The sequence below is a fragment of the Heteronotia binoei genome, chromosome 1, assembly GCF_032191835.1.
Source record: "Heteronotia binoei isolate CCM8104 ecotype False Entrance Well chromosome 1, APGP_CSIRO_Hbin_v1, whole genome shotgun sequence".
NCBI classification, from domain to species: Eukaryota; Metazoa; Chordata; class Lepidosauria; order Squamata; family Gekkonidae; genus Heteronotia; species Heteronotia binoei.
Genome location: NC_083223.1, coordinates 120,226,228 through 120,370,406, shown reverse-complemented (window position 1 = coordinate 120,370,406; position 144,179 = coordinate 120,226,228). Strand labels below are relative to the sequence as shown.

At 41.8% G+C, this 144,179-nt stretch overlaps 2 protein-coding genes across 4 annotated transcripts; both read left to right on the top strand.

Annotated features, from left to right (window-relative positions):
• Positions 1-25,458: 25,458 nt before the first annotated feature.
• HBS1L (HBS1 like translational GTPase) lies at positions 25,459-117,543 on the top strand. 2 transcript variants are annotated; one of them, XM_060239808.1, is made up of 19 exons: positions 25,459-25,794; positions 28,824-28,889; positions 29,698-29,826; positions 34,631-34,825; positions 35,478-35,985; positions 73,384-73,497; positions 85,995-86,254; positions 86,364-86,529; positions 91,027-91,144; positions 97,461-97,607; positions 100,093-100,167; positions 101,093-101,210; positions 101,349-101,417; positions 102,818-102,922; positions 106,006-106,096; positions 111,969-112,077; positions 112,518-112,618; positions 114,214-114,358; positions 116,921-117,543. In XM_060239808.1, exons 1-19 carry the CDS (start codon positions 25,752-25,754, stop codon positions 116,930-116,932), a joined length of 2,571 nt encoding a protein of 856 aa, XP_060095791.1. In that variant the 5' UTR covers positions 25,459-25,751; the 3' UTR covers positions 116,933-117,543. The 2 variants fall into 2 exon arrangements, with proteins under 2 accessions (XP_060095791.1, XP_060095781.1); XM_060239798.1 differs by lacking the exon at positions 35,478-35,985 and having other exon boundaries at positions 73,389-73,497.
• Positions 117,544-120,049: 2,506 nt separating this feature from the next.
• ALDH8A1 (aldehyde dehydrogenase 8 family member A1) lies at positions 120,050-142,003 on the top strand. Of its 2 annotated transcripts, none has more exons than XM_060239775.1 (7): positions 120,050-120,300; positions 125,861-126,008; positions 126,717-126,872; positions 135,647-135,796; positions 137,412-137,668; positions 140,276-140,437; positions 141,449-142,003. In XM_060239775.1, exons 1-7 carry the CDS (start codon positions 120,163-120,165, stop codon positions 141,899-141,901), a joined length of 1,464 nt encoding a protein of 487 aa, XP_060095758.1. In that variant the 5' UTR covers positions 120,050-120,162; the 3' UTR covers positions 141,902-142,003. The 2 variants fall into 2 exon arrangements, with proteins under 2 accessions (XP_060095758.1, XP_060095766.1); XM_060239783.1 differs by having other exon boundaries at positions 120,093-120,300; positions 137,424-137,668.
• The last annotated feature ends 2,176 nt before the right edge of the window (positions 142,004-144,179 follow it).

Here is a 144,179-nt window from a genome sequence, read left to right as displayed (position 1 = left end):
CCCCCCCAGAGCCCCCAATACCCACGGATCAATTCCCTATTATTCCCTATGGGAATCGTTCTCCATAGGGAATAACAGAGTGCCCAGTAGACATTTCCCTCCTCCCCCATGCTTTCTAAAGGGGGGGAGGGCCTCCAAACTAGGGAATCCCCTGCCCCCTCCCTCTCTCTCACACACAAATACTCACTATATCTTCTTCCGGAGAACTCTACTTGCTCTGAAAACGAAAGGGAAAAAAAGGGAGGGGCTGTTCTCCGAAGCCCTTCCTGCTTCCTGCCCAGTTTTAAAGGGGCCACACATTTTACAAACGGCTCAGGATCTCAACAATATGAAGCCTACAGGTATGTTCTTCCCCCCCTCCACCCCCCCACCCCCGCTTCCCGATTTCTGGGGAGCGGGAGATGAGGCTGCGAACCCAGAAGTCCCCCACCAGGGCGGGAGGGTTGGGAAGCCTAGGAAGAGGACATCATAGGCCAATTTGAATGTAGACTCTTCAACATTTCTTTATAAGTTCATGGGCAAGTGCAAGGTCTCTATTTCAGTTTTATTATGTATTTTAAGTTTTAAAGCTATGTTGTGTATGTTGTGAAGCACCCTCAGCATGGGTAAAAAATCAAATAAGTAATTTAATATTTAGCTGAAATGACAAGGAAATGTGGGACCTTCCGGTAGCAACCGGATTATTATCCTGGACTCAGGGGACAGGGGTATGTGCAAAACTTAATGAACAACACCCACCTTGAAAATAAAACAATATATGAAATGTTGGCTCAGCAGCTTTGTCAACCATGCCGGAGAAGTGAAAGGCCTCCTTTAAAAAAGGCTGGTGGCAGGAAGCAGAAATTTCCACGAGACCGACTCCCATGACGGGTGCAGCTGCCTGATGATCTGCTGAGGTGCTGGCAAAAGTATGGTAGGCCCATTAAATCAAAGTTTAAGACAAATTTTAAAAGGCAGAAACTGCAGCAGAGGCAGCTCCAAACAAATATTGAGGCTTCCCAACATTCAATCGATGCAGCTGAAAAGCAGAAGTTCTCCTTAAAATTCGAGCTGAGAGCCCATGGCTTAAAAGCCATGTGGTCAGAGACAACAGGTGGGTTGAGGAAGCAAAGGTCATGTGCTCTCCACCACAGCCTTAATGTAGACAGGCAGAGCCCATGTGTGTAAATGAGTGAATATGCCCCTATGTCGCCTAGGTTTCCCATCTTCAAGTGGGCCTGGAGATCTTCTGGAATTACAACTGATCTCCAAGTGATAGAGATAATTTCACCTGGAGAAAATAACTGTTTGGAGGGTGGGCTCTATGGCATAATACCCAGCTGAGGTCCTTCCCTTCTCCCCACCTAATCTTTCCCAGGCTTCACACCCCCCCCCCCCCCAAATCCCTAGGAATTTCTCAATTCCAGCATGCCTACAGGACCTCCTCTCCCTGTATGAGCCCTGTAGGTCTTTACAATAAGCAACCCAACAATTTATGGCGATATCTGGCCTCAGAGACGTCCATCTGGCCTCAACGAGGGCCAGGGCCTTTTCAACCCTGGTCCCTGCCTGGTGGAATGAGCTTCCCCTGAAGATCTGGGTCCTGCGGGATCTGCTCCAGTTCTTCAGGTCCTGTAAAACAGAGCTCTTTCGCCAGGCTTTCAGCTGAGGCAGTGGACGTCCTTGTTACTGTCTTCCCCCTCTCATTCCATCCCAGTGCTATAATACCTGGACCTGGACAATAGGCCATGTCTGTGAGCAGAATTTGCCATTTTAGTACCCATTGCTACTCTGTAATTTTAGACTTAATATATTTTAAAATTGTTTTTAAAGTTGATTGTTTTTATGAAGTAAACTGCCCTGAGCCTCTTCTACGAGAAGGGCTGGCTAAAAATAGAATAAAATAAATAAATAAAATTAAATAAACCCAGAGCTCGTGTTGCACTCCTAACGTGGCCCCATTCATTGGGCCTAATCATTCATTGCTTGTGACACATGTATCGTAAAAGCTGCATCTACTTTCTATACATGCTTGTAGGCCTTGATTAAGTATTAAAGGTTCCATAAACAATGGAGAATCATGTGCAAGCCTGAGATTTGCTTATGAAACACGCCCGTAGCTATGGGGGGCCTGGCTGCTCCACCCAACCCCACTTCTGCTTGTATGGCCACTACTTTCCCTGTTGCTCTGGCGACCCCTGCTCTCCCCACCGCTGCTCTGGCGGCCCTGGATCTCCCCACCTTTGCTCTGGTGGCCCTGGATCCTCCCGCTCCTACTCTGGCGGCCCTGGATTTCACCGCTGCTGCTCTGGCGGCCTCTGCTCTCCCTGCTGCTGCTCTGGTGGCACCGGATCTCCCCGCTGCTGCTCTGGCAGCCCTCACTCTCCCACCGCTGCTCTGGCGGCCTCTGCTCTCCCCACTGCTGCTCTGGCAACCCCGGATCTCCCCACTGCTGCTCTAATGGCCCTGGATCTCTCCACCGCTGTTCTGGCAGCCCCCACTCTTCCTGTTGCTGCTCTGGCATACCCTGCTCTTTCTGCCACTGCTCTGGTGGCCCCAGATCCCCCTACCATTGCTCTGGCAGCCCCCGCTCTCCCCTCCTTTGCTCTGGCGGCCCCCACTCTCCCTGCTGCTGCTCTGGTGGCCCTCGCTCTCTCTGCCGCTGCTCTGGCAGCCCCGGATTTCCTTGCCACTGCTCTGGCAGCCCCTTGCATCATTTTTAGGTGTGGGACTCATTTTGGACCCCCGGGCCCCTCCACCTGAAATTCTATTCCCTGGGCCCCCTCACCTAATATTTTCTGGCTACGGGCCTGTTATGAAACCTCTTATGAGTATAACCCACATCAGCATTCTTGGGTAGGGCTGCCAAACTCCTGCCAGGGGCGGGGGATCCCCCAGTTTAGGGCCACCATTTGCCTCCCTGCCATCTGGATGGGGAAGGGTGCAAGCAAGGCGACTTGGCAGTGTGAAACTGCCAAGCTGCCCCAAGCCATTTCCAGACTTTTAAAATGACAAAATCATTCAGAGCACTTGAGCACTTGTGCGCATGAGTGCTTGACCTGCAGAGAAGAAAAAAAAAGAGAAATCTGACTTCTGAGGCGCCTTCCCGTGTGGAGAAGCCCAGCCGCCTCACAGATGAGATGGGACGGCTTGTGGAGGACTGTCTGGAGGCTTCGGGATGCCTCCCAACCACCCCAAATTGCCCGTCTGTTATCAGCCAGAGGCCCCCCCCCCCAATCTCTTAAACTGAAGTCCTACCAACACTTTTTGGGGGGGAGCCCCACTGAATAACATGAGACTGACTTCTACATAAATCTGCTTATGAATGTTCCCCTAACATTATTCAGTCAAATTATTTGTAAAATGAGTCTGAAGTAACAAAAACAAACTATAGCTACAACATTGCACTTGGAAATTGTATATACTTCAGACACTTTTGACTTAGAAAGAAGCAACCTGGTTCTGAATAATTTGTCAGCTGGAGACTGATCACAGTGGAAACTGGCCAGAATGACGCAATGGGCTAATTGAACCAGAAACTGAAGAATACAAAAAAAAATCTCAAAAGGTTTAATAAATCTTTATTAATTGCTTGGGTTATTTGAGAACTTTCATTTTACTATATGGGAACTTAATTTGCTCTTGGCAAATAGGGTGAAATGTTTAAACTGAACAAAATATTTTGAGACGGAGTGAGTGCAAGATAGTGAGGAACAAGAGTGACAGAATCTTGGCATATCAACAAAAGGAAAGGACACAAAAAGAAAAGGATTAGTGAAAATAAAGATCAAGAGAGGATCAAAAACGTACCTTGGCTAAATTCCAGGAAGCATTTCCTACATTTCATAAGCAACTCTATTCTTCTAAACTGTTTGGAACAGGGGAACTAGCTGATCTTCACCTAAAGGAATATTGACCACCATCTGTGCTGGTGAACAGAGAGGTCTTATAGAGATTATAGGAATACAGAGGATGATACGGTTTTGAACTGACTGAATGTCCTAGAATAAAAGTCCCAGACTAGGCTTGCCAGCTCTGGTTTGGGGAATTCCTGGAGATTTGAGGTTGGTACAGTGAAGATGAAATTTTGGGGAGGGGGCTCAGCAGGGACGTAATACCATTGACCCCACCCTCTAAATCTGCCATTTTTCCCAAGTGAACTGATTTATGTTGTAATTTCAGAAGAACTCCAGGCTTCATCTGGAGGTTGGCAACCATATAATATGCTGATATTTGGGGGGGAAACAATGGACATTTGTTTAAAATATTTCGTTTATTATATCTATGGCTTTTGAGATTTTAGCTGATTATTTGATTATATCAATGGCTTTTAAAGTTTTTGGGACCCAGTGTGGTATTGTAGTTAAGAGCAGTGGACTCTGATCTGGAGAACTGTGTTTGATTCCCCAGCCCTCCGCATGAATCCTGCTGAGTGACCTTGAGCCAGTCAAAGTTCTCTGAGAAATCTCTCAGTCCCACCTACCTCACCAGTTGCAGGGAGAGGAAAGGAAGGCAATTGTAAGCTGCTTTGAGACTCCTCTGGGTAATGAAAGGCAGGGTATAAAAACATCACCTCTTCTTCTTCTCTTTTGCATGAGCGTCTGCTGAGGAACTCCTATCTGCTGCAATTCTGCAGAGAATTTCAAGCTTTAGCTTGTTTGGCAATGCCTCTAAGGTTGTTTATCTGCTAGGTGTTTTCAATTGCCAGAATGTTTTCCTAAGCCCATTGTTCCTGCTCCTCCAAATAGCAGATGTTACCTTCAGAGGTTATGCTCATCTCTAATCAGAGCTTTTTTTTGAGCAGGAACGCACAGGAACACAGTTTCGTCTGGCCTGGCATCAGCTTGGTGCCTAATGTGCAAATGAGTTCCTGTTGGGCTTTTTCTACAAATAAGCCCTGTTCTAATGCTGAGTCAGCTGTTTGAGCAATCTGCTGCATAGAAGTTTGAATCTCATTGAGTCTGTCCCCGTGGTTGTAATGATATTGAAAGTTTGTCCAGAATTTCTTCATAAAGGGCTGAAACAATTCAAATAAATCCTGTTTTGTTACCTCTGTGTAATCAGGAGTGGCATTATCTGGCCCAGTGGCCATTTTGTCTTTGAAGTCTTGGCTTGGTTGAGTAGCGCTATTTGAGTCCTTTTGCAATAACAATGACTGCAGTGTGCATGAGCCAGATTCGCTGTTGCTGTTCTTCACGCTTCCAGATTTCTGCATGATGTCAAGTTGCGTAGTGAGACTATATTATAAAGTCAAGTTAGTGGAGTAAAAGGGGAGAGGGAGACTGGAGCTCAAGCTTTAGGAATCCATCTTGTTTGTCATCGACATCATACACCCTGCCCCAACCCTTTTGAGCCTGCAGGCACACTTGGAATTCTAACATGGCATGGTGAGCACAGCAACAAAATGATTGCAACAGCTTAACTTTTGTAATACAGTATAGATCCTTGTGTTGTGGTGCGAGCTGCTGCCAAAGCAACATTTTTTAAAAAAAACCCTTTTCATAGTCAATCATATCTTTAGTAGTCATTCAGAAGTCTTGCTGGGCAAAAGCCCATCTGGCCCTACCCATTTCCTAAACACACTTCTTGGGTGCCAGAAAAGGTGTCAGCATAGGCTTCCCAACCCCCCCCCCGCCTCCTCCCCCGCTCTCCAAAAATCTGGAAGGGGGGGTGGGGAAACGGCTCCATGTCTCTTTCCCTGCCTGCCTCCCTCACAGGCTTCAGGCTTCTCCCTTCCTCTGGCTCACAAAGACCCGCCCACCGCCGGCCTGCTATTCGCTCCAGTCCGGCCTCCCTTCGCGAGGTGCATGCTGGGACTCGTAGTCCTTGCGTCCTCTCCGGCTGCCGGGTGGTGTCTACTTGGGGAGTCTGGCTGGCAGAGGGGGGGGGGAGCTCTGCCCCAGAGGACCATGTGCGTTTCTACCTCCGGAGGCTTCAGTCGCTGATTGAAAGGCTTTCTCTTGGGATGGGGTGTCTGTGTTACTTTGAAGAAGTTGGCAGCAACTCGTGAGTAGAGAGGCCAATCCCCCTTCAGAGTTGCCAGAAATGGGGGGGGGGAGTCTGCTGAGCACTTCATTATTCCCTATGTGGAGATTGATTCTCATAGGGTACAATGGGGAATTGATCTGCAGGTTTCAGGGGCTCTGGGGGCGCTGTTTTTTGAGATAGAGGCACCAAATTTTCAGTATAGTATCTAGTGACGCTCCCCAAATTATCCCCCAAGTTTCAAAACGATTGGACCAGGGGGTCCCATTCTATGAGCCCCAAAAGAAGGTGCCCCTATCCTTCATTATTTCCTATGGAAGGAAGACATTTAAAAAGGTGTGCGGTCCCTTTAAATGTGATGGCCAGAACTCCTTTGGTGTTCAATTATGCTTGTCACACCCTTGTTCCTGGCTCCGCCCCGATGTCTCCTAGCTCCACCCCCAAATTCTCCTGGCTCCGCCCCCAAAGTCCCCAGATATTTCTTGAATTGGACTTGGCAATCCTATGTCAGCAGGTGCTGTAGCACCCATGGGCACCATGTTTGGTGATCCCTGGCTTAGAATTTGTTCTCCCTGTCACTGTTTTATCTTCACATCAATAACAACCCTGTAAGGCAGGCTAGGCCAAGAGTGTGTAACTCTCAGTTTGCCTTGTTATTTCTCACTAATGCTGATTGGCTAGATCAGTGATTGGCTAGGTCAGGTAACTAAATTTAATAGAAATTCTTGAGCAAACTGCTCTTCCTTCAGCCTTAACCATTCTTCCTGCAGTATGCGGTTAATAACCAATGCCTTGTTTATACAGCTGTTTTATGGATTACTAAAACGATGCATAAGAAGTGCTTTGAAAATTTAACAGTTGCTATATGAACCACAATTGTGTTGTTACTATTATTGTTATTGTTTCAGTTTTTCTTTGTAAAGTTTTAATTTGATGTTAAATTCTATGTAAAAGTTAATACAAATTTTAAGTTCAAAAAAATGGGAAAAGATTTAACAGGAATATTATGGTGGAATGGAAGAGGACAGTGGTCTGATATCCAGTGAGTCTCCACTTTATTATTTTATCTCCTAAACTTTGTGAGGTTGTAAAATACCAGCTAATGCATTGGAGCTGGAGAGGAAATGAGTGACCAAACTGTTAGCTGAAGTGCTGAATAAAGGGTCAACTTTATTTCTACAGCTAAACAAGGATCTGACATGGACAACGACTACTGTTCCAACAAATCATTCCCAGTGTGGGTAACTGATTGGATGCAGAAAAAAATGGAGGCAATGTGTAATTGATGTAGTGGTTCCAAAATATTTCCCCAAGGCAAATGCACCAAACAGAACTTTGATTGCATTTATGACCTGGATTCAAAAGCCTCTAACCCAGGCGTGGCCAAACTGTGGCTTGGGAGTCACATGCAGCTGTTTTACACATATTGTGCAGCTCCCAGAGATTGAGGAGGAACTTAATGCCGGCTTACTCTCAAGTAAACATGCTTAGCATTGGAATCTCAGTCAGCCTCTGAGCGCTGTCCCATAGGTAGGTGACTAACAGTGCAATCCTATGGTGGGGGGAGGCAAAAGTGCTTTGGGAGCAAACTATGCACTACATTGGTGCAAGTTGCATTTGCGCCTGCATAAGTCCAGTTGTGCCGTGGTGGAGGCAGTTTATGCGGGCGCAGAGCGCCGCCTGCCTGAGAACAGTGGTGCCTGAGGGCTGCACACGAGTGGAGGTGGAAGTGTGGTGGAGGGAGCCGTGCAGGAGGGGGTGGAGTCAGGGGCGCAGCCAGGCTTATGGGGCACGGCCAGGCAATGAGTGCCTATGGACTTTGGCCGATGACACCCCCCCGCAAGAGGCGTAAAGTTACAACAACAAAAATGGTGGCATATCCCATAGGCACTCATTGAAACCGAAAACAAAGGTTGTCCTTGCCACCGCGGGAGCTTGCAGTCCCCTTAGGGAGCTGTGTAAGCACCTCATCAATCCCCTTGCACTCCGGGCTGGGTGAGCCCCCTCCCCAACACCCAACTGCCACTCTCCACCCCTTAGAAATACTTCCGGTCCACCCTCGCACCACTCATTAGGTAGGGAAAGGCATGAGGGGCTCTGCTGGGAAGCTCCCTGCCATGCAGACTTAGAGTGCACTTTGGAGACGGGCACTGCACAGCGAGGTTGCTTAGACAGTATCTTTGACTTGCGAGGGGGAGAGTGAGGTCTATCCCCTGGGGCTAACTGCTCTTGTTTCCAGGTTTCAACAGGTTCCCGGCCCCCAGAGGCTCAGCGTGTGAGGACGGTCACCCATGACTGGGTAAGTGCAACTGTACACTCCCACTGTCCTCCTCCTCCCCTCGCTCAAGGCCAGGTGGTGTGCAAGTATCTCTGGCACTTGAACTAGGCAGTGTGCTCAGGCAGGGAGCAGTTGCTGGCCCCCTTCCCCTGTGCTGCTGCTAGTCCTCTTCTCTTGGTCTGTCCTCTGCCACATTTCCACCTCTTGCAGGGCATGGGGGGGGGGGGTCTGGCAGCTGATCCAATGTGGGGAGGTGGGTCAGAGACTGTCCCTTTAAGAGAGCCCCCAGCTGAAATGCAGCCTGCTCCTCCAGCTGCCGCCCCTGCAGGTGCTCTTGATCTTTGTCTCTGTTTTGCAGGTGGGAATCCAACAAAGAGGCTTCTGTGTGTGGCACTCCAACACCCCCACTTCCTCAGCTGCTCCTGCCTGTCGCTCTGAATGTAGCCCTGCCCCCCGGTGAGACTGTCCAACTTGCACCTCAGATACAGTTGCACTCGGTTCCAGCAAAATAAAGTCTGTGTTGTGCCCTCCTTTGTCTCTCCTGCTTGGCATCTGCTGCACGTTCCCTGTGCCCCCTCCGCCATTCTGTCAGTAGGCTCCCTGAAGGAATGCCTTGGAGGGTGGGCACACTTGGTTCTTGAGGGTGGGTGGGGAGAGGGCTATGAGCCATCACACTGACCCTGCATGGCTGGATGGGAGGGGGGGTTGCCGCCCCTCATCCTGGCTGGCCTGACAGCCTGCCCGACCCCACAGGGCGGTTGTGCTCAGAACACAACCTGGGGGGGCATGATGGAGTGGCTGCATGCCCAGCACCTCGCACTCTGAGTTCTGTGCTCCCCCAGGCGGTGGAGTTCCATGCACACAGCAGGGGGCATCAGGGCGGTACAGGGGGTCTCTGAGTTCATGGGGGGGAGGGTATCTGTTGGACTTGGTGGTCTGTTCATTCCCATACACACATTCCAGCCGCTGTCTATGGCAGCAAACTCCTGCACTTTGTGCTTCCTGTTTGTCTGCACATGCCTCTGCCTGTCTGCCTGCCATTGACAGAGTCTCTGAAAGTGGGAGGGTGTGAGGGGATTGACAGCCTCTCAGGCGCAGGCTTTCCACCCCCTCTCCTGGTCACATGCAAAGGGCTGGCCAATGCTATGGTCATGTGTGACCCTGTCCCTCCCCCCAACCCTAGCTCGGCAGCGGGCCAATGGTGTACGCATGGGTGGCATCACCATGGCAACGGCTTCTCTCTCTCTTGCCCGTTCACGCTTCCCCTCCCTAAGAACATAAGAACATAAGAGAAGCCATGTTGGATCAGGCCAATGGCCCATCCAGTCCAACACTCTGTGTCACACAGTGGCAAAAAAATTTATATATACAAACACACTGTGGCTAATAGCCACTGATGGACCTCTGCTCCATATTTTTATCTAAACACTTCTTGAAGGTGGCTATGCTTGTGGCCGCCACCACCTCCTGTGGCAGTGAATTCCACATGTTAATCACCCTTTGGGTGAAGAAGTACTTCCTTTTATCCGTTTTAACCTGTCTGCTCAGCAATTTCATCAAGTGACCACGAGTTCTTGTATTGTGAGAAAGGGAGAAAAGTACTTCTTTCTCTACTTTCTCCATCCCATGCATTATCTTGTAAACCTCTATCATGTCACCCCGCAGTCGACGTTTCTCCAAGCTAAAGAGTCCCAAGCGTTTCAACCTTTCTTCATAGGGAAAGTGTTCCAGCCCTTTAATCATTCTAGTTGCCCTTTTCTGGACTTTCTCCAATGCTATAATATCCCTGCCTGGTGTAATGTCTTCCCTTTGGAAGCTGATTGTGGACACCTATGTTAGTTCTACACTCTGGTGCGCCTATGCGGCGGTTCTCAGGATTGGGCTGTTATTCTGCCATGTGTGAAGTGGGGAAGGAGGGCGAAATAGGCTTGCAAGTTCTCCTCCACCATAGAGGTCACCTAGAGTGGGGAAAGAGTGCAAGAGCCGAGGGAGCCACTGGAAGGAGGGATGGGATGGGATGGGATTAAAGAAGGCTGTGCAGGGTTCCCCCTTTGTATCATAGCTCTTGTAGGAGGTGTATTTACTAACCTTGGTGTCAATGCAAAGAGAGATGCATAATGATGCAAATGATGGTCAGTGATTTATATGGTACATGTTTGTTTCCTTCTCCCACTGGTGCAAAAAAAAGAATCCCCTAACCATTCCCTAATCTGGTTTTATGGGGACTGTTAATCCCAGCTTTTGTTTTTTAAAGTCTCCTTCTAGCATGGTCATGTTGTAAAGTGCACACATACGTATTAAGAGTTTTAATAACAACTTGTTGGTAATATTTGTTAGTATCTTGTGGCTCTCAAACATTTGATGTTTATTCTATGTGGCTCTTGCATTAAGCAAGTTTGGCCACCCCTCTAACCATACAATGCAACAGTATTTCATTGTTCCTGACAGATTTTGCCAGCTTGGAAACTCACATATAAACCTCCAGTTGGGAACGATATGAATATATTCAGCAGCAGTGTACCCATGCACACATTATCTACTCTTTTGCACACCAGGCTGAAAAATATGCAAATTTCCTGTCTTTAAAAAAAGGGTTTGCTGTGAAGAAAAAAAACACAACCACAACTATTGCTCCTGGAGCAGGGCACAAGCTTTTGCTCCTTAACCCTCTCAGCAGGAATGATTTGCCATGTGACAATGCTTACAAACACACACTTTTCTAACTCCAGCAAACTATTTGTTCACAGAAGAATTAAAAGTGAGAGAGGCGTATTCCGTGAGAGACTATAAATAATCACATATGCATATCCCTGGAACAGACTGTCAGGTTAAGCACTCTCATGTGTAGAAAACACTGAAGTAACACTTCCATCCATTCACTATCTCAAACAGTGTAGCTTTTCTCCCAATGTTGCTGATGTCAAGATATCATGTTTAAATAGCATTTACAAGTGCTTAATCCTGTCAGCCTGTATCATAGTGCTGAGATTTAATATTGCACAAAGAGAAAAATGTACAAATTGGAGGAGTACACCAAGGGGCCCACTTGGTTCAAAGCAACCTGCCACTGGTGGACACTGAGATCACATCCTCTCAGAGCTCTGTCTCCTCCCATAATGTCACACTTCACAGGCTCTATCTCCAAATCTCCAGATATCGCCAGATGTACCAATGGAACTCTATGTTACGCAACATAGGGTTTAGTTGCTACAAAAGTAGTTCACAGATTGGCCTTATCATTGTGCCCTCAGTCAGCCAACTGCTTAAAGGTTTCCCTTCCCCTTTTTGTTTACACTATTTCATATGTGGTCACTGTTTCTCATTATCACTTCAAAAACATGTACAGAAGAAAAAGCCTATGCAATTGCATGAACTGAGTGCAGACAACTCTGGCAAGAAAATAAAAGCCAGTGCTATTAACCATTGGGCCACAATTACATTATTATAACTAAATATCAGTTTAATAAAGAAGGACAGAGCCTAATCATGTATCAATGATCTTCTCTATATTAGATCTTAGTTTAGCAGCAATTGCTGAATTAAGCAATATTGTGTCCAATACATATATTCTTGGTGAAATACTGGCATTGCTCCTAATAATAATTGTTCTTTAATTACATTTTGTCTGTAATTGACAACTTAATGCTATATGTTTCCTTATTGAGGCTACTGTCAAGGTGTGTCAATTAAATTCTTAAACAAACACTGCTCTATTGTCTCATCAGTCTCCAGTTGCCAACGTAAGTCTGGTGGGTTATGTGTGACTGATCAGATATTATGCTTCAAACTTTGACTTTAGTGGAGACCAATAAGAATGAAAAGAGATTCAACTTGTCCAGACAATTATTTGGAAAAAGGTTAATTTAATCCTTGTAACGTCCTTGAACAGTCCTAAAGCATTAGAAACTTTTTCAAAAAGACATTCAGTGTTAAACAATGACTTTCAGGTTATTCTGTCAAACCATTTTATTGTGCAAACAAAGAAAGTGTAATTAAAATCTTTATGGCTTATTAGATAAAACATAGCTTTAAAAAAAATCACTTAGATTTTCAAGCAATGTGTTGTAATATGCAAAGGAATATCCGTTTTTTGAGCAGGAATGCACAGGGATGCAGTTCCGGCTGGCTTGGCATCAGGGCTTTGTGGCCTAATATGCAAATGAGTTCCTGCCAGGCTGCTTCTACAAAAAAGCCCTGTGCAAAGGGATTCCCAATTATTAACATATTTGCAGCTGTTGGGGAAATACCTGGAGCTTCTGGGGAGGGCAGGGTTTGGAGGAAGGGAGGACCTCAGCAGGGTACCATGCCATAGAATCCACCTTCCAAAGCCACCATTTTCTCCAGAGGAACTGATCTCTATCATCTGGAGATCAATTATATTAGGAGGAAATGTCTAGGCCCCACATGGAAGTTTGCGACTCTAGTTGCTGCTAAACTATACACAGACCACTGAAGGACAGAGAAGACATGTGGAAATATGAGAGCATATACTGGTTTATATCCAGCCACACAAGTTCCAAACCAAAGACTTAAGAGGCAGTGACTCCCTCCCGCCACACCCTGTGCTGTTCCTGAGGGTCTGCTGACTTATGGGACCAAAATTTCAGGGGGCTCAGTGGGGAATATAATAAAGGGAAAATCAGCAGACCTCCCCCCAACCCCCCCCCCCCCCCTTAAGCTCCCTTAAGACTTTAGATCATGGTTGGATACAAGCCACTAGTTGGCATTTTATTCTCTGCATCAGGATGTTTTCAACTTGTACATAAGATCTCCAAACAAAGTAATAGCAATGCCGTTTCCCTTACTACAAATAGCCCTTTCATGCACTGCCTCCACTTCCCACAAAGCCTTGTGATACAAACACCAAAAATAATGCAAAAAGCACAGAGCTCCTCACTCAGAAACAAGTTTTCACAGACCCTCCTAATATACAATACCCTCCCATGAGTTTTTACTTTGTATACTCTCTCATTGTCAAGTATTAAGAAAACTTGAGGCACAAAAATCAACAACTCTTACTGTAACTGCTTCAAAGGTAGGTAAACATGTAGAAAATGAACTTGTCACCAGGGCAAAGCATACAGGATGAAGTACAACTAGATAGGCTGGAGAACTGAATATAGCTCACTTTGCAGCAGCAGTCATTTACCTGCAGCATAGGTTTGGTTTACTGTCATCACAGCAATCACATGAGATAGTTATTTACTTCTATAGATGGGAAAATTGGAGAGAGAGGTAGCAACTTTTGCTAGGCTACTGAAAAAGGTCCGCTTTACACACAATCTTTTTTTCTGAATGGTAACAATCTATTTGTCAAGGAAAAACTGCATACATCATAATTTGTGATATAATTTGTAGCCATTACACTTATTGACATCTTTAGGGCCTAGACGCAGTGCATCTACAAATGTGTATATATTACACTAGAAGGCCATTGCCTGATTACTGCCGCATAATGTTTCTATTCAAATGTGTGGGTAATATGTCTCATTATCAAGACCTTGCATATTTTCAATATCCACCCAACTTTGTGGTATTACTATTATTTTTAAAAAGTGCTGAGTGACAAGCACAATGATATAAAAGAATCATCATACTGCAGGCATGAACTTTTATCAGATAGGTTTTCAAGTAGATTTATACACTGGAGAATGCATCTGTCATGGCAGATTAGTCCTTAAAAGATAACTTATTTGTTCTAGTAATGGGAAATTCAACTTTATAGTTTGGCCTTGTGAAAAAAGGTAAAGAATATGCTAACAGACGGATTATTTGCACTATTTTTTTTATCAGATCCACTGAGAGAAATGAAGTTAAATACTATGTAGAATTACTGAAGCACATTTCCAGAGTCTGTCCTTCCTCCCTCCCTCCTCCCTCTCCTCTCCTCTCTCCTCCCCTCCCCTCCCCTCTCTTTTCTTTTCCTTTCCTTTCCTTTCCTTTCCTTTCCTTTCCTTTCCTTTCCTTTCCTTTCCTTTCCTTTCCTTTCCTTTCCTTTCCTCATTATCAAACCTATTTTACAGACTGAAGGCTGAAAAAAGTGGCATACATAGTGCTGCAGAAAGAGGCACAAAACACAAACCTTAAAACAAGATTGTGCTTTTTTAGGACAGTTGCCCCAAGTAGGGTTGACAGGTCTGACTCAAGAAATATCTGGGGATCTGGTGGTGGAGGCAGGAGACTTTGGGGGGGGGGGAGCAAGGAGCCAGGGTGTGACAAACATGACTGAACTCCAAAGGGAGTTCTGGCCATCACATTTAAAGGGATGACACACTTTTTAAATGCCTTCCCTTCATTTGGAAATAATGAAGGATAGGGGCACCTTCTTTTGGTGCTCATAGAATTGGACACTCTGTTCCAATCTTTTTGAAACTTGGAGGTGTTTTGAGGAGAGGCACTGGATGCTATGCTGAAAATTTAGTGCCTCTACCTCAAAAAACAGCCCCCCTCTAGAGCCCCAGATAACCACAGATCGATTCTCCATTATACACTATGGAAATTGGTCTCAGACATTTCTGTCTCCCTGCTTTCTGATGACCCTGAAGCTGGGGGAGGGCCTCTGAACTGGGGATCCCCTGCCCCCAACTAGGGACTGGCAGCCCTAGTCCCAAAAGTCCATGGTTATAATTTTTTTTTTAATGGCATGTGTATGGAATTTTATATTTCAATACTTGTAGCAATGTAGCAATGAAGTATTCTTTTTTTGGAGTAGAAACATGGGGGTAGAACTATGTTTAAGATAGTCCTATTATTGTACTAATTAGTTGGTTTACTACCTGACTTTTTTCTAGCTTGCTGTTTGGCTACAAAATAAATATATATACCTGCTTGCTGATTCCTCTTGGCCCAAACAGAGCCCTTTGAATTTCTCTCATTTGGGGAAGTTTGTTTGGATTCAGTAAGTACAAGGGCAGGTTGGTAAATTAAGGGAATTGACTGGCAAGGACGGAGAGGATTGGGGAGTTAATTAATTGCAGGTGTGAGTTGTGCTTTCCGCATTGGTGCTGGCTGAAGTAGAAACCAGTGGGAGATGACAGGCCTGGGGATTCCAGTACTCCTGGGGAGGGGAAGATATGACGTTGGGAACAGACAACGATATAAGGGAAGGAGACCGAGACAAGGTAGTGCTTGACCACCTTCCGGTCTTTGTCCCATCCCGTTGGTGACAGGTAGTGAAGTCAGGTTGAATTACTCACCTCTGTCATTGGTGTTATGCAATGCCAGGTCCATAATAATAAGACCTCTGTCCTCCGAGAGTTTCTGCTCAAGCAAGACGTGGACCTGGCTTGCATGACTGAGACCTGGGTATGAGAGGGAGACATGGTGGACCTCTCCCAAACGGTTCCCCCGGGTTACTCAGCCTTTCACCAATCACGGGCTAGTGGGCGGGGGGGAGGGGTGGCTCTATTCATATGAGAGGCTTACTCCTTTTAGGGCTCTCCTGGCCCCGGAGATCAATGGTATTTAATGTGCTGGTCTGGCATGGGACGTTGGGGAGGGGTTGGTGATTTGGCTGGTGTACCATCCGCCTAACGCACCAGCCAGCACCTTACCATCCCTGATCGAGGCCGTAGCAGGCAGGGCATTGGAGTACCCAAGGCTTGTGATCCTGGGTGACTTCAATGTTCATGCTGACGACATGGCCTTCAGTCAGGCGATGGACCTAGTGTCATCCATGGTGACACTGGGACTCTCCCAATCTGTTACATCGCCCACTCACCAGGCAGGACACATGTTAGATTTGATCTTTGCAGCCGGGGTTATGGTGGACAATATAATTGCAGAGGCGGTGCCATGGTTGGACCACTTTGCCCTTAAGGCTCGTGTGAATGCTCCACTCCAAGCCTGTTTGGGTGGCGAGTTTATTCCAAATGGCTGTACGGAATCCCTGCCCCCTGGCGATTCCCTCGATGATCTGGTTGAGTCCTGGCATGGCCGGCTCTCCAGAGTCATTGAAGAGATTGCACCTCGACGCCCTCTGAGCCCTTGTGTTAAGCTGGCCCCATGGTATACCTTGGAGCTGCGACAGCTGAAACGAGAACTCAGATGGTTAGAGAGGCAATGGCGGCATACTCGAGATGAAGCGACTAGAATATCTTATAGAGAGTTTATGAGGTCCTATGAGATGGCAGTCAAAGCCACAAAGAAGACTTACTTTGCTGCCAAGATTGTGTCTGCAAATTCGCACCTGGCGCGATTGTTTAGGACGATTCAGAATCTCACAACACTGCGGCAAGGCAGGCTAAATGCTAAGGAATTAGAGATAGGCTGTGAGGATTTTGCGAATTTTTTTGCAAAGTCACGTTACTCTGCCACGACCTCTCCGCCACATTGGATACAGAACTCGAGGCCCCGTGCCTGCCTTCTGGTTCAGTCCTGGATCGCTTTGACACACTCAGCTTGGAGGAAGTTGACAGAATCTTCTCTACTGTACGCCCAACAACTTGTGATCTGGACCCGTGCCCCTCCTGGCTAATTAAAGCTTGTCAGAGGGAGCTTAGGTTCCTATATGGGACATCGTAAATAGATCCCTCTCGGAGGGACTTTTTCCAGCACCTCTTAAAGAGGCTGTGGTCTGCCCCTCCTGAAAAAGGTTACATCAGATCCGACTGAATTGGCACATTACTAGCCGGTCTCAGATTTGCCCTTTTTGGGCAAAATTGTTGAGAGGGCAGTGGCGTTACAATTGCAGAGTTTCCTGGATGACACTTTCATCCTAGATCCCCATCAGTCCGGCTTCTACCCGGGCCATGGGATGGAGACAGTGCTGGTCGCCCTGGTGGATGATCTCCAGTGGCATCTGGATCGAGGCGGTTCGGCAGTGCTGATGTTGTTAGACCTATCGGCTGCGTACGATACGGTCGACCATCAGTTACTGACCCGCCGCCTCACTGATGCAGGGATTCAGGGGCTGGCCTTACAATGGCTTTCCTCTTTCCTCGATGGTCGGGGACAAAGGGTGGCGATTGGGGGAGAACTGTTCCAGAGGTGTCCACTTAATTGTGGGGTGCCTCAGGGGGTAGTCCTCTCCCTGATGCTGTTCAACATCTACATGCGCCCCCTTGCCCAGATTGCCCGGAGGTATGGACTGGGTTGTCACCAGTATGCTGATGACACCCAGCTCTATCTACTGATGGATGGCCGGCCTGGTGGTGTCTCAGAAAATCTGGACCTAGCGCTGCAAACCATGGCAGGTTGGCTCAGGCTGAGTAGGTTGAAGTTGAATCCAGCAAAGACAGAGGTCCTTTGCCTGAATCGCGGTGGCCTGGGAAGGGAAATCCCCCTATCAGTTTTTGATGGTGTGCCATTGGAAATGGCGTGCAAGGTCAAGAGCTTGGGGGTGCTACTGGAGCCTTCCTTGTCAATGGAGGCCCAGATAGCAGCCACTGCTAAATCCGCCTTTTTTCATCTTAGGCGGGCGAGGCAGTTGGCTCCCTTCCTGGAGCGTGACGACCTGGCAACAGTGATCCATGCAATGGTCACCTCGAGGTTAGACTACTGTAATGCCTTCTACATGGGGCTGCCTCTGTGCCAAACCTGGAAACTGCAGCTAGTGCAGAACGTGACAGCCAGACTGTTATTGGGACTCCCTAAGTGGGAGCACATACAGCCGAGGCTACGGGAACTGCACTGGCTGCCAATTGTGTACCAGATTCATTACAAGGTGCTGGTTATTACCTTTAAAGCCCTCTATGGCCGAGGACCTGCCTACTTTAGGGACCGTCTCTCCCCATATGTTCCCCAGAGGTTACTGAGATCTGGCTCGCAAAACCTATTGACAATCCTTGAGATGAAGGAGGCCAAACTGAAAGTTATGAGAGAAAGGGCCTTTGTGTTTATCACAGCTCTCCACTGGTGGAACCAATTACCAGAAGAGGTGCGGCCTTGCGGAGCCTTAACCAGTTTCGCAGGGCCTGCAAGACTACCCTCTTTCAGCTGGCTTTTTCTTAATGTGGAATTTATTGTACCGTCGTCATGTAAAATTGTGTCAAGATGAGTAACATTGAGAATGTAGCACCGAATTAATTTGATGGTTTTAATTAGATGGTTTTAATGTAACAGTACATTTAATTGAGTAATATATAATTGCTATGTAATTAGTGTTTTTTTATTATTGTATTATTGTAATGTCTGCATTTTATGCCATGTAAGCCGCCCTGAGCCTGGTTTGGTGGGAAGGGTGGGATATAAATTAAAAATTATTATTATTATTAACACTGCTAAGCTCCAAGTTGGTATGTCCTCACTTTGTTCACCCACTGTCCCCCATAATAAGAAGGACAGAATGAAGGATGGGAGAACCACACATGCCACTTGAGTTCCTTGAAGGAAAAGCAGAGTGAAAACATTCTGGATGGGTAAGATTCAAAAAAGTTGGAGAAGTAATCAAAACAAAACCCAAATATATTGTGAATATGTATTGTGGACTAAAAGCAACTTATTTACTGGGGAACCCACAAAAGCCCCAATAAATATATTTAATCACATGCAAGACTAGATTCCCCATAAAAGGGATACCATAAAAGAGGGGGTGACACCCCTTTTCCACTCACACAGGGTGCCTACCATCCTCTACAAGCTCTTTTATTCAAGGTACAGGTTATACAAAGGTCATGATGTCACATTTGCCACTCTTCTTGACCGTTTTAGCACACAGCTCACCTCGCAGTCACAATCCTGTTCCCTCCACAGCGTCTGGTCGGATTTCCCACCATCTGCGCCGAAGTTAAAGGAAGTGCCGCAGCTTTTGTGTAGCAAACGTAAACCGCTAAAACCCAGTTTATGTTTGCTATGCAAAAGCCGTGGCACTTCCTGTAACTCTGGCGCAGATGGTGGGAAATCCGACAGTCGCTGCGGAGGGAACAGGATTGTGACTGCGAGGTAAGCTGTGTGTGAAAAAGGTTCTTGTCTCTTCAAATCTACAGAGAGTCATGCGCACTTTATGCCTCAGCTCCTCTCTTTCACTCCCAGTAACATCCACAGACAGGGTAGCACAACCCGTTTTAATAATCAGCCCTCACTCACACAGAACTATTGGGACTGGAGCTCACTGTTCCAATCACTTGCTGCCATCACTTGTTCACAGTCGATAATATATATGTATAGACTGAGATATTAAATTGTGTGTGTGTGTGTGCTTGTTTCCCTTAGACATGCAGTCCATAGGGTTAATAAAAAAAGAAACTTCTAGCAAAACAGAAGAAAGTATAGTTAAGAAACAACGTTTCACTTCCATTGAACTTTTGAACTGAGGTCCTATAACTACAACTGGGATACTTTAGTTACAAATTTACTGTTTTCAGCCTTTTACAAGCAGCTGTTCTATACAGTTTCCCTCAGTCAGAAAAACCCTTTTCAACTCATTTCTTAAGCTGTCAGCTTCTCTCTGCTGCTAACTCCTTAAATCATTTTTCAACTCCTGTTTTTCAAATCTTCTCTCAACATTCAGTCCACTCTCTTGGGTTGGTTTTGTAGAAAGACAGAACCTAGCCTGTCACAAGCAGGGTTCCCAGCCCCCTGCTGGGGGCAGAGGCTTCCCTCTGTAAAAGTGATTGCACCACTTGGGAGCAGTGACCATAATGTTATTGATTTCACCGTTTGTATAAATAGGGAGTTGCCCAAAAAGACTGCCACAACCACGTTTAACTTTAAAAGGGGTAAATACACTGAGATGAGGAGGCATGTGAGGAGGAAACTGAAAGGAAAGGTAAATACGGTCAAAACCCTTGGGGAAGCTTGGAGACTATTTAAAACTATAATCCTAGAAGCTCAGATAAAATACATACCACAAGTTAGGAAAGGCACAAACAGGCATAAGAAAAGGCCTGCATGGTTAACAAACAAAGTAATGAAGCTGTAAAAGGTAAGAAGGACTCTTTTAAGTGGTGGAAAACCAGTCCAAGGGAGATTAGTAAAAGGGAATACTGGCTGTGGCAAATCAAATGCAAGACTGTGATCAGGCAGGCAAAAAGGGGCTATGAGGAGCATATTGCAAAAAACATAGAGACCAACAATAAAAATTTCTTCAAATATATTAGAGGTAGGAAACTAGCCAGGGAGGCAGTGGGGCCCTTGGATGACAATGGGGTAAAAGGATTACTGAAGGAGGATAGGGAAATGGCTGAGAAGCTGAATGAACTTTTTGCCTCCGTCTTCACTGTGGAAGATGAGAACTTTTTGCCCGCCCCAGAACCACTAATTTTGGAAGGAGTGTTGAAAGACCTGAGTCAGATTGAGGTGACAAAAGAGGAGGTCCTACAACTGATAGACAAATTAAAAACTAATAACTCACCGGGTCTGGATGGCATACATCCAAGAATTCTGAAAGAACTCAAAGTTGAACTTGTGGTTCTTCTAACAAAAATCTGTAATCTTTCATGAAAATCTGCCTCCATTCCTGAGGACTGGAAGGTAACAAATGCCACCCCCATCTTTAAAAAGAGTTCCAGAGGAGATCTGGGAAATTACAGGCTAGTCAGTCTGATTTCAATACTGGGAAAGTTGGTAGAAAGCATTATCAGACAGAATGAGTAGGCACATTGATGAACACGGGTTATTGAGAAAGACTCAACATGGGTTCTGTAAGGGAAGATCTTGCCTCACTAACCTGTTACATTTCTTTGAGGGGGTGCACAAACATGTGGACAAAGGAGACCTGATAGATGTTGTTTACCTTGACTTCCAGAAAGCTTTTGATAAAGTTCCTCATCAAAGGCTCCTTAGAAAGCTTGAGAGTCATGGAGTAAAAGGACAGGTCCGCTTGTGGATCAAAAACTGGCTGAGTAATAGGAAGCAGAGAGTGAGTATAAATGGGCAGTCTTCTCAGTGGGGTGCCGCAGGGCTCGGTACTGGGTCCCATGCTCTTTAACTTGTTCATAAATGATTTAGAGTTGGGAGTGAGCAGTGAAGTGGCCAAGTTTGGGGATGACACTAAATTGTTCAGGGTGGTGGGAACCAGAGAGGATTGTGAGGAACTCCAAAGGGATCTGTTGAGGCTGGGTGAGTGGGCGTCAACGTGGCAGATGCGGTTCAATGTGGCCAAGTGCAAAGTAATGCACATTGGGCCCAAGAATCCCAGCTACAAATACAAGTTGATGGGGTGTGAACTGGCAGAGACTGACCAAGAGAGAGATCTTGGAGTCGTGGTAGATAACTCACTGAAAATGTCAAGACAGTGTGCGTTTGCAATAAAAAAGGCCAACGCCATGCTGGGAATTATTAGGAAGGGAATTGAAAACAAATCAGCCAGTATCATTATGCCCCTGTATAAATCGATGGTGCAGTCTCATTTGGAGTACTGTGTGCAGTTCTGGTCGCCGCACCTCAAAAAGGATATTATAGCATTGGAGAAAGTCCAGAAAAGGGCAACTAGAATGATTAAAGGGCTGGAACACTTTCCCTATGAAGAAAGGTTGAAACGCTTGGGACTCTTTAGCTTGGAGAAACGTCGACTGTGGGGTGACATGATAGAGGTTTACAAGATAATGCATGGGATGGAGAAAGTAGAGAAAGAAGTACTTTTCTCCCTTTCTCACAATACAAGAACTCGTGGTCACTCGATGAAATTGCTGAGCAGACAGATTAAAATGGATAAAAGGAAGTACTTCTTCACCCAAAGGGTGATTAACATGTGGAAATCACTGCCACAAGCATAGCCACCTTCAAGAGGGGTTTAGATAAAAATATGGAGCAGAGGTCCATCAGTGGCTATTAGCCACAGTGTGCGTGTGTGTGTGTATATAAATTTTTTTGCCACTGTGTGACACAGAGTGTTGGACTGGATGGGCCATTGGCCTGATCTAACATGGCTTCTCTTATGTTCTTATATTCCCTGGTTTTGAGGCCCCCAACCCACTGACTTGGAAGTGATATAAACACGCCAGGCACATCGCGTGGGGGATGCTCTAGCACAGGGGTGGCCAACAGTAGCTCACCAGATGTTTTTTGCCTACAACTTCCATCAGCCCCAGCCAGCATGGCCAATGGCCGGGGCTGATGGGAGTTGTAGGCAAAAAACAACTGGAGAGCTACTGTTAACCACCCCTGTGCTAGAGCATCCCCCACGCGATTTTTTTTTTTGGCCACTGTGTGACACAGAGTGTTGGACTGGATGGGCCATTGGCCTGATCCAACATGGCTTCTCTTATGTTCCTAACATCTGGAGAGCTATCGCTGGCCTAGCATTTCAGATAAAACTCTATGGCCCCATTTGTTTTTTACAGATAATATGAATGGTCAATTTGTGAATTTAAGTCTCCTGGCACTAGGGAACTGAATTGATGTGTCCAATATGTCTCTTCTTTCAGCAGTATTTTATGAACATCATTATAAAGACCTGAAGACCCTTGATATTTAAAGAGTACACAGAACTGCATGTCAACCTCTGTATGGTGGTGGGTAAGGAAATGTTCTGTCAGTAGTGCTTTCCAATTTTGCAGTCTTATCTTAGAGCAGTGACTCAATTCCCTAATGCTGGCAGGCTTAAATTCACAAATTGACTATTTTTGTTAAAAGAAAAACATAGCTGGTATGTAGGGTTGCCAATCCCCAGGTGGGAAGCAAGTAGAACAGTGACGGCACAGTAAAAAGCAGAATATAAAATAACTGTGCCTGAGACATATACTTAACACTTCTTTAAAGTAGAAACAATCACAACCTTTTAAAAAGCACACAAGCATCAGTATATCCGCAATACAGTTACAAAACTTTAAAAGCACAGAGTCCTGTAAAGAACAAGCCAATTTCACTGCGTGACTGTGGAAGAGTTCTCAGTCCTTGATAGGTTGTAGAAAATTCCAAATAAATTTCCAACATGTCTATCTGCAAAACTCGGCTCCAAAGGGAAGTTTGCCTTCACGTGATCGCCAGCTTGAAATGTCATGTTTTGCTGAATACAGCTTTTTCAAAAGCTGAATAAATATAACTTATAATACCATACAGACTATCTCTTGCACACACCCATCTATCACTGATGAATTCTGAAATGATGGATTAATTTGCAAGAGAGAGTAGGCATAGCATCTGGTGCCTTTCCCCAAAATATCCTCCAAGTTTCAAAAAGATTGCATCAGTTTGGAGAGCCAGTTTGGTGTAGTGGTTAAGTGTGCGGACTTTTATATGGAAGAACCGGGTTTGATTCCCCACTCCTCCACCTACACCTGCTGGAATGGCCTTGGGTTAGCCATAGCCTGTCACAGGAGCTGTCCTTGAAAGGGCAGCTGCTGTGAGAGCCCTCTCAGCCCCACCCATCTCACAGAGTGTCTGTTGTGGGGGGAGAAGATTAGGGTTGCCAAGTCCAATTCAAGAAATATCTGGGGACTTTGGGGGTGGAGCCAGTATACTTTGGGGGTGGAGCCAGGAGACATTGGGGGCGGAGCCAGGAGCAAGGGTGTGATAAGCAGAATTGAACTCCAAGGGAGTTCTGGCCATCACATTTAAAGGGACATTTGCCTTCCTTCCCTAGAAAATAATGAAAGATAGGGGCACCTTCTTTTGGGGCTCGTAGAATTGGACCCCCTGGTCCAATCCTTTTGAAACTTGGGGGGTATTTTGGGGAGAGGCACTAGATGCTATACTGAAAATTTGGCACCTCTACCTCAAAAAACAGCCCCCCCCCGAGCCCCGGATCTTCGCAGATCAATTCCCCATCATTCCCTATGGGAATTGTTCCTGGAGGTGCATAATAGCTGTGGGGGAGGGGCTTCCCCCGCTGGCCAGCTGGCTGGGGGAGGGGGGAAGCCTGTAAAACCGGGGGATCCCCTGCCGGGACCTGGGGATTGGGAAGCCTAGAGAAGATATAGAAGATTGTAAGCCACTTTGAGTCTCTCATTCAGAGAGAAGGATGGGGTATAAATCTGCAGTCTTCTTCTTCTATGAGCCCCCAAAGAAGGTGCCCCTATCTTTCATTATTTCCAATGGAGGGAAGGCATTTAAAAGGTGTGCGGTTTCTTTAAATGTGATGGCCAGAACTCCCTTTGGAGTTCAGTTATGCTGGTCACAACCCTGCTTCTGGATCCACCCCCGAAGTCTCCTGGCTCCAACCCCAAAGTCCCCATATATTTCTTGAATTGGACTTGGCAACCCTATATGGTATGTCTGATTTATACAAATACAATACATGCTTTTAATTTTGTACCTTTAAGAATTCATACAGCTGTTGCTGATTAAGTGTTTATAGGCATAATGCTGACTGGTATGGATGAGAAACTTTTCCAAAAATTCTGCTGGTAAACATCCATATGGTATGAAGGTGGTGCCTTTGTAAATGTTTAATGTGTTTGAATTGTGCTTTGTGTAATATTAAAGTTATGGTTTCTATATGTATTTATACGTGAATTTGTATTTGTAGAAATGGATTCTAGGCTGCCTCTTTGGGAAATAGCTTTATGTGTCAAAGTTATGTTAGAGGCTGTTCAGTACATCCATACCATATGCTAAGCCTGGAAATGAATAAGGAAATATGGAATCATACACAAGGTTTTTGAGAGCACTTTTATTGAATTTCATAGGACAGGCATGGCCACTTTAAAACGTCATTCAATTTATGAAGTATATGAGAAGGTATCAGCACCTTTTTGAAGATGTTGAAAATCATATAGATTGAACTGTGAATGAGAATGGGACCTGAGATCTCCTGGTATTACAGTTCATCTCCAGTCTCCAGTCCCCCTGGAAAAAACTGATGCTTTGGAAAATAGCAACTTTGTAAAAGGGATTCTGTTCATTATATTCCCCTTCCCAGGCTGTGCCTCCAGAATCTCCAGGAATTTCACAACACAGAGCTGCCAACCTTAACTCAGGGGAATGGTGTTATGCATCTTCTGATTAGATTTTACAGAGCGCACAAAACTGTTGTTTCCATGATCATTTGCCAGCTGATTTGGTCAGTGCTGGATTCTGGAGAGTATTCTGCTGACCCTGCTGCTATGTACAGTTTCTGACTGGGCTGGAATTTTGTAAATTCGTTTCAGAGCTGTTGGTTTACAATGAAAGCTGCTTCAAGTACAGTTATAACTTCTAACTCAGAAGCAGGGCTTTATTTTATTAGGTACTGAACATTCACTCATTCGAGCTATCACAGCATCCAAACGACAAACGGACTATTTTAAGCGCGGTGCGGGAGGCGGTCTTCGAGCAAGAATAGGAGCCTGATTGGTCGCTTGATGCCAGGCGAACGTTCACGGTCTGACGCAAGTCAGACAGGTTCCAACAAACAAGGACGCACCAGACCGAGCGAGGGCAGTGCACTTTTGTCTCTTCCTCCGCCTCCACGATCTGACGCGCGCGCCGTTTGCTGTTAGGACGTACTGTGGAAGAACGCATGCGTACTTCCGAAAAACGAGCCCATCGGGTGGACTGGCGCACGCGCAATACCGCCGTCTGAAAGGCGGGTGGAGTTTGGCCCTGATGAATAACATGGTGACTGGAAGACGCAATAGGTGCCCACTCCAAAGGGCGTAAGAGGCCCTCCCTCTCCCCGATACCGCCTGTCTACAGTGCTGCGTTCACCATGGCCCGGCATAGGAACGTGCGCGGCTATAACTACGATGAAGGTAGAGAGTTGCTGAGGCTTAAACTAGACGAACATCTGTCCCAAGAAGGCGCCTCGACAACCTGGGCCTGTGGGGGAGGGGAGCATAGTGTTAGTGACGTCATTACTCCTGGGCGCTCTAAGCCTGCAGGCGGCGCGGGAGGGGGCTGGGCTAGTGCGGGGTGGCTGTTAGGTGTGGAAGTTTCCGACCCCCTTCTCTTAATCCCCCGCTCCTATATATATCCGAGTGGTCCATTTCTTGCGTTCCGTCAAGCGGCTACCAAAGAAAGTCATTTTGAAGTCCAGCTGGGCTTGACAGGACTGTATTTATTTTGAACGTACGGTAGTAGATGGTGTCTTCGTTCAGATTAATGAAGTTCATTCCCGCAGTGTGTGTTTTTAAAATAATAGGGATTTGAAGAAGCAAACCCAAACTAGATAGGCCTGTCCAAGGATAATAACCACAATAAGTGTAACTCTAACCCTGGTTAGAGTGTGTTGAGAACAAATGGGGTGTGGCTATTCTTTCATGCCCTGTTGCTTGTAACCTTTCCAGTGGCCTCTGTTGAAAAGGGTTTCGCTCCGGTTTGTTTTGCACCAAAGCCTTCACTAGAGTGTAGAAAGTACATTGCACACTGCTTGTGTTAAATATTTCATATGATGAAGGAATTTAAAGATGGTGATTGAAGTTTAACTACTTAAAGCCTGACAAGTTTTAAGTTAGCTGTTGTGGTTGGATTATGTTCCTCCCAGTTTGTTTTTTTTAATAAAATAATGCCTTTTAATTATATATAATGTAGTGTGTATAATTCTCTGTTTAGCTTCTAAGTACAGTACTTAATGAGTAGAAGAATAAATGATTCTTTGTGTGACAATGCTCTCTAATAAGTACAAGTACTAAGCTTGGAAGAGGAACCTAAAATATAAATTTAGATCATTACATTGAATCTGAATTTGTTGTACAGTAGCTTTGGAAATGAGTGGCTTATTTGGATGGCATGGTTTATGTAGGCCTAGCAGCCAGTGAAGATAAATATGAAATTTTTAATTAGAATTTTAGCAGTATTGACATTGACCTTGCTAAACTATTTGATTGCTTCAGGTGCCAAAGATGGTCAATGATATATTTGTAAAAATAGACTTCTTCACTTTCAGTTAGTAATTGCAGTTTGGAATATGCTGTAGCTGATACCATTTTTATGGATTCAGAAAAAAATTATCCATTACTGATTATTGTGTGTATAATTGTATACATAAAAATCTAAGAAACAAGAGGTTTCTTAATTGTTTAATCCCCCCAGAAAAGCTCTTAAATGCATTTGTTTTTGCTAGTGGTGTGCATCTTATTTATGTTGCTATTGCCAGCATATTCAGGTATTTAATTTTTAATATACTAAATTTAAATTCCATTCTTCTAAATGCTGCTTCAGCCTTTAGTTCCCTACAGGCATCGTTTTACATTTTGCTTATTTTATTCTCAATCATGAGAAGGTAGAAAACTCTGGACATAACTGTAATAGATTAGTTATTGAATTAGCTACATATAATCATGTTAAAATATTACTGTTACGCAGGGCTTTTTTTGTAGCAGGAACTCCTTTCCATATTCGGCCACATACCCCTGCTGTAGCCAGTCCTCCAAGAGCTCACAGGGCCTACTGTAAGCTCCAGGAGGATTGGCTGCATCAGGAGTGTGTGGCCTAATATACAAAGGAGTTCCTCCTACAAAAAAAGCCTTGTGTACTCCACCTCTTCTTTAAAAGTTTTGGTAGAATCACTGTCCTTGTATCATCATTCCCTGCTAGTATTGTTCTTTTAGTGACTGATTCCCCACTAGCCTTGTCCCGGTCTCACACTCCTCTTCTCTATGAAGCTTCCATCTGATCCACAAGCTGCCCCAGGGCTGCAACTCACTCTGCCTCTTGCAAGCAGAAACCGGTTTTTAGAGGATCTTGCTCTGAAAGAGGTGGAGCTAGTTGCAGCCCGAGGGCAGCTTGTGCAAAATTGGAAGGAAGCCTCATGGAGAAGAGGAGCGTGAGACTGGGACAAGGCTAGTGGGGAATTGATTTAAGAGTTTTGCTTGATACTTCAGGGTGTTGTGTGAAACAAACTACAGCTACTTTAAAAAGACGCTATAAAGTTTCTATAGCCAGTGCCCATGCATTGAATTTTTATTTGTGTAGGCTTTTGAAGAAAATGGAAGGATTCATGAAAAATCCCAAATAGGCTAATTCTAGCAAATCTTTTCAAAATATGGTTCATGGTTTTGTTTCTTCTGAAGATATAGACCTTATAACGGCTGACTTAGAGCACCGAAAGCTTTTGATAGCCAGCTCTGGTGTTAAAGCTCACCTCCTTCCTCCCCCAAATTGAAATTCTGTAGTGCCAAGTTTTATACTAATAAATCAGGTTATGCAAGTATGTATCATTTTTAATGGTTGAGTGTTGGCTCAGATTTCTCCGTATAAAATTATATTCACTGAATTATGGAAACTTATTTATGTAACCAATTGTAATAAATTATTTAACCAATTGTGATGGAACCGGCCCGATTCTGCCTTCAGACCCTGTCCCATCAACTGCCTTTTGAATTGCCAGCTCCTGAAGGGAGCTTATCTTCTTCCCACCACTAGGGCACGCTGCCACCACGTGTTCAATTTAGGGGTTCCTGACCGAGAGGAACAGGACTCCCAATCCTCCTTCCTGCCAGTTCTGAGGCCCGGCCTCAAGGTCCTCTGCCTCCTGCAGCCTTCTGGGAGGCCAGCCTGAAAGACTTCTCGTCTCTCTAGGAGGCCTCCTCAGAAGTGCTGCTTCCAGACCGGAGGGGAGGGGGAAGGAGGAATAGACTAGGCCAAAGCCTTGCCTAGAGTTTATTTATATTTATTTATTTATTTATTTATATTAGGATTTATATCCCGCCCTTCTCACCTAAGTGTCTCACCTAAGTACAAAGTTTAAGACTCCTCCAGCCAACTCCCAGACAAGCACAGGCCTAAAATGGTGTTTCTCCACACCAATTATAAGAAAGTTAATTTTGTGTTTGTTCCTTAGACTTTGAAGAAGATGATCTCTATGGACAGTCTGTAGAGGATGATTATTGTATTTCACCTTCAACAGGTTAGTTTTAATTCTCCAACAGCATTTAGTTACTGCATTTTTATCTTGTCTTTTTGATGAGCTCAAGGCAACATACATGGCTCCCCTATCCTTCATTTTATCCTGACAACAAACTTGAAAGGTAAACTAGACTGTGAGTTTGATGGAATAGTGGGTATTTATATGCTGGTGTCCCCTCCCCATCACTAGTGCAGATGATACTCCCTGCATCATGTGAGATGGATGTTGTCCTCTTGGCAGTACTTTAAGAGCTCCAGCTGTGGAAAAGCACTTTACTTAGATTCTAATAATAAATGATAAATTCTGAGGTGTACAACCAGTGAGAAGGGAATATAGGCCCAAATAATTAAAATGTTACCCAAATTCATTTTCAAAGATGGAATCGTGAATAAATTCTATTTCAACAATGGTCTTTCTTTCTAAAGAAAAGTTCTGTGTAAATTCCTATTAGTATCAATCATCTAAACTCCTTTATAAAGTTATGGTGATATGGCTATATGAAAAACAAGTTGTCTTAATAATGATATTTAAGTAAAGTCCTTAAATCTACCTTTTGGGTGTTTATAACTGAAATTTTAATGTTCAACCATAAGATGCTATAAGAAGATGAACTGAATTTGCAGAAAAAAACTTTCAAGTTGTTGTGATGATAGTTTTCAGCAGCACAAGCATTTAACATTTTTATTTAGCACTCTTTTAAATGGTATAAGATCTGTGAATACAAAGTACACACGTGATCAAGTACACAAGCAGTCAATAGAACAACTACTGAACACGAATGAAACTATACTGTTGGTTTGTGTTACAGCTGCTCAGTTTATCTATTCAAGACGAGATAATCCTTCATCATTTGCTGAAACAGAAGAATATGGCTACAAAGATACCGAACATAGCAATTACAGTGTCTCTAGTCATCAGCTAACAGGGATTGAAAAAGGTACCTATAAACAAATAATTAATACTGAAGATCAATTCTTGAATTTTATTTTCATGTATCTTTTAAATGACTTGTCCAAAGAATGTAAATTTGATTAATGATTATTTACCGTGTGTGTATATGTATGTGTCTTAGTCTGTGATGAGTTCAAGGGGGTGACAATTCTCCTATTATTCCACAATAACAAGGAACTACTTTTTGTTTCAGAAGGTAACTTTCTTCTGACAAAGCCCTGGACTTTGGAAGCTTAATGCTGTTTTTCAGTTTCTCTGTATTGACTGTCAAGCAAGAAGCTGTTCATCTAGTCCTGAATCTGAATAGTGCAGTATGTAGTGGTGGTCATATTTGTTATTTCTCTTCCATGCTGTATGGTAGTTCGTGGGAGAGTGAATTGGGGTTGTGAATGCATTCTGCAACCCTGATTATTCTTCCTTGTTTGAGGATGGTATAAGCTTTTAGGTGTTCTGTGTAGTTTAACAAAGCCCTTGGAGAGTGTAGGAGAGTGCTTTTGTTCCTGATGAACATGGTCTCTCTCCAATTTGTCTTAGCTTAGAAGTGATCAGTGTTGTGATAGAAAAATGTAGGCTACCTTTCATTAACACTCAAAGATGCCCTTATCTCAGACAAAACATTATTTCCTGAGCAATAGACTCCTTATATTCCAAGTTGAGAGGAGAATGTTTTTTCTTTATGGAGACAAATAGGCAGGATGAAGATGACCCTTTGTTCAGCTGCCAGGAAGGAACAAGATAGATGGTTATTTGGTTATCCTGAGTTGGGCATAAAAGTCTGGGGAATGTGTGCCTGGATATGATTGGAGAAAAAATGTGAAGCATCACATATGGGAACTTAAACCCGGTTTCAGGATGGGACAAATTAAAGCCTTCCCAGCTTGATTATGAAAGGTTGGAGGGTCTGATACACTGAGAGAAAGTGGGGAAGAGTCTGGGAGGGAATGGAATGAGGTGCATCTTGGCAATCCTCTGTATTCAAAGTTGCAGTGGGCTTGTATCTCTTCTCTGGAAGAGAATGCCAAGGTAACACCAGTGACTTTGCAAATTAGTCCTATGCTTTTATTTTTTTCTTAGTTGTATAACCCCTTGTAGTAGGGTTGCCAGGTTCAATTTTGTCCCCAGTAGGGGGATTTGAGGGGGCATTCCAGGAGAGGCTCTCCTTGATGTGATGATGTCACTCAGAGTGATGTCAATGCATCCTGAGACGCAGCTCCCCTAACCCCCTGCTTTCCCCCAATCTTTTAAAGGGAAACAGGGTGGAAGTGGGCACTGCGTGCTTCAGCCCTGCGAGAGGCAAAATTGCCTCTTGCAAGGTGGGAGCCACCAGCATCCACTTGGAAAAAGTGGGTGCTGTGTGCTCCAGCCTTCAAGAAATTTTAGTGATAAATAATATTTTCCAGTGCTCTTGTGCTCTAGTGAATGGAGATTTTATTTCAGTAAAAGAGGATGGCTTGCAAAGCTGATCTATAGGTGCAACAGGGAGACCTGCAAGGACTTGGAGGGGGCATCTCATTCTCCCTCTTCTACAGTTTCCTCTTTCTCTTCCTTGGCAGACCTCATACCCTCTTCCTCTTTACTGCTTCCTTCCCACCAACCACCCATCCTACTGCATCAGTATTCTTCAGCTTTCTCCTTCCTTGGTAGCCTCTCTCCAGGGGAAAAATATGGTGTAGTTACTTGGTGCTGCCTGATCTGGGCTCTGTTCCACAGTGGGGAACTTGGAAGGATTTGCACAAGGTACCTCACTTTCTCTTGTATCTCATCTCCAGACTCTTTTCTCTTTTGCTCCTCCTGGCAGCCCTCACCTTCCCCTGCGTCCTTCTCTCCTTTGCACCCACCAACCAATGTACCTTTTATTTGTCTCCCATCTTCAAGTATATTTATTATTTATTTATTTCATTTATACCTTGTCTTTCTCCATGATGGGGACTTACGCAATTCTCCTTTCCTCCATTTTGTCCTTGCAACAACCTTGTGAAGTAGGCTAGGCTAAGAATGTGTGATTGGCCTAATGTCACTCAGTGAGATTCCAAAAAAAGAGTGGGAATTTGAATGTAACTCTTGTAGAACCTAGTCTGAAACCCTAGCCAGTATCCCACACTAACTTTTGTGGAGTGGCTGTTGTCCAACCATAGCAAGCAGGAAGTCCTGGGTGAGTCATACAAATTGGGTGGTAGCAAGTCACCTGGTGGTTGCTGCCAAGTGTGGCTGCAATGAGTCTTTCCTCAGAATCCAGAACAGTCCTGGAAAGGGCTGTCTCCGTTCCTCATTGCCTTTTACTGACAGGGAGTACTGCCAAGGCTGATAATACTGTTGTGGTTGCCCCTGCAAGCATCTGTCTCTTAAAGCTACAGATATCCCTCTTATCATCTCGATGGGGGGATTAACTCCCCCATTTTATTATTAGTATTCTTTTAAAATTTTAGGTTCTTCTGCAAACCTTGGATATTTTTTTAGCTATGTAGAATAGTCTGTCTTGTTTATCCATGGCCCTGGTCTCTGGATTTTATGTAGGTACAAGGCCACATTTATCAAGACTTTTTTCCTTTTAGAGATACCAGATGTGTGTTTTTTTTAAAAGTCTTCATGGTCAATGCATAGACCAGAACTCTTGACTTGGCTACAGATAGCTAGCTTGAACTGGCTCCTGCAGTGGGTGCTCTCTCCCCCACCCACCCGCTGCTTTTTGAATACTCTTTAATGAGGAGAGGAAGAAAGGTTCTGAAGGAGGATCAGGTTATTACAGGTTATTACCATCAGAACTCATAACCTCATAATATCTAGAACTTGGGGTGAGTTTAGGATTGAAGGATGCATACCTTGTAGTAGACTAACTATTTCTCCTTGAGTCTTTCTTTTGTTTGACTTCTAGCTGCCCTTGGCTGTTAGAATGTTTGGTCCTTGTCAGGCTGGTTAGTTTTTTTTTTCTTTAAAAATGTGTTTTTCTTAAAAGTTACCAGATTTCTTTATTGTCAGGTCAGCTTCACTCAGGCCTGGAACTCCACAGATTAAATAGGGTTAAATATGATAGCAGGTCTCTCTATCAGCTATCTCAGTGGGCTGCATGATTGCACTGTTGCTGCAATATCTATGTTCAAGCTGAAAAATTCTTGGCCTGAAAAGAATTTTTGTGGTAGCAGCTATAGCAGGAGTCCCCAGCCTTTTTTGAGTCTACAGGCACATTTGGAATTCTGACATGGCATGGTATGTGTGACAACAACAAAATGATTGCCACAGAATGGCTCCCACAGAAGGCTGAGGCAGCCACAAACTAATTGCCACAGCTTAACTTCATTGACATAGTGCAGATTCTTGTGCTGTGGAGGCAGCTGCTGCCAAAGCAACATTTTTTAAAAAATCTACACAGCCAATCAGAAACCTTGCTAGGCAAAAGCTTTACTTGGTTCCATCCACTTCCTAAAACAGTTGACAGGTTCCATGGCACCCACTGGGGAATTCCTGAACTACAGAGCCCCAAGCGGGAAAGAAAAGCTTCAGATCCTTTGCTCTCCCTGTTTGTTTCTGCAGGATCCATGTGCTATCTGCCTATGGAAGCTTGCACAAAAGCCTCCAGTTGATGCTAGTGTGTCTTTATCTCAGTCAGCATTTGTTTCTTATCCAAGGGTTTAAAATTTCATTATAACAAACAGCTTTAAAATATTTTTAAAGCATTTTTCTGTCCTGGTCTTTGAGCTGTAATCTAGTTAACACATCAGGGTTGGGAAAATTATGGATTGTTTGGAATTTGAGACTCGCTTTCTCAGGTCCTCTATATCTTGTAACCTTTAGATACTTATATTTGTTAAGAGTAACATAGTGTTGATGAATTATGTTTTTGGGTTTTTTAAAATTATATATGTAAGTACTTCCAAACAGCTTTGTTCTGTATCAGTAGTGGTACCATACAGAATTTGTGACTTGGGATGGCAACAGCACTTGCAAACATTGTGCCAACTAGTGTGTATTTATGATGCTGGCATCACTATCTTGGCACTCCTGTGCCAATCCTAATAATACATTTGGCTTATTAGAACACTTTGTGTTCTCTGTTTAGGTTATACTTCTAGGCATTCATTCCTATTTTGCCATGTCTATCAGTGACAAAGACATCAATCCCAACATGGCCTTCAGCATTTTTTAAAAAAATGAATCTACCTTATTTCTCTGTCTAAGGCTAATGTATAGTTAATCTTATTTTTTCCACTGGGTGGATTTGTAGAAGTTTCTGTATTTCTCTAATGTAGTTAATGGAATGCCTTCTAAAAGGATGTAGATTTAAGATTCAGTAAGCCATTCACGATGAAGAGAATATAAAGGCTTACTTAGCAGATTTTTATTAACACTTCAGTTTCAGTGCTTGCAGTTAGGGTATCCATCTGCTTAGTCCTGAAGCTTGAAAAGCTACTGTTTATCTTAAAAGTTAATTACAGTATCTGTAAATGCTTAAAATGGACTGTTAAATGATGGTACATTGACTTATCAATTACGTTGAATAATTTAGGCCTGAATATATCTGCATTATCTCTTTGAATTAAATGCCGTTCTTGTCACTAATATCTACATTGGTAAATATTCAGCCTTTTACAAACTCCAAAAAGGTGGTAAAATTATTATACTGTTTGGTGGAATAAAGAGAGAGAAGGGATAATAAGCCTTGTTCCTGAAAGAATATGGCAGTGGTTTGGCTAAGAGAAACTAGAGCTGGTATCTTCATTTGTAAGCTCTGAATATATTTCATGTCATTGCATGAAAGTCCTTGTCCTGCACAACTTAATATTATTTTGTTTTAGCTCAGCTTGATTCATGCCTCGACCACATGAGGGAAATACTTGGGGAGTCTGTGCCAGAGAAGGTGATGATGGAAGCAGTGCTGAATAGCAAATTTGATGTGCAGCAGGCTTTGGATTCTGTGCTTGCACAAGTTAACAAGCAAGATGTGAAGATCAAGAATGAAGATACTGTAGTTTCAGGAAAGGCAACAAAAGGTATGCTTGTGTTTAAATTGCATGGGAGCTAGTGTGTGGCTCTTCTCAGCAGGGGGCAGGCTGTGTATGAGTAATATATGAATAGTTGAAACAAAATGACTAAAGGCAGCTTAAACATTTTACTTTTCTCTGTATCTAAATTGAAAGGCTAAATGGCATATATAGAAAACACCTATAAAATGGATTAATATGCAGTTAAGCCTTCATCTTGGAGCACTTTAGGCAGGTACCAGGTAGATAAGCCTTCATTTTGAAAGGATATTTCTGTAAATATAATTACCAGTATTAAGTTGCCTGTAAGTAAAATGTTAGATAATGTGAAGTTTTAAATGAGTCACTTCTAATTCTGTTGTGGGGATAATAGCAATCATTCCTGTGGAATGTAATATTTCTCGCTTAGTATTTCTAAGCTTCTACTGCAGGAAAACTGTGATAAATTTAGTGTAATTAAATTGGATTTGTGAGCCTGTGACTTTAGGCATCCAGAGTATGTGTACAACAAAAAATATTGTAAATAATGTTTGTTAATTAAATGCCTTTTCATGTTTCTTTTTCTTGATTTTGCTGTTGTCCTTCCTGCCTTGTCACAAATTGAACTGTGTTTACTGTGACCCTGCACCTGTCTTGGAATTGTTGGCTCATGTAAGGTAAGGCTTATTCTGCTCAGAAATGTTCTCTGAAGTTAACTTGACTAATTTGCTGCAAGAAACTTCACACTTTGCTAGTTTTGGTCTTAGTGATCCCATAGTCAGATTGGAAAATCCTTCTAATTCTTCAAGTAACGAAACTTTCCTCAGACCTAAAAAAGTCAATATACCTTCAGTCAGAAAGAAAACCTTAACATGTTCTTGTAAGTCTTTGGGATCTCTTCCTGTCCCACTTAGTGACATTCTTAATGACAGATCACTTTATGAATCAGTTAACAAGCAGACCAGCCTCCCGCTGGTTGACAGTATAAATTCAAGCCAGAGATTTTGTAATAAATGTGATGCTTGCTTTAGTTCTGGAATTAAATTCCTGGAAAATAATTCATTGGGAAAGTCTGCTTGGGATCAGGCTGAATTGAAAGGTGTTAAGGATTTGAAAGCCTTGATGAGAAGTAAAGAAACAGGTGACTCATCAGATGTCCAAAATACTGGACTAGTTGTCCTCCAAAAAAAATCAGACCTTGATAGTGAAGATAGGTTTGGTAATCCTTCTGTCTTAATAAGTGATTTTGGGAATTTGATGCTAGACAATAAGATAAGTCATCAGCTCAGTAAAAAGACTGATAGTTTCAGAAGTAGTCCATCCTTTTTTGGGGAAAAGGGTAGTTCACAAGAGTGTGGTAGCTGTCCTTCGAGGGCTGGTGGCTCAACATTTTCAGTTTTTGAAAGTCCATCGCTGGCTGATCTCCTGCAGGAACACCAAGGGAATACCTCAGATAAAACTTACTCTTTATCTGATCTTTGTAATGAGTCATTACCTTGCTTCACTGATACAGATTTACAACCTTCACAACAACTAAGCAGCCAACCTCAGATTTCATCTGGGATGATCGAACTGTCAGGATCTTTATCTTCTCTGACTTTCTTGAGGGCTTCTCCAGTCAAAGAGCTTGAGAGCCTATCACTTTCAGATTTAATTGCAAAATCTGTTGAATTGGATAAGCATCATGCAGCAGCCAGCCCTTTTAAGTTGCATGTAGCTAGAACAATGCCACCTGCAGTTGTAAATTCAGATATTGATCTAAGTGTTCTTATTAGAAAATCATCATTATCTCCAGAACCCATAAAAGTACAATCGGATACCCCATTTCCCAAAACTGAAGTTTCATTTTCCAACAAAGGGCAGCAACTGATTGTACCTAAAGGAAACAAGAAAAGGAAAGCAAGGTTCAGATCATGCCTTTTAGGAGGTGCTGGTTCATGGACAAAGGTGCTCTCTGCAAGACCATCAGCCTTTGCATTAACTTTGTGTCTTCATTACCCTCCAAAGAAGAGATGCAAGCATCAAATTGTTAGTCTTCATAAAGCTTTCTTGTACAGCAGGCAGATCCAGGAAGTAAAAATTAATGAAATTGGTCCCTTATCAGAAATCACTCCATTTGACTTTAAATCACCATCTCATGATGACATTGTAAAAGCAGGTCAAAAGAGAGCCTTCACCAGATGATTCTATTAAGAACCTGTGCAAATCTTTATTTTTACATTTTTAAATATTTTATATGTTTATGTATTTGAAATTAGAATTGGTTTCTGAAATACAAGCACCAGTCTTTGTATTGGGTTAGAACTTTTATAGTAAAAAATTTAAACCAATACACTGGATTTCAGATTTTATTTTTTTACTCTTTGATTAGTTGAAGTAAATATTAATTTAATATCTTTGTTGGAATATCTTTGTTGGAATAAGATGTAAGGGTGTCAGATCTTTATCAAATAATTGAAATATATTTTCAAGAAGAAATGGATTAGCTGTAATTAAAAATTATGATTTAGGGCAGCTTTCAAACAGCTGTATTGGGGAACAAATCTTTACAATTGTATTGCTTTGCATTGATTTGCTATAGATAATGGTTCCATTGTGTTAGATATTGCTATGCTGTGGTATCATACAACTTTTTTTAAATTTATCCCATTCAAGGAACATTGATAGCTTGTAAATATATTTTTTTCTTCACAAATTAAAACTCCTGTGACACAAGCAAGTGAATGATGACTACACTGGCAAGCCATTTTTAAACTTAGGTGATCAGTATTTTACTTATCTGGAAACATAATATGAATAACTTGTTGCCATTATTTAGGATGACTTTTCATTCCTCTTATAGTCACAGGACATGTTAAGTAACAGGTTGTGTGTTTGCCTCATGCCAGTTTGACACACTGATAGATACATATAGTAGCCATATCAGAAACATGTTTGTTGAATGCACAGTTTGTTTTTATAGATGCATTAATTTTTACATGAACCTCAAAAATATAATGTGTGAATAAGTCACAAAGATGTTACGCCAATGAAACACCTTTTCTTTATTGGCTAAAGAGAATTTCTGTCCAAATGTTGAAACATTAAATCAGTAATGAAAGTACCTTTTTCTTTATCATTTGCTATATGCTGTGGAATATTCTTATCTTGAGCACATTCCTTAGGTAATGCATTTTCATATTTTTGTTATGTAACTTTCTGGTGTTGTCCATACTTCCGTTCTTATAAACAACTGTTTAGACTTTCATTGTCTATTATGGTATCAGTATTCTGAATGGATAACATGCATTGCAATATCTTCAGTAAAACCCTAACTTAACTTTATGTTAATTAATCCAAGCAGCTGCTATGCATCTGAGAATGAGTAGTCTTAATGCACTTTAATGCTATGTCAAAATGTAGTCATTTTGATATATAAATGAAAATAAGACATTTGAGAGTATGCTTTATTTTGTCATTTTTGGTAGTTTGACACTGTCAACATTCAGGGGATTTGTTCACTACTTCTATTTCTAAATGTTTGCTACATCTTTTTGTTGTAACTTCTGATACATTTTCTTACAGTCATCCTGTGTAGGATTCCAGTCCCCCACTTTTTTTTTCTGGCGTAGATCTCAGGTTGGCTGCAGCTCTATGGGTTATGAACACAATAAAGGGAAGATTCTGTTTTGATGTAAGTGGGAAAGAGACCATGGTGATCCATAATAGTGTGATTTAAGAAGATTTGAGGATATAGGGATTTCATTAATCACTTGTTTGACCATACCTTTAATATATGGTGTATTTAATGTGGCATGTCTGTTCAGATCCTGAAAAGGTTATTGAATACATGTAAATGCACTGTGCAGTTCAATACTGGTGTGATACTGTAATTCTTAATGCAGGTATACATATTGACCATAAGAATAATGTTTGACCAAAGATAAAACTTCATTTTCTTAAATTTGTTTTTGTATTTTTCATTTCTGGAATTGTTGTGAGCTGTTTGGGTTGCAAATTCACTGTTTGGTGATAAATATTCTTTAAATACTTGGAGCTTGATCCAGTTTTTCTGCAGGTGGTGCTGTGCTTCAAGGATCCAGCTTCTTTCTGGCCAGCCCTTGGCTTTGTGCAGTGCCAGATTGCAACATGCTGGCTGTTGGTTAGTGCTGGAGGCAGAGAAATGGTTTGCATATAGAGATTCACCTGTCCCTCTCTTGTACAGAAGATAAAAAATAAGGCCAAAGCTGATGGTTATCATTAAAATATATTTGATTACTCTGTTAAAATCCCCAGACTTCCTTATGTGTTTAGGGAATTTTAACTGAATAATAAACTATACCTTATTTTGCACCATTGGCCTTAGCTTTATTTTTTTTTATCTCCTAGTGACTGGTGTGGCCCTTTTATTTTCTCCTCTTTTCCTCAGAGCACCTGTCTGCAAAATAGATCCTGCTTAGAGCTGTAATAAGTTGCATGCCAAGATTCTGTGGAAGAGCAGGTCAGATGAATTGCATTATAGATAATGACCAGCAAACTGAACTGAGTGTGGACATCAAGGACTGCCCAGGAGGGGAGGAAATTTTCCCTTGCTGGGACCAGAAGTGGATTATATCTTTATAGTTACTGATACTTGTTTTATTACACTAAAGCCAGCCTGTATTTAACAAGTCAACCAAATGTGATTCAGAGTTTTTAAAAAGAACTCTGAATCACATTTGGTTGACTTGTTACATAAGTGGAAAAATAATCAAAATGCTGAGCATTCAGATTATTGTGTTGTCAACATGCTGAATTGATTTTGTTTGCAATTTAGAATTAAGCATTTTGACAATAAAACTCTTTTAATTTTTAAAAAACATATATTGTTAATAAAATTCCAAATTGATTAATTATAGCATATCATTGCATTAACTTCTTGCTTTGAGGCCTTGCTCTAATAGGCACTCCATCGACAACAAGAATTGTGATATAATAGACATTTGGGAAATAGAATTGTGTGCCTTCAGTGGTAAAAGTTCTAAAATAGTTCTAATTTCCTTTCACATTTGGTGTGACAGAACCTTTGGCCTTAGCCATGATTTATTGGCAGTTATATTTTTAAACATACGTTGAAGGCAGAATTATTTTTGATAGAGAACTGAATCTGTGCTCAGTTCTAGTAATGAGAAGTAATGTGAGAATAATGTCTCATTAAGTTGATTTTTATTGGAAATGCATTTAAACCATTATCAAATCATTATGCTTTTGTTACCATTTCTTGGGCCACAGAGAGGTTCAGTGGAATTCAATAAAAAGTTGAAAAACAAACAAACCACTCAGAACATTATTCTAAGACTTCAGAGGGCAATGTACATAAGTTCCATTCATCTGCTTATCTACTGTAGATGAACCTACAGATGTAAAATCATTTTTATTTGAAATATTCATAACATGGAACTTTCCCAACAAAATGGAACCAAGCACTATAACTAAATTTCTTTGGGCAGTAATAATGGAGAGTAGTATTTTGTATAAGACTCTCTCTTGAGAAACATTTGGCAAGATTCAAAGATTCTCTGTGATATAGCTATGTGTGGGCTTTAGAAAGGAAGTGGCTTATATGAAAAACAGTGAGAAACATTAGTTTTTGAGATTCTTTGTATACACCTACACTGGAAAAAATTACACTCCTGATACTATTTCCCTGTGATGTTCTGTTTTGAAGATAGCATAGGGTACTTTCAAACACTGTTTAGAAAAAAAAGGTAGGACTGACTTCCTGTATGTGCGTATAAACAAAAATGTGCTGCTGCATGTGGCTGAATAGGAGAAAGATGTTTCCTTAGGTAATAGTTCAATTCTTAAAATATTCTGCGCTGAGATATATAAAACAGGTCATGCGCTTGATTTTATGTCCTATGCTGGTCAGTGTTGATATGCTGGTGTGATAATGTGTCTATAATTCCTTTATCATGTCCACTTTACTACCTAGTGAATCTTAGTTCCGTGTGTGTATCCGATCTTTTGTAAACTATATTACACGATTGGTAGTTCAGTCAGTCCTATATGATCTCTGGAATAGGGAGACTTAAGCAGTAGATACAATTATTCATAGGTACTCTTATCACTGAATAGAGCTCATTTAGCTCCCCAATTATACAGAGAAGCTCGGGGTGATAAAGCAGCAAGGATGGCTATAGCATTGGAAGAAAGTAAACCAAATGTAACTAAAATGTATTCTTTATCTCAGATGGCAGCAGAGGAAAAATTACTTTTCTGATGTCATTGTATCTGCTTGTAGCCATCTGGTGGAACTCCTTCAAAGAAATGGCCTGCTGGATGCAGATTTGTTTTAACAGTTTTTGGAGCCCTGAACTGTTGTGACATGTTTACATAGCACTTTGCGTATTAAATTATTTTTATCTGCTCTAAACTTGACACCAATACTGAAAGTTAACAATTCATATGTTACCAGAGCTCTTAGCTGTCATGTTTGCTTGGATAAATCTCATTTATGAAACATGAGTGAAGAGAGATTGTTTGAAGAAGTCTGACCTACCACTCATCTGCTTTGTGCTTCCCTTTCTTGGCTGATTATTTCTGTCTGGAGAGGAGTGATGAGCTGGGTCCTGGTAGTTATGAATGCCTTCTTGAAAGACAGGTAGCTTTGACTATCTTGAAAGAAATGGGTCATTAGACGGCTTCTAAACAGAACAGGGTAAAGGGGAAATTTGAGCTATTAGCTATTCACAGCTCTCCCAGTTTGGCAGATTATAATGATGGCATGATTCTTAAGAACTTCTGGATGAGACTGGATCCATTTTTTTCTGGTTTCAGGCCTGGATTTGACATTAAAAAGGCTGTGGTGAACAGTTATATGAAGAAGGGATGGGTAGAATCTAGCATGTATCTCTTTGTGGCAGTGATGTCATTAAACATGGTATCCTTCTGGAACACATCTAGTCTGGCAACCATGATCTGGTTGTGCTTTTAGGCTGAATTTTTTTGGGGGGAAAAGGGGGACTTTCACTCATTATCAGAAGGCTGATTAGCCGATGAAAGAGTGAGAAAGATTTATCAGTCCTCCATGTTAAATGATGCCAGTGTTTGGCTTTGGAAGTCCAGTTTATGCCTAATGTACAGCAATGATTTTCTATTGGGAAAGTTTGACAATGAAACAAGAAACACTACTGAGATCTTGTTTGGAACTCAACAATCAACATTTTATTTATATCCCGCCTTCCCCGCCAAAGCAGGCTCAGGGCGGCTAACAACATCAAATACAATAGATTATGCAATAAGTATTTAAAAACAGTATCTAGTTTTAAAACAATCTAATTTAAAAATTTAAAATTAACATTCTGGTGCTATTTCCAATAAGCATGATGGCGAAAATCACTTAGGCGAGTCCCTCTGTCATTTAATCGGTAAAGGCCATCCCAAAAAGGATAGTCTTGCAGGCCCTGCGGAACTGTTCAAGGTTCTGCAGGGCCCGCACTTCTTCCGGGAGCTGGTTTCATAGGTGTGGAGCTACGATAGAGAAGGCCCGCATATGAATACTCTGCAGTTTTGCCTCCTTCGGCCCAGGGATGATCAGTTGGTTCTTCCCTGCTGACCTCAGTGCTCTTTGGGGTTCATATGGGGAAAGACGGTCCCTCAGGTAGGCAGGTCCTCGACCGTATAGGGCTTTAAAGGTAATAACCAGCACTTTGTAACGAATCCGGTATGTAACTGGCAACCAGTGCAGTCCGCGCAGCCCTGGCTGTATGTGCTCCCACTTTGGGAGCCCCAGTAGCAGCCTAGCCGCCGCGTTCTGCACCAACTGCAGCTTCCAGGTTCGGCACAGAGGCAGCCCCATGTAGAGGGCATTACAGTAATCCAATCTCGAGGTGACCATTGCATGAATCACTGTTGCTAGGTCCCGACGCTCTAGGAAGGGGGCCAACTGCCTTGCCCCCTTCTGTGGATTATCATCTTTGGAATTTGCAATATGGACTATTGCTAACTGGATGTTTGTGGAACTCTGTGATTCAGGACCTTTAGCTTTAAGGGAATACTTATGTATGAACATAGAATTCTGATATATAGCATATATCCTTTGGAGAATGTTAATATGCTATATATTTCGCATCTAGTGTTAGATGGTTTGACTGTACACAGAAGTTTGTTCTCAGTTGACTCTCTTTGGTACTGTGTGCCTTGGTTGTTTACTTGGTATAAATATTATCCCACACATTTAAGTCTTTCAAGGTAACTTCTGCTCAGTTTTCAAGACATTTGCAAGCAGAAGAGAAATAAGCTTCCATTTAGCTGTACATTAGTTCTAAACATGCCATTGATGTGGGTATGGAATGTCTTTTGGTAAGTTTACTTGAGAGCATTTGAAGGTTTCAACAGTAGTTAACACCTTGCAAGATCCAATTGAAACTTAATTCTTTGTGCATATCGTTTCACACATTCAATAGCTTAGCCATGTTAGTATCTAGCAGAATGGATTGAAATGACCCCTTCAGTTGAATGTGTTATCTTTTCCCCCAACATTGTCTTTCAAGCTAAAACTTCACATTATGCAGTGGTTAACTGCTGTGTAAAGGATATAGAGTAAATCACACTTTGATGTTTTAACCCCAGGAGCTTATGTATATAATACTTGCTTTTCCTATTCATTCCAATTAATCATCTCCTAGTAGTCACTTTGTTTTAAAAGTAAAAAGAGTGGGGACTAGTGAAGCACAGGTGATTGCATTATTCATGTGAAATAAATAAAATATAAAGTAGTACAAGTTGGTAAAATGTGGTTTTGTGAAGTGTCTGGTGGTAGCACAAAACTCTCCACTCGTGGTGCAGGTTAACATCTTCTTGCAGTCTGTATTTGGGTCAGAACTATAACTAGAAATTCTACCTTGAATGAGACTAAGACTATGCTCTGAGGGACGTTAAACCTAAATACATGTTTAAAGTATGAATTTAAAACAAACTGGATTTTCTGTGCAAGGTAATGGTATTCTATTCAGATTATTTCTGTCCAGTGTAGCATTATCTAACCATTTTCCTGCACTTACCAAACACAATGCTACATATTTATTAGTGTTATTAGTATTTCATACAGATAGATAGTAAAAAATAGGTAAACCTTTAAAGCAGTTCTGTTTCAGCAAACTTTTTCTGGCTGAATCCTGAATAAAGCTCTGCTGAGTTTGGCTGAAGGTGTTGGAGATGGTATTTTCTAATTATAGTAGTAGAGAAAATGGCAAAGTGCACTTCTGCCAACTGGGTCCTTTCTTCAAGCTAGCAAAAGTGACATGGTAGATGTGTCCATTCCTGCTTGACCTCCCAAGTTTCGGAGAGGAGGAGTTGGGCATGGCCTCTTAGGGGAGCAAAGTACATACAGCTGGTCATGCCAGGTATTGCTAGTGCAATTCATAGTGCTGTCTGGGGCCTGGGAATCTGAAGGAACACCTGCTTTCATGTAAGTCTGCCAGTTCATTAAAGTGCATTTCAGAAGCTACTCTTCATGTTCTCCTTCATTGGGGGAGCTCATCCAGACTGGTTAGAACACATCTCCTCTTGTTCTAGGCAGGGCTATACAGAGCTGTAAACTGTATTGGCTCAGAGTGAGGCTGATCCTCCAGTTTCAATAGTCCTGTCAGTCCAGCAGAACGCTGGAGCCTAGCTTTGCTTTTTTGGAAATTCTTGTCATTAGTATGGAAGATGGAAAAACCTTGAAGGAAGGCCCCATTGCTGATCTTTAACAGAAAAAGGCCGCTAAGACAAGGTGATGGTATTCAGTCTATTAGAATAAGACAAACTTCTCCCGCCTGAAGTTCCAGGTACTGGAGACTGGCCAACGGCAGATACCTCTATAACTGCACAAGCTGCCATCATTGTTGCAGACCCAAAGCTTCAGTTTGTTCCACAGCTGGCCTCCTGACTGCAAAGGAAAAGCCTAGCAGAGATCTACTGAGTCTGAGCCTAGACTCACTCTCTTGGAGTCTCTTACCTTGTTGGCATGGAAGATGGAAATGCTTTGAGGAGGGCCCCATTGCAGTCTTAGAAAGAAGGGGGAGACTGTTGTGACAGGCCTCTCCTGCACTGGAGACAGTCATGGGCCTCTGTTAGTTCTGGCAGACCCAAGGCTTTGAGTTGTTCTGCAGCCAGCCGCTGACTGCACTGGAAAAGCCCAGCAGAGCTCTGTTGGGTCCAAACAACCATGAGGAGATTGCAGTGGGTGACCTACCCCATACAGACTTGGAGGCTTCTGGGCCTACAGAAAGTGAGAGGATTGGAGCTGAAAGTGAGGGAACCCCCCCCCCCCCCACCTCCAAGCAAACAACACAAACAAAGGGCCAATCCAAGCAGGGGCAGCAGAGCAGTTCCCCCTCTCTGAAGTCTTTCCCAGTGGATTTGGCAGTTCAGGAAAATTCCAATATGGTGACTGCTCAGGTTTCCCTTGCATTTTTCCACACTCCCTCTGCAAATTGAAGGATGCAGGCCTTTAGTCTGACCTGGGCCTCCCCCAACTGCACACACGCAACTGGGAATCATGTTGGTCTTTCCGTGGCTAGGACACTAGCACTGGCAACATGAGCTTTTGATAGCTAGTCAAAAGCAGTGTTCCTTTTTTTGTCACCACTCGACTCAGGCTTGGTTTCGGGGGTGGAGGAGCTCCTTTCAGCTATAGAATGTATGACAACAAGCTCTGATAAAGAGGGGAAATTCTTCTAGGCCTTTCCAGCCAGAATGTTTCCAGATATTTTAAAAAGTGTTTTTCCTTCCCTTAACTATCAGTTGGATAAAACAGAAAACCCAGTTCATTGGTTTCAACTTATTTAGATACTAGAGGTTCAGTTCTCTGAATTCATTGTTTATGCGATAAAGGCAGAATGGGCAGTTCCAGGCAACAGCATATTCTTGCACGCATAGGAAAAAGGTCTTTGCCCTTCCAGCAGGCAAGAGGAACATAAGAACATAAGAGAAGTCATATTGGATCAGGTCAGTGGCCCATCCAGTCCAACACTTTGTGTCACGCAGTGGCCAAAAAACCCAGGTGCCATAAGGAGGCCCATCAATGGGGCCAGGACATTAGAAGTCCTCCCACTGTTGCTCCCCAAGCACCAAGAATATAGAGCATCACTGTCCCAGACAGAGAGTTCCAACGATATTATGTGGGTAATAGCTAGTGATGAACCTCTGCTCCATATGTTTATCCAATCCATTCTTGAAGCTTTCTATGTTTGTGGCCGCTGCCACCTCCTGTGACAGTGAATTTTGCCTAAGGATGTGACCAGCACACATAAGGATTCAGTGAATAATAACAACATGGCCCTAGGGCCCTGAAGCAGCCTGTCTTGACAATCTGGGCTCTTGCCATGTTCTCAGATTTCACCAGGGTCATCAGGTTTGGGCTGATAACCTTCACAAGCCAGACACTGACACCTTGACACTTAAAAGATTCATTCTTCTTTTTTTTTTTAATCAATTGTTTTTAAAAGATCCATTTTTTTTAAAGATCTATTTTTTATTTTCAAGGTCAGCATTTCCAATACATGGACTTACTGTTTGGACTGGCATAATCTGAGGGTGTTTACCAAGGTCCTAGTAGTTCTAATAGCCTACCTAAGCAAGGAATCCACCTTTATCCTTATCTTCTTGATGATATCCTGTGCAGAACCAAGGAGGTAGAGGAAGTAAGCTAGGACACCAAGTCCACTGTGCATTTCCTTCAGACACATGGGTGCCTGATCAGTGTGTGTGTGTTTTTAAAAGCCATCTCACACCCTCCAGAGATACAGTGCACTTAGGGGCTAGGATTCAGACAAGGGTGGCCAAAGTTTCTACCTGCAAAGCAGCAGGTAAAATTGTTGGATCAGTAGATGTCAGTGGCCCTCATGCATTGGTTGAGAGTACTGGGGCTCATCATGGTCCATAGATCTGATTCCATGGGCCCGCTTGCATGCCAAGCCTTTACAGTGGTCAGTGGACTTATCTTCCTTATCAGAAGAATACAACAAAATACACAAATAAGGAGCACAAATAATTCAAGATCCTGCCCTGCCACCAGAATAATTCAAGATCCTGCCCTGCCACAAGTAATTCAAGATCCTGCCCTGCCACCAGAAGTTACTATGCTAGTGGTCTTTATGACCAAGTCTGACAAGAGGAGCCAGTTCCTTTCAGTCTCCTTACCCGATGGTAATTACGAATGCCAGCTGGGAAACACATTGCAAGGGTCAGATTGTTTTTTACTGCTTTCCTATCAGCCTGTCGGTCATAGTCCTGCAAGGACTCCACTCCAAGAACTAATGCTGACCATTGCTAAGCAGCCGAGTGCTCCCATATTTCTCCTGAGTCACCAAGTGCTTTCCTCTTCAACAGTCTGCTGGCTCAGGAGAGGCTGCCAGGGGAGCTTGCCTCTGTGTCTTTCTTCTGGAAGACCAAGCAGCCCGGAAATGACAGGGAAGTATTCTTGCCTCCTGATGCTTCACCTATTGGGTCTGCTGTGGGATCCATCTCAGGTGGGGATTCCATCAGTATAGGGCCTGATTCTTCAGATTCCTCCTCTTCCAAGGAGGTAGTAGCTGGCCGGCCCATGACAGTGGGACAGGTGGGTGAGAGGGTTCCAGTGGTGTCTCGGTCCCTTCTCACTGCTCATCCATCCTCTCCCTGCCCTTCTTGGCTCTTTGATGTGTGGAGGGGAGACGTAGTAGTTCTTGGTGTCCTTCCCCCATGTGCCCACCTACCAACCTGACTGGCCGATGGAGGAAGCTGTTCTGGGCATGGTTGTGTAAGGCCTAACTGTGCTGTCTATGGGGAGGCCACACCAGCTATGGAGGAAGCCATGAACTGGCAATGGAAGGAGCCTCATGGTGGAGGAGCAGGGATGCTGGCATTGGAAGCACATTGTGTTTTGAGGTTTTCACCCCCCCCCCCTGTTTTTTTAAAAAGGTTTCAGATTTTTCTGCAAACTTGGGAGGAGGGTTCCCCAAGTTTGGAGGAAATCTTCATTCTTCCCACTGGGTCCTGATGAGTGGTTTAAGTGTCTGTAGATTGGGCCAAATTGATTATTAAAATATAAGATACACAGTACAGCATATTGTAGATTACAATCAAGCCATAAATATATGTTTGGAAGTAGGTTTGTATGTCTACAGACAGAATTGCCATTCTCTAATGTTACAGATTGTCTTTTATAAAAATCTCTTGAGTATCTTAGTAGCATCTCACTCTTTCCCAAAGAGAAAATATTTATGGATGCTTTTCTCAGTGTTCCACTTCCCCAATTTTACATTCAAAAATGAGAGGAAAAAAACCTCAAATTTTCTGTCCCCTCCCCCCCCCAGACTTATTGCCTCTGTTCCCTTTCATCATTAATTGTGAACAACAGCCGCATCTGTTCCAGTCCCTTTCTCAGAGGCTTCTTACCAGAATGGTTTATATGTCTCCCTCTGCTGTAACTCCACCTCTTCTCCACCCAACCCTCCAATAATTTGATTATGAAGGTGACTGTAAAATTTGCCCCCCATGTGCATCTATCTGCTTAAGTGAGGGCTGAGTCATGAAAGGTTATGCTGGAATAAGTTTGATTTGTTTGAGGTGTCACTAAACTTCAGGTTTATTTATCACATCTTGTAGTTTCCATGAGAATAGTTTATCCTCATAGTAGCTCAATATTTAGGTGAAAACAGAAGGTTGGTGACTTGCCTGAAGGCTTTACCAGTGAGATTCACAGTTTAAGAAGGATTTTAGCATATGCTTCCTACATGTTATATGTTATTATATAAGAAAGGTAGTCCCCTGTGCAAACACCAGTCATTTCCAACTCTGGGGAGATGTCACGTCATGACTTTTTCATGGCAGACTTTATGGGGTGGTTTGCCATTGCCTTCCCCAGTCATCTATCTACACTTCCCCACCAGCAAGCTAGGTACTCATTTTACCAACCTTGGAAGGATGGAAGGCTGAGTCAACCTTGAGTCGAACCCAGCTTCCGCCAGGATCGAATTCAGGCCGTGAACAGAGAGTTTGCACTGCAGTACTGCAGCTTTATCACTCTGCACCATGGGGCTCTTTGTTATTATAGTCCATCCTTAATTTGCATACTTTATTCAGGTGGTAGAATTTGAGTTATATTGGTATGCAATTTCATTCAGTAATCACAGGATTATGTTCTGCTTCTATGTGCAGTAGTCTTGATGTTTTGAAAATTCTTACTTTTACCTTACTGCTGTCATTTGATACAAATACTGGATTGGTGTAGGTTGTTACGTCATTAATTTTTCTGTTTTCTGAATGAAACAAACAAAATCATTTTTTAAACCAGGGTTGTCAAAAATGCAGCCTGGGGGCCGAATCAGGCCCTTGGAGGGCTCCTATCAGGGGCCTGAGTAATCAGCTGTCGTCTGCTTCCTTCTCCTTCTCTCTTGCTTCCTTCTGCATAACAGCTTGCTCAATCGCACAGCAGCTACAGAGCAAAGTTTGTTTTCTCCATTGGCTGAGACGCCTCCCTTGGGAAGGAAGGAGAGGGAGAGTTTGCTTTGTCAGGCTCTCTCAATTGCACAGCGGAGCTAGTGAGCCAAGCCTCTCTTCCTTCTAGTGGCTGAGGCTCCTCATGGCCCCTGGGGAAGGAAAGAGCTGGAGCTTCCTTTGCCCAGTTCCCTGGATCTCATGGGAGAGATACAAAGAAAGCACCTTTCAGATCAACAAGTGCTAATGTTTTATTCTAAGTTGTTTGTTTTTTTAAAAAAATCTGTGTTTGTGTCATTTATAAAGTTTATATCCCTGGTACCTAATCTTAAATAGGGACACATATGGCCTGACATGGCTTGGCCCAGCAGAGTCTCATCTGTCCCTTATAACAAATGAGTTTGACACCCCTGTTTTAAACTCTTATAAGAATGTTCAGGTGCTCAAAAACAAACCCTTTAATCACGGGTGTTAAACTCATTTGTTATGAGGGACAGATCTGACATATAAATGATACCTTGTCGGGCCAGGCCGTGTGTGTCATAAAATGTAATGCCAGGTAGCAAGAGATATAAGCTTTATAAAGGACACAGACAAACACAAAGATGTTTTTAAAGCTTAAAATAACATGCTCAAAACATTAGCACTCATTGGTTTTAAAGGTGCTTTCCTTGTATCTCTCCTGTGTTATCCAGAAAAATGGGCAAAGGAAGCTCCGGATCTTTCCTTCTCCAGTGGACCAGGAGGGGGAGTAGCCTCAGCCAATAGAAGGAAGAGAGGCTTGGTTCAGTAGCTCTGCTGTGCAAGTGAAAGAACCTGATATATCAAGCTATTCCTTCCCTCTTCCTCCGCAAGGGAGGAGCCTCAGCCAATGGAGAAAATAGAGGTTTTGCTCTGTAGTGCCTGTGCAATTCAGCAAGCCTAGCAAACAAGCTGTGATGCTGAAGGAAGCAAGAGAGAGGGAAAAGGAAGCAGATGACAGCCAGTTGCTTGGGGGTCTGACAGAAGCACTCTGGGGGCCTGATTCGCATATTTGACCCCCCTGCTTTACATTATTAACAGTTCAAACTCAAGCATTCAGAACACTTCTGTGTTAATTCAAGTATTGCCAAGCACTTTTATCAGGTGATTCTTTGCTCATTGGATTTTTCTTAGTCTATCAATTGCCAGTTTTATGAATCTTGCTGCCATTATTACTCCAGCCACTGTGATATGTAAATTGAAGGTTGATTAGAAATGAATTGACACCTGTTGTTCTGTTCACTAACAGTATTTCAAGATCTTTGTAGGGCATAAATATTCTCATTTTGTACCAAGTGAGCATCTGATACTCATTTAGACCTTTCAAACTACATAGTTTCAGACAGGGCTTTTTTTGAGCAGGAATGCAGTTCCTGCTGGCTTGGTGTCAGGGGGTGTGACAATATACAAATGAGTTCCTGCTGGGCTTTTTCTACAAAAAAAGCCCTGGAACTTTCAGGTATCCAGTAAATTCAAAATGTGTGTTACTACTAGGTGCAATGTAAGGCAGATCTAAGACAGTGTATTTCTAATGCATTCTGATAAAATTTATCTGAAACATCTGTGGTCATCTTTCCCAGTTTTTAGTTTCATTTTAAATTTGGAAAAAATTCGTTCTAGTGATCTTAGTATTCAAAAACTAGTTCAGACTTAGCAAGGTTTTTAAAAAAATGCTATTTGGTTCTATTGAGATATTTATACTTTACTTTTCTCCCCAGTGAATACCAAAAGCTGCATGCAACATCATTCTTTTCCTCCTCTGTTTTATCCTAGCAATAATCAGGTTATGCTGAGAGAGAGCCTGATTGGCCTAATCCCCTCTAGTAAGATACTATGGCAGAGGGGAGAGATTTGAGCCTGGGTCTTCTGTCCTAGCCTGACACTAACCACTGAATCCCACTGGTCTCACATTTTATATCAAGCCATTATTAATCCTAAAGCATATTTGTGTATGTAAAATAGAGATCCAGTGGAGATCTTTCAATCATAATTCTTGAGCAAAAGAAATACACATTGGAATCAGCTCAGTGTATGCAGCTGGCCATTTAGCAGTTAGAAGGATAGAAGGAGGAGGAATTGAATTTTGGATTTATACCCCACCCTTCACTACCCAAAGGAATCTCAGAGTGTCTTACAGTCTTCTTTTCCTTCCTGTTCCCACAAGAGACACCCTGTGAGGTAGGTGGGGCTGAGAAAGCTCTTCAAGAACTGCTCTTGGCTTTAAAACAATTTTATTAGCAACATGGTAACAAAATTATTTCTTAAATCTTAATAACTTTTTTTATCTACCCCATATATTACTTTCTACCCACCACTCCGCCCCGTTACTTGACCCCCGCTGGTGTTATTTACTTAAAATGCTAATATTTAAAGGCACCCTTAACTATTAAAACAAAAACTTATATTCTTCTTCTTCTGAAACTTAATCATTATCAAAAATTGTCCAATGTCCTTTTACTTTCCACTCTTTTTCTACATATCTTCTGAACTTTTTCCATTCCTTCTTAAAAACTTTTAAATCATAGTCTTTTAATGTTCTTGTTAATTTGTCCATTTCACTCCATGTCATAACTTTTATAATCCAATCCCATTTCTCTAGTATTTTTTCTTGCTTCCACAACTGCGCATATAATGTCCTAGCAGCTGAAAGCAAGTACCAAATTACAGTCCTATCTTCTTTTGGAAATTTTTCCATTTGTAATCCCAGCAGAAAAGTCTCTGCAACTTTCTTAAATTCATATCCCAAAATTTTAGTAATTTCTTGCTGAATCATCTGCCAGTGCTTTTTTGCCCTTTCACAAGGCCACCGCATATGGTAGAAAGATCCTTCATGTTTTTTACATTTCCAACATCTATCTGGCATCTTATTATTCATCTTTGCCAATTTTTTAGGAGTCATGTACCATCTGTACATCATTTTAAAACAGTTCTCTTTAATACTATTACACGTCAAAAGCTTCATAGAATTTTTCCACAAGTATTCCCAAGTTTTCATCTGTATTTCTTTATTTACATTAATTGCCCACTTAATCATTTGAGATTTCACTACTTCATCTTCTGTAGACCATTTTAACAATAATTTATATATTTTTGAAATTAATTTTTCATTATCTCCAAGCAGAACTATTTCCATTTCTGTTTGTTCTTTTCTTATCCCTTCAGTTTTGATATCATTATCCGTCAAGCTCTTTATTTGTTGCATTTGGAACCAATCATATTTATTGTTCAACTCTTCAACAGTTTTCAATTCTACTTTGCCACTTTGTATTTTTAATAATTGATTATATGACAACCACCTTTCTTCACCTATTTCAGCTGTTATTTTTATTACTTAAGCCGGCACTATCCATAACGATTTTCTCTCATCCCCATATTTCTTGTACTTCATCCATGTATTTAACAAGTTATTTCTTACATAATGGTGAGAGAAAAAAACATCCATCTTCTTTTTTCCATAATACAAATACGCGTGCCAGCCAAATTTATTTCCGTGACCTTCCAACACTAAGAGCTTTTTGTTTAACAGCGTTATCCATTATTTTATCCACACTAAACAAACTCCTTCCTGATATAATTTTAAATTCGGTAGTTGAAATCCACCTCTCTCTTTTGCATCTGTCAGAACTTTCATTTTAATCCTTGGTTTCTTCCCAGCCCACACAAATTCTGAAATTTTCCTTTGCCATTTATCAAATTGTTTACTTTCTTTCACAATGGGAAGAGTTTGAAACAAATACATTATTCTTGGTAGGATATTCATTTTAATTGCAGCAATTCTACCCAGCAATGACAAATTAAGTTTGTTCCATTTTAATATATCTTCATCCATTTTACGCCATAGCTTCTCAGAATTGTTTTTTGAGTAGATCAATATTCTTCATTGTTATCTCAACACCCAAATATTTTACCTTGGAGGTAACTTCACAGCCCGTTAATCTCTGTAATTCTTGTTTCTTATTTAATTGCATATTTTTGCATAGAAATTTTGATTTTTCTTTATTAATACAAAGTCCTGCCAACTCCCCATATTCTTGTATTTTAGCTAACAACAAGGGTGTAACTTGTATGGGGTTTTCATTTATAAACATTATATCATCTGCAAATGCTCTATATTTGTAAATAAATCCTTTTATTTTTAATCCTTCTATTTCTTTGTCTTCTTTAATCTGCATCAGTAATATTTCAAGAGTCATTATAAACAACAATGGGGAAAGCGAACAACCTTGTCTTGTGCCTTTACTAATTATCATATCTTCTGTAAGATCTGCGTTTATGCATAGCCTTGCACGTTGTTCAGTGTATATTGCTTTTATCATTCTAATAAAGCTTTCTCCCAACTCCATCTTCTCCATTACTGCAAACATAAAGTCCCAGTTTAATTGTCAAATGCTTTCTCTGCATCCGCAAAGAATAATGCTACTTCCTTTTCTGGATGTCTTTCATAATATTCTACAATATTTACAACAGTTCTAATATTGTCTCTTATTTGCCTTTTGGGAAGAAACCCTGCTTGATCCTCCTTTATAAAATTTATCAAATATTGTTTAAGCCATTCTGCCAAGATTCTTGTATATATTTTATAGTCATTATTTAATAACGAAATTGGTCTATAATTTTTTACATTCGTGACATCTCTTATCTTCCTTTGGTATCAACAAAATGACAGCTTCCTTCCATGTGTTTGGTATTTTCCCTTTTACTCTTACCATGTTCATCAACTTCTGCAATTTCAGTGTTAACTCATCTTTAAAGGTTTTAAAATATTTAGCTGTATATCCATCCGGCCCAGGTGCCTTTTCATTTTTCATTGCATTAATTGCAGCCTCAATTTCAATTTTTTCAGTTGGATCATTTAAAACCTTTTGCATGTTTTCTGTTAAGGGTTCTATTTTTATCTTTTGTAAATACTCATCCATCTTTTCTTTCTGTATTTTAACACCTTTAAACAACTTGGCGTAATACTTAAAAAATTCTCTTTTTATTCCCTCCTGACTAACCACCTTTCTTCCATCTACCACAATTTTATTAATAATTTTATTTTCTCTTTTTTTCTTCAGCTGCCAAGCCAAATACTTTCCAGGTTTATTTGCTCCCTCAAAAGATTTCTGCTGCAGTCTTTTCAAATTCCATTCCAATTCTTTATTTAACAAATGTCTCATTTGCGTTTGTAATATTGTAATTTCCCTTATAATTTTCTTTTTCCCAGGCCTGTTCCTCAACTCCCCCTTTTTAAAATTTCATTCTGAATGTCCAACAGCTGTTTTTCTTTTTCTCTCTTATCTTTATTATTCAAGGTAATCAATAATCCTCTCATTACTGCTTTATAGGCATCCCAAACCGTCTGAAATTCTATATCCTCTTTATCAGTCACTTGAAAGAAAGCTTTAGTTTCATTTTCTAGGTATGCCACTATTTCTTTATTCTGTAGTAAATCTTCATTCAATCTTCATCTTCTCAACTTCTTAGACAATTTTGTAATCCACATTATTGGGTTGTGATCAGCCCCAATTTTGGGTAAAATCTCTGTTTTCCTTGGTATAAGACCTAAATCTTTAGTGCCACACAACATGTTAATTCTGGAAAAAGTTTTGTCTTGCTGAAAAAAAGGTATAACCCCCGCACCTCAGGGTTAAATTTCCTCCATATATCCTCCAAATTTTCTTGTTTGACCAGTTCAAAAAAGGACTTTGACAATTTTCCTTCTTTGTTATCATTTCCACACCCCCCCCCCCAATCTATCCAAAGAGTTCTTACTTGTTCCATTAAAATCTCCCATTATCAAAACTTGGTCATATGTCAGTTCATCAAGTTGTTGCGTAATGTCTTTAAAAAAAATCCTTTGCACCATTAGGCGCATACAATCCCAATAACAACGTTTTCTTTGCATTTAATATTATTTCTACTGCTACAAATCTTCCAACTTTGTCTTTGAACACTAATTTTGGTTCCAGTTCTTGTTTGATATAAAAAATTACTCACCTTTTCTTCTGTTCAGCCAGTGAAAAAAATTCTAACCCCAATTGTTTATTCCATAAAAATTTGTAATCTTTTTGTTTAATATGCACTTCTTGTAAACAAACTATATTACAATTTTGTTTTTTAATCCAATGAAATGTTGCCCTTCTTTTTTGTGGTGAATTTAGTCCATTTACATTCCAAGACAATAATTTGTAATCCATCATGGTGCAAATTCTTTATTTTCTTCATAAAAACTATGCAGTTCCTGTGCATTTGTGATTGTGATTCTTTTCCCCTGAAGTTCAAAGCTCAAACCTTCAGGTATTATCCACCTAAACCTCATTTCATTGTCCCGTAGTTTTTCTGTCAGTTTTTTATATATTCTTCTATCATTTATCACTTGCCTTGGCAACTCCTTCATGATTCTTATTCTGCTGCCTCCCACTATCAATGTCTTTTCAAAGTTTTTACTCATGATCTTTCCCACCATTTCTTTTGTCATGTATCTTATAACAACATCTCTTGGTAGATTATTTTTCTTGGCATAGAGCAGGGGTCCTCAACCTTTTTAAATAGGGGGCCAGTTCACTGTCCCTCAGACTGTTGGAGGGCCAGACTGCCGTTACTGTACAAGGCCGCGGGCCATCAGTTCTCCGTCTTCTGCATCTCTCTCCCTTCCCCACACCACACACCTTGGCCTGGGAACTCACCTCACCTCGGTATCACCTCACACTCTGTCTCCGCCACCTCAGCCCAGTGCCGGAAGTGTGCGTTGCTAACGCAAGTTTAGGTCGAACGTCACTTCCAGTCTGATTTTGCCATAACCCGGCGGGCCGCATAAACGTCCTCAGCGGGCCGCATCTGGCCCGCGGGCCGTAGGTTGAGGACCCCTGGCATAGAGTGAGTTCACTCTATACATATAGTCATGCATATTTTTAGTCTCTTCAGGATCTTCCTCTAAAAATTCTGCAATTATTTTTATTATATACTCTTTCAAGTCACCATCTTCCTTTTCAGGTACTCCTCTCAGACGCATCTGAGTCTCCATCAATTTGCAGTCATGGATTGTCACTTTTTCTTGTATTTTCAACAAGGTGGAGTCATGTATTTTCATTCCCTCTTCTACCTCCTGCACTTTTTTAGATGTTTCCTCTGTCTCCTTCCTGAGATCTTCCATATTTTTTTTAATTTCTTCTATAATTTCTTTTTTTGATGCAGTTATAATCTCTTTCATGCCTTTCATCATTCTAGCCTCCATTGCCTCTAATTGGTCCTGCATTTTCTCCAGTGAAGTGGCCCTTGTACGGCCTTGCTTGTGTTCTGACATTTAAAAACACCGAAAATTTTGATCTCACCAACTTTAACTTTAACTATCCAGTTCAAAAGATTAGAGCTTGCTTTTTACAACAAGCCTAATTTCGCCGTCCTCAGAGCTTCCCAGACCAAAATATTATTTTTTAAAGTTTTTAAATCCTTCAAAATGGCGATCGCGACTTTTTACTGCTCTCTGCAACTTTTTTCCATTTTTCTTTTAAAGGTTTCTAAAGTCCATTACAAACAATATGTCCAATAATATTTATCCTCTTCTTATCTCAATCAATTCCAACAATTTTTAATGTCCCAGATACTTTTAAAACATTATTTTAATTTTAACCTCCAAGCAATGGCTGCCAATGTTTCTTGATGGAGTTATAATCCTAGAGTAGGCTTTTCTTCCTCTGCTTCCTGCTTTACTTGCCACCAAATCCCGTTTCCACTGGTAAGGAGATCTCACGATGCTTGACGTACTTCCTGTGTTGATTGCATATGCTGCAGGTCTGTGACAATGGCGCTCTTTTTTCAAAACCGCAAGTAGACCAAACAATAAATTCCTTTCCACTTTTTAGCACTGTCCTTTAAATTTACAAAGTCCAAATTTCACCTCTTCCTCCCTTCTTCCAAGCTTACTAGATTTCCATTTCCCACCTTTTGAGTTTATTCTGTTTAACTGCAAATAATCGCGGAATGAAAGATAATCATCTGTACCTTCTCTACCGGTTATCCAGAGTCACACCGTTCTTGCATAGCTTTAGATGTTTAACAAAGTCCAAGAAGGTTAGGATTCTGTCAAGCTTATGTCAAATAAATGACTCTGAGAACTTCTGCAGATGATGAAAATGCAACTCTTCTCCGAAGACCTCTCAAAGGAGCCCCCCCCCCCCGGAACTCCCTTTTAGTCAAGGTAAATCTCAAAGTTTCCTGTGCATATCTTGGACTAATCTCTAACTGAGAAAAGTAAACAGTAGGCATTAATTTGCCTTCCACTACCCAGAACAGAAGTTCCAGCCTGCTCCCATTGTGGGAAGCAGCTCAGCTTGACATTTTCCTCCCCCGGAAGTCCTTCAAGAACTGCTCTTGAGCAGAACAGCTGAGGAAGTTATGACTGACTGAAGGTCATTCCAGCAGGTGGAGAAGTGGGTGAATCAAATCCAGTTCTCCAAGATAAGAGTCTGTGCATTTAGCCACTGCATCAAACTGGGTCTCAAGGAGAGCCCTGGTGTATCAGACCAGTAGTCCATCTAGTCCAGTATCCTATCTCACACAGTGGCCAAACAGTTCCTCTGGACAGCCAACAACAGTGGATAGAGACAGAGACTTTCCCCTGATGTTGCATCCTGGCTCTGGGGTTAAGAGAATTCCAGATAAGGCTGTACCATCAATCTCTGCAGAGGCATTACAATATTGACCATTTAATTCTCAGTCCTTTTCCTAATAATCCCTAACATAGTGTTTGCCTGATATCACTGCAGCAGCACACTGGGTTGACACTTTCTTTAAGGTATCTACTATGACCCCAAGATCTTTTCCCCTTTCAGTCTCATCAAATTCAGACTTCGGTAGCCTATACTGGAAGTTGGAATTTTTTTTGTCATTTGCCACATTGTTACCCACTCACCAAGTTTGTGAAGGTCCTCTTGGAACTCTTCACAGTCAGCCTTGGCCACTACACTACTCAGCCCTACTTTCAGATCATTTATGAATAAATTAAATGGTACTGGCCCAAAGACTGATCCTTGTGGGTCCCCACTGCTTAGTACTCTCCTTTGTGAGAACTATAAATTTATTCCTACTCTTTGCTTCCTGTCATGTAACCAGTTTTTAATCCAAAAGGCAACCTGCCCTCTTATCTCATGACTGCTTAGTTTAACTGAGGAGTCTTTTGGTGAGGTACCTTTTCAGATGCCTTTTGAAGTCCAGGTATATAATGTCTACTGGGGTATTATTGTCTACCTGCTTGTTTACTTTTTCAGAGGACTCCAAAAGGTTGTTGAGGCAGGACTTCTCTTTGCAGAAGGCTTTCTGATTTTCCCTCAGCAGGCTTTGTCCTTCTATGTGCCTAGCAATTCTATTGATAACAGTTTGTACTAATCTCCTTGGGACAGACTTTGGGCTGACTGGCCTGTAATTTCCTGGTTCCACTCTGGATCCCTTTTGGAAAAACTGGTGTAACATTTGTTGCTCTCCAGTCTTTCGGCATACCAGTTGAATTTAATGATAGGTTACATATATGGATTAGTAGATCAACTATCCCACATCTGAGTTCCTAAGAACTCTTGGGTGTATGCTTTGTGGACCTGGAGACTTGTTAGTTTTTAATTTCCCCATTTGGTTTAGAGCTTTATCTCTAGTCACATCAATTTGATGTTTCATTGGCAGGGGGAAGAGGGATGCTACAGACAGATGCCATAGCTCAGTAAGCATAGGTTTTGAATGCAAAAGGTCTGTTTTTCAGTCTCTGGTTACAGGGTCACCAAGGACAAGGCAAGAAGAAACACCTGCCTGAGTCATTTAGGAAACTGATGCCAGTCAGAAGAAGGGGGTCAGTGGCCTAACTCACTACAAATGGCTCCTTATTTATGATCTAGGCATCAAAATTTTTAGATTTTGTAATGTGAGAACAGGTATGGAGTTGTCTTTTGATACTAGTCTGTGGATGTGTAGGTGGAGGCAGAGATTAGCTTATAGATGTATATAATTTTGGACAATTTTATATATTTCCATTCTGGCATACTTTACCATACTGAACGCAAGCCCTCCAACATTTCACCAGTGAGAAAATAGGGCCATGCTTAGCACACACAACTGCTGCTGTGGTGAAGTAGTTTCTGTCAAATGCATGCCCCTGATGATAACAAGTGGAGCCAGTCTATTAGGTGCCTGTTACGCTTTAAGAGTGCTGGTGCCAGACTTCACAGGAGGCTGCTTGAGTCTGGTGTATTTTTTGCTCCCTATCCTGCCAGTTCCGTTACCACCACTGAAATATGTCCATCCTTCTGTTGCTTGTAGAATGATTTGAAAAGCAGCTGGTGAAGCAAGGTGAGATAGGAATGAAGGACAGTCTCATGGGAGAGGGAAGGGTATAGAAAGGTGAGCAAAGGAATGTGAAAACTCATAGGAAACAGGAAGTGTGAATAGGGTGAAGGAAACAAGAAGGGGACCTAAAAAGGGGATAAGAAAGCAGTTTGGGATAAGGAAATGAGGTAGCAAGTAGGGTAGGTACCAGGAAACACATTAAGAGGTGCTATGTTGAGGATCACTGTTTTAGACACTTGGGAAGAAGTGTCTGAAGACTGATAACTCCCATTAACGCAAGGGATCCCCAGAAGGAAAAAAGAGAGACAGAATTATACTGTGACAGTTTCTACAAAATAGGGCCTGCTCCTAGTAAAAAGACAATTAGAGAACACACTACTGTCAAGTGTGAGTCAAATGCTTTCAGTTCAATTCACTTAGCACAGGGTGATCTTGTATTTTCTCAGGTGCTGGCCGGGAGGACTGTGACTGGAGTGTAGTCCCCAAGCATCACTAACTGACTGCAATCAGCTGTAGGGGCCCATGAGGCCATTTCAGTTTCCAGAATGTTCAGACTGCCCAGTCCTATGAATATTTACTTAGTGCTGAGTCCCACTGATTTCTGTGGAATTTAATGACTATGCTTCCTTTGCATTTTTAACTAGCTACCTAGAAACTACTGTGACACCGTGACTAGTAAGTAAGTAAGTAAAATTTTATTTGTATCCCGCCCTCCCCGCCTAGGCAGGCTCAGGGCGGCTAACAACATTTCATACATATACAGTAATAAATGTAAAAACTTTAAATTTAACAATGGAAACTTAAACATCATTTAAAAACCAGTTAATATATTTAAAATTCATAATTTGAATTGATCTGGCAGCGATGGTGGCGTTCTGATGCTAGTTTCTGCCAGTTTGAATAGTTCCATGATGACATAGGTCCTTGGAACAGGACCATATTGGCGGGTCCTTAATTAACAACAATTCAGCAGTCGATATATGCTCGTTTAAAGAGGGCAGTCTTGCAGGCCCTGCGGAACTGATCAAGGTTCCGCAGGGCCCGCACCTCCTCAGGAAGCTGATTCCATAGGGCAGGGGCCGCGATTGAAAAGGCCCGTGCTCGGGTATTCTGAAGCTTGATCTCTTTCAGCCCAGGGATAGTCATTTTATTTTTTCCGGATGACCTCAGTGCTCTCTGGGGTTCATATGGGGAGAGACGGTCCCTCAGGTAGGCTGGTCCTCGGCCATACAAGGCTTTAAAGGTAATGACCAACACTTTGTACTGGACCCGGTATGTAATTGGCAGCCAGTGCAGTCCACGCAGCCCCAGCCGTATGTGCTCCCATTTCGGGAGTCCCAGCAGCAGCCTGGCTGCCGCGTTCTGCACCAGCTGCAACCTCCGGGTCCTAGAAACCACATGTGCACTGTAGTAAGGTTGAGATGAATTGTAAACAACTCTTTCTATATGTCCATCAGTCTCAGAAGCCTGGTTCAAGTGGATTTAAAACTTTCTGTTTTCTCTCTTGTGTGCTGATAGCAAGAGAAAAATTGAAAATGTTTTGGGCTGTATTTTTTTATCACAAAATATAATGATGCTCATTGCACATATCTTGAGATACCAGTAAATATTCATCTGTGCTATCCATAGTCCTGAGTAAATTTTGTGATCTAATACCTAGCTGTAATATTTGTTATATTGGTTTTGTTGCACTTAGTCAAGTATCTAAGTAGCTTGATATGTATAATGCACAAAATATATAATAATGTGCTATGCCCAATTAGGCATAGTAATGAGGTATGCAAACTTTTCTCATTGTGCATTAAATTGCTGCTAATGCTTAATACTGCAAAGGTTGTTGAGTGCTGATAAGCTCTGTGCGCTTAATAAGACTACTGCATTGATAGTATTATGTTTTGCAAATTAGATTCAAAGCAACTTTAGCGATTTCACACTCTGATTTCAAAGGTTCTTTTCTGTAAACGTGTCAGTACTAACACATTTAGATAGCAAAGAATACAAAAGCATCTATTCAGTATTTTTAATGTCCTCTAACTCAGCACTGTTGTTAATGATTTTTTTGCATATAAATTTAGGCACACAGTAGAGAACTGCAAACTGGGTAGCAGGCTGTCTACCTCTGGAATGCAGTAAGAAAATAAATAAAATTTCCCTGAAGCGTGTTTTTAAATGTATCTTTATTGCTGGAAAATAAGAAACATCTATCTGCTCCATGCTTCTTCTAATGTATAAAACTTTTTCCTGCTGAAAATTTTAACCCTACCCCACACCCCCAAAAAGCAAGCCAGTCAGGTTTTGAATCTTAATCTACTTGAATAAGCATTTTTTTATTGTTCATACATGTTCCCTGTGGCCTAATAAATTTGAGATTTGTATCCACGTACACAATGAAACTTTCCCACTTCTTGTGGAATGGAATGTTTCCACCTTCCCACTACAGTCCATAGCAGCCACCCAACAGCAGTTACTTTGATTCAGGGGACCACGGACAATTCTGGGCATGATGTGGGGACGTATAATGGAAGGTGAGAATCACCAAAAAATAACAGAGAAACATTGGATCCAACTTTTGATCTTGTGCTTCTTCTTATCTAAGGTTCTATTATATTTTGCATATCCCTTTTGTCATTTGGAAAAATCAACCTCATGTTTTTGCAGCTCAGCTTTAACCTGCACATTTAAAATATTTCAGGATAAATAGTTCCAAGCATACTACTGCACACCATACGTGTATTAGATTAAATAGAATGTTGTGTAATTCACTGCCACTGGAGATAATGATGGCCATGAACATAAATAATTTTGAGAGATGGTTAGTTTCATGGAGAAGAGAGCCATCAGTGCCTACTAGGTATGGTGATTGAAGGGAGTCTCTGTCTTACACAGGCAGCAAACCTCTGAACACCAGTGCTGGGAGGCAGCAGTAGAGGAGGGCCTTGACCTTTATGCCTGTTTGTGCCCCAACCCCTCCTGCAACTGTTTGGCCTTTGTGTGAAACAGTGTACTGAACTAGATGGATCACTGGTCTTATTCAGCAGACTTGTCTTATTTTCTAACATACCACTTGCACTTCTTAACAAGACAAGTTCTGTTGGCAGAATCTTTGGCACTTTAATGGAAGAAGAAAGTGGCATTTGTAGATGCGTATGGATACACCACTTAATCAGGCATCCCAAACCTTCCCAAATATCCTGTTTCCTACTCCCGGCTATATCACTATATATCTGCCTGTCTCTGTGTGTGGAATTTTCAGTCTACAAGTCTATACAAAGCCTAGGGGTGGTGACCTTGGGGACCTTTCCCCAGAAAAATGGTAGTAATTTCTGGCCAGTCTGGGATTGGCTTACAGTGGCCTCATATCACCCTTATGAACATTCTGTTCCACCTCTAACGAACAGGGAAGGGTTTTAGACCTTTGAGACCACCCAACTGAGATTTCGGGAAAGACTGTTTTGTGAATAGATGCTCTTGATATAAGAGCATGGAGATCCCTGTGGGATTTGATAACATTGGCCAAGATGTGTTTTGTAGCTTGTGATCTAGAATGATATAACCCTGACAAGGAAGGCAAGGTAAGTGAGCCTCCAGAGGTGGCTTTGAATGAATTCTCTAACATGACAATCCCTGCATCAGGGGCAAACAAGTAAGGGCCTTGTAGTTGGGAGAACTCATTGCATCATCATAAGTTAAATATTTTGGGAGACAGCTGTCATACTTGTAATCTCCAGTCAGACTGTTTTGTTCAACATTTTTATAAACGATTTGGATGAAGGAATAGAGGGAATGCTTATTAAATTTGCCGATGATACTAAATTGGGCAGGGTTGCAAATACAGTAGAAGACAGAAACAGGATACGGGATGACCTTGACAGGCTGGAAAACGGCTAAAATCAATAAAATGGATTTTAACTGGGATAAATGTAAAGTTCTGCATTTAGGTAGGAAAAATCCAATGCATGGTTATAGGATGGGGGAGACTTGTCTTAGCAGTAGTATGTGCGAAAAGGATCTAGGGGTCTTAGTGGATCATACGCTGGACGTGAGTCAACAGTGTGATGCAGTGGCTAAAAAGGCAAATGCCATTTTGGGCTGTATCAACAGAAGTATACTGTCCAGATCATGTGATGTGATGGTATCGCTTTGCTCTGCTCTGGTAAGACCTCACCTAGAATACTGTGTTCAGTATTGGGCACCACATTTTAAGAAGGATATAGACAAGCTGGAACGGGTCCAAAGGAGGGCGACGAAGATGGTGAGGGGTCTGGAGACCAAGTACTATGAGGAAAGGTTGAAGGAGCTGGGGATGTTTAGCCTGGAAAGGAGGTGGCTGAGAGGTGATATGATCATCATCTTCAGGTATTGTCATATAGAAGATGGTGTTGAATTGTTTTCTGTGGCCCCAGAAGATAGGACCAGAACCAGTGGGTTGAAATTAAATCAAAAGAGTTTCCTGCTCAACATTAGGAAGAACTTTGTGACCGTTAGAGTGATTCTTCAGTGGAACAGGCTTCCTCGGGAGGTGGTGGGCTCTCTTTCCTTGGAGGTTTTTAAACAGAGGCTGGATGGCCATCTGACAGCAATGAAGATCCTGTGAATGTAGAGGGAGGTGTTTGTGAGTTTCCTGCAGGGGGTTGGATTAGATGACCCTGGAGGGTCCCTTCCAACTCTATGATTCTATGACTGATTGATTGTATTTAAATCACAGTGCATACTTAAACTTGTTTTGGAATAATATAATACCACTACTATTATCAAACCCATTTTGCTGGGTTACTGTAATATTTTTGACAAAAAATTTGACAAGATTTATGTGTGTCCTTTAACCATTGTTTAATGGGATATTTTAAAATTCCTGCCACAAGAATGATTATTTATTATTTTGGATTTCTATTCCACCATCCCTGCAAGCAGGCTCAGGGCAAGTAACAACACAAATATTTAAAAACCAGTCAGAACATTAAAACAATTATACAATTTGAAAACAAGTAAAAGATGGTGGGGTATAAATACAGCCAAAATATAAGCCCATAAACTGGACAGATGAATGGAGTCAAATGAAATTACTTATTGTCAGTGCTCCATATGGGCAAATGGATGGGCAATGTTGGCAGGGAGGCCAGATGTATATTTGTCCACTGCCTCAGCCAAAAGCTTGGTGGAACAGCTCCATTTTGCAAGCCGGTGGAACAGCTCCACAGGGCCCTGATCTCTGGTGGGGGCATGTATCCAACTGGTTGAGGGTAAGTGGACATCCTTTGGGCCAGGGATAGCCAGAAGATGTTCCTCAGCAGAGCACAAAGCTCTCCAGAGGGTATATAGGGAGTGGCAGTCCTTTAGATATGTTGGTCCCAGATCACGTAGAGCTTTATAGGTTAATACCACCAACTTGAAGTGGAGCCAGTATTTAATTGGTAGTCAGTGCAACTAGCTGAGCAACTAGCTGTGCCCACATAGGCATTGTAGTCAGCAGATATGCTGCTGCATTTTGTTCCAGTTGGAGTTTCCGGGTCAGGTTCAAGGGCAAGCTTGCATAGTGTGAGTTACAGTAATCTAGCCTGGAAGTGACCATTGGATGGATCACTGTGGCGAGATCCTGGGCAGAGAGGTAAGGAACCAGTCTGTAGATGATAAAAGGCAGACCTGGCAACTGCGCTGACCTGTGCCTCCATGGAAAGTGAGTCATCCAGGATCATCCTGAGACTCCTTGTAGAGGTCTGGAGTCTGATTCCCAAACCAGCACAGCCCTGGTTCAGACACAGGAACACCGCTTTCAGTGAATTGAGTTTCAACTTGTTCTGCTTGAGCCACTTAGCTGTGGCCTCTAACACCTAGTCAGGATTACCTTACTAACTTCCAGTTCTTTCAAGGATTAGTTAAGGCAGTTAGTGTATATGATTTTAGTTCATGGAAGGCAACATCACCAAGACAGTAGCACTGTATAGTATGGTTTTTCATATCTGATAATGAAGGAAAACTCTTAACTTTAGTGAGAAACCTTTACAGTGTCTGCAAAAATAGTTGCTCCTGTCATTTGATCCAGATATTAGCAAGGCTTATAAATAGGTTGAAATTTTTAAAATGCTGGCTTACTTCTCTGTTTGTGCTCTTTAAGCCAATTCAAGCATGGGGCTAAAGTGATTTTATAAAATAACTAGTTCACTATTTTAAGTTTTGTTGTCTGCAAGTCTACGGGTGCCTTTTTTGTACAGTTAAAAGGTGTGTGTATTCTCAGCAGATTTTGTTTTGAGCAGATCTGTGTGAAATTTTTAACTTTATCTCATTTACATGTGCAAAGGAGAGCAATATGTTCTTAATTTCCTTTAATTTCCCATGAGCTTTGCGTGTTTTTTAATCAGCATCCAGTGTGATAGCTTTATACAAAATGGTATTGTGTTTGCCAATTAAACTTAAATTAGTCTTACTATGAGGTAAATAAAATAGAAAATTTGAAGCAAATGTCTTACCCAAGAATGGGTACTTTATTTAAGAACTGAAAAACTGCATTTAACTTGTACAGTTCAGTTGTGCAAAACACCTGGTTGGACCTTTCAGAGAATTTCCAAATACAAGGAGGGGCAATTTTTGCCAGTTACCTTTTGCTGTGGCAAACCTCTGACCACCCCCCCCCCACTTTAAGGAGAATTTGGGCTGCAACAGGAGAGGGGAGGGGAGAAAGTTGTGTTTGTTGGATGGTGATCCTTTCTGTCTGCAGAAATTACTGGTAGATTCAAACCATAATATAATATGAAGAGTCTGGGATGCTGCTGCAGAGATTTAGAGCTGGTTACTTTGAGCTTGGTCCCAGATTTCTTTTCATATGCTTTCACAAGGCTTTCACAGAACATTTTCATGATTGCTTCCTTACAGAGTATCTGTAGCTTGCCAAAGAGGGAAAGGTGGACTGTATTTCACAGGTACATGCTGTTGGTATGCAAATTCACTGTGTTTGGAAAGAGTCTGAAAAAGGAAGTGCACGTTATGAGACGAATGGGCTGCTGCCAGGTGTGGCAGCCCAAAGCAGTTTCCCTTCTATAGTAATATGTAGCACAACTTTTTTTTTGGTGATATGTAGCACAATATGTGGCACATCTATCTTCACATTTCCATGACCATCGCAGATTATGGAGTGCATAAAAATGTTCATCATAATGGTGTCAAACCATGGTAAGTTGGACTGACATGTTACAGATGGAAACTCAGCATGTGCTTTCATTTTTGGCATCTGTCTCATGTTTCCTATATAATTGGTGTGCTCTGACTCAACTGTAACAATTCAACACCAAGAATAGCATTTTAAGTAGTTTTTGCAGTATCATTAACACATTATCATTAGTAGTTTATTTTAAAGAAATAAATAAAAGTAACCTCCATAGTGAATCCTTTTGATATAATTTTATTCCTCTTTATATGAGCCTGTCTGAAGAATAGTTGCAGATGCTCATTATTAGAATTCTAGCTAATAATTTTTTACAAGGAGGTCAGAGTTGCCTATAACCCCCATTTTATCTTGTTTATTTAATATCTGTCATCATGCCCTCCCAGTAGTTCAGCAATCTCATAATAAAGACAGGCCTAAAGTCACCCGTAAACTTCATGGCAGAGTGGGAATTTGAACAGAATGGGTCTTTTGGGTACCAGTCTTAACAACTCTTAAGCATGATACCACGGTGATTCTTCTATTAATTCTAGGAGGATGTAATGGTGACTTCAGATTGTATAGTTTAATTCAGTGTGTATAATACATATATAATTGATTTCTAAAACATAGTGGTGACTGGCCAGTAAATAGCACCACCCTCTGGTACACTATCAGGTGGCAAACCTAACATCACTGCTTCGTTTCTGGAAACATGACTGAATTGCTGTAAAAGTACCTACTTGTTGCATGTTGTACTTTCAGTTTTACATACTCATAACGAGCCATGTCCTCAACAGAAATTCTATTAATTGTGTTGAACGTTACTTCAGACTTCATAAACTTTCAGTTTAGGTTAACTGGTTAAGGGAGAAATGTTGTTAGGGCTATCTCACAGTTAGTGCTGACTATGCTTTTTGCATGCCTATTTATGGTCATAAAAGGTACTGTATCATCACGGAACATTTTCCCTCATTGTCAATGAAACACACGTTGGAGTCATTTAGCGAGTTACTTTGAATGAGAGAACATCCCAAACACAGTTGGTGGTTATCGCACAAGGTGAGAATCAAATGAGAAGAAACCTCCTGCAGAACCATATCAAACACAAAAACATGTTTGAACAAATGGTTTCTAACAGTTGCTTTAAAGAATTTGAAGTCAACAGTTTGCGAGTGAATTGGATTGAGCATATTAGATTGTGTATACACAGATCAAGATGGGTAGCCATGTTAGTCTATCTGTAGCAGTTACAAAAGAGCAAGATTCTAGTAGCACCTTAAAGACTAACACAATTTGTGGCAGGGTATGAGCTTTTGTGAGTATTTAAAGAATTTGAAGAAATGAGCAGTGACTCATGAAAGCTCATACCCTACCACAAATTGTGTTAGTCTTTAAGGTACTATTAGACTCTTGCTCTTTTCTACTGTGTGTACCAACTGCAGCATATTCCAGCCTACACTGCTATACATCTTTGATTCCCATTCCTCAGTTTGCATTTTGCTACGTATGTACTTTGGTTCTTACAGTATGCAACTCTTCTGCTTCTCCAGTAGCTATGCTATCTTTTCCCTGATTCCAAGTAGTTTGTGAGGGGGTTGTTTTTCATTTTTTTACATTAATTTTTTTTTACATTTTTACAACAGGGCAAAATGTCCTGTTTCATAGTTATAAATTATAATGATGCATTCATATAGTAAAGCAAGATGACTATAAACAAATCACCAGTGCTTGTTGAGAAAGAGTTAGGAAGGCTAAAGCTCAATATGAGCTTAGGCTAGCCAAAGATGCTAAAAACAAAAAACATTCTTTTCTCATGTTCAAAGAGCAAGGACATGGTAGGCCTGTTGCAAGTGCAGGAAAATGAAATTGTAACGGGTGCTGAACAGAAGGCAGAAGTGCGCAGTTCCTACTTTTCCTCAGTCTTCTCTTCTGAGGGAAACAGTGCTCAGCATGTCAAAAACAGAACATATAATGAGGGCATGGAGTTCCAGCCTAGGATCAGCATAGGGGTAGTAGTTCCTTTAAATGAAACCAAGTTCTCAGGGCCAGATGAACTGCATCCAAGGGTAGTAAAAGAGCTTGCGGATGTAATTTCTGAGCCTGTGGCCATTATTTTAGAAAATTCTTGGAGAACAGGTAAGGTGCGGAAAGATTGAAGGTGGGCAAATGTCCCCATCTTCAAGAAGGAAAAGGAGAATCCAGGTAACTACTGACCTGTCAACTTGATACCTGGAAAAGTTTTATTTTTATACCTTGAAACGTTTTAGAACAAACCATCAGTCAGTCCTGGAACATTTAAAAAGGATGGCTGTGATTACTAAGAGCCAGCATGGGTTTCTGAAGAACAAGTAATGTCAGACCAACCTTATCTTTTTTGAGAAAGTTACTACCTTGCTGGATCACGGGATTGCTGTAGACATAGTTTATCTTGATTTCAGTAAGGTTTTTATAAGGTTCCACATACTATCCTTGTTGACAAGTTGGTAAAATGGGTTTGGATCCTGTTACCGTTAGGTGGATCTATAACTTGTTGACAGATCACACCCAAAGTGTGCTTGTGAATGGTTCCTCATTCTCTTGGGAGAGGAGCGACAAGTGGAGTGCCTCAAGGATCTGTCCTGGGACCTGTTTTGTTCAATATATTTATAAATGATTTGGATGAAGGAATAGAGGGAATGCAGATGATACTAAATTGGGAGAGGTTACAAATACAGTAGAAGACAAAAACAGGATACAGGATGATCTTGAGAGGCTGGAAAACTGGGCTGAAACCAATAAAATGAATTTTAACAGGGATAAATGGAAACTTCTACATTTAGGTAGGAAAAATACAGTGCATGGTTATAGGATGGGGGAGACTTGTCTTAGCAGTAGTATGTGCAAAAAGGATCTAGGGGTCTTAGTGGATCATACGCTGAGCATGAGTCAACAGTGTGATGCGGTGGCTAAAAAGGCAAATGCCATTTTGGGCTATATCAACAGAAGTATAGTGTCCAAATCATGTAATGTGATGGTATTGCTTTACTCTGCTTTGTAAGACCTAATCTGGAGTATTGTGTTCAGTTTTGGGCACCACATTTTAAGAAGGTTGTAGGCAAGCTGGAAGGGGTCCAGAGGAGGGCGACGAAGATGGTAAGGGGTCTGGAGACCCAAGTCCTGTGAGGAAAGGTTAAAGATGCTGGGCATGTTTAGCCTGGAGAGGAAGTGGCTGAGAGGTGATAGGATCACCATCTTCAAGTACTTGAAGGGCTGTCATATAGAGGATGGTGTGGAATTGTTTTCTGTGGCCCCTGAAGGTAGGACCAGTACCAGTGGGTTGAAATTAAATCAGAAGAGTTTCTGACTCAACATTAGGAAGAACTTCCTGACAGAGTGGTTCCACAGTGGAAGAGGCTCCCTCAGGAGGTGGTGGGCTCTCCTTCCTTGGAGGTTTTTAAACAGAGGCTAGATGGCCATCTGACAGCATTGTGGATCCTGTGAATTTAGGGGAAGGTGTTTGTGAGTTTCCTGCATTGTGCAGGGGGTTGGATTAGATGACCCTGGAGGGTCCCTTCCAACTCTATGATTCTATACAGGCAGCAGTGTATCTGATCTTTGTATGGCTTTTTTCTTTAAATGGGAAAAAATGTATTTTCAGACTGGTATAGTTGAGCATGCCATTGCCGTATTTTATTGATCTCTGTGCAAAATGCTAAACAGATGCTGTGGTTTCAAACACTGAAAGATAGTATTTTATTGACACACAGCATTTAATGGTGACTGATCGCTATGATCTGTGAGTGATCTAATTGTCTACTTGTGTGAAAATGATCTAGTTGAGTGCTTAGCAGAGCATTTATGCAACGATGGGGAGGTAGCAGACCTCAGTTGGGCTGAGAACATGCATGTGTTAAAAGCCAGTAGGATGGAATACAGTGAAACAACCTGTTGAACACCCATGAACGGGTTGATGAACTATTGAACGGAGTTCCAAAAACATCAGGTGTCTGCTGCTGGCAAACAAGTATGAGCTGAACTGAACTTGCAGGTAGTTCAGCATCTGTACTGCTAAGCAGCTACTGTATTAGTACAAGTGAGAAAAGTAGTATCAAAATACTTGTTCTTAGAGAACACTGGAGTACTTCTGAAAGTGTTTTCATTTTATTTGTTTTACCTGGGTTCTCCACAGAAACTGATCTAGCTTAACTCTCCTTAGTGTACCTCAAGAAAAGCTAGAACAGTTTTCTTGATTGGTGGTGGTCTGCTTTAAAACATTTTAAAGCCAACACACTTCCTTGCCTTCCAGAGTACTCTTAAATCCATACATAGCAATCCTTTGGTTACACTTACTGTACTAGAGTAGGCCTTTGCATGACAAATATATGCATCCCATTGGGTCATGATTATTATATATTGAGTGAACATGGAAATCATTGCAATCTGTAGCTTTAATGCTTAGTTCTTATAGTATGCAGCTCATGTTGACAAGAAATTATAGTGTGGGAAGTGGCCATTCAGTTTTATGAATATATCGTTGTTGAATGCAACATGGACTTTACTTGAAAGACCCCTTGGGTAATTTTTGTTTTGGAAATAACCTTTTTCTAAATATTGTTCTTACTTAGGTAACTTAAAACAATGTGCAAATAACTTAATCTGCTACACGAATAATATAACCTTAAATAAGTCCACATCTAGTTAGGTACAGGAGTAATTATTTTTGGTTCACTGAGCAAGAAAATCTTACAGGGATGTCGAACACATTTGTTATGAGGGCCGGATCTGACATAAATGAAACCTTGTTGGGTCGAGCCATGTCAGGCCGGGCCACGTGTGTACCTATTTAAGATTAGGTAGCAGATATATAAATTTTTATAAAAAACACAGACAAACATAAATATATATTTTAAAAAACTTAAAACATGCTTAAAACGTTAGCACTGATTGGTCTTACAGATGCTTTCTTTGTTTTTTCCCCATGGGAACCAGGGAACTGGGCAAAGGAAGCTCTGGCTCTTTCCTTCCTTCCCCAGGGACTGGGGGGGGGGGGTAGGAGCCTCAGCCAATAGAAGGAAGAGAGGCTTAGCTCAGTAGCTCTGCTGTGCAATTGAGAGAGCCTGACAAAGCAAGCTATTCCTCCCCAAGGGAGGGGCCCCAGCTGATGGAGAAAATAGAGGTTTTGCTCTGTAGCTCCTGTGAAATTGAGCAAGCCTTGCAAAGCAAGCTGTGATGCAGAAGGAAGCAAGATATAGGGAGAAAGAAGCAGATGACAGCCAGTTGCTTGGGGGCCTAATTCGGCCCCTGGACTGCATGTTTGACACCCCTGATCTACAGCAACATTGATGGGAAGGAAAGGAAATTTCTTGCTGTTCTATGCATACTTTTAACATTTTATTCCTTTGGTAATTATGAAATGTAACATTTGTATAGCCCAGTTTAAGTAGGGGGACCAGGCGCAACACTATAAATGTATGTATATCAAGATGGGTAGCTGTGTTAGTCTGTCAGTACTAATAGAAAAGAGCAAGAGTCCGGTAGCACCTTGACTAACAAAATTTGTGGCAGGGCATGACCTTTTTTGAGTCTGAAGAAATGTGCAGTGACTCATGACAGCTCATACACTGCCACAGATTTTGTTAGTCTTTAACGTGCTATTAGAGTTTTGCTCTTTTCTATATGTGTGTGTGTTGGGGAAAGGTGGGATATTAAATATTATCAAGGCGGTTATACCCATGCCAAGTAAAATCTGAACTAAGGAGACTGAATATCTGCAGTTGGAATAAACTATGCAAATGAGACGAATACTGTTTTTAATATGATTTCTAGAATGCAGTATTTTTTAAACGAACTGTATTTTCAAGTCCTGAGCAAATTGGAGCTCAGAAGAGCATGAACATTTGACATGTATTGACAGTAGAAAAGAATTCAGAAAATATTAGTTAGGCACAAGGAAACAAATTTGGCCAAATAGTAATATGTTTCCAAGGTTCTGTGGATAGGACTATTTGTATTTAAAAATATTAACCAGTATTAAGAAAACATGCATGTCCAAACACTTACAGTAGCTGCAAGAGAATTGCAACACCACATCAAAAACTCACAAAGTAAGATAATGGTAGAAAAGAACTTTGTGGAAAGTTGGGGCCTATTTCTGGAGATTACATATAGCCTAACCAAGCAAGTAATTCTGTGTATGCTTTCATACCAAGTTTTAAACAATTCAAATGATAGAACACAGTGCATTCATTTTGGCAGAGAGGGCAAAATGAGGTTAAGTGAAAAGATGTCATCTCCAGCATCTGTGTAGTTTTCATAATTCAGAGACACAAAGTTTTTGACGGTAGCATCTCCTGTCTGCAGAGGTGGAAGACACTTTCAAAATCATTGCAGCCTTTTTAAAAAAATGAAAAGCATTGGATAATAAATTTCATAGTGGGAATTCGATTCTGACAGTTTTTTTCACTCCAAAAGAATACGTTTTTTAAAATTTAGTTTTTAAAATTCTATTCTTATCTGTACCAAATGATTTGGAAATGAGTTTTCAAAGGTACAACCTACATTACAGAAATAGAGCCTTGTACAATTAGTTACATAAGTGATGTGATTTATGATCAGACTTTCTGTTTTTGTTGATGTAATATGGAATACTGCACTGGAAATGCACCCTGATTAGTCTCTTCTTCTGCTACAATATGTACTTGTGCTCCTTCCCCACCCCAGGAAAAACCAGAGATTCCCAGACAACCAGAATTGAATCTGACGTTGTGCCAAAAGTTACCAAAATGACTGTGTCTGGAAAGAAACAATCTACTGGCTTTGAAGTTCCAGGGTAAGCCTTGATTCCTCTCCAAGCTCACTTCTAGATCTTACTTGACTATGATGCACCTGTATCAAGGTTTCTTTTTTCTATTTTTACAGAAAGTTAGTATTGTATGCCACAAAACTGAGCAGCATGGCTTCTTGTTTGACTCATAATTACTTTCAGAAGAAAGCATTTTTGCATTACAAGTTTAAAAAATCCTTTCATTCTGAGTAGCACAGAGAGAGAGCTATAAGACTTACTTTAAAACCATCTGCTTCAGATTTTACATTTAAATTTCTGGATATTAGCTTAAAATACAGCAAGATAAATTGTTTGAAACATAATCAATTAAAGGAAGAAAATGTGTTTGGAATTACTCTATAGGCTCAAGGGTGCTGTGGTGTCCACTGTTGATTATTGGTATGTCTCCTCAGGTGAGAGCAGGTTTGGTGTAGCAATTAAGGTGCCAGACAATTATTGTGGAGACTTTGCTTTAAAATGGCAGCTGTTCAACCATGAAGGATCACAATGTGAGACAGTCGATTATGCGCAAAACTCTTTGGAACCAACTGTCTTTAGAAATAGAAAATGAATTACCAGAGAGAAATAAAGCTGTTAGTTGATTTATTTCTCTCTGTATTGCATATTATTATTTCTTCTATATTTCACTGGGCACCAGCTGTGGTCATCAGGCAGCCATTTGTTGGCTATTGCATGATTTAGGGTAGCCTGTCTGGCATTGACCAGAGCCCAGGCCATTGTGGTGCCAGCTCTGTGAAATGAACTCCCTGAAGAGGGGGGGGGGGGTTTCCCTCCATGGAGATCTTCAGGAAACCCTGCAAGGCCACTTGTTTGCCTGGGCTTTTGTGGGGGGGTTGAAAGGCAAGTGTCTTTTTTGGGGGGGAGAGATTTGGGGTTTGCTGTTCTGTTTTGGTTTTCTTATTTTCTTATTTATTTATTACATCCTATTTGTATCCTGCCATTTCCGCAAGCAGACTCAGGGTGGCTAACAAGCCAAGTGGCAACTAAAAGACAAGTACAACGTTAAAAACATTAAAACCATAAAACATTGTGATGCTGTACATCAGAATAATTTGAGCAGATTCCTAACGATCTTATCAGCTTTTCGCAGTAATTGTCAGTAACTCTTAGAGGTGATGTTACAACTCTTAGAGGTCACTGGTAGGCAGTAGTCAAATCCAAGCGGGTCAGCGGATGGTCAGCTGTCAAATTTGGCAGGTTGTCAGCCCTCTCCCATCATTAGATGTTATATGCTAGATGGAACAATTCAGTTTTGCAGGCCCTATGGAACTGGGAGAGGTCCCACAGGGCCCTAATAGCCTCCGGGAGGGTGTTCCATAATGCTGGCACTTCGACGGAGAAGGCCCAGGCCCTGGTAGAACTTAGCCTGGCCTCCATTGGCCAGAGATTGAGAGGAGGTTTCCAAACACAGTACACTCTAGGGAATGTGTCAGGAAAGGTGGTCCCGCAGAAGGACAGGTCCCAGGCCATATAGGGCTTTAAATGTCATCACCAACATGTTGAACTGGATTCAGAATGCAACAGGCAGCCAGTGCATCACTTTCAGCACAGATTGAATGTGCTCCTGTTGTAGTCTATTCTCCAGGTGACCGTGGCATGGATCACCCTCACTAAGTCACTGCACTCAAGGTAAAGGACCAACTGCCATATCCACCGAAGATGGAAAAAGGCAGATTTGGCAGTGGCCTCCATAGTTAAAGACTCCAGGAGCACTCCCAGTCTCTTGACTTTTGTCAGTAACGCTCCATCAAAAGCCAGCAAGGAGATCTCCCTTCCTGAGCCGCCACAACTTAGGTAAAGAAAGGTGAAATATAAATGTCTTGATAAATACGTTTTTGTGAGGTTGGAAGATGGAGGAACTATGAGCTTCCCCTAGCCTCTTGGGAAACTGCAGTGTGAAAACAGACCACAAAATAAGTACTGAACGGCTTTTTGATCTGCCTTTTGTTTCATGTTACATTATAACATACCAAGGGAAGAAAAGTTTTAACCTAATAATTAAAGCGTTTTAACCTAATTTTACTAGGAGCTTAGCTTTCTAATATTCATAAACCAAGGTGAGCTACAGTGTTGGGCTATAATTTTCCAGGCTGAATGTGTGTGTGTGGGGGGGGTATAAGTGGGGGAGGGAGGATCTCTGTGTGATGCTTATGACAGCGACCTTCAGGAGGTGTAAGAACTTACAGGTCAGACTAACCTGGAGTTATTATGTTGGTTGCACCTCCCAGTTGTTGCTAGCAGGTAGTTGGAGTAGCTATTCTTTTTCTGTTGGACATCCAATACATGGATTTGAAAGTGCTGTTAGTAATGGGCTGGCAGCCACTTCAGAGAGATCCAGTCTATGGAAGACCAAGCCTCAGGGAAATTATATGTAATAATTGTGGGTATTTTTGACCTAGCCCCAGGAGACTATTATTCTTCCCTCCCTGCCCTCAGTCTGCATTTCAGACAGATTCCATGTCTAGCACTGGTTCCTAATTGACTGCCTGCATTCCTAAGCTATTGCAGGCTACTTGAAAATTCCCAACATCCAGACCTCCTGGTTTCAGCCCCAAAAGGGTGCTCTGAGGAAGTCTGTTCTCCTGAGAATCCCACTCTGACACTAAATGTCAGGTACAAAATTAAACTTTGGTCTCTTGACCTGGTACTCCAGGGCTATCAGACCCCAGAGTCTGTGGGGTTTATATCCAGGAGTGAACAGCTGGAGTCCCAGGCAAGGATCCTTTAGGTGAAATAAAGGTTTGTTGAAAACAGTTTTGCATCCTCACATTACAATCACCTGATGTTAGGTTGTCTAGACCTGATGATGAGGTACCCAGGGCTATTAGAGCTCCCTTGATGATAAAGCCCCACCCTGGCCTGTCTTTGCTGCACTCTTTGTAGGACTGATGACCCTGGTCCTTCTCTATTCTTTCTTCACCTTTTAAATCCTTCCCCTCTAATCTCCGAAATGTGAGTGTGCCCTGTTCTTCCTGAATACTGGAGTTCTTTGTTGACGCCTCTGTTGCCCTTTTGCCAGGCTCCTTTGGTTCTGTCCATCCTTGATGGTTTCAGGGTTATTGCTCATTATCATGTGATGGCTGGAGGGGAAGAGAAGAGGCTGACTACAGGAAGAGGTTTAAGCACATGTGTCCTTCTAGAGTGGAGCAAGCTGTTCTGGAGCCAGTGGGTGGGATTCTTGACCTTCATCCTATATGATACTTCTACTGTACACACACACACACACATTTTCCACATGTGATAGCAAGGTTTTTCTGATCATCTTCGCGGTCTCTGTGCTTCACACTCATGGGATAGAGCCCCTGCGCCGATCCCCGAATCGGTATCTGAAAAGCCCGGGATTTTTCCACACTCGGCGCCAATGGGCATGCGCAGGCGTCCCAGTACGCATGCTCACCGGCACCAGCGCGGGGATCTCGCCAGTTCCTTTCTGACCGCTGCACGGAGAGGTTTGCCTTTCGTGTCCCCGGTCGGTGAGATATTGGTCTTTTTGCCTTTATCGTTGTAAATAGCCCGTTTGTTGTTTTCTCTTAGCATAGATAATTAGTTAGTCAGTTTAGATAGGAAAAAAAAGTTTGTGTGTGTGTCTGTCGGACTGCCCTTCAGGGCCTTTCCCCCCGTTTGTTTTCTCCCAAAGTTTTTTCCCCCTCAGATGACTCTGAGTGGGTTTTTGGCGACTGGAGTCTATGGAAAGTCGCTGTGGGTTTTTCAAATGCTGCCGCTCCTGTGGGAAGAAGATTGCCCCCCCCCCCCGACGGCCGTTCTCTGTGTCTTCTCTGCTTGGGTGAAGCGCACCGTGTGCAGTCCTGCCCACATTGCCTCCGCTTCTCCAAGCAAACGAGGAAGAACCGGGCGGCGCGGCTTTCGGCTGCTCTAACCGAATCGGCACTCCGCCCTCAGAAATCGGCATCGGGCCCATCGGCATCGACCATGGCAGACACTCTGGCCCCAGCGGTCACATCGGCCGATGTGACCCCAATCGTGACTGAAATGCCGATCGAGCGAGGCTCCTCCACAAAACGATCCCATGATGGATCAGTGGAAACGCCCACTAAGAAGCGTCGGGATGACTCGGGGACCCGAGCATCCGCCTCGAAGAAGGCCAAGGAGAAGCGGAAGAGGCCCTGCACTCCATCGCCCTCACGCGACTTTTCGGCACCGACTGCTCTGCCGAGGAAGATCCTGGCGTCCCCGTGCCACAGCCCATCGGCATCGAGAGGCAGTACTCAACAACACCGTCTCTCGATGTCTGAGCAGGAGATCGACTTCACCCAGCGATCCTCGTCATCCGGGTCGCGGCGTCGTAGTAGGAGCGGGTCAATCTCAGACGTGGAGGCTTGGCGCCGATGGATCCGTCTCCCCCGATGGTACCCAGAGGCAGACGGGAGCTAGAGCCCTCCATGGCACCACGCCGTTTCCCACCGCTACCATCGTGGGAGCAGCATCAGTGGCCACCCACCTATCCGTATCCTTACCCTCCTTACCAATGGTATCCACCGAGGCCGTTTGCGGAATGGGATCAACAGTCAGAGGCATCCTGCATGTCGAGGCTGTTACACCATTCCCGAAGACCATCGGCATCGATCCCTCCGGAGAGGCGCACTACCTCAGCGGCTGAGACTCGTTGGCGACCATCGACGTCGATCTGCTCGCCAATCCGGGTATCGACGCCGATCCTCTCTGAGCACGGAAGGGCCACTCATCCCCACCTGACAAGGAGGGAAAAAAGCTGGACAATATGGGAAGAAAGGTATACTCTGCAGGGGCCCTAGGAGTAAAGGTATCTAACTATGCAGCTTGCATGGCTAGATACCAGTACTCTGTATGGGAACAACTCACCTCTCTCCTCTCTTCCCTGAGCGAGGACAAAAAGGCTGCTGCAAGGAAGCCGCAGAAAGAAGGCTTTGCTGTGGTCAAGCAACAATTGGCTGCAGTAAAGCACATGGTGGACGTGTCGGCAAAGGCCATCACGTCCGCTGTGTGCATTCATCGGCACTCCTGGCTACGATCAACAGCCCTGCAGCAGGACACTAGGGCTTTTGTTGAGGACTTGCCCTTTGAGGGGGATGGCCTGTTTAGCACTACCACAGATAGTGCACTGCAGGAAATAGATAAGAGCCTGAAGACCTCCAGGAACCTGGGTGTGCAGGCCACCTCCAGGGCTCCTAAGGTGAAGCAGTGGCACAAACCGTGGGCCAAGAAGCCTTACCAAAAGTTTTCGCCCGAACAGCAATGGTGACCTCGCTCCACCCAGCCTGATAGACCATCGTACTCAGGCAACAACAGGAATCGCTATGGTTCTCAGGCCACTGGCAAATCCAAGGGTGCTCGCCCTCAAAAGCAGGGCCTTTGACTTTCTTGTGGCATGCGTCATCGCCCCCACTGGTTCAACATCTATCCACCTCCGCCCTTTCCTACCTGCCTGGGAGTTGATCTCTACAGACAGGTGGGCGTTGTCCATTATACAAGAGGGCTACAAAATAGAGTTTGCTCAGATTCCGAACCAATCCGTGGTGATCACTACTCCCCCTTCCCTACCTCTGCTGGCGGAGGCGAACAACCTCCTACAGAAACAAGCCATAGAGAGAGTTCTGACGGAGGCCAGGACAGGAGGTTTTTACTCTCGCTACTTCCTGATCCCCAAGAGGGACGGGGGGGTTAAGACCAATTATGGATCTTCGGAATCTGAACGACTTTATTCTGTACCAGAAGTTCAGAATGTCCATGCTGCAAACAATCCTGCCCTTCATCAATCAGGGGGACTGGATGGCGACCCTGGACCTCAAGGATGCCTACTTCCATGTCAGCATCCATCCGGCGTTCAGGCGTTTCCTCAGGTTTGCAGTAGGTTCCCAGCACTTCCAGTTCAAAGCCCTTCCGTTCGGCCTGTCCACTGCACCTTGGGTGTTTACGAAGATGATGAGCGTTGTGGCTGCTGATCTCCGTCTCCAGGGAGTTGTCGTTTTTCCATACACCGACAACTGGCTCCTTGTGGCGAAGTCGAGGGAAAGTTTGTCAATGCACATTGCCATCACTCTACGTCTTCTCGGCACCTTGGGGTTGCAGGTCAATTTGGAGAAATCTCACCTTACTCCGTCAAGGACAGTGCAGTTCATAGGGGCTTTGCTGGATATGGACCAGCATCGTGCATACCTCCCTTCGCAGAGGGCAAAGGACATTGTCGGTCTGGTACAACTGCTTCAGAGGCGAAAGTGGGGCACAGCACAACAGCTTTAGCGAATGCTGGGGCTGATGGCGACGACAAGCGTGCTACTTTTCGCAAAACTGAGAATGAGAGGCCTACAGTTGTGATTTCTTTGCCAGTTTCACCCACTCAGAGACTCAACTCGAAAGAGATTCACCATCCCATCCGGGACTCTTCAGACTCTACAGTGGTGGGAGTCAGAGAACAACATCTGCCAGGGAGCTCCCTTCCATCTTCCAACTCCTACTGTGACTATCACCACAGATGCTTCCTTGTGGAGTTGGGGGGCCCACATGGAAGGCCTGTGTGTGGGGGGCCAGTGGCCACCAAAACTGACTCAGTTCCACATAAACTACCTAGAACTGCTGGCAGTCCACTTTGCCCTACGCTCTTTCCACCCGTTAGTGGCGGGGAAGACTGTAGCGCTGCTTACGGACAATACCACTGCCCTGTGCTACATCAACAGGCAGGGAGGGACAGTGTCTCGTCGGCTCTGCGCATTGGCGATGGATCTCTGGTTGGAGTGTCTCCAATATGACATCTTTGTGAAGGCAGCACACCTTCCGGGGTTCCTCAACATTCAGGCAGACTCCCTCAGCAGGGGTGGGGCTTCCCCACACGAGTGGGAACTGCAGTGGCGTTTTCTGAAGTCTGTATTCCAGCTTTGGGGGTACCCGCAGCTGGATGTCTTCGCCACGGCCGAGAACAAGAAATGCCCCATGTTCTGTTCCAGAGGGGGAGTGGATCCAGACTCTCTGGGAGACTGGCGCCTGCTTCCTTGGGAGGGCCAGGTCCTCTACATGTTCCCGCCTCTGCCGTTGTTGACGAAGGTGGTCAACAAAATAGCAAGGGAAAGACCATGCTGCATCCTGGTGACTCCCTGGTGGCCTCACCAGAACTGGTTCTCGATCCTGCTCCAACTGTCGAGGGGGGTCTTCTACCAGTTCCCGGCAGAACCGAACCTTCTGTCAGCTCAGGGCGGGCATGTATTCCATCACAACGTGCCCTATCTGAAGCTGACAGCGTGGTTCATCAACCAGTAGGGTTCTCTGACAGGGTCCAGCAAGTCCTTATGAACAGCAGAAAACTATCCACTCTCGCTTCCTATGTCAGGAAGTGGTGGAGATTCACTAAGTTTTTGGTTGACCCTTCGGTCTCACCTAGCAGGGTGGGATTGTCGGCAATTTTTGACTTTTTGTTGTCCCTAGTGGATGCGGGCCTGGTTTTCTCCTCCATCAAAGTTTATTTGGCGGCAATATCTGCCTTCCATGATCTGGTGGAGGGGTACTCTGTTTTCGCACACCCTCAGTCCAAAATTTTTTGAAGGGATTGTTTAGGCTGCACCCACCATCAAGATCACCCCCACAGTTGTGGGACTTGACTTTAGTGCTGGACAAACTAACTCATCGCCCCTTCGAGCCAATGGCCATGTGCTCTTTGCAGCTCTTGTCATGGAAGACTGCATTTTTGGTTGCCATCACATCAGCACGTTGTGTTGGGGAGCTCACGGCGATGTGTTGTGATTATCCTTATCTTGTTTTTTGAGAGGCTGGGGTTTTCCTGGCTCCGGACATTAGTTTTCTTCCAAAGGTGGTTTCTCAGTTCCACCTCAATTTAGAAGTTTGGTTGCCCACTTTTTACCCTAGCCCTTCCTTGGACGAGGAACGTAAGTTGCATGCTCTGGACGTTAAGCGTGCTTTACTGTTTTATTTGAACCGTTCAAAGGGTTTTCGTAAGGACAAGCAGCTTTTTGTTTCGTATGCTGCTCCCAAGATAGGTTCCAAGATTTCGTCTCAGAGGCTCTCAAAATGGCTCACTGAGACGATTAAACTCTGTTAATTTGTTGGCAAAGAAGCCGTTACCTGGACCTGTTCGTGGACACTCCACAAGAGCGATGGCCACGTTGGTGGCGTTCCTGAGAGGCGTGTCCCTTTCTGATGTCTGCAAGGCTGCCACCTGGTCTTCTCCGCATGCCTTCATGAAGCACTATGCGCTGGACGTGCATGCTCAGCAGAGGACTCAGTTGGGAACTGCGGTGTTGCAAGCTGTTTCTTCTGGTTGACTGTCTTCCCGCCTCCAGGTATGTCTTGCTTGCTAGTCTCCCATGAGTGTGAAGCACAGAGACCACGAAGAAGATAGACAGGTTGCTTACCTGTAACTGTAGATCTTCGAGTGGTCATCTGTGCATTCACACTACCCGCCCTCCTTCCCCACTGCTGACGGTCTTCCTCCAGTAGGGGATTCCAGTGGTCAGGAAGGAACTGGCGGGATCCCCTTGCTGGTGCCGGTGAGCATGCGTACTGGGATGCCTGCGCATGCCCATTGGCACCAGGCGCGGAAAAATCCCGGGATTTTCAGGTACCGATTCGGGGATCGGCACAGGTGCTCTATCCCACGAGTGTGAATGCACAGATGCCCACTCGAAGATCTACAGTTACAGGTAAACAACCTGTCTTTTCTATATATGGCTTAGGTCAGGTATGTCCAACAGGTAGATTGTGATCTACTAGTAGATAGCAGAGGGGTCATAGGTAGATCACCAGCCCCACTTGGTCTCATGGTTTGCTGGACAGGTGTTTGGGTTTTTTTGATAATTGTTTGATGTGGTGGTATTTGATTATTGGTGCCAGTATGATAAATTCTTATTTTTACTTTTAGAACTGCATGTGTAGTTTTGACGTCATCCAGAGGTCTTCAGTTCCTGTTGATCTTTAATACTTTGGGACAGTGACAGTTTTGGACCAGATTCAGCCAGTGTTAACTTAGCACCCCAGCCACCCCAGTATAACGAAGATGAGTGTTCCAAAGAAGAGCGAAACCTACCACATTCATGATGAATGGGAAATGGACTACTTCATCATGGTGAAAGACAAGTGTTGTTGTCTACTTTGTAACACTGCTGTATCCTTGCCCAAAAAGGGTAATCTGGAGCGTCATTATAAGGCTCTGCATAGCAATAAGTTTGATGCTGATTTTCCACCCAAAAGTGAAATTCGTAAACTGAAGCTCAAAGAACTTAAATCTAAATTGGCTGCACAGCAACAGTTGATGGCGAAGCCAAGGCCACATTTGGTCAATGCAAAAGTGAAATTCGTAAACTGAAGCTCAAAGAACTTAAATCTAAATTGGCTGCACAGCAACAGTTGATGGCGAAGCCAAGGCCACATTTGGTCAATGCAACCATGGCATCCTTCAAGGTCAGTGGAGACACAACTGAACAATTGTTGGAAGATGTTTCAGTTTGTGTTGCTTTCTCACTCCAACTGGATGAATCTACAGACATAAGAGACATAGCCCAGTTACTAGTCTTTATCCGGAAGGTTTTTGAAGACTTCAGTGTTAAAGAAGAACTACTTGGAGTGATTTCTTCAAAAGGGAGAGCTACTGGTCAGGAAATATTTAGCTCTTTCCATTCTTTTGTGACAAAGTGTAATCTTCCATTGCATAAACTTGTTTCCATCACTACTGATGGAGCAAGAGCAATGACAGGTGAGGTTAACAGTTTCATAGGCCTCTGTAGATAGCATGATGACTTTCCGGATTTCCTTTCTTACCACTGCATCATTCACCACCAAGTTTTGGCAAGCAAGAGACTCAATACAAAGACTGTCATGGACATTACTTTCAAAATTGTAAATTTAGTTCATGGAAAATCACTTCAAAGATGGCTTTTTAATCTTACTCTTGATTAAGGGGCAGCGGAAATCATTTTGCACACAGATGTAAGGTGGCTAAATAGGCACAAATTTCTGCAAAGATTTTGTGATCTGCTGAATGAAATAAGGTTTTTGAAGGAGAGGGGAGATGACAAAGCAGAGTTGAAAGATGAGGAGTGGTTATGTGATCTGGCATCTCTCGCTGACTTTACAGGCAAACTAAGTGATATGAACATTGAACTACAAGGTAAAAACAAATGCATTGGCGAGATGATGAGTATAGTTTCATCCTACAAGAGCAAATTTGAGCTAATGATGACTGACATTGCAAACAACACTTTTGATCATTTTCCTAATACGCAGGACCATCTGGGACAATATCCAAATTTTGTTTTCAGAATGAGAAGTATGTGACAGAAATCTGCTCTGTTATCCAAGAATTTGAAAAAAGATTCTGTGACTTCCAAAGAATTGAAAAAGTTGTGGAGTACTTGTCATACCCATTCAGAGCAGATATGGACATTCAGGAAACTGCAGCTGCTATCAGTAAAAATTACTCATTGAACAAGGCATCTCTTGAAAATGAAATAGTAACCCTTAAAAATGACATTTTTCTCATACTGAGTAAGAATCTTTTTGGAAGCTAGTGCCTAGAGACAAATTTCCCAACTTGAGAAGATGCAGTGAAGCTGTACACGCCTGTTTTGATTCAACTTATTTGTGTGAATCTGCATTTTCCCATCTGAAAATGACAGAGTACACAGCGTTCCAAGATGACAGATGAACATCTCCAGGATTCCCTGTGACTGGCCCTCACGCAATATTCACCCAACTTCAAAAAGCTGGTGGATGAAATGCAGGCTCAGACATCTTACTAATTAGCAAGAGCGAAGTTTTAAAGATTGTATAAGATCAGCCTGGATCAATTTAACCTATATTTAACACAAATCACTCAGTAAAAGTTAAAGAAAGTTATTAAGACTGTTAAAGAAAGTTATAACAATAAAAATTTAAGAAAAACTGTTAGCAGTTTTTTCTGGATCTTCGTCTCTCTGTTTCGTTTTTGCTTATTTTGCTTACCAGTAAATGATAGAAGGTGCATTGTAAATGGGGGGGGGGGGGGGGGCGGCGGTGGAACCCAACTTTGGTGGATTAAAATCTAATTCGAAACTAATCTGAAACTTAATTTTCATGGTGGTAGATCACCAGCACTTTTATCCGGAAAAATAGATCACGACCTGTTCAAAGTTGGACATGCCTGGTTTAGGTAATTATTAATGCTGAGTACATAGAAAGTTTCAGGGACAGTTGTAATTGCAAGTTAGCTGTTTTGTTTTTCGCCCTTCAGACTTAGAAGCATTTAATGAAGCATTTCTATTCCATGCCAGGGGGACTCTGCAGTAGGTGAAATAATAAACTTTGTTATATCATAAATTTTCAGAAAGAAAAATATTAGGCACATGCAAGGCCCCCCCCCCCCCCCCCAATTTGCTTTATTTTCATCAGTTAATTTTTGGACCCCCTTTTTCATTAATATTCTCAAGGTCCCTTGCAAAAAATCAAAGTTGCATCGATGCCAGATAGAAACCTGAAGACTGGCACTTCCTTCAGCTATAGGCAATTGATACTGTCAAGTGGTTGCAGCAGTAAGAATGACAAATGGGCTGCCCTTTGGCTCTCTCTTTAAGGCATTGGGTGTGCAGTTCCTTAATTGTTAAGTACATGATGAATGTTCTGCCTGTTCCTAGGTTCTACAGTGAACAGCTTGAATAGTTTCTGTCAAATACTCTCTTTATCTAGATTGGGGTATGATGTTCTAGAAGGAGAAGAAATAAAAATGACAGTGGATTGAAATCAATGGTGATTTTCCAGCAGCAGAAGCAGGGAGGGGAGCAATTTTCACTGATTTCTCTGGCCCACTGCAGGTTTCCAGCACTGTTTTTTCAGGTGTGTTGTCACTCACAGGAGCTTTTTATGGAGCTCTGTGGGCTGCTCACTATGTGTGTGGGAATTTGGAAAAAATGCCCCTCCACACACACAGGCAGAAGTTACTTATTCCAGTGGAAGAGTACATTTTGACTCAACCCAATATTTTTTTCTCCCTTAAGCTCTATTTTCTTGGGACTTGTAAATGTTATGTAGACAATGTAACTCTGAGATAAGTTATCATTTTGTATTGGCCCATTTGAGTATATGTATGTATATGTAGACACATACTATTTATGTGTGCTTAAATACACAAAGTGAGAGCTACTTGAAAGTGCAATAAGCAGTCAGATTATGAAGTAGTTTTGGATTAGAAACCAGTTCAGATAAACAAAAGTCAGTGAACTAAAAGGCCAGTTTGAATGCTCTTCCACAGTACAATATAGGTCTTATAAATGCATGTGTTTTCTGTACAGTTCAGGTTCAGTTGATTGTTGTTACTTGCCCTGAGTCCGTTAAGGGAAGGGTGGGTTTTAAACTGAAAATAAATAAATAAATGTATTCAGCTGAATTCTTTGGCTGTCCCTTAGTTTGTAACTTCAAAATAGAGGATGAAGTACAAGGAATGTGTCAGTAGCACATTTCATTTGTTCTATTAACTTTGTTCTCTTAAATCCTATTTCTGACTTTTGTAGTGTGAATGCTGAGGAGAATGGGCATAATGCTCTTACTCCACAAAAAGGAATCTCAGCTGGAGATGGCAATGTCAGTTTGGGGATAACTGAGGTTCCGTCCAAACCAGCACTTTCATCTCAAACTGTTCAAGCATTAGAAGAACAGACTGCAGCTCCGACTCCAATGAAAAAGTCTGGAAAAGCAAAGCAACAAATAGATGTGAAAGCCGAGTTGGAAAAGAGACAAGGAGGAAAGCAGCTGCTTAACCTGGTGGTAATAGGTACTGTCTTTAGGGGCAAAAGGGAAATTAATACATATAGGTTTCTCAAATGTAATATGGCTTCAGACATGCATGCATCAGTGATAATTCACAGTTTTCCTCTTCTCAGGACATGTTGATGCAGGAAAAAGTACTTTAATGGGTCACTTACTCTATCTTCTGGGCAACATCAACAAGCGAACTATGCACAAATATGAGCAGGAATCCAAGAAAGCTGGAAAGGCATCATTTGCTTATGCTTGGGTTTTAGATGAGACAGGGGAAGAAAGAGAGAGGTGAGCAATATTCCCATTTTATTTTGAGTTTTTTGAAATATAAAGTTAGGATAGCTATGTGTGACTTATTTCTTCATTGTGGTAAATAAGACAACAATTTCTAATGATTTCTATACTTAGTAGTGATCTAAGTCATTGTAGGGCAGTTTTCTCTGTCTTGACTGCCTTTGCTATAGAACTTGATATTTCAGGTGGCAGACTAAGAAATGTTATAGGACTAAGAAATGTTATATCCATGCAGTTTCATTTTGTTTATGTAGGATTCACACTGATTACCTCATGTGAACTGATAACTTGTTGGGCTTCTTCAGCTCACTGCGAGTTAAGAGTGTTCTATAACAGTCGTTCTCACTGGTGGGATGCAGAAATAGTCTAGGTATGATACAGGATTTTCATAACGATTACTTAGAATTTGCTCTCCCTCTGTCCCCGTGTCTACTTGCCAGAGTGACATGTTGTCTGTTGCTGACCCTGTTGGCATGCTAATAGTAGTAACAGAATGTCTGTGAACTTATACATATCCTCCTTGAAATAGGTGGACTCTTTATTTCTATCACAGTGGGATCCCGGTTCTTTAAAAGAGTGATTTGTGGGAAGATACAGGTATGCCGAGGACCACTGTTCTAGCAGATAATCATCACTGTCCTGTAGCATAGTGCAGGAGAAGACTGACTGTAGTTGGGAAGCTTCCTTTCAGTGATAGCTGAACTCACTGAGAAACTCCCTGAAAAGCTTCTTAGAAACTTCAGGGTGTTCTGGACATAGTTTAACAAAATCCTGTTGTAGGCTGTTGGCATCAATACCAGAAGTGTGCTAGTAATTGTGTTTCAGATGAGTGTATATTCTGCTATACGTATCAAAATGAAGACTAAATTATATACCTAGTTCTACTTAATTAAGCTGTTGTGAGAATAGTTGTTTGGTGGATGATGGATGAACAGTCTTGAAATTGCTCTAACGTGCTATGATGTAACACTTAAATATAGTAAGGGCTTATCAAAGTAAGCCAGATCTTACCCAGGACAGTTAATGCACCAGAATTATGGTATGTTTGTGATGTGACTGATGTAAAATTCCGGTACTCCTGGGGAGGGGAAGGTATGACGGTGGGAACAGGCAGAAATGGAAGGGAAGGAGATGGAGACAAGATAGTGCTCGACCACCTTCCAGCCTGCGTCCCATCCCGATGGTGACAGGTAGTGGGGCAAGGCGAAATTACTCGCCTCCGTCACTGGTGTTATGTAATGCCAGGTCCATTAATAATAAGACCTCTATCCTCCGGGAATTCCTGCTTGAGCAGGATATGGACCTGGCATGCGTGACCGAGACCTGGGTCCGCGATGGGGAGACCGTAGCTCTCTCCCAGATGGCGCCCCCGGGATACTCGGTCTTTCACCAGTCACGGACTAGCGGGCGGGGGGGGAGGGGTGGCCCTGTTCATTCGAGAGGTTTACTCCTTCCGGGCCCTCCCGGCTCCGGAGATCAAGGGCATTGAATGTGCCGGCCTGGCGTGGGATGTTGGGGAGGGGTTGGCGATCTGGCTGGTGTACCGACCGCCTAACGCACCGGCCAGCGCCTTACTATCACTGATGGAGGCCGCAGCAGGATGGGCATTGGAGCACCCGAGGCTTTTGATTCTGGGTGACTTCAATGTTCATGCCGATGACGTGACCTCCAATCAGGCGATGGACCTAGTGTCTTCCATGGCGACACTAGGACTCTCCCAAGTAGTTACGACACCCACTCACCAGGCCGGTCACATGTTAGACTTGATCTTCGCGTCGGGAGTTTTAGTGAACGATCTTGCTTCCATAGCAGTGCCATGGTCGGATCACTATGCCCTCAAGGCTCGTGTGGACGTCCCACCCCAACCCCGTTTGGGCGGCGAGCTTATTTTAGCTCGCCCGCGGAGCCTGATGGACCCGGAACGGTTCCTGACGGCTCTGCGGGATCCCTGGCCCCCTGGCGATTCCCTCGATGACCTGGTGGAGTCTTGGAATAGTAGGCTCACCGGGGCCATCGATGAGATCGCGCCTAGGCGTCCTCTGCGCCCTCGTTCAAGGCCGACACCCTGGTATAACCAGGGGTTGCGGCGGTTGAAACGAGGACTCAGACGACTAGAGAGGCAATGGCGGCGTACCCGAGATGAAGTGACTCGAACATCTTATAGAGAGGTTATGAAGTCCTATGAGATGGCAGTCAAGGCCGCAAAGAAAACTTACTTTGCGGCAGAGATTGCGTCCGCAATTTCGCGCCCGGCACAACTGTTCAATACAATTCGGACCCTTACAACGCTGCCACAGGGCAGACCAAATTTTAATGAATTGGAAATTGGCTGTGAGGCTTTTGCGGATTTTTTTGCGGATAAAATCGCATCGCTCCGTTCCGACTTCCCTGCCACATTAGATACAGCTAGTGAACCTGAGGCTCCGTGCCTGTCTTCGGATTGTGTTCTGGACGGCTTCGGCGCGCTCAGCCTGGAAGAAGTTGACAGGATCCTCCTATCTGCACGCCCAACAACTTGTAAATTGGACCCATGCCCCTCCTGGCTTATTAAGACCTGCCAGAGGGAGCTAAGATATCCTATACGGGATATCATAAATAGATCCCTATTGGAGGGACATTTTCCATCAGCGCTTAAAGAGGCGGTGGTCCGTCCCCTCTTGAAGAAAACAACGTTAGATCCGACCGAATTGGCACACTATCGGCCGGTATCGAATTTGCCCTTTTTGGGCAAACTTATAGAGAGGGTAGCGGCATTGCAGCTACAGAGCTTCCTGGAGGATGCTTCTGTCCTTGACCCCTACCAGTCTGGTTTCCGCCCGGGCCACGGGACGGAGACGGTGCTGGTCGCCCTGGTAGATGACCTTCGGCGACATCTGGATCAAGGCGGCTCGGCGGTGCTGATGTTGCTGGACCTATCGGCAGCGTTCGATATGGTCGACCATCGGCTTCTGGCGTGCCACCTTGCCGACGCAGGGATTCAGGGGTTGGCTTTGCAATGTCTTTCCTCTTTCCTTGACGGTCGGGGACAAAGGGTGGCGATTGGGGAGGAACTGTCCCGGAGACACACGCTTGATTGTGGGGTGCCTCAAGGGGCGGTGCTTTCCCCGATGTTATTTAACATCTATATGCGCCCCCTTGCCCAGATGGCCCGAGGGTATGGGCTGGGTTGCCATCAATATGCTGATGACACCCAGCTCTATCTGCTTATGGACGGCTGGCCCGCCTGCGCCCCAGAAAATCTGGACCGGGCGTTACAGTCAGTGGCTAGGTGGCTTAGGCTGAGTGGGCTGAAGCTGAACCCGGCGGTCCTTTGCTTGGGTCGCTGCGGCCCGGGAAGGGAACTCCCCCTGCCAGTTTTTGACGGCGCTCCATTAACAGCGTCGGGCAGGGTTAAGAGCCTGGGGGTGCTGTTGGAGCCTTCATTGACGATGCAGGCTCAGATAGCAGCCACTGCCAAGTCCGCTTTTTTTCATCTTAGGCGGGCGAGGCAGTTGGCCCCCTTCCTGGAACGTGACGACCTGGCAACAGTGATTCATGCTACGGTCACCTCGAGGCTGGACTACTGTAATGCCCTCTACATGGGGCTACCCTTGTGCCGGACCCGGAAACTGCAGTTAGTGCAGAACGCTGCTGCCCGGCTGTTATTAGGGCTCCCAAGATGGGAGCACATTCGGCCGGGGCTCCAGGGTCTGCACTGGCTGCCAGTAATATTCCGAGTCCGGTACAAGGTGTTGGTTATTACCTTTAAAGCCCTATATGGCCTAAGACCTGCCTACCTTAGGGACCGTCTCTCCCCACACGTTCCCCAGAGAGTACTACGCTCAGGTTCACAAAACCTGTTGGTAGTCCCCGGGCCAAAGGAGGCCCGTCTAAAATCCACCAGGGATCGGGCCTACTCAATAACGGCACCTTATTGGTGGAACCAGCTGCCGGAAGAGGTGCGGGCCCTGCGGGATCTAGGGCAATTCCGCAGGGCCTGCAAGACAGTCCTCTTCCGGCAGGCCTATGACATTAGCTGACAATGTAAAACATCTTGGATGGAACAAAATGTATCTATAGGCCGCCGGTTTTATTCTATCTTGTTTTTTACTAATTTATGGTTTAATTGTATTTTTAAATGTTTTAAACTGAAGTTGTTTTAATTATTATGTTGTAAGCCGCCCTGAGACACTTAGGTGAGAAGGGCGGGGTATAAATCTTAATATAAATAAATAAATAAATAAAAAATGGTCATGACATTTTAGGAGGAGAATATTACTGTATACCTGTATTAAGGTATCTGTATCCCACTTTTAATTCAAAGTAACTCAACCAACATGCACCTACAACAGGCATAGAAGAAAAACTATTTTTTGTCCAATCTCCTGCTTATCCCAAAGAATTTGCTGATGATTTTTAGCATTGATATAAAAATAGTATAATTAACAATTGCATGTAATCATGATAAATTTTAGAAACTGCTGAAAATTATTCATTTCATTTTATTTCAAGGGGGGTGACAATGGATGTTGGTATGACCAAATTTGAGACACAAACAAAAGTAATCACACTGATGGATGCTCCTGGCCATAAAGACTTCATTCCAAATATGATCACAGGAGCTGCACAGGTAAACAGACTCTGTTCTTGGCACCTTTTGAATATGTGGTGCAATACTAAATTGAGTTTTGGAGTATTTCAGCTGATAATGTTTTTTCTTCTGTCTTCGAGTACAGTCAGGTATAATTTTTTGTTATCCTGAGAAAAAAATGCTACTGTGACCCCTTTTTTGGGACTGCAGCTGAGCCTTTTATTCGGAAACTTCTTCCAGTATGATTGATGGAGTGGAGTTAATGCTTTCTCCAGCGTGTTCTCTGGACATAGATTTTTATAAAAAACATTTGTTTGGAATGATGTAAAATTAGATACATTTTGGACTTCCAGGGGTTGGAGAATGGTGAGCTGAACTGCTTCTCTGTAGGGGAGCAGACTGGAACTTCTGTTTGGGGTAGAAAAAGGCAATCCAATGCCTACTGCCTACTTTTCTCAGTCAGAGATTAGTCCAAGACATGCTCAGAAAATTCTGAGGAGATTTACTTTGGCTTAAAGGGAGTCCCGGGGGGTGCTCCTTTGAGGCTTTGAAGGGTCTCCGGAGACGAGTTGCATTCCAGCATCTACAGAAGTTTCCAGAGTCATTCAATTGACTTAAGCTCATCAAGATCCAAACCTTCTTTGATTCTACTGAACATCTAAATTTATGCAAGACCAGAGCCGTTTTGGATAACCACAGCAAAAGGTACAAATCGTTATCTTTCATTCCGGGACTAAAAAGAACTGTAAAAATTTAAATTTAAAAGGTGGAAGATTGAATATAGAAGCTATTGATGAAGAAGGGGAGAAGGGGCGAAATTGGGACTGTAAAATACTAAAAGACAGTGTCAAAAAGAGAAAAGAAAATAATTGTTTTGAATACTTGCGGTTGCGGTTGGAAAGCCCCATCGTCATAGAGCTGCAGTTTTAACAGACGACACAGGAAGTACGTCACAAGCATCGCGAGATCTCTCTACCAGCGAGAACGGGATTTGGTGGCAAGAAAAGCAGGAAGTACATTACAAGCATCGCGAGATCTTTCTACCAGCGAGAACGGGATTTGGTGGCAAGTAAAGCAGGAAGTATTCAGTGAAGAAGGGAAAATTGGGAATCAGCCAGCCTACTCTAGGACTGAGAAATCATAGAAAAACTTCAGCGGCCATTACAAGAAGGTCAAAATTTAAAAGTTATTTAAAAGGATTTGAGACATCGAAAATTAGTGGGACCGGTGAATTTGAACATTGTAAGGTAAATGTTATTGGACATTATTGTTAAAACTATTTTGGAAGCCTCCAGAAAAAAGTGGAAAAAAATTTAAAAGGGACATAAAAGTCGCGACCACCATTTTGGAAAAAATATAAACTTTAAAAATTTATATCTGAGCTTAGGAGGCTCCAGGGATGGCGATTTTGGGCTTATTGAAAACAGCAAAATTTATTCTTTAAAACCTGGTAGTTGGATTTTAATTTGATGAGGTCAACTTTTTCAGCATTTTTACATGTCAGACTATAAGCCAATATGCACAAGGGCTGCTTCACTGGAGAAGATACAGGAGCAATTGGATGCAAGGATGATGAAAGGGATGAAAGAATTAATAACTGCCTCCAGAAAGGAAATTAGAAAGGACATTGAAGATTGGAAAAAAGATATAGAGGATCTCAGAAATGAAACTGTGGTAACATCTAAGAAAGTGCAAGAAGTGGAGGGGAAAGTGAAAGCACATGATTCCACCTTGGAAAAAATACAAGAAAAAGTGGTAATACATGACTGCAAACTGATGGAAACTCAGATGTGTCTGAGAGGAGTATCTGAAGACGAACAAACTGACTTGAAGGAATATATAATAAAAATTATTGCGGAATTCCTGGAGGAAGATCTAGAAAGTACTTGGAACATATATGGCTATGTGTACAGAGTTAACTCATACTATGCCAAAAAGAATAATCTACCAAGAGATGTGGTTATAAAATTTATGGCAAAAGAAATGGTGGGAAAGATCATAAATAAAAATTTCGGGAAAACACTAACAGTTGAAGGCAGCAGAGTAAGAATCATGAAGGAGTTGCCAAGACAAGTGTTAACTGACAGACGGATATGCAAGAAACTGACAGAAAAATTATGAGACAATGAAATAAGGTATAGGTGGATACTACCAGAAGGTGTGAGTTTTAAACTTCAAGGGAAAAGGATCACAATCACAAATACACAAGAACTGCGTAGGTTTTATGAAGAACATAAAGAATTTGAACCATGATTGATTACAAATTATTATCTTGGAATATAAATGGACTAAATTCACCACAAAAAAGAAAGACAACGTTTCATTGGATTAAAAAGCAAAATTGTAATATAATTTGTTTGCAAGAAATACACATTAAACAAAAGGATTATACATTTTTATGGAATTAACAATTGGAGCTTGAATTTTTTTCACTGGCTGAGCAGAAGAAAAGAGGAGTGATTTTCTATATTAAACAAGAATTGGACTCAAAACTGATTTTTAAGGACAGTAATGGGAGATATGTAGCGGTGGAAATAATAATAAATGGGGAAAAAGTTGCTCTTGGGACTGTATGCACCAAATGGAGCAAAAGATATATTTTTTAAAGACATTACACAACAATTGGATAATGTGACATATGAACAAATTATGATAATGGGGGACTTTAATAGAACAATTAAGACTGCATTGGATAGATCTGGGGGAAAAAAATAAAGAAGGGAAATTGCCAAAGTCTTTTTTTTTTAATTAGTTAAACAAGAAAATCTGGAAGATATATGGAGGAAGTTCAACCCTGAAGTGCGGGATGATACCTTTTTTTCAGCAAGACATAATACCTTTTCAAGAATTGACATGTTTTGGGGTACAAAAGACTTAGGTCTTATTACAAAAAAAATAGAGATCTTACCTAAAGTAGGAGCAGATCATAATCCATTATTGTGGTCAACTAAGTCGACCAAAAAGGTGAGAAGATGGAGGTTAAATGAAGGACTGCAGTAAATATTGTAGAATATTATAAAAGAAGATGGAAATATATTTGCAAAAATTAAAATAGCTCCCTTAATAGAAAATATGGAAAAAAGTTTTGAATGAACCAATTGAAAAAATAGAAATTGAAGCGGCAATTAATTCAATGAAAACGGGAAAAGCACCTGGTCCAGATGGATATACAGCAAAAAAAAAAAAATTAAAACCCTTAAAGAGGAGTTAACACCGAAGCTTCAAAAACTGATATAAGACTTCAGGGGAAATACCAAATACATGGAAGGAAGCAGTAATTTCGCTGATTCCAAAAGAGGATAGAGATGTCATGAATGTAAAAAACTACAGACCAATTCCATTGTTAAATAATGACTGTAAAATATATACAAGAATCTTAGCAGAATTATTTAAACAATATTTGATGAACTTTATTAAGGAGGAACAAGCAGGATTTCTTCCCAATAGAAAAATTAGGGACAATTTAAGGACTGTTGTAAATATTGTAGAATATTATGAAAGACATCCAGAAAAAGAAGTTGCTTTATTTTTTGTGGACGCAGAGAAAGCTTTTGATAATTTAAACTGGGACTTTATGTTTGCAGTGATGGAAAAAATGGGATTGGGAGAAAGCTTTATACGAATGGTGAAAGTAATATATACTGAACAGTATGCAAAACTTTGCATAAATGCGGATCTTACAGAGGATATGAAAATTAGTAAGGGAACAAGACAAGGTTGCCCTCTTTCTCCATTGTTGTTTATAATGACTCTTGAAGTTTTGTTGACGCAAATTCAAGAAGATAAAGAAATAGAAGGTTTGAAACTAAAAGGCTTTACTTATAAATACAGAGCATTTGCAGATGCTGTAATATTTATAAATGAAAATCCTATACACCATTATTACTAGGTAAGATACAAGAATATGGAGAAATGGCAGGATTTTACATCAATAAAGAGAAGTCAAAAATTTTATGCAAAAATATGCAAGGAGTAAACAAAAAGAATTGCAGGAGCTGACGGGATGCGAAGTTACCTCTAAAGTAAAATATCTGGGTATGGAGATTACAATGAAAAATATTGATTTATATAAAAACAACTATGAAAAGCTATGGCATAAAATGAATGAAGATATGGTAAAATGGAATAAACTTAACTTGTCATTGCTTGGAAGAATAGCTGCAATAAAAATGAATATGTTACCAAGAATCATGTATTTGTTCCAAACTATTCCGATAGTGAAAGACAGTAAACAATTCAATAAATGGCAAAGAAAAATTTCAGAGTTTGTATGGGCGGGAAAGAAACCAAGAATTAAAATGAAAATTTTAACAGATGCAAAAGAAAGAGGAAGATTTCAACTACCAGATTTAAAGTTATACTACGAAGCAGTATGTCTAGTATGGATAAAAGAGTGGGTGACGTTGTTGAATAGAAAACTTTTAGTATTGGAAGGTCATGGAAATAAATTTGGTTGGCACGCTTATATGTCCTATGGGAAGAAAAAGATGGATGGTTTTTTCTCTCATTACTATATAAGAAATAATTTGTTGAATACGTGGATGAAATACAGAAAGGAAATGAAAGGAAGATGAAAGGAAGCCATTGTGGATAGTGCCAGCAGAAGTAATTAAAATATCAGCGGAGATGGGTGAAGCAAGATGGTTGTCATGTAATCAATTATTAAAAATACAAGGTGGCAAGTTAGAGTTGAAAACAGCTGAAGAATTGAATAATAAGTATGATTGGTTCCAAATGCAACAAATAATGAGCTTGGTGGAAAATGATATTAAAAATGAAGGAATAAGGAAAGTGCAAACTGAACTAGAAAATTAGGGTTTGTAGAGTCTTTCGGGATCAAGTGCCGTGTTCTACTGGAGAAAGTTTTCCTTCCAGACGTTTCGTTCTCAGCTGCGGAGAACATCCTCAGTGGCTGCTGTGCATTGAGTGGGGCCAGGGCTGCTGGAGAGCTGCTATTTCTAGGCTGGAGGGGGTGTGATAAAAGGACAATTGGTTTGTGGATGTGCCCATTGTTTGGTGGGGCTTCCTGGAAGGGTAGTGATAAGGAAAGACTCTACAACTCTACAAACCCTAATGATGTTACCAGCCGTGAAAATTTGAAATCTTTGAACTAGAAAATGTTCTGCTTGGAAATAATGAAAAGTTGATTTCAAAACTATATAAACTATTACTGAAATGGTCTACTGAAGATGAAGTAGTAAAATCTCAAATGATAAAATGGGCAATTAATGTTAATAAAGAAATACAGATGGAAACATGGGAATACGTGTGGAAGAACTCTATGAAAATTTCGACATGTTATAGTATCAAAGAAAACTGTTATACAATGATGTACAGGTGGTATATGACTCCTAAAAAGTTAGCAAAAATGAACAATAAGATGCCAGATAAATGTTGGAAATGTAAAAAGCATGAAGGTTCTTTCTACCATATGTGGTGGACTTGTGAAAAAGTGAAACGGTTTTGGCAAATGGTTCAACAAGAAATTTCTAGAATCTTGGGATATGAACTTAAGAGAACTCCAGAGACTTTTCTATTGGGATTACAAATGGAGAAATTTCCAAAAGATAGAACTGTAATTTGGTACTTGCTTTCAGCTGCTAGGACATTATAGGCGTAGTTATGGAAGCAAGATAAAATACCAGAAAAATGGGATTGGATTGTAAAAGTTATGTCATGGAGTGAAATGGATAAAGTTACAAGAATCTTGAAAGACTATGATTTAGAGGGATTTTAAATGGATTGGGATAAATTCAGAAGATATATAGAAAAAGAATGGAAAGTAAAAGGACATTGGGTAATTTTTGAGAATACCACTTAGGTTTTTAGTAGAAGAAAGAAGATGAACTATAATAACTGGGTGGGACTTTATAAAGTATAAGAAATGTGTTTTTTTATTTCTCTGCAAAATGATATATGTATATATTTTTTTAATTAAGATTCTTTTAAAGTTAAAGATACCTTTTGATATCAGAATTTTAGGTAATTGGCACTGGCGGAAGTCAAGATTTGGGGGGAGGGGAGGAGGGGAAAGTGTAATGTATGGGGAAGGTAGTAAGTGTTTATTAACATTTTATTCGTATTGGATATAATTACCATATATTACCAAATAAAATTGTTTAACCACTAAAATTAGATACATTTTAAGATGAAGATAAGCAGCTTCAAACCACTCCTGATACTAGTAACTACAATATCTATTTTTTCAATCCCACCCTTTTCCAACTGAGCTTAGGGTTGCATACATGACTTCCCTTATCTTTATCCCCCTAGCAACTCTGAGATAATTGGAATCTTGCACCTGCTCATGAACGTCTGATGCCACATTGACTTTGTGACTCTTTTATTTTCTTAGGCTGATGTGGCTGTACTAGTTGTGGATGCCAGTAGAGGAGAGTTTGAAGCAGGGTTTGAAACTGGTGGACAGACACGAGAACATGGGCTATTAGTTCGATCACTTGGGGTAACACAGCTGGCAGTTGCAGTCAATAAAATGGATCAGGTATTTTATTTTTTGCATTAAGTATTTCCTCTTACAGAGAATGTAACACAGTTTATGAACGTTATCAACTTGAAAGCAAATGTTTAACTTTGGTGTCTTGAGCTGAATGGATATTTTAAAACTTATTAAAGTACATTCCTTCTGGAAATGATTCTTTACTCTTCCTTCAGGTATTTTTATTCATTTTATCAGTTTTATTAATTCAGCACAATGCAGTACTTTCTGAACCATTTAAGTTCCACAGAAACTTCTTTGGGGTTTTTCTTCTGTCTTAATAAACACAGGAGTGTTTTTTATTAATTTACAATCTGAAGTTCTATACAGTATATGTTCTGTTGCTGCACATGTTCTCTTAGAACACCTGTATTTCTGTACAATTTTTTGAGACAGAGCATTCTTCATAAAAGTCCTTGGCACTCAAGCAAGTTGTACTCTACAAAAATGGAATATAAAAATATCACATCTTGCTCCTATTCAGAAGCAAGATTGACTGTTTTCACAGTGTTTTTGTCCTATGGATATATTTAGGATTGTACTGTTGTTCTTGTAAGTTTATTGCATATTTTATTTATTTATTTATTTAATTAGCTGGCAGATTTATATTCTGCCCTTTCCCATAGGTGGGCTCAGGGCGGATTACAAGCAAAAATAAATAGCAATTAAAAGACAACAATAAAATAATAATAGAACAATCAAAATTGGAAGCAATAGTAAAATATAACATAGGCAATGCAGGCACATTTTACAGATTAAAACATATGCGTCAGCCCGAGATGTAACAATCAGATGGTAAAATAATAAATTACTGTAAGAGAAACTGTAGGGGAGACCAAACAGATGGAATATGCAATGATGTAAGGACACCCGTTTGCCTCAACCAAAAGCCTGTACAGGCCCTACAAAATGTAGTAAATCTGGTAGGGCCTGGATTTCCATATGGAGCTGATTCCACCAGATCGGGGCCAGGACCAAAAAACCCTGGCCCTGGTCAAGGCAAGCTGGATATCCTTCAGGCTGGGGGTGATCTACCTTTCTTCCTTGGAACCAGAGCAGCATTAAGTCTCAACATAAGATGCATTCAGATGTAACGATAAGATTGGTTGGCCTCCCCTACTGTACTATCCTACTGCGCTGATCTGCTGTACTGCCCTGCTATACCATCTTATTACACCATGTTGCTGGACCATCCTGTTGTACTGAATATTGTAATTGGTTTTTATTGTGATGCTGTTGTGATGTTTTTGTGATTTTATTATTTATGATGTACTCTGCTCTGAGCCCCTATGGGGGGGATGGGTGGAATATAAATAAACTAATAATAATAATAAAATAATAACATAAGAGAAGCCATATTGGATCAGGCCAGTGGCCCATCTAGCCCAACACTCTGTCACACAGTGGCCAAAAAATTGGGTAGCCCTCCCACTGTTGCCCCCCCCCAGTACCAAGAATACAGAGCATCACTTGCCCTAGACCAGGGGTGTCAAACTCATTTGTTATGAGGGTCGGATCTGACATAAATGAGACCTTGGAGGGCCGGGCCATGTTAGATCGGGCCAGGCTGTGTGTGTTCCCATTAGGCAGCAGAGATAGAAACTTTATAAAGGACACAGACAATCACAATTAAAGAGGAGGAGCCTCAGCCAATGGAGAAAATAGGGGTTTTGCTCTGTAGCTCCTGTGTGATTGAGCAAGCCTGGCAAAGCAAGCTGTTATGCAGAAGGAAGCAAGAGAGAAGGAGAAGGAAGCAGATGACAGCCAGTTGCTCGGGGGCCTGATTTGGCCCCCAGACCAGATGTTTGACACCCCTGCCCTAGACAGAGAGTTCCATATATACCTTGTGGCTAATAGCCACTGATGGACGTCTGCTCCATATGTTTATCCAGTCTCCTCTTGAAGCCATCTATGCTTACAGCTGCCACCACCTCCTGTGGCAGTGAATTCCATGTGTTAATCACTCTTCGGGTGAAGAAGTACTTCCTTTTATCTTTTAGCTAGAGAAGGCTCTGGGTCAAGTATTGATTCCTGCTTCACTTGTTCTATTCAGCCAATTTGGCTCATATTTTCCACGAGGGCATGATTTCTGTGGCCAGCGGTCCATTGCTCCTGAACCATTTACAGAAATATGCATGAAATATGTGCATCTGGTTGGTAAGGAGTCAATATTGAGGCTTAAATTTTACCTGGGGGATTTCAGTTAGGAAGAGAAGAATTAGTACTTAATCCTGATTGGCAGAGATTAACACATGGCTGGGAGTCAGACGGCAAGAGAGCTTGTTCCAGTTGTCTAGGAAGGTCACCTAATTGTGGACAGGGCATAGGAGCTCAGGATATTCAGCAAAAAATATAATCAATCTGTGACTTCTGTCTACAATTCATAACAATAGAATGTAGTGCTGATGCTAGTATTTGTTTTACATGAGTGAAGTGTTTATTGAGAGTAATGTCCAAATAATTCTTTTTTTACTGAAATATGTTATTACAGGTGAACTGGAAACACGAGAGATTTCTGGAAATTGTTGTTAAACTCGGGCAGTTCCTTAAGCAAGCTGGCTTTAAGGTACAAATAATATAAAATTCATATGATTGATTTAACTGGCTTTGGATGCCATGACAATATTCTCTGCTTAAAGTTCAGGAGTTTTTGCATGTACTTCATTTTAATTGTGTTCTGAAACTGCAATGGATATCTGAGCATCTCCCCACCCCTCAGCAGAACAAAATCTAGAAGTTTGGTGACTCTAAAAAATATGAAGTCATCTAGCAGTTATGAAGATTGCTTCCACCTCTGCACAGGATCAAGGCCCAGTGATCACCAAAACCCTCAAATATTTTCTGATCTGCATTCATACAGTGGCATTAACATGCTCTTCAACATATGTGAGTTGTTTCTTTGAAGAGCATTTATCTTATCCATTATCTGTAAATATTTTTAGCAACATTAAAAGAGTCTGGAGGGAGATAGTGGTAGACAGCTTTGCCCTTTAAAAAAAATGTGTGTAGGCCCTGACTTGGATAGCCCAGGCAAGCCCAAGTTCATCAGTTCTTGGAAGCTAAGCAGGGCCAAGTATGGGAGACCTCCTTGGAATACCAGAAGTTGGGGAGGGGGCTTTATTCAGCCATCTCTCTGAATATCCTCCAGGCCCCCAGTAGGGGTCAGTCACCAGAAGTCCTATGACTTCAGGTGTGTACGTACACACACAAAAATACAAAATAAATAAATAATGTGTGTAGAATGCTCTGAGCAGTGAGGGAAAATGATAGGAGAACTGCAAGTACTTATTTATAGAATTTTTCCAAAGCTTCATCTCATTCATGACAGAACTCACCAGTAATCTCCAGTAACTGCTTCAATAGCTTTAGTCTTTTCTTACTTAAGAAGGCAGGGGATCTTGACTTGCATTTTCAAAAGCTGAGAAATGTATTATGCTATTAAAACGTTGTGTGCCATTTTTCCCCATAAATCGAACTTCTCTGTCAACTAGGAGTCAGATGTAGCTTACATCCCAACCAGTGGGCTTGGTGGTGAAAATCTAGTCACAAGAAGTCAGTCAGGTGAGCTGACCAAATGGTATGAAGGAAGATGCCTGCTAGAACAGATTGGTGAGTATCACACTGCTAAGATTTATTAGTAATTTAAAATTATAGCCAGGGATCACAGCAGAGGTAAATAAGTGAAATCTTATAATTGCTTTCCGTTAAATACAGGACTCTTAACAAGCTGTGTTGGGTTATTTGCAGATTCTTTCAAGCCACCTCAAAGATCAGTGGATAAACCGTTCAGATTATGTGTATCAGATGTTTTTAAAGGTTAGTAGTAAAGTCTGTTAAATATTTTAAAATGAAATTTGTTTCATATTTCAATTCATATTCATGAAATTTAAAAATTAAAATATGAATGATTTGGGTTAAGGGTTATATTAAAAATTTTTAATGCATCCTTTTTATTAAAAATGTTCAACATCCAGTGATAATGGCTGAGATTCAGCCAACTGCTGGGCGGAGGGGCTTAGAAATACAGTTTTTCTCAAATTCTTTTCAACCAGAAGGAAGACTGTACTTGGAGTGGTAAGACCTGCCTGGACAAATAGTTATGAGGGAAAGGGGACAGAGGAAAGTGACAGACTTTATCCATGGCCCTTTGGCTTTTCAGCCTCTCAGCCCCTGGTGGAATAATCTTTCAGGAACTGCCCCAGAGGGGAGGAGAGCGCAGAGCAAATTCATGTCCACTAGTGCCTTCTACTGGCAGTTGGTTTTACGGAAACCATTACAATTAGTCTGTTTCCTGGCACTGACTCTGCATATAGAAGTGATATGACTGGGACATTCCATAGTTTGTGATGTTGCCTTGGTGCAGCATTTAATATATGCTATGTGTATCAGCATGTTGCTAAATGTGTGCCAGCGTGTCTCAGTGCTTTCACCTATAGTCTTTGAAATCCAGCCACCTGAGTTTTGATTCCAGGAGGTTTTTTGCTAGATACTTTCAGTGTTTGCCAAAGGAGAAAAACAAAAGAATCCTAGTAAACTTGCTTCCAAGAGCCTCAATCCAACAAGGGCTGTGTACATAAGGAAGCAGTCTTCCGTATATGCATCTCTGGGTGTCTTGGAAATTGTAGTTACAGCAAAGGTATAGCATAAATGAAGCTGTCTTATACTGAATCCAACCACTGGTCCATCAGAATCAGTACTGTCTACTCACACTCGTTATCAGCTCTCCAGGGTTTCAGGTGGAGGTCTTTCATAATGGCTGCTACCTGATCCTTAGCTAGAGATGCCTGGGACTGAATCTGAGAACATTCTACATACCAAGCAGATGCTCTTCCATTGACCTCAGCCCCTCTCTCCTCTGTTCCCATCTCCTAGATTAAGTGACCATCATGTCCAGTCAGTAGTCACTGTTTTGAATTCATTGACAACCTGCTTGTGGGGGTGGAGGACAGTTAAAATATCCAACACATATTATGTACACATATTAGGAGACAGAAATTATACAAGTATGTGTAGGGACACTGCATACAGTATAGCGATCTCTCACTTGCTGCTTGGATTTTGATTTATCTACATCTCATTTCCTAGTAAAAATCATGCTGCAAAGTTTTGAAATCTGTGTTCAGTTTTCATTGTGACTTTCACAACTGTTGACCTTTATCTTGATAAATATCTGCATAAATGATGGCACTCTCTCAAACTCATCCTGTTTATTCTAGATCAAGGAACAGGATTTTGTGTGACTGGTAAAATAGAAGCAGGCTATGTCCAGATTGGAGATCGACTGCTAGCAATGCCTCCTAATGAAACATGCACCGTCAAAGGTACAGACAGTGTGCAGTGTATTCACTAGTCTTGAGTGTGTATACTGGAATGAGTTTCAATCTAACTATATGTGAGATATGAAATGAACCTTCAGCCTCTGCATTGAGCTGACATTACTTCATATATATGCTTTATTAGAATGATTGAATAATTGTAAAATAGGAATTATTATGGTGTTCAGTATTCATTAATAGTTAATTTAGGGGTGTTGAACTCATTTGCTATGAGGGCCGGATCTGACATAAATGGGACCTTGTTGGGCTGGACCATGTTGAGTTCGGCCGAGCAATGTTGGGCTGGGGCATGTGTGTACCTATTTAAGATTAGATAGCAAAGATACAAAATTTATAAATAACACAGACAACACAAATATATATATATATATATATTTTAAAAAAAACAAAACATGCTTAAAACGTTACCACTCATTGGTCTTAAAGATTATTTATTTGCATTTCTCCCATGGGATCCAGGGAACTGGGCAAAGGTAGCTCTGGCTCTTTCCTTCCTTCCCCAGGGGACTGGAGGGAGGATCCTCAGCCAATAGAAGGAAGAGAGGCTTGGCTCAGTAGCTCTGCTGTGCAATTGAGAGAGCCTGGCAAATGAAGCTATCCCTCCCCCCTTCCTCCCCAAGGGAGGAGTCTCAGTCAATGTAGAAAATATAGGCTTTGCTCTGTAGATCCTGTGCAATTGAGTAAACCTTGCAAAGCAAGCTGTGATGCAGAAGAAAGCAAGATATAGGGAGAAGGAAGCAGATGACAACCAGTTATTTGGGGGCCTGATAGGAGCCCTCCAGGGGCCTGACTTGGCCCCTAAACTGAGTGTTTGACAACCCTGAGTTAGTTTAACAAGAAAACCAAAGCTTTAGAACAGTGTAACACCCCCCCCCCCATCTAGAGTTTTTAACAGTTTTTATAGGTAGATAATTATTGCCCATAAGAGCATTTCTGACAGAAGCAGTAGTAAAATTTGTTGGCCAAATACTTCACCAGAAATATGAGGGAACTAATGTAGCTTACAGAAGGAAAAAAAACTTATTTCAATATAGTAGATTTGTTTTGATTTATACTAAATACTTCTTGAAACTGGCAGCAATCTGGAGTTCTTCCTGGTAATTGCAGGAGGAGAAGAGGATAGTGCAGATTGCCTTGCTAAGGGATTCACTTTGGTGAAAATCATAATCAACATAATCAACAAATGCTTAAAGACATCTCAGTATAATAATTAAGAGAAAACTATTATAGACCCAAGCTAATAAAGATAATCTTTGTGCATACAGTGTCTTGGAACACTGAAGTAAATGAGAAAATGCTGCTCATACGATTTGTGTGCAAAAGTTCCATGTGCACTTCAGGACTGCTATGTGAGCAAAGGAGCTCCTGCATTAAGACTAGTAGTACTCACATCCTTTGATCCCCTCAGTGACTGTAACTGGTTCCAGTCCCCTTCATTCTAATGTTACTGATCTGCATGTGCAGAGTTTAATGTTGACAGGGGAAGAGCTTGCTGATGAAGGATTCGTTTATGTCTCTGTGTTATTGTATCATTATCAAGCTTATTGACAGATTTGCTAGGCATCCCTTATATTGGGAGGGAATTTTAAGATACACACAAATAAAAATGATAAAGATGATTAGAGGAGAGAAGTATAGTCATCTGTGTCATTCTTCTGATCCACTTCAAAGGACATATAGAACCTTGGCTATGGAAGGACAAGCATTTCACTTTTCATAGTGAGGTGGTCCTTTCAATTTGAGAACCATCTGACTCTTTGGTACAGTTGTTGGATACCAAAATGCTCTCGAAGCAGGACCATTGTGAACTAAAGTAGACAGGCTCAGTGGAGGGCTGTAACTGATTAGTTACATGCATAAATTTTTATGTGTGCTTCTACAAATCAAAAGACCCTGTTGAGCCTTGAAGACTTAACTAAAGGAAAAAAGATCTCAGAAGTTTTTTTTTTTAAAAAAACATCCATATTAGGGGAGGGGATGATTTGAAATTCTCAAGAAGGCAACACCTTGGAATTTGGATTCAAGGATACCAAATAGTGGTGGGTTTTTTTCTCTTTTTTTTTCATTTTACAGGAGAACTGTTCTTGACAATTTTGATATTACAAAGCAAACTAAACATGTTTAATCTCCATTAAAATCAACTGGATGGCTTTGCAGACAGCATTTCATTCTTCTACGTCATTATTCTAATTAATAACTGAATAGTTTACTTTATACATGACTGTAATACCAGTACTGTTTTAATGAACAAGGCTTGTCATTCTGACATGACAGTCTTGAGTTTGAAATACGCTTTGTTTATATTCCAAACAGGAAGAAAGACTTGAAACTTATATTGACTTGAAATTTAATATAATATAAATATAAAAACTTGAAATTATATTCACTTGTCAGTGTTGCACTATAACACATAAAATTATTCTACAGTCAAGCAGTATTAGTATTTTTTAGATTTAATACTTGCTAATTTTTTCTATATATCATCTCCTGTTATTGATTCCAGCAAGCATAAATGCTTTAGAGTCTTTGTGTATGTATACAGTTACATTTATTATAGGATTTCTTCTGTAAACTTTGTATAAGATATTGATGATTTCTAGTACAGATTTTAGTATGCCGCATAGCACATTCGTTTGTTTCACCATTACGTAGAAAACAAGCATAAACTCATTTGGTGAAAAATGAAAGCAGGTACCACCAAAATATTTAAAACAGCTAAAATGCTGTGGGCAGTGTGCCTGTACATAAAGAGCGGAAGATGAGAGGCTTGTCAAATTCTTGTGCACTCATACTTTCACAATTGTGATATCTGTACAGGGTGACGTACTTACAGCTCAAAGTTGTGACTTGCTGAAAACTTTCTGAATATCCAAAGTAACCTGAGATAATGGTGGTTCCAGAAAACAAAAACGTTTCTCTGAGGTTTTAGTCAACAGCTTTTACTATCAACTAATTCATACTGAAAACTGATGAGCAATGATTTGTGCAGCAGAATTGGCACAAACAAATGCTTGTAGCTGTTAAACCAAGGTAGTTTACTGTTCAGTTCTGATTTTACTCATTTCTAGGAATTGCTCTTCATGATGAACCAGTGGATTGGGCTGCAGCAGGAGATCACGTTAGTCTCACTTTGACTGGCATGGATATCATCAAAATCAAGTGAGTGCAGAAAAGGGTTGTATTCTAAGCAACGGTTTGTTTACCAAGAAACTTTGTAACCGTTGTGCTGGATAACCAGTGGTTTACCAGTTTTTTTTGGGGGGGGGATGGGGGGGGAGAGAACTTGGCCACCTGAAACTTTCAAGCAAGAGTGAAGCAGGCCATAGGCAATGAAAAGCTCAGTATTTTGACCTTAATCAAGCAGTTTTGTCAAAATTTAGATGCTACATTGAGTTGCTTGCAAAGTATAGTCTCTGACATGCATAGTTCTGTTTTTTGAAAGTTACACTAAAGCCCAAATGAGCACTCATTTGGTAAAGACCCAGTTCTAGCCACTGAGGTTTGTTTCACAAAGACCCACTGGAACAATTTGCAGCCTTGGGAATATGTAGTTCTGTACTCCCCTTGCTGAAATGGATATCTTCCCCATCTCTCTCTCAACTTAACTGTAGTTTTGTGTTACTCATAGAGAGCAAGTTTGCTTGTATCCTTGGGTTACGAACCCACTTCAAAACTCATTTCTGGTTTACAAGGGATCCTTGTTTTTCCATGCACATGACACTCTGAGCTTTACTCCTACTTTAGGGTAGTGTTAAGAGGGAAGGAGCAGAGCTTTTTTTTGTAGCAGGAACTCCTTTGCATATTAGGCTACACTGTAGCCAATCCTCCTGGAGTTTACAGTAGGCCCTGTACTAAGAGCCCTGTAAGCTCTTGGAGGATTGGCTCTTGGAGAATGCAACCATTCATTCCCTAGATTGAAATTTTGTAATTGCTGGATTTGTGCAGCTCTTGTTGCTGGGTGTCAGGATCTTAGTCTGGATAGGCCTGCTCAGCCATGGCTTTGTAGATGGGCAACGCTCTGTTTTTGATGATCTTTCTATATTCACAAAGAAGAGTATCTTTTCTTTGGAGATGCAGGGGAGCAATGTGGCACAATGTGGGTATTTATTTATTTATATATTTATGTATTCTTCACATTTATATCCTGCCCTCCCTGCCGAAGCAGGCTCAGGGTGGCTCAGGTAGTAGATCAGAGTGGGTTTAATACATTCCTCTGATAGTTCTTGTTGTGTTGAACTGGACATGAAGTTTGTGGACATGGGGGCTGTTAAGTCACTCTGAAGCACTATATTCCTCAGTACTGTACACCAACCCCAAAGCTGCACATCTATGTGTTGTAGTAGATGCACCCCAAGTTGTACCCCATAATTTTTGGAGAATGTTGTTTTGCATGTGTATTTTCAGTGCTACATACAAGATGGTGTTTATAGCTTAAGGTCCAGTCCTGAATAATACCAAGGTACTTAGGTGTATGGTTGTTTGTAAGTTGGGTGCCATTAAGGTAGATATTCAGTTCACGGTGGACAAGATTGTTATTGATATGGAAAAAGGAGCATTCTGTTTTGTGTGAACTTGGGATAAGGTGCCATTTACAATAGTAGTACTCTTTAGTCAGTATTTCCTCATTCCTTTCAATGGATTTGTGCCTTATTGCAATGGTCATGTCATTGACATAACCAAACTTCCTGGATTTCATCTTGAGAACATTAGCAACGTATAGATTGAAAAGAACTGTGAGAGGCTGAGCTCTGGGATAGACCATTATTCAGTTCTTCTGCTTTGCTGATTGACTTGACCCATGATTACTTTGAAAGTTCTATCACTCGGCAAGTTATTTAGCAGTTGAAATAATGTTCTGCAGGGGACAACCTGAAAAAACTTGTACAGTAGGCCATTCAGACTGTGTCATAAACTGCAGTCAGATTAATGAAAACTGCTTATGTCTTAAGACACTTGTGATACCCTGCCTTAGTGAAAGTCGATAAGCTGAGAACCCGGTCTTCCCAACCACAACAGAGTCTAAATCCTATAGGGGCACATTTGTTACTTCTGTCACTGATTCTGTTCAGGATTAGCCTCTCGAGTTTCTAACAGGAGCTCAGAAGGACACAATAGAAGAAGAGTTTCTAACAGGAGCCAGTTTTAGATTTGTGAAGAGCTTTCTGCCTGTAATTTGCACCCCATTTACTGGTGTGCTTGGTTTCACTATGTCTGTATTTAAATGTGGAGGCAGCTTTTTTTGGCCACTGCCTCAGTTGACTTGCCAGGATCACATCAGAGCACTGGGATTCCCTTCTGCGTGAATTGTCTGTGTGTGTGTGAGGGGGAAAAACAGTGTTTGTGCTTCACATGTAGAACAGCTTTTGAAGATTCTCATTGAAATTCTACAAAATATAAAAATGAGTAATAATACAGTAGGTGATGTGTTAATGGAACGGGGATAAGTTTGTCATCCATATATAATTCTGTCTTTGGTTAACTGAGCTGCATGAAAAACAAAAACTGGAAAATCTGTCACCGGCTCTATTTGGACATCATACAAAAGCTATACATCAGTTAAACCATGGTTAGTGTGGTGGTCTGAATGCAAGCTGTAACACTAAGTGGGTAAGTATGATCATTCAAGCAAGAATCTGAAGTTGCTTTATTAACCACAGCTAGTCTGAACTATGATTTTGTGTGATATCTGAATGTAGATATCTTGGTTAAATCCTGGCTTGTCTTCTGGAAGTGGCCTCCCAAGCAGAAGAGGGAAGTGAAATCATTTTCTGTCATAGCAAACTATGATTTCAGTTCTTGTCTGTGAGCTGTCAGCTGGTTTCACAAATTTAATCAGTTAAAACCATGTTTTTGCTTTATGTCTGAACAGAGCCATAAATTAGGTATACTCCTGTAATGGGATGGTGGTGATATGATTTGGAAGTTGCCTGTGAAACACAAGTCGTGGATACCAAGCATTGTGCAAAGAGTCTTGCTGACATCATTTGTCTTGTTGCTCAATGTATCTGGAGTGTGATTTTATACAAGAAAATTTGGTCTTACATTCTAGTGACAAAGCCCCCACCACCCCATTGGCCAGCTTAGAGAAGGCATTTCTCTCTTTTAATCACTTCTTCTAGCCAAGCCAGATAGCAGCTTGGAGAATGCACTTAAAGTTGTTTTCTTTCCACCTCTCTCTTTGTCCTCCCTCCCCTATCTATTTTCTTTCCTTAATCCCTCCCTCCCTTTAACATCTGACATTCCTGTCTTGCAGGTCTCAAACATCTGACATTTCTTCTATGTGGCTCTTACATTAAGCAAGTTTGGTCAGTAGTGGGTGTCCCAAGATATATAATGGAACGATTTCCAGTGCAGTGTTCCTTCCTGTCTTTTGAGTCTGGAAGAGCCAACAATACCAGCTGGATAGGAATGAGGCAGAGAACTAGCACTCCTTAGCCAAAACTTAGGAGGAGGCTTTCCTTTTCCATTTATTGCAGCTGACCAATAACAACCAGGCTTTGTAAATAGTGCAGCTTTACCAGCAAGCAGCTCAGGTTATTGGTGGGGATTGTGCTTGGAAGAAGGAAAGGAAGCAAGCAACAGACTAACTTGGATATACAAATTGTGGCCTTTTTATGTATATTCGGTTTAATATTTAGTGAACTAAGAAGGTGTCCAATCAAAATTCCTACGGAAAATTCTGGGATTCCCAAAGTGCGTACCATATGCAGTTTTGTGTTTAGAAACAGGGACGAATCTTGTGGAAACACAAGCATGGCTAATGTCACTTAAATACTGGCTTCGGCTACATTTCCACTCTGACTCAGAGAGCCTTTTATATCAACTGCTCTCAGAATCTAATTTGTCAAATTGGCTAGTATTTATTGAGAGGAAAATAAAATCTATGGGCATTGATTTAGATTCACTACTTATGCTATCCTTAAAAGAAGCTTTTTTGAAACTTAAGCTCAGAATTCTAGATATTGAAATGCAAACGTTATATAGCCTGGCCGACAAGTCCTGCTCCCCGCTGAATTTTGAACTTCTTCTTTCAGTAGGGAAATTAGTGTCGTATTTCTCCTCTCTGCAAGCTCCACAGCAACGGCGTGCATTCTTGTTAATGAGATGTAATGCATTACCATCTGCTATCCTATTTGGTAGATTTAACAGCATTGAGTACTCTAATATTTATCTATGACTTATATCCCGCCCTTCCCACAAGTGGCTCAGGGCGGCTTCCACCGATCAACATAAAAATTAAACAATATTTAAATATATAAACCATTAAACATTTAAAACCGTTAAAACCTTAAAAACCAGTAAACGTTCCAAATACATATAAAACATATAAAACAGAAGCCTGGCAAGCTACATTGAGTTCTCATCTTAGCTAGGTGTAGGCTGGCCGGAAGAGGGTTGTCTTACAGGCCCTGCGGAACTGGACAAGGTCCCGCAGGGCCCTCACCTCCTCTGGCAGCTGATTCCACCATGTAGGGGCCATAATGGAGAAAGCCCTTTCTCTGGTGGATTTCAAGCGGACTTCTTTTGGCCCAGGGATAGTGAGGAGATTTTGTGTTCCCGACCTCAGTACTCTCTGGGGAACATGTGGGGAGAGACGGTCCTTCAGGTAGGCAGGTCCCAGGCCATATAGTGCTTTAAAGGTAATAACCAGCACCTTGTACCGGACTCGGTATATCACTGGAAGCCAGTGCAGGGTCCGAAGACCCGGCCGAATGTGTCCCCACTTTGGGAGACCCAATAACAGCCGGGCCGCGGCATTCTGCACCAGCTGCAATTTCCGAGTTCGGGACAGGGGCAGCCCCATGTAGAGGGCATTGCAGTAGTCCAACCTCGAGGTGACCGTAGCATGGATCACTGTTGCTAGGTCGTCGCGCTCCAGGAAGGGGGCCAACTGCCTTGCCCGCCTAAGGTGAAAAAACGCAGACTTGGCAGCAGCTGCTATCTGAGCCTCCATCTTTAGGGAAGGCTCCAATACCACCCCCAAGCTCCTGACCCTGTCCGCCGCTGTCAGCGGCGCACCGTCAAAAACTGGTAGGGGGATTCCCCTTCCCGGCCTGCGGCGACCCAAGCAAAGGACCTCTGTCTTCGCAGGATTTAGCCTCAGCCCACTCAGTCTGAGCCACTCAGCCACGGCCTGTAGTGCCCAATCAAGATTTTCCGGGGCGCAGACCGGCTGGCCGTCCATCAGTAGATAGAGCTGGGTGTCATCAGCGTACTGGTGACACCCTAGCCCGTACCTTCGGGCAATCTGGGCAGGAGGCCGCATGTAGATGTTAAATAACATCGGGGAGAGAACCGCCCCTTGGGGCACACCACAATCGAGTGTGCACCTCCGGGATAGCTCCCCCCCAATTGCGACCCTTTGTCCCCGACCTTCCAGGAAAGAGGAAAGCCACTGTAAGGCCAACCCCTGAATCCCCGCGTCGGCGAGGCGGCACGTCAGTAGCTGATGGTCGACCGTGTCAAACGCAGCCGACACTGTCTTTGTAATTCCAAGTGTATTGAAACTATTTCCCATGTACTACTGAACTGTCCTCTTTATGAAGATATTCGTTGTATATACTTGAAAGATATCTTAGCAGATATGCTGGGCTGTGCTGATTCAGGCAAAGTCCACAAACTTTTAAATGACACTTGCGCTGAGGTAACTTTAATGGTGGCTAGATTTCTCCAACAGGCCATGGAAATACGACAGAGAATGGTTCTAGAATGACCACATTTTATCTTTTAATTATTTAATTTGGCTAAACTCGACTCATATATATTTTACTTATTGTATATATTTTAGCTCCCTATGTACTTTATAATCTAGGAATTTATATTATTTACATTGCTATTTTACTGCTAAATCTGTTTTATTCCAATAAAGGCTTGCTATTTCCTATGTATATTCGGTAGACTAACCAGAGTTTGTTCAACAATTGTGATTTAAATAAGCTACATTTTATTGTTACATCTAATTGAATTAAAAAATGAGAAAAACTATTGTCTGTATACAGTCTGATTGATTTCCACATTACCTCTTTTGCAGGGTTGGCTGTATATTTTGTTGTCCAAAGGAACCTATTAAAGTCTGTACACGCTTCAGAGCGCGACTTCTCATCTTCAATATTGAGATCCCCATCACCAAAGGATTCCCTGTGAGTCTGAGCACTGAGTTGTTTCAGAAGGTCTTACAAGTTTTTAAAACACTAAAAACTAAATCATGCTCATCCTATCAGTGCAGTATTGCACACTGATGCTTATCATCCTGAGTATAATGTACAGTCTACATTTTGATATTGTGCTTGACAAGATGACTTTATTCAGTAATCCTTGGAAGTCTCAGTCTTGGATCAAGGTATTGGACAAGAGAGTAGACAAACACTTCAGACAAGAGAAGCTGTTGTCGTGTCAGATGGGTTGTATGATGAAATGAGAGCATTGAGCAATGTAATAATGGGTGGGTTTCCTGCAGAAAGCAAAATCTCATCTTGTATTTTGGGAAATGCATCAAGAGGGGTGATTTTTCTGGATTTATGTTTCAGCTGCTGAATAAGCTTCAGGAGCATTATCAATTAAAACAAAACTATTGTTTTAGGTGCTTTTATATTATCAAACTGTAAGTGAGCCTGCCACTATTAGAAGGTTATTGAGTGTGCTTCACAAGAATACAGGTGAAGTCACAAAGAAAAACCCTAAGTAAGTATTTTATGAGGTAATTTGTTAATTCTGAATGTTGTGTAATATAAGTCTTGCTTGAATGTGTATAGTTAGAGACCGATTCACATTATAATAAGTATATTGTGATGCAAATGATCTTCTGTGTAGTTCCTAAAATACTGTGAAACAGATGTTCTTATCCTGTTGAAGTACAGTGAGTTTCAGCAGCATGTATACAGTCATATAACTTGATCTTTTATGGCTGCAGTCCTGTATTCACTTGATTGAGAGCAAGCCTCCTTGACACTTAACTTCTGAGAAGATACGCATATGATTGAATGCTAGATAGGGTGAGGCAGGAATGACCTGTCAATAAGTTACCAAGAATTTCCTCCCCTTCTCTGGAGCAGTCTAGAACTAAAGAAGCTGAGAATGGGGAAGGACAGTGTATTCTCAAAAGAGGAGGGAAATCTAGCGCATTTCTATCTATATATCCAGGAATCCATTTCAGGGCGGGGGGGGGGGAGGTTATTTGTTTGCCTCGGGAAAACAGAAAATAGGAGACTTTTAACTATTACGTGAACAGAATTTTGGAATATCTTACCCAGAGCTTTTTTGGTTAAAAAAAACACACAAGTCTAGCAGGAACTCATTTGCATATTAGGCCACACCCCCTGATGTCACCATCGTTTCACATAGGGCTTTTTGTAGAAAAAGCCAAGCAGGAATTAATTTGCATATGAGGCCACACTCCCTGACACCAAACCAGCCGGAACTGTGTTCCTGTGCATTCCTACTAAAAAAAAAGCCCTGATCTTACCTAATGAAATTGAGAGTGATTAGGGTATTTATAGAAAAAAAAAATCACTGTCCCAGATGTTCACCTCCCTAAGATCATAGGACTCATCTTGCAGGGATAAGAGACTACTTCAGTTAGGGCTGAGATTTCGCATGACTAACTGTACTTCAATATAGTTCTCTTTGGGAAGTTTTAGAGTGACTAACTGTACTTCAATATAGTTCGAGTAACTAACTGTACTTCAATATAGTTCTCTTTGGGAAGTTTTAGAGAATGAATTTTGTTCATGATCAGATAATGACTGTCTGTTGCACTGGAGGCTTGCCCCAGATTTGGAGGCAAGAAGTTGTTTTCTTCCTCTTCAACATACAGTGTAGATATTATTCAAGCAGAGTTGGAAAGTGTCCACTGTATAAGTGCCTTATGGGGCTGTGTGTGGTGTTTGCTTGTGGCATAAACATCCAAATGACATTTGATGCAGTTTGGATGTAACAGTCCTTTGGTTCCTTCCATTTCTTTAATATTATGTACCAGATTATTTTATGGCATGCAAAAAGACGCTGCCAATGCTGCTTTGATGAATTCCTTTTCCTGGCAGAAGTACATGGAAAGTAGAAAGGAACATATAAAACTAAATTTCATTGCATTCATGCAAAAAATGTATGGCTGTTAAGAGAGCAGTTTCCTTGACATTACATTGTTTTAGAAAAGAAAATTTCTCTGCATTTGAGCTGGAAATTGGATTAATTTAAAGTTAACTTCAGCCAAGAAGCTGGAAATGCACTCTTTTTTGCAGTAATACAACTGAAGAGAAAATTATATTTTTTCTTTGTAGGTGTCTGGCTAAAGGACAGAATGCTCTAATAGAATTGCAGACACAAAGACCTGTAGCTTTAGAACTTTATAAAGACTTTAAAGAACTTGGAAGATTTATGTTACGCTACAGTGGATCTACCATAGCAGCAGGAGTTGTCACAGAGGTATAGTACAATTTATAAATTATTTTATCAGTTTATCAATTATTTTATTAGTGGTAATTATAAAATTAGTGGTGTTCTAACCACTATTTTTAAAAGACACAGGCTACTGCAGGGATCGTTTTGTAGAAAAATAGGTGGTGGGACTCATCCAGGGATTATTATGCAGCTGCACTGTTCAATGGACAAGGAGGTGGAACTCTCAGAAGGAGGTGGAACTCTCAGAAAGGTACAAGAACTGCGCTTCTGTGAGCTCCCACTGAATCTGAAGCCTGGCTTCTGGTATATGTGAATACTTGAGAATACGGATGGGCATGAACCAAACCATGAATTGTAATTTGTGCTAAAAATGGCTGATTCATAGTTTGTTCCAAACTGGTTCATCTGATCTCACTGCACCTGAACACAAAAACGAGCCTGCCTTTTTTCTTGGCATGTCATTTGGTTTGTTTTTCCAGACAGCCTGGCATGATTCTCCAGCTCCCTGTGCTTCTGGTCAGTTTCCAGTGAAACTTGACATTACAGCTCTGCTTTCCCCCACCCCCTGTGGCTTCTAGTCAGTTTCCGGTTAAACTAACTAGATGCAGGACTAGATTGCCCACTAGGCAAATTAGGCATTTGTCTAGGGCACCGGCAGGGCGCTGGCACCAAATTTGGTCCTCCCCAGTATTTCCCATGGGATTCAGGAAGGAAGAGGGGAGGAGGCAGTAGCGGTGGCTGCTCTTTCGGCGGCTCCTTCCCACCGCTTCTGCCCCCCCAACCCCGCACTGATAGTGATTGTGCCGGAGGGCTGGCATGGGAATCATGAGCCTCCAGCGCCATTTTACCTGCTGATCCGGGGGGGGGGGCTTTAAATAGCCTGGGAAGCACCCTTCCTGGACATTGAAATGGTGGGGAAGATAGGGAGGCACCGTGAAGGGGGACAGCGGGGCGCAGCGCCGTGGCAGGCGGTGAGTTGACCTGGGGCATGGTGCACCCTAGGGCTAGCCCTGACTAGACGCTACTGCTCTGCTTTCCCCAGCTCCCTGTCTTCTCGTCGGTTTCCAGTGAAACTGACTAGAAGTTGCAGCTCTGCTTTTGCCAGCTCCTTGCAGCTTCTAGTCAGTTTCACTGAAAACTGTCCAGAAGGCAGAGAGCTGGGGAGGGTGGATCTGCTGTTTCTAATCCGTTTCACTCCCCTCCAAGCTTCCTGGGGTGAAATGGACCAGAAGTTGCAGGCCAGCTTTCCTTTCTTTCCCCAGCTTGACATATTCATTGGAGAGCAGATAACTGGGGTACCTGCTTTAGGGAGCTGTGGCTTGGCCACCCAAAATCCAATTTGCACCAGAGAGCAGGTAGAAGAGAATCCACTGAAGTTTTCCACAAGTTTCACCTCTCTTACCCACTAGGGGGCCGTTCTGTGCCTTCCCAAACTGAATGAACCAAAATAATTCAGTTCACAAAAAATCCACATGAACCAAAACCACAAGATCTGGCAACCCAATGAAACACAAAATGAAACGAATCACCATTTTTGCATTCCTTGCCCATTCCTATATGCTACCAATTTGCCCTGCAAATATACTTTACTTTGTGTAAGGACATTATGTTAAAACAGTTTTTAATTATAATCTTGGGTCACACTGGTTTTGTGTAGAAGTTAAGTCATCTTGTTCTGCGTAGAATGAGCCTGGGGAAAGTTATGGGCTCATGCACTACCACTACCCTCTTCTGCCATAGTTCCTGTTTTGCAACAAATGGTAGTTTTGCTGCTACATCAAGCTGGTAAACTGTAGTTTTAGTTTGTCCTGCAAACCATGCTTCGTATCTGGTTTGCATGAATTTATATTTTCCTATGGTAATCTGTAATTCACTAGTTCTTCCTTGATGGAGACTGCTTGGCTAGCATTGCACATGCTTTGATAGTGACTTGAATGTGTAGAAGAAGCTTAGTCATTGTACACCAATTTCTGTCATGACTGTCAACTTTTTGCAGAAAATGGTTTGAATGAAAATAATTAAGATGTAGTTTCTGCATCTTAGTATCACATTTCTGCCACTTTGTACTTTCATTCCAGCTGATGGAAGAAATGGCTAGGTCATTTCCAAAGGACTTTGTTTGCAGTTCTGTACTCAGTCTCACTGATGTGATTAAGTGCATAACTAACATGAGTAAGCGCAAGGTTACAGTCTATGTACTGATCTGTATGTGAGTTGTTCTTAACATGTGTTCTGAAATGTTGCCTTGTACCAAGTCTGTACTGGTTCATTCAGTTCTATATAGTCTACTTTGATGGGCAGCCACTCCCCAGGGTTTCGTGCCTGCTACATAAGGTTTTTTAAGTGAGAAGCCATTAATTTTCTTGAGATCTTCATGTAAAGCAGATGCTTTCCTACTTAAATTATGGCCTTTATACCTTTTAGAAAGTTCAGGATTGTTCCTGTATATGGTACATCACTAATCAGAAGTTTTGGATTCAAATTGGTAAATTTTCACTTGAAACTTTGACACATGAAATCATACATTTGCAGTGTCTTTAATATTTTTTTCAGAAGTTTTCACTTAATATTCTTGGGTTTGTTTAGATTAAAGAATGATTGTGGCACCAGGACTTCTGTAATCCAACCAAATGGAAGAATCTGACTGAATACCCGTGTTTGAAGAATCTTCTACCAGTCGAAGGAACATTGTTGAGAGGAGGGAAGACAGTATTGGGAATTCTGCAAGCATTTGGGGACTGTCATTGCTGCAAAACAATATGTCAACAGGGGAGATATGAAAATTGCACTACTTCATTGCACAGGTTTCCAGTATATTCCCAGTCTGAAACCTCACCTCATCAGGTGGACTGTTTATGAAAAGCTGATCAGAATAATGTATTAGAGGATGGTGACTCATCATGAAAAAAGCTTGTTACTTCTGGCCTTAAATTTTGTTTACAATTTTTTTGAGCTGCTTATTTGCTGCACACTTTTTCATAAATTACTTCAATTGGGCTAAACATTTTGGGTTTTTATACAAAACACTTTCCAAGAATCTTGTTTCCTTCTGTTTCAGAAAATGGAACATAATGCTGCACCCAGAAATAAATTTATTCCTTTCCTAATTTTATTTAAAAACTTATTTGTGTAGATGTAGTTTGTCCAATAATGGCTAATCTTATTTTTTAAATTGTAGAGGACTAATAAACTACTTGGTCTGAGCATAATACTGGTTTCTGTGTGATTATTTTATAAATAAAAGCCATGATCAGAATAGTTAAACAGGCATCTTCAGAAGAGTTGTGTACCATAGGATACTTTTCCAACTTTAAATATTCAGGTGCATACCAGCATATAACATCAGTGTCTGGAGATTTGTAAGCAATTATTGTACTTTTCATGTTGTGGAAGTCTTGTGAACTCTAGAGCTACTTATAGATAACATATGCATAATCTCTGAAAGTCAGGTTAAGTATATATCTTTATGTACATGCCTGTCTTCAGATACAGGTATTTCTTAGGGAGTTCACAGCCTTTAAAAATATAACCATTGTAGACCTGTCAATTGAAGCCATAGTCACTATCCAGTGAAATTTAAAACCTTTTCAAGTCAAATATGGAAGTGGAGCATTCCTTGCTAGGTAACAAGCACTTGCATTTCATGGATGTTATTGAAATTTTGCAGTTGTTAGATGAGTTAATGTAGCCCCTCCCTCCAATTAAAAATATACATAACTGGGGACAGGGCTATACTTTTCCAAAAACTTGTTCAAGACCATTTTTCCTGTGAAACACATGCTTATTCTTATTGCCACAGAATGACAGTTACTCAGTTTTTCCTTTATGTTCCTCTAAACAAAGGACTTGAGCAAAATTATATGTATGCTTCACCAACAAGGGACATTAATGCCTCATTTTGAAACATGAGAGGAGATACAGGATAATAGACCTTACATTTTTCAGAGAATTATGTGTGAGTTTTTTATACCCAACTTTTTTTAGTTGATTAATTCAGTTTCCTTCATGTTCTTGTACTATATTCTACAAAGATAGAATTCTAGCTTGCTACTTCCATTTGGTAAGCACACTGTGAATTACATGTAACCCTGTCACTATGGGGCATAGTTTTTGCATGGTATTGATATCAAGATTTGTTCCTTTGGTATAGTTTTGAGTGTTAGCCTCTTGTTTTTATGCAGTATTTGTGTAAATGTGTGGTTGGTTTGGTGCAGTATATAATGCAAAGCGCTCTGCAACATTGGGAGATCTGCATGTACTTGTTAACAGTGATAGGAAACCACAGAAAAGGTGAGATGACACTTAGGAGCCTGAGTGCCTACATCCATATACTTGTACTGACAAGACAATGTGCATACCTGGAAATCCAGCAAGACCACCACAAAAATGGCAGAAGCGTGGCAGCATTCAGAGTTGCAGTGTAAGGAAATACAGACATGTTATGCAAGTACCACTCAGTGGTAGATTATGAGAGCTGGACCTTAAAAGATCCCAAGTGTGTTTCAGCCAGCAACAATAACTCTGCAGATGGCATTTATAGTGTTTGGAGTAGTAAATAGCCAATTATGCACTCAGTAAAATATCTGTGTAGCAAATGACAAGAAGTATAATAAGAATTTTTAAGATTTAATGGTCCAATATACTGGAGCTCCCAAATATCCTATTGCTAAACCTTTCAGTTACTTGAAACAGTTCATTTTTTACATTTACACATTACTTTTGTCCCCAGTGGAGACTCAAAAGTCTTATAATATTCTCCCTTCCTGTTTTATCCTCACAACGACCCTGCAAAGTAGGTTAGGCTGAGTGTGTGTGACTGGCCCAAAGTCACCGTTGACAGGGGGTTTGAACCTGAGTTTCCCAGAACCTGCTTCAGTGCTATAACCACTACACTGTGCTGACTGTCCTGCTTTGCATTACAAGCCATCAATTTCTTTTTTAGAATTAAGTAGTCTGAGCAAGTTATTTGCTGGTAAGTTGCAGTGTGACCTTAAGCAGGGTATTGTCCCTTAAAAGCTCTGACAAATTTTGGAGACTATAGTAAAACTCTAAGAGATTTTTCTGTTGGTATACACACTGCTTTGTGAATGAAATAATTCTATATAGCTTGTTGGAGAGAGGCATTCAGCTGTGAGAGCTCAAATGACAAAAATGTGGCGTAGGGACTTTGCACCAATTTAGATTGTATTGGATCATTTTTGAAAATCTTATAGTCCCTTCTGTTAATGAGTGCAAGAAGTGATCCATTAGGGATGCACATGAAAAAAAAATTCCAACTACTTTATCTGGATAGGAATTATGAAATAATTCTGGACAAGAAACTGAAAACCATTATTTTGTGACTTTGGTAAAATAATGAGACGTAGTGTTAGAATACACAAATGTACAGGTGCTTCATTTATTTGATTGTCTTAGCTGCTTCTAACTTGTATCCAATATAGCCCCCAACAAAATATGGCTACCCTACATACCATCTGGTGTAATCAAGAGCATTTTGCCAAAAGGCATGGAGGGGGAGGGGGGGCGGGTTACAGAACAGACGTAATCATGGAATGAAGCCCCTGGGAGACCTGAAGTTTCCACCAACATATTTTCCAATAAAAAGGCCAGTCCTAATTGTCATTTTTATTGCAGATAAAAATTCCTATGATCAGCTTCACTGAAGGTCCTTTACATAGCCTGTTTGCCACAAATACTAGAAAACCTCCCACACTTGGATCCAGTTAATGAAGTTTTACGAGGAGGGAGGAGTTCCAGCTTACCCATGTCAATAGACAGGTCTGCAAGAAGGTTCCACGAGAGCATTTGGGTAACACAAACTGCTTCCAATGGCCAGCTCAAAAGCTCATCTGGTTTTGGAGAACTATATAGATGGCCAGTTTGTTCCTTGTGCTTCTTTTTTAGATTCCTATGACCCCTCCATAGGAGAAGTGTATTGTAAGGTACCAGATAGTGGCAAAGAAGAGGTGAGTTGCTGCACTGATTAAATTTTACTGCTTGTTAACACGATTACAAGGCAACAATGTTTTGGAAATAGCCATAAAGCATGTTAATTATTGTTTGAAAACCTAAGATTAGCATTCTGTTTCCTCTTAAAATGTTTTAACCATTTTTTTTTTTAAAACAATATTTCAATGGTTTTATGTTTTGTATTAGTCTGGAAAAATTCTTATGGCAAATAGTGGCAATTGTTGTGGCTCCTGGTCTAAAGCCTTAAAATACTGAAACCAAAGTTACCTGTAACTTTGTGAAGGAAAGCCCTGGATCTGCAGTAATGTCCGAGATCTCTAGTCCCCGGATAGACGTGCTCTTGATATTCAAGGTATTTATTATCTTTAGAAACATCCAGCTGAATTGGTGGCAAGCGATATGTTCCCAAGAGGGGCATCGCAGCTGCATCTACTATTCTAGTAGAGTATTTAGTATTTAATCCCATATCAAAGCAAGATGAGAAGGCATGCATTTCCAGATATACTGGAGGCAATTTTGTGCCTAATTTCTTTATTTAAAAAACATCTATTCAAGAGTAATTTCTATTTTAAATCATCTGAACGTAAGTGAGGATGTTTCAAAAACTAGCCACGTAATTTTTGGAACTTCCTCAGTAACCTTTAGCATTAGTTGATCAAATATTTACCAGGCATAGATAAGTGATAGTTGAAGTATAACTAGTTCTACTGAAGTTGTGCTTGTTGCCTGAAGGTTAGCCGCTACATACATACATCTTTAGGGAAACCTGCATTTCAGAGGAACAACAGGCACAAAGGTCTTTGAGCTACTTGATGAAGGAGAAGCCTGAGAGGTCCAGAATCCGTCGCAAGAAAAACAAGTGCAAAGGCCTCCCTTTTGTAGAGAAAGTGAAAGATATTTAAAATGAAAGATGTCTCTCTAACTACAATTCAATTGAGCCATATGATTAGTCTAGCCATAGCAAGTTTTCATAGGAAAAGGATCCTGCTCCTCCTCAGATATGAATGCAAACAGGTTATTCTGTATATAACTATAGAATATTGAGACAGGTGGACAAAAATCACTAAGATTGCATAGCAGTTTCTTTTACTCCACCTACTGCAGGGGTGTCAAACATGTGGCCCGGGGGCTGAATCAGGCCCTCAGAGGGCTCCTATCAGGCCCCCCCAAAATTGGCTGTCATCTGCTTCCTTCTGCATAACAGCTTGCTTTGCAAGGCTTGCTCAATCACACAGGAGCTACAGAGCAAAACCTCTATTTTCTCCATTGGCTGAGACTCCTTCCTTGGCAGTAAGGAGGGAGGGAGAGCTTGCTTTGCCAGGCTCTCTCAGTCGCACAGCACAGCTACTGAACCAAGCCTCTCTTCCTTCTATTGGCTGAGGCTCCTCCGCTTCCTGGGCCCCTGGGGAAGAAAGGAAAGAGCTTTCTTTGCCCAGTTCCCTGGATCCCATGGGAGAGATACAAAGAAAGCACCTTTAAGACCAATGAGTGCTAATGTTTTAATCATGTATTAAGGGTTTTTTAAAACCTAATCTTAAATATATACCTAACACGAATTTGAGCAGACTTCAGAGGATGGTGGAAGACAGGAGGGCCTAGCATGCCTTTGTCCACAGGGTTGCAAAGAGTTGGACTCGACTGTGCAACTGAACAGCAAATCTTAAAACAGGTACACATACGGCCCGGTCCAATAAGGCCCGGCCCGACAAGGTCTCATTTATGTCAGATTTGGCCCTTAAAAGAAATGAGTTTGACACTCCTGACCTACTGTTTTTCAAATAGAACATAAAGGCCAAACACACACACACACACACACACACAACGCTTGCTGACTTTTGTCTGTCAGGTCTTTCCCAATAAGCAGTAGGTTCCTATGATCGTTGCTAAATGTATAATTGCAAAGATTTTTGTCAATATGATCATATGTTGAATCCATTGGTAATTTCCACTGACTGAAAGGATTTGTGGTAGTAGAACAGGGCTTTCTCACCTCCCCTGTCCTGCTGTAGCCTGAGAGAGTCCCAGAAATGCTGCCCCTGGGGTATGAAGGCCCTTCAGGAAAGCATGAGGAGACTCTGGAGGTCTGCAGTGTAAGGGGGGGGGGTCAATTAAATTGCTTCCCCTTCCCCTAGTGGAAATCTAGATCCAGCCGTATGCCATTTATAGCTATTCATGCTTTCTCAAAAGATTCTGGTCCAAAGCAGCTTACAATTGAAAATATTAAGTTGCAGGGAAAAAAGAAATTTTTGTTTTGGTATATGTATCAGTTATATCATTGTTGTTCTAAGTGCATTGTTGCAACTTCTGTTAAAATTAAACAAGGTCTATGCAACCCATTATCCGTTGCTTTCCAGAGCTACCAGAAACATCCCTCAGGTTTTCAGGGAATCTGTGAGTTGCTTCCCAGAGACTGCCAGCTTCTGATTTTTGAAGCTGTGCTTTTTGTTATTTGCTACAAGATTTACTTTCACGAACATCAAGGACATCTTTTCTAGACAAAGAGTGACTAGTCCCCCCGCCCTATCCTCTGGTTGTATGTCTATTTGCTGAATAAGTTTGGTTGCAAGAATGTGTAACCCTAATGTGGAGAGCAGGGCTTTTTTTGTAGAAAAAGCCCAGCAGGAACTCATTTGCATATTAGGCCACACCCTGATATCACCATTGTTTCACACAGGGCTTTTTTAAAAGCAGGAACTCATTTACATGTTAGGCCACACCCCCTGACACCAAGCCAGCCAGAACCATGTTCCTGTGCATTCCTGCTCAAAAAAAGTCCTGGTGGAGAGTCTCCTCCTATTGAAACACTTGAGCACTCTGGTCCTGGATCACAAGCCATGAAGAGCCCCTGCCTACAGCAGTGAAGGACTAAGCCCAGAGAAACCCCTGCATCCATAGTGGTGAGCCCTTCATGGAAGGGTGAGGGTGGAATTCTCCATGAGAATACTATTTCTGGCTCTAATTATTTCATGGGGGGAAAGGCTTTATAGGTGACTGGTAACATATGCCTACTTCTTTTTAAAAATTCTGGCATTTGGGAGCGATTGCTCTTTCTAAAGAGTTGTGTTCCTTACCCCTAACCGGACTTAGTATCCTACCCATGTCTTTGTTTCTTGCTCATTCCTGCTCTGGGTAACTCACCTGCCATTGCCACAGGGAGAGACAAAATTTCCTCTGGAAGCCATGTTCCCTCTAAACTGCAGTTTTCTGAGCAAAAATTCTACTTTGTGAGCTACTGGGATTAAAGCTGTGAGCTACTGGCATGAAAGCTATGAGCTACTACATAAATGATTGCGCTCTGGGATCATCCTTCCTGAGCTAAGACAAAAATGTGTGAGCTGAAGGCTAAAAATCTGTGAGCAAACTCACTCAAACTCAGCTGAGCGGGAACACTGTCTGGAAGTGAGGACTAATCCTGCAAAATGAAATATGTAAATGAGGCTATTTCCCTTAGATATTTGTATTCCAGGTATTTCTAGTGACAGTGCATGCACTCCCCACCTCCCACTGCTCTATGGTCTGTAAATCAGTAGGCCTCCCTGGTCTCGGTACTGGTTCTGAGCAGGTTTCTTCCATTCTCCCAATGTTTCTTGCTCTCCATTCTCATAGGCTTGTATCTGAGGCCACTGGACATCTAATTGGTCCGCCTCCTCTTTCCCATCATTTTTTTGCTGCTTTCTAGCATCAGTGTCTCTTGTCTTGTCTTGGATGTTAACAGGGGAAACAGTTGCCTCACCCCAAGGCAGGGCTTCTTTCTCATTGACTTCCTACTGTAGTAAAGTGGCGACCTCTGCAAAGTGTTAACTAGTGCCTGACATAAGGCTGGTCCTGGCATACAAGCTTCTCTCCAGTAAGAATCTTGTTATTTCCCTTTCAGGATGGCTTTTGAACTATTCTTATAAATTATTATAAAACTTGTGCTGAAATGAAGCTTGTCCTGAGCAGAATGTGAAAAACAGAAGTCTCTTAAGATGTTGTATGATATTTTGGTTGTCTTACTGCCAAAGGGTTTGCCCAGTTATTTCTTGATGTTTAACCTAACATTCTGCAATAAAGAAATGCCTTTTAATATCCTTCTGAAGGTGTCATAATTAAAATAAAGTTGACAGTCCTGTGCGGGGAAGAGGGAATAGCAACTCAACACTGCCACCTAGTGTTGGTGAGAACCAGAAAGGATTGTGAGGCACTCCAAAGGGATCTGTTGAGGCTGAGTGAGTGGGCATCAACGTGGCAGATGAGGTTCAATGTGGCCAAGTGCAAAGTAATGCACATTGGGGCCAAAAATCCTAGCCACAAATACAAGTTGATGGGGTGTGAACTGGCAGTGACTGACCAAGAGAGAGATCTTGGGGTCGTTGTAGATAACTCACTGAAAATGTCAAGACAGTGTGTGATTGCAATAAAAAAGGCCAACATCATGCTGGGAATTATTAGGAAGGGAATTGAAAACAAATCAGCCAGTATCATAATACCCCTGTATAAATCGATGGTGTGGTCTCATTTGGAATACAGTGTACAATTCTGGTCACCGCACCTCAAAAAGGATATTATAGCATTGGAAAGAGTCCAGAAAAGGGCAACTGGGATGATTAAAGGTTTGGAACACTTTCTCTATGAAGAAATGTTAAGACACTCAGGGCTCTTTAGCTTGGAGAAACATCGGCTGCGGGGTGACATGATAGAGGTTTACAAGATTATGCATGGGATGGAGAAAGTAGAGAAAGAAGTACTTTTCTCCCTTTCTCACAATACAAGAACTTGTGGGCATTCAATGAAATTGCTGAGCAGTAGGGTTAGAATGGATAAAAGGAAGTACTTCTTCACTCAAAGGGTGATTAACATGTGGAATTCACTGCCACAGGACATGGTGGAGGCTACAAGCACAGCCAGCTTCAAGAGGGGTTCGGATAAAAATATGGAGCAGAGGTCCATCAGTGGCTATTAGCCACAGCATATTATTGGAACTGTCTGGGGCAGTGATGCTCTGTATTCTTGGTGTTTGGGGGGGGGGCAAAGTGGAAGGGCTTCTAGCCCCACTTGTGAACCTCCTTTTTTGGGGGGGCCACTATGTGACACAGAGTGTTGGACTGGATGGGCCATTGCCCTGATCCAACATGGCCTCTCTTATGTTCTTTTTATTATACTGCCTAGGTTTGCCGTAGCTGTCCTCCCAATGAGCAAACGTCTTTTAATTTCATGGCTACAGTCACCATCTGCAGGAATGTGATGTCTGTCACTACTTCCATGTCTTCCCCTTCTATTTGCCAAGGAGTGATGGGGCCATATGCCATGATCTTAGTTTTTTTGATGTTGCGTTTCAAGCCTACTTTTGTGCTCTCCTCTTTCACCCTCAACAAGAGATTCTTTAGGTCTTCTTCACTTTCTGCCATTAGAGTAATGTCATCTGTATATCTGAGGTTGTTGATGTTTTTCCCGGCAATCTTAATTCCAGTTTGTGCTTTATCCAGGCCAGCATTCCATGTGATGTACTCTACATATAAATTAAATAAGTGGTGCTTTAACACCACATTAACTGTATTAGTTAATTGTCTTTTCAAGGTGGAGGCTGCAGTCAGAGCTGCCCAAAATGCCTTCCCAGGGTGGTCTGCCAAAAGTCCTCAAGACAGGTCAAAAATAATGAGCAAGTTGGCAGACCTCATTGAAGAAGATCTGGAGTCCTTTGCACAAGCAGAATCGAAAGATCAAGGTAAAGGCAAAAGACTGTCTTGGGCAGTGGTGAACAGAACTAAACACTTTGGCTTGGATATTGGCCGTGTGACCTAGGATGCAAAATAAGTGAGGAAATCAGACTAAATTGTTGAAGTACTGAAGCTCAGTACAACAATTGCTCATCTTGATTTCTCAGATTAAGAGCTGATTAGAGGTCTACCAATGTCTCTGGAGACAAATGTGGCTTGGTATGGCAGCCATTAAGGTAGATTGGAGGGGGTAGATGGAGTATAGAATGAAGTAAGTGAAGGGAATGGCAGGCAAAGTGAGTGAAGGGAATGGCAGGCAAAGTTTTTTAAAGGGGTCTAAAGTGTTTCTTAGAGATGCTTTAAAGAATGGGAAGTTACAGAGGTAAGCAGTTGCCAGTAACCAAAGCACAAACCATGCAATGATTTATGCCAGTGCACTAAAATGTTTGTGCCCAGCGCCCCTAGTTCCTACACCCATAACCTTGGGCAGCTATTACTTTCTGTTTGTTCTTTGACCTGGTTATTGAATATTTTAGACCACCCCCTCCCCCTTTTCTGTGTAATATCTGCAAGAACTGTGCCATTATCTTTGTTCATTTGTAAGAAAACTTTAAAATGTCATTCAAGAGTTAGAATTTTTGATAACTTGTACCTACCCAAAGTATTGTAATAATCATTGTAAGAGTTCAGTGATGCTTGCCAAATGTCTGTTTCAGGGAAAACGATTACATTTGCTAGAATGGTGGACATCCCCCGAGCAATATACAACTTCCGTTTTTTTTCATCTTCCATTCTTCACCAGACAACAGAGAGTACACAGATGGACTATATGGATTGCATGCATTACACTGCAAGAACACCAGTGGGAATTGGTAAGGTCTTTCCAAGATCATTTAGTTTATTAGGGGACAGAATTAATATCTACTTGGGAGGATATTTTATTTAGATAGACTGAAGTTTCCTTTTTATTGCTATTGAGTTGAATTGAATTTCAGTTTAGCATTGTAAGGCACTCCAGAACTATGACTACTACTACTATTTTGCCATCAAGTTGCAGCCATGGGGTTTTCAAGGCAAGAGATGTTCAGAGATGGTTTGCCACTGCCTCTGTGTCACATTCCTGGTATTCCTTGGAGGTCTCCCATCCAAGTACTTGCCAAGGCCAACCCTGCTTAGCTTCTGAGATCTGACAAGATCAGGCTAGCCTGGGCTATCCAGGCTAGAGAAGTGAAGAATAGCAATAACCCTACAGTGATGGCTGTAAGTTACTAAAAAGCTTGCCTAAAATTTTCATTGACCTTGATTTCTTTCTAATATTGAAAATGTTTAATTTGGCCATTGCTGCAAGATCTCATCGTTTTTCAAATCACTGTTGTCTAGGCCACAATTCAAAATTTCCATTGTCTGTCCAGAAAGTTTATGCACTGGTGACTAGTTTATGTTCTGGTGCCAAGCCACATATCAGCATCTGAGATGCAACATCCAATGATGCTTCAGCTGCTATTAAAGTGTTTAATTAAATAGCTGTCCATTTGTAGTCTTTCAATAATGCCCTCAAATTGCTCCCTAGAGTAGTAGACTCCCTTTGCCTAAGGAAGAATTTGCCTATGACTATAATAACATCAATTCCAGTCATCACTAAATATTTCAGATAAGCTCACAAAATAACAAGTAGACAGCGTTCCGATACATAGCTGGACATCTCACAGAATAGTGATAGAAAGTGCTGACAAGTCATAGCTGAATTATGGTGACTCCATAGAACAGGGATGTCAAACATGTGACCCGGGGGCTGAATTAGGCCCCCAGAGGGCTCCTATCAGGCCCCCAAGCAACTGGTTGTCATCTGCTTTCTTTTCTCTCTCTGCACTTCCTTCTGCATAACTGCTTGCTTGGCCAGGCTTGCTCAATTGCACAGGAGCTACAGAGAAAAGCCTCTATTTTCTCCATTGGCTGAGGTTGCTCCCTTGGGGAGGAAGGGGGGGCAGACCTTGCTTTGCCAGGCTCTCTCAATCACACAGAAGAGCTACTGAGCCAAGCCTCTCTTCCTTCTTCTGGCTGAGGCTCCCTCCCTCCTGGTCCCCTGGAGAGGGAGGGAAAGAGCTAGAGCTTCCTTTGGCCAGTTCCCTGGATCCCACAGGAGAAATACAAAGAAAGTACCTTTTAAGACCAATGACTGCTAATGTTTTAAGCATGTTTTATTTTACATTTTTACAGAAGTATTTAATTGCGTTTGTCTGTGTCCCTTATAAAGTTTATGTCTCTGCTACCTAATCTTAAATAGGTACACACATGGCCGGACCCAACATGGCCCAGCCTGACCAGGTCTCATTTATGTCAGATCCGGCCCTCATAACAAATGAGTGACATCTCTGCCATAGAGTTTTCAAGGCAAGAGACATTCAGAGATGGTTTGCAATCACCTCCCTCTGTGTAGTGACCCTAGACTTCCTTGGTGGTCTCCCATCCAAGAGAGACCCTGCTTAGCTTCCAAAATCTGAAGAGATCAGGCTAGCCTGGGTTATCCAGGTCATCTCACAGAAATGAATATAATTTCCTTCTTATTTTTTTAATTACTGGCAATTAGACACACCATAAACAATCACATACTTTACCTATAAAACTCAATTGCTGTTTAGGGAATTCCACAATGCACCACTAGGTGTCATGGTGTGCTTTAAAATACAAAGTCAAGTCTTTGTCATGCAAGGTTTGAGAAGGTACCTTCATGATCTTTAACAACAGTAGTTTAATCTTTGTGGCTTCTGTGCAGGTACACATGCGACTGGGGTCAAGGGGTATTCAATTTTTCTCTGCCCCAGAGTCCAAAAAATGTCTCAAAGGGATATTTAATATTTTCCCACCTATTATACTTCCAGTTCTACAATGGAGTTTTTCTTTAGATTTTAGTCCTTGCAAAAGTGATGTATAAATCTTTTGAACCCATGGCCGTTGCTGACTTGTCTTTTGTCTTTTGTCTTGTGCAAAACTGCCTTTCTGGTAGTGATCACTTCTGCTAGGAGGGTGAGTGAACTACAGGTTCTGCTCTGCAACCCTCCTTTTATTAAATTCCACTTAGTCAAGGTAGTTCTCAGACCTAGTGCAGCATTTTTTCTCAAAGTGGTCTTGCAATTCCACCTCAATCAGGATATTACACTTCCACCCCCAATGTCATTATGACAACAAACACTATACACACTAGATGCAAGGAGGACATTCTTTAAAAAACAAAACAAAACACAAGAGTTCAGGAGAGACAGAAACATATTCATATGCTTCAGAGGACCAAATAAAGGGAGAGCTGCATCATCACAGTCTCTCTCACTGGGTGGTCTCTGCAATAAGAACAGCATATTCTTGTAGGCTGAGGGCGTTTTCGCACTGACCTTAATCGGTAGCGACGTCCCTCTTCACCGTGCAGGATCTGCGCGGAAGAGCGGCAAAGTCCCGCGGCTTTTGCAGCGCAAATGGAAACCGCCAAAACCCAGTTTCCATTTGTGCCGCAAAAGCCACGGGACTTTGCGGCTCTTCCGGGTGCTCCGCAGCAATTGGTGCGAAATCCACGCAGATCCTGCGCGGTGAAGAGGGACGTCGCTGCCGATTAAGGTCAGTGCGAAAACGCCCTAAGACTCTTTGTCCTGTACTCCTGAAAGCTCACTTGACAAAGGCCCAGGCATCTTTGGCAACCTTCTGTCCTAAACTCGCCCTGGAGGATGTCTGCAAGGCAGTGATGTGGTCCACTCCTTCTGTGTTCACCAAACACTATTCAATGGATATGGACTCCAGAGGTGAAACTGCAGTGGGAAAAGCAGTGTTGCAAGCAATTTTCTGGTGATCAGCCCACACTCTCCTCCTAGGGCAGGTGAGCTTGCTATTCTCCCATGTAGGACTACACAGAAGCCACAAAGATGAAAACAGGGTTCACTTACCTGTGACTGCTGTTCATTGAGTGGTCTTTTGTGCAGGCACACACCCCTCTCTCCTTTCCCTGCTGTGGGCAGTGAAGTGAACTGAGGGAGTGCTTGCTCTGCATCTGTCATGTGACTCTTTGGGCAGAAAAAGGGATCTCTACAGCCAGAAGGGAGGGGGGAGTACTCCAGATCCTAGAAGCTTCTTCAGCAAAGCTTGGAAGGTCCTCTCCATGGTTGGCTTGCAATCATGCAATCCCATGTATGCTTGCACAAAAGACCCCTAAATGAACATCAGTAAGTGCAACCCTGTTTTATTCCAGCAATAAAGCACTTGACCTCTCTACATGAACACTCCCTGCCTGGGTCCAGTTGTACTGGCTCTTTTCAAATCTTGATTCTGTTTTATTTTGCTGCTTCAGACTACCAGCTACCTATCCAACTGGATCTCCCCCCCACCCTCCAGTTAGAACAACCAGCAAGGGGGGTGTCAGTAGTAATGTGTAAGTTTACTGAGAAACAGGTCAAGTATTGAAAGTTTTCATAAGCAAAAATGAATCCAGTAATAGTCGAGTTCCTTTCAGAGTGCATTCTAGGTACACCCACTGATTATGCAGAGGGGTGAAGGTGGCAAGTTCTTTCCTCACCCTATGTGAGTTCATTGGAATGCATGGAGAGACTTTCATATTATGATAATTTTCCAGACTGATTTAGCAGCAAATTCACCAGTAATACTTTTCCTTAGTCTACTGTCAATTGACAAGGGTAGCCAGATGATATGATCTCCTTACAGATGTTATTTATTGCAGCTTATTAGAATTTGACTAACAGGAGACACTGATGCAGGGGTTTGATTATATTTGGTAATTATGTTCACAATATTTAATGCCTCTAAATATCTTCTTTTCCTCTGGACATACAAAATTCATAAAATGTTTTAAAATTCTGTAATATAGCAATCATTTGGTACATGCAAGAAAAGTTAACATGTTTTTGAAAATGTTCTGCTCACTCATGGTTTCTAAAATTACCACTGTTGAAAGCAAATTAAAATGGTAATTCAATATACTGACAAGGTTGTCTGTCCAAGTGAAAAAAGTCATCTCAGAACTTACCTTCTACAGATAGCATTACTTGCTGCTTCACATGATTTTTCATCACAGCATCTTTTCTGCTTTCTCTTTATTATTTCTTCATAGTTTTCAGTCGAACCTCTCCTGGCAGTTCATGTAGGTTTTTGCATTCTCTCTATTCCCCTGGCCTGGGGCAAACAGCAATGGCAGAGGTGGGTAGGTGGGTAACTGATCAGGAAAATGGCACAGAAAAAAACTGTTAACAGCTCGTCCTGGCTCTGTTGCTCTGAAGACTTTGATAGCCTCTCCTCTGCAGCTGAATTTCAGTGAAAACAGAGCAAAAGGTCAGATCTGTTATTTGGCCCCAACATATTATTTGTCTATTTCTAGCTGAACACTATACCATAGCAAATACACAAACTGTTTTGGGGGTGAATCCTGAGTAGGCTTCCTGCAATGGAAGAGTTACTTCAACTTGAGAAAGGCTTTAAATTTGAGCCAAAAGAAAAGGCGAGGAATATATAAATAAATGAACTTTGCTGAGTGGAGTGGTAGGATAGGATCTATCATAGTATTAAGGAGATTGCTTCAACCACACTGAATTACCATTTTTAGAGTATTCCTATGCATTGTTATGATCTTTTGCTTAACAAGCAGTTGCACATTTCTTGTTCATGATTTACCAACAATACAATTATCATTGAGAAAAACTTTAAAAGCTGTGATACATCTTCAAAAATACAAATCATCTTCAAAAATACAAAACTATCAAGAAGAGATCCCACATGAGCCAGTTTGGTGTAGTGGTTAAGTGTGCGGACTCTTATCTGGGAGAACCGGGTTTGATTCCCCACTCCTCCACTTGCACCTGCTAGCATGGCCTTGGGTCAGCCATAGCTCTGGCAGAGGTTGTCCTTGAAAGGGCAGCTGCTGTGAGAGCCCTCTCAAGCCCCACCCACCTCACAGGGTGTTTGTTGTGGGGGAGGAAGGTAAAGGAGATTGTGAGCCGCTCTGAGACTCTTCGGAGTGGAGGGCGGGATATAAATCCAATATCTTCTTCTTCTTCTTCTTCTTCTTCTTCTTCTTCTTCTTCTTCTTCTTCTATTCAAGTTATCTGCAGAACCAAAGCACGGCATGAGTTGATTTATTTTATTATTTATTTCCCGCCATCAAGTCACAGTTGACTTATGGTCAGGCCTCAGATTAGGGTTGCCAAGTCCAATTTAAGAAATATCTGGGGATTTTGGGGGTGGAGCCAGGAGACATTAGGGGTGGAGCCAAGAGCAAGGCTGTGACAAGCATAATTGAACTCCAAAGGGAGTTCTGGCCATCACATTTAAAGGGAGGGCACACCTTTTCAATGCCTTTCTTCCATAGGAAATAATGAAGGATAGGGGCACCTTCTTTCGGGGTTCATAGAATTGGACCCCCTGGTCCAATCTTTTTGAAACTTGGGGGATATTTTGGGGAGAGGCACTAGATGCTATACTGAAAATTTGGTGCCTCTACCTCAAAAAACAGCCCCCCCCAGAGCCCCAGATACCCGCAGATCAATTCTCCATTATTTTCTATGGGAATAAATCTCCCTAGGGAATAAAAGAGTTCCCAGCAGACATTTCCCTCCCTTCCCCCCGCTTTCTGACAACCCTGAAGTGGGGGGAGGGCCTCTAAACTGGGAAATCCCCTGCCCCCACCTGGGGATTGGCAACCCTACCTCAGATTGAGCGGGAGCTCACAGGAGCACAGCTCCTGAATCTTTCTGACAGTTCTACCTCCTTCTTCCCACCTTGTCCATTGAATAGTAGGTACAGCTGCATAACAATCCCTTGAATAGTAGGTACAGCTGCATAACAATTCCTGGATGAGCTCTACCACCTATTTTTCTACAAAACAATCCCTGTTTATGGTGACCCCATAAGGTTATCAAAGCAAGAGATGGTCAGAGATGGTTTGTCATTGCCTGCCTCTGCGTATTATTGATCTCACTTCCTCAGGTAAAATTGCTATGAATTTTGCTATAGTGGTTTGCTTCAAAGTAGGATCTGGATGATCAGGTTGGAATTCCCCTCTTGCCAAGAAAACTTGCTGGGTGACCTTGGACAAGTCTCTTACAGGGTTGCTGTGTGGATAAAATGGAGGAGGAGAGAAGAACAATATAAATTGCTTTGGGTTCCCATTGGGGAAAGAGTTGTGTTTAAATGAAGTAAATAAATACAATATTTTAGTTGATAGACTTTTATATATAAAATTCATATACTATTCCCAAACAGAATTAAATGTTCCACTAATCCTAGGAGGTTATTACAAGAATCACCATTTTCCCCACTTTTCTCTCTAAAGAACAATCTTTCACATAATTGTTAGAGCAATTAGTGATGTAGTGGTTAGTGTTGGACTGGCACTGGGGATATCAGGGTTCACATCCCCACTTAGCCATGATGGATACTAGATGATGTGGGGCCACTCACTCTCAGTCTAATTTACCTTGTCTAGAGGCCAAACTGCAGAAGTTCATTTTTAACAAGTTGGGTCTTGTTTTCCAAGTTTTTTTGAGTAAATAGTGCATGGGTGGGGCACGAATTCTCTCAAGTGCCACAGGCCCTAGTTGAACTGTGCCCCTACAGACTTTAAAGTAATGTTCCTCACAGTGGACATGCGAGCCAGGTCTGGACCTAACTTGTTTTTTAAGAAGGTCTTGCATAGTTTAATCCTAAGGATTCAGAAAAATCCGTGTCGAAGTATCAAAGAAGAGGAAAATATATGTGACATTATTCATTACTGAATTGTCTGACTTTTCCTTTAATGTGAACACACAGCTACAGGAAGAGTCACTTCGACTGGGGCACTGGGAGGAAGGATAACCCTTTATCTTCCCTTCCATTTTCTTGTTAGAAATTAGAGGCTGCAACCTGTTGTTAACCACAGAAGGGAAAGAAGCTGGGTACATTACATGCATTTTCATTTGCTTCCTGCTGCTGCTAATGGTAATTGTTGTGGGAGGAGATAGATCTAGGTGGGCAGCCAGAACAAATTTTGAGTCCAGTGGCACCTTTAAGACCAACAAAAGTTTGTTTAAAGTATGAGCTTTTTTGTGCATGCCCACTTCCTCAGATACATACCTCAGAAAAATGGATGTAATCGAGGAAGTGTGCCTGCACGTGAAAGCTCATACCTTGAATAAACTTTTGTTGATCTTAAAGGTGCCACTGGACTCAAAATTTGTTCTAGAGGGGAAGACATATCTATCGGGCAAATGGCACAAGGGGAAGAGCTTGCTCCTCTGGAAGATACATTGTTTTTCCATATCATTTGCCGCTTTGACTTTCAGGCTATCAGCAAGGAAGTTAAGAACATAAGAGAAGCCATATTGGATCAGGCCAATGGCCCATCCAACACTGTATCACACAGTGGCCAAAATACACACACACACACACACACAAATACTGTGGCTAATAGCCACTGATGGACCTCTGCTCCATATTTATAAAAACATAAGAGAAGCCAGTTAGCACTTTCATAGGTTTTTAAAAATATTGTTTCAGTTTTATTCAGAAAAATATAATGTACAATGACTCAGTTTCATTATTTTCATGTTTATATTTCTAATAATGCAAATATTGGAAGCAAAATCCAGTTTTTGACATGTTGTTTTTACTAATGTACTAGCTGAAATTTATCCAGAATATACACCCTCCAACACAAGTTCAAAACTAGAGTAAAGCTTTACAAGCAAAAATCAGCTATAAGCCCTCTTAATTGCAGTTGTCCCACATTCCCAGCAGAGAAGATCCAGAAGTCTGTAAGCAAACTTTAAATCAATCACTATTGCCTGCATTGTTAACAAAATGAATTGGGGTGGGAGGAGAAGTGGAGTAAAGGAATGCCTTATTTCTGGATAGCCCAGGCTAGCCCAATCTCGTCAGATCTCAGAAGCTAAGGCTGGTATTTGGTTGAGAGACCTCCAAGGAATACCAGGGTCTTGGCATGGAGGAAGGCAATGGGAAACCACCTCTGAATGCCTTGTGCCTTGAAAACCCTATCTGATTCCTGTGAATCAACTGAGCCTTTATGGCAAAAAAAACAAAAAAAGGCAGTTATAGTGGGATCTGTAGGGTAAAGTGCTGGGCTTGGAATTGGGTTCAGATCCCCCAGTTAGGATCAAACCTCATGCAGTAAGACAGGTCTGTGATTATTTTGTTTCCCTTTTAAAAATTAGAGGCACAGGTGGCTCCAATTTTTTGGTAGAACATTGTCTTGGGGAGTGCACATGTATTTTATTCTTTCATCTAAGTTGCAGCTCTCCAGAGAGAAAATTCCTTCCTCCTTTGAGAGTGATTTTTTCACACGAAATATCTTAATGCTAATCATAATAAACCACGCTGTAAGTGATTAAGGAAATAAATTATGCCCATTTCACAAAAGTATATATGCATGGAAAGTCTATATAAATGAATATTTCCGAGGTAGGGTAGCAGTTTAGTATGGTTCCTTGTCTGTAGCTATCATTGGGATACAGAGTAAAGAAAAGCAACAGAAGTGTTTCTTCCAGAAAGTGTGAATCTCTTTTGGCTGGATGTCAGGGGAATCTGAACTTTGGGCCAATACTCCTTGTCTGAACAAACTTGCTGAACGTTTTGGGCCTGCTTCATTTCCTTCCTTCTTCAGCTGGCTTAATTAGTCCTTGGAATCTGCCACTTTACTTGCTGACATGGAAAATTGCCCCAGCTCTCATGTGTGGAAACACTGTCATCGCCAAGCCCAGTGAAATGACATCGGTCACTGCTTGGATGATGTGCAAGCTTCTAGACAAAGCAGGTAACCCTGAAATGAAAAGGCGGACAAATCTTTGCATGGGGATATTGTATATTTTAATGCAAAACAATCTGTTAAAATGTGACAATGGAACAATATTTAAACTGCTGGCAAATTACCACAACCCTTCTTGGGCCCTGAGTGTCTCCCAGCCTCCAGTAATGGAGCTGCTGTCATCTCCAGGGCCATTAAGGCACCCCACTGTTGCCAAGATCTCCGGCAGCCCAGTGCAGCCCCCAGCTTTGCCCCACCACAGCTTCTCTCCCCCATCACCACTTCCCCATCACAGCTTTTAGCACCTGCTGCTGGGTCAGTTTCCCCACCAATCAATGCAGCTACTGCAAGCTTGCTGCGGCTTCCCCCCATCTACACAACTACTCTTGCTTATAGACCTGGCTTCCTCTCTCCTCCCCCCAGCACTACTGCTGCTGTGTGCAATCACAATCAAGGGAAGAAGATCCTTGACGCCTCCAACTTTTATTCCCCTCCATTGTTGCTGCTGGGCCCAGGTCCCCACCCCCCAATGACCATGCTGGAGAGTGTTGCACAACTCCCAGGTCTTCTAAGGCTCTTTCCCCCTTAAAGGGTGGGAAGCCCTGCATGGCTCTGGCTCACTGAGACTAATAAGGTTCCTCCCAATCAATGGCAGTGAGCCCCGTGTGGCTTCCATCTGCTAGGCTTGCTAAGGCTTTTCCTCCCTGCTGTCAATGGTGGCAGTGAGGCCTATGTGGCTCCCAGCCACCAGGTTCACAGTTGCTTCTTCCCCACAGTAATGATGCTGGTGAACCCTGCACTGCTTCTGGCCCCTAAAGGATCCCACCTCACCCCCACCCCCCATTAGCAACTATGGTGGCAACATTTCTTTTCCTGTTACTGATGACAATGCGTGCAATAGAAGTAAGCATGTTACTTCTACTTTACTTATAAACTCCCTTGTATTTTTTTTTAAAATCAGATTTTTCTGCAAGCCTAGGAACTCCCTGGATTGCAGAAATATCTGTATAGCCTCCACACAGCCCCAGTCTGCATATTTAGCTATCTGCTGATGACAGCCACAGGTGGCTAATAGTATATAGATGTAACCAATGTTTATTAAGGTGGGGTAGCCATGTTGATCTAAAGCAGAAGAACAAAGTTTGAGTCCAGTGGCACCTTTAAGACCAACAATGTTTTATTCACAATATAAGCTTTCATGTATCTGACAAAGTGTGCTTGCACACAAAAGCTCAAACTGTGCTTATTAGTTAGTTGGTATTACTTTACAGGAAGACGTTGCCTTATTTAGAGATTGCAGAGGTTACCTTAAGAGTGCTTACATCTTTCTACTTTAAAGCTGTCTGTATCACACCTTTCCCCCATCACCACCTGCTTCTGTCATCCTTGATCAGTTCCCAACATGATTGCCCCATTTGCCTCATCACTCCATGACAGTAATGAGATAAATCTTTCCTACCCCAGATCTAGGACATTGACTTTAACACTCAACAATGGAATGGTGTCAGACTCTGAGGAGGTGGGCCTTCTTCCTTCGGGTTACTCTGCCAGGGAATGAAACTGCTCCTTCTTTCCTAGGACCAGATGCTGTTTCCTTAACATTTTCTATATTTGTGATTATAAGGATTCCCTCCAGGTGTTGTGAACATTATATTTGGGCATGGCTCCAAAGCTGGGGATGCTCTAGTCTCCCATCCTAAGGTGCCACTGATTTCCTTCACTGGAAGCACACTTACTGGTCAGCGCATCATTGAAAGGAGTGCTCCATTTTGCAAGAAGCTCTCATTGGAGCTTGGAGGCAAGAATCCAGCCATCATATTTGAGGATGCCAGTTTGGATGAATGCATTCTTGACACTGTAAGATCTAGCTTTGCTAATCAGGTATGTGGCAATGGGCAACTCCCAGTTTAAGACTTTGATTGTGAAGCTGAAGTATGTGAAAGGTAGTTTTATAAGGCAGGATTGGCTCAAAGTCCATCCAACATGGTGTCGACTTAATGTGGATACTGTTTAGTAAGTGATTTGGTGTTTGGTTCTTTCTGAGATTTCTCAGTGTTCAGAGAATTCTCCTCAGTCCATAATATATGCGTGCTGGCAACCTCTCTTATATATGTGCCAGTATTGCCTTATGCATGGTTATACTACATCTTCTATATTGTGATTCAGTTGCTATATTAGCACTGTGCATCTGAAATACTTGTTGAGTCCTCTAGTAACTTTTATGAGGCACTGGGAGTCCATTTTATTTGTCAGAGCTTTTAATGTAATATAGACCACAGGTATCTTTTGCAGGGAGGGGGGAGTTATTTTGAGTTTAATTTATTCTACATATTTTAAATTGTGTTTTGTGACCTGCTGTGACGAAAGGTGAGACAGAAATATTTTAATAAATAAAAGCCCTTCCCCATATCTTGTCTCCTTGCTCTGGTATTTAGAGGTTTACTGTCTCTGTGTCTAGAGATTCCCTTTAGACAACTTGGCTATCCTCCATTAATTCATCTTAATATCCCATTTCAAGCTAGTCTATGCTAGTGGCCATCACTACATCCAGAGATATTGAATCTCACAACTTAATTACTCTATGAGTGAAGAAGCACTCTGAACTGCAAATGAAATAGGGCCTTGGATCCTGAATTTTGTTTCTGTTTGTGTTCTTTTTTATCCAGGGTGGAGCAGTCCTCTTCTTTGGAGCACATTTCCTCCAGTGCTAGGCATTTAACAGCTCCTTGGAGCACATTGGTCATGCGTTCCTGCTCAAAAAAAGCCCATAAGTAGAAGTGCAAACAAGGGAAGCACTTTAGCAGCTGAGGACTGTCTCTGTAATGCATGAAGAATACAAATGAAAATAAGGCATAGGATCCAAATTAAGGTCTCAAAGTTACACAAGCTTTAGAATGTGTAATTAAGGATCCAAAGTTACAAGCTTTAGAATTTGTCATGGCTGAAGAACTGATTACTTCATTTCAGTTGCATGAGCAAGCTTTTGTAAATTGTCTGAAAGCAGCAGTCATCCAATTTTTGGATCAGGAAACGTCACCAAGGTGTTCTGTAAATGACATTGTGATTTCGTGCAGCTCATGTTTTATGAAACCTTCAACAAGAGTAGATACCCCTTCTTTACTTGTGCCTAGCAGCTCCCTGTAGCCACCTGGCCTCCTGATATATAGGCCATGCATATGCAGAAGTTAGGCATTATGAGTCTTTAGAGAACTTAAAGGGTAGTAATGGCACTCATTAGTTCACTGGCCAAATTTTATGTGCTAGTTTCAAACGGACTAATGGTGACATCTCTCTTCAGTTGGTTATGCAGCAAATGCAATTCTCAAGTGGGTGATCATACCCAGTTTCTGAAGAACAACAATTGTCACAACTCTTCAGTATTCAGCCATTGTTTTGGAGTTCCAGCACAACAGCTTTCAATTTGTCACGCTCCAATAATGTCCCTTCTCATCACTGTAGGGTTACACCTTTTCTGTCTTTGGGTTATGTTTCAAACATGTGTTGCATCACTTCATACACCATTACTTCCCATTCATTGCCTTGCAAGCAACTGCCTCAACTGTTCTTGTTGAAAACGTTGTTCATGGTGATGGGATGTTTGGTCTGTGGTGCCTGTTTCATGTGAGATGGCAGTCATCACATGATGGACTTCTTTGTGTGGAGCAGTTGATGGGGGATGAAGAGGAAACTTTGTAAGATAAATGAGGAGACTAAGGCAAAACCTAAGATCTTATGAGGAAATTGTTAGGATTTTCCAAGCCATGTGCATACTGTTACTTTGGATGCTGGAGGGGTATTTGCAGTGTGAAGTGCTTCTGCTTCCTTACCCTTCTTCTCATAAATGCCTTCTCAGATTTCTCATTCCTTTAGCAAATAAGGGAATTGAGAATTCACACTTACCTGAATTATTTTTCTACATACTGTAATCTGCCTTGAGTCAACGACAAAGATTGGTTATACATGACTTAAAGAAAAGGAGAGCCTTGTTTGGCACCAGGCAGTAAGGCATTTGAGATGTGAATCTGATGGAGTAATTTTACATTTTACCTCAGGGCTTTTTTAGTAGAAGAAGCCCAGCAGGAACTCATTTGCATATTAGGCCACACCTCCTGATATAACCATTGTTTCACAAAGGGATTTTTCGTAGAAAAAGCCCAGCAGGAACTCATTTGCATATTAGGCCACACCCCTGATGCCAAGCCAGCTGGAACATCGTTTCTGTACATTCCTGATAAAAAAGCCATGTCTTACCTTATCCCAACTCTATTACTTGCTCACTTTCCCCCAACTCTTAGTTCTTGCCCTTGCTTTCTTTCTGCTCGTGAGATCTGAGAGAAATACTTCTCTCTGTGAGAATCAATAAAGTTTTCAATCAAGTTATGCTTTCACACTACTGTGTTCCATGAGTTGGTAGGAATAGTTCTGGCAATTTTCAGTAATAATCATCCATAACACTGTGATCTCTGCTTCTTTTTTTCACTCTCTCAGGGTGAAATATGTCTGTGCACAAGCAGAATCTTTGTTCAGCGGACCATTTACTCAGAGTTTTTGAAAAGGTTTGTGGAGGCTGTCAAAAAGTGGAAGGTTGGAAGCCCTTTGGATCCTACAACTGATGTTGGAGCACTGATAAGTAAAGAACATTTAGCAAAGGTAAAAACAAACCACTTGCGCTCAAATACCATTACATGGGACAGCAATTCTAAACCGGTAGCTCTGTTAGTCTATAACAGCTGAAAATTAATGAAAAAGGTATTTTGACTTCTTAAAGACTAGTGAATTTATTATGGTGTATACTCTTATGCCATAGAGTACCCACTTCATCAGGTACATGCAATGTATGCTCAATTCATGAAATATATATACATGGGAGTGACAATTTTTTTTTTAAAAAAAATAGGGCCCGTACAGCAATGTGCTGAAGTTGGCCATGCTATAATAAATGATGTGCCATAATAATTCCTTGAAAGCTTGTGCCATAATAAATCTATTAATAATTATGCTGCCATAAAACTCTTTTAAAAAATCATGCGGAGCTGTTAATCATTGGGCCTCTTTGCCAGCAGGTTAAAAAAAACCCCTAGAACATAGGCAGAAGGTTTTTTCAAATTACAGCCATAGTTTGCCTGGTATAAGGGATAGGACTTCATAAGTTAGAACAGAAATATTAGAACATAAGTAGAACCTGCTAGATCATACCAGTGGTTCATCTAGTCCAGCATCTTGGATCACACAGTAAACAAGCAGTTTTCCTGGGCCAAACAAGTAGGACACAGGGGCCAAGGCATTTTCCTCACATTGCATCCTATGCTAGTATGCTTTAACATATTTGAACCCTGTGGTATCTGTTAAAACTGGGCACTGCAATGTACATTTGGCACAAGTGACAAGAAGCTTAAATTAGAAATGCTGGTTTTTCACCTTGCCTTTCAAATATATTGTCAGTTGAGTAGGAAAAAAGATTTCAAGTTCTCAACTACTAGCATCACATTTTTAGGGGCCTAAGATTTTTCTTGCAGTGATTAATATTCATTCTCAAGATTTTTTAAGTATCTGTAATCTCTAGAAATACTGTAACTGGACAATAGTTCCATGTATGCCTATATATCTGGTATGACAATCAGAAATGGGCCTTTCTAAAGAATACCTTTTTGTTCCTTTTAGGTAAAGAATTATATCAAAAAAGCTCAGGAAGAAGGAGCTAAGATCCTGTGTGGTGAGGGAAAGGATCTCTTGGTTCTTCATCCTAGAAATCAGAATGGTTATTTCATGCTTCCAACAGTCATTGCTGAAATTGAAGATAACTCATGTTGCATGCAAGATGAGATCTTTGGTCCTGTGACCTGTGTCACTGTGTTTGACTCTGAAGAGGAAGTAATTATGAGAGCTAATGGGGTCAAATATGGCCTGGCAGCCACTGTCTGGTCAAGTAACGTGGGGCGCGTACATCGTGTTGCTAAGAGACTCCAGTGTGGATTGGTGTGGACCAACTGTTGGCTTATCAGGGATTTAAATTTGCCCTTTGGTGGCACAAAAGACTCAGGTATAGGTAGAGAGGGGGCAAAGGACTCCTATGAATTTTTCACAGAATCAAAAACAATTACTATAAAACACTGAAATGTACCAATGGAAACATTTTATCTCATCACAGATAAGCATTTAGATGTGCTGCAACATATCTGTAGATATGACATTATTAAATGCCCTTGTTTTTTGGAATACATTGCTTATTTGTTTGGAGAATTTATATTTCACTTTTCGTGGTCAGAGCCCTCCTCAATGTGACTAACAAAAGTGGCTACATTGCAAATCAAGCAGATAGTTTAATTGCACACATAAGAGAGAGAGAGGCTGAGGAGCTGGATCTTGCTCAGCTCTTGATGGCAGCTGGTATTCCCTTGTCTGAGTCTTGGCCAGTTAGTTGCCTGTCTTCCTTCCTGTGAAAAAGAGAAACTTGCATGATAACAGCAGTGGATCCTATCCCTAATGCTCAGGGATGTGAATGACAATTTCAATTGCTTCCCCACACCACTGTGCTCTCCCTCTCAGCTTCTATTCCCCTGAATTGTGCATATAGCTGGTCTGCTCCTTGAAATGTGTTTGAAAGTTAAGAGCATGAGAAACACAACACAGAAAACAAGGGGTGCCCAAGTCTACTTGTTCTGTATATTAGGATGAAAGCATCTTACCATATAACTTTTTCTTGTGTGTGTGTGTGTGTGTGTGTTTTTTTTTTTGGGGGGGGTCGGTTGTGGCCCCATACTGCTTCAGTTTATTCCCTGATTTCTGCATACATTTTTGTGCCTTTAGTTTTCACTTCAGTATTTTGTCCCCCCACTCCCCTGTTTCTTTTGAGACCTCTTTTACCTGATCTTCCCCCCCTGAAAGCCACTTTTGATATGTCTTTTTCCTTGTGCATAATGTTTCACTCATTTCTTTGTCCCACCCACTGCCATGTGCCTCCAGCCCACTTTTTGTCATCATCTTCAAATCAGTCCCCACTGAAGAAAAGTAGTTACTTTTACTATTTTTTAAACAGTGCCAAAATATCAATAATGATACATCCAGGGCTTTTTTTGAGCAGGAACGCACAGGAACACAGTTTCAGCTGGCTTGGTGTTAAGGGGTATGGCCTAATATGCAAATGAATCCCTGCTGGGCTTTTTCTATTAAAAAGCCCTATGTGGAACAATGGTGACATCAGGGTGTGTGGCCTAATATGTTAATAAATTCCTGCTGTGCTTTTTCTACCAACCCCCTCCCCCGGATAAGTCGAACAGGTTCTGTGAATCCCCAAATTTCATTTTAAAAGCAAACAAACAAGTCTTTAGTTCTTTCCCTCACAGAGCTATAAGGAAAAGATTTATCTTCATGATGGAGAAGGATAGTTACTTTTTAGAGAAGCTGGGGATTCAGAGAAACTGCTTGACCTATCATTTCCATCAGTATATCAATCTATGAATATAAGCATGCACAAAAAAATAAAAGAATAGGTGCTGTGATGCCACCAATGATAACAGCACCCTCCCTTGAATATCTTTATTGTTGAAGGCACCCATGGAAGAAAATAAACTGACTCCACAACTGTGAAAATGCAGAGGGAGGGGCAGACATGTGGAAGAACCAAATGGATTCCAGTGCTTGTGGATCAACTCCCAAGAAATCAGGAGTAAATTAAGCATGTGGAAAAGCCCTATTCCAAATTCTTACTACAGACTGTATGAAGTATTTTTTAACCAGACTGACCAACAGAATGTTGAGATCTGAGTTAAAATTCTGGCTCAATTATGTACTTCCTATGTGATCTTTGGTGATACCTCTGAGCTTTCTAAATCCAAACCAGTGTTCAAGCACTGGCACAGGAAGAATCAAATCTGCCTTATACCCATTACTTTTATTTTAACATGTTTATTTTCAGCAGGAGTCATTGTAAAAAACAGAAAGTAGTAAGAGTGGCCTAACAAAGTTGACATGATGATGGACAAGAAAATGGAAACACAGCCATGCTCTCTAAACTGAGCAGGAAAAAGCTTTGTTAAATAGCTGTTTCTATTTCAGATGTACCTGTGAATTATATCCATAAGAGGGCACTAGAGTGTCTTCATTTTTGTTTCGAAAGCCCCTGCACTCTTGCTCTGAAGAGCTATTTCACAAATGTATTTATTTTGTGATTTTGGTTTCCTTAAATAAAATCTTACTGGACAAATTTTTAAAGTGAGAAGAAAGGTACGGATTTTAATCAGAGCAAGCATCAAAAGGTAAGAAAACAGAAATGCTTTCGAATTCCATTATTAGTGATGGGAAAAATTGGAGAGGAAAATAAATGTAATTATAGTGTGCAAAACAGTATATAACCTAGGAGTTATACAGTACAATCCTAACTCTTCGCATAAAT

Bases quoted from the DNA above. Each gene is read 5' to 3' on its own strand.
- HBS1L (XM_060239808.1), top strand. From the start codon at position 25,752: ATGGCCCGGCATAGGAACGTGCGCGGCTATAACTACGATGAAG. The intron at 86,255-86,363 runs GTACTGTCTTTA...TCCTCTTCTCAG, and splicing joins GCTTAACCTGGTGGTAATAG to GACATGTTGATGCAGGAAAA. The intron at 101,418-102,817 runs GTTAGTAGTAAA...TGTTTATTCTAG, and splicing joins TGTATCAGATGTTTTTAAAG to ATCAAGGAACAGGATTTTGT.
- ALDH8A1 (XM_060239775.1), top strand. From the start codon at position 120,163: ATGGCCAGCTCAAAAGCTCATCTGGTTTTGGAGAACTATATAGATGGC. The intron at 120,301-125,860 runs GTGAGTTGCTGC...TGTCTTTTCAAG, and splicing joins CAGATAGTGGCAAAGAAGAG to GTGGAGGCTGCAGTCAGAGC. The intron at 137,669-140,275 runs GTATGTGGCAAT...TCACTCTCTCAG, and splicing joins GATCTAGCTTTGCTAATCAG to GGTGAAATATGTCTGTGCAC.